Here is a 111,266-nt window from a genome sequence, read left to right as displayed (position 1 = left end):
AATCAGCATATTTATCGGTGGTGAACTTCAAATTTTTTTGTTTTGGTTAGAAGGGGTTGTAATTATAACGAATAAATATATTATAAGCCCCTATAAAATTCTAAAAAATAAATATAAATACTGCACTCAATGCAGATCACAGATCACCCTAATATAATATATAACCCATACTTATGTTAGTTAAAAATAATGTCGAAAATAAATAATTCTACTTAACTACATAATTGAAGTGTTTCACAATTTTTAATTTTTATAACATTCTTTATTTACGTATATTACATTACCAAATATTTTTCTCATAAATTTTTAATGCATTTATCAATAAATCCAAGAAAATATAAACTTAATTTCATAGTAGTCGGTAGTGGATGGAAACCTCTTCCACCACTCTCCCAATAAATACGTCACTGCTAAATATATTTCTTATGACTTAGAAATAAAATATGCTACTCATTGGCGCAACTATGTCTAAAATATTAGCGGGCTGCAGCCCCACGAATAAATACCCACTTTAATTTATTTACTTTCATGCTTTCCAAAAAACTAAGAGGATTGTCTGGGTTATTTTAATTTTCAATAGTACTAACTGTATGAGTACGATTGGATACTTTTTTGGTATATTAAAAATAAGTTTTTTTGTCCATTTTTAATCACCAAAATAAAATAAAAATGTTGGATGGTGGCCGCCGCATTACCACTGGCCGATGACGCTACCCGTATAATATTTATTGGATAAAAATATTGTTATTAAATTACAATATCTATAATTACATTAAAACCTATTTTATAATTATAAAATTTACTTTTGAATAATTTTGTTACAATAATTCTCTACGTCATATTGCATAGGATGTATCTCACTAGACTCACTATCTTTACTTAAATAATTATTAAACCTTAAATAATCAAACAAATTTGAGGGGGGGCTAAGGTTCCCCAGGTCCCCCTAGTTGAACCAATGTTACTTAATGACCTAAAATATTGAATTATGAAAAAAAGACATACTTTTTGTTTCATCATAACTATTGATAACTTTTTCTGAATTTTTATTAATAAGTATAATTTAGATTTAGATGTGTCTGTATAAAACACTTTTTTGAACTGTACTTTGATTTGTGTAGCTGTGTAGGTATATCACGATTTAAACGAAATGGCATATACTAAGTATTTATATTGGTAAAATATGTCTAAAGAACGTTTATATCATATTATACTATTATAGTCATTACTCATTATTGTCAATCTTTTGTAATGTAGGTAGTACGTAGACACGTTGTAAGCAATTATACGATTTACATTGTCAATATTCCATTTAATGACTACTAAATTAATAATGGATAATAGAAGAATTTATAATTATTTCTTAAGTCTGTAAGCTCAAGAGGTTTGTTTTCTTTTGCTGTACAAACCATTTAAAGACTTTTAAAGGTTTAATTGCACACGGAATTTTTCACCAAAATCATAATTATGAATGCAATCTACTTTGCTTAAGACGTTTTATCATAATTACCTTGTAGCATGTAAATTGTAGCCTGATACTCCGCCAATTTTTCATCAACGTAATCCTGTGATTGTTGCGCAATTATTTCTGCTGTTGAACGGCCGTCGGTCGTGTTTTCTTCGTCTGACCACTGTTGTGGTGACGGAGCTTCGAGCACCACAAATTCTCGAGGTCTGTACGACGGCATTGATGTAGACGGTTCATATACTTGCGGCGATGGACACTTTGAATTTAAAAGTTAATAATTAAAAAATTGTAATATATAGTAGGTACTAGGCGTAGTTCAAGTGTGGACCACTAAGGTAAATGGTTTTGAAATTTAAAAGTAACGATAAAATTTAATAATTAAAAATCGATTTAGATCTAGATTATGTTTATAAAAAATAAACAACGCGTAAGCTCGTACGGGTCTATTCATTTGTTATTATTATATTGGTAGTTTACCAATTGCGCTTAAAATTACTTTTTATACATCAATTATTGCGCTCTAAAAATTTTACGATACCTAAGGAAAACTTACTAGTCTTTCCAGTGAGAAAACGCACCGATTCTGCGCAACTCCCCGCGTCGTCATGCTATCAAAAACTGGTTCGCTTATTATGGCTGGGTATCATTGGGGAATGCGCAGAAAAACTGATTTTGGTCGGTTTGTGGTGCGTTCTCTCGCTGGACAGAGTATAGTTAGTTATAACTTATAATTATATAATAAATGAATACACTAGCGACTAGTCGACTGTTGCGAGTATTAATACATAATATAATACAATACAAAATAATAAAATAATATAAACAAATAATTTTTTTTCTTCACGTTTAACAAGTTACTTCGCTTGCGTGGTAAAATGTGTGTAATAAATAATAATAATACGTTTCATAAAATTCCCGATACTCTTATAAAATATATTATAACCAGTCACTTTAGCCTTTAACCAGTAATAAATTGATCAATAAATACGGTTTTAATTTTCAAGCATTTTAGTGTGTAAATTGTTTATGTTTATGTTGATGGAATTAAATCGAACAACAATATTTTCATACCTGAAAGTAGGCAAATTTGAATACAAACGCAATTGGTATACTACTATACTAGATAACAGTGCTTCAAAGTTGTAGGTAAAAATTGTACGCAATCGTGTTTCATCAAGTGATACCAAACAAAATAAAAACAATATTTGCTGATATATTAAAACAATGGGAAATTTACCGGTGATGGGTATCTAAAAGGTTGTGGTGCAGCAGCAGGCAACGGAGATGATGTGGGTCTCATCGGTTTTGGGCAAGGAATGTACGGTGGTGGGAGACGGTGGATCGGCGAGTGTCGTGTTGGAGTCGCTGGTCGAAAAGATACAGGCGGAGAAGTCACCGATGGTGCCGGTGCCCAGCCTTTAGGATGTGCTGGAGGTCTCGACATTACGCAGGATGGATACAACTAACCTAAAACAGTGATAAAACAATAATGTATCATTTATTATTAATCATCTAATAATAATCTATAATATATAATTATTAGTGTTACACGTTGTATTTAAAAGTTGTTAATAATAAATTATTATTACCCCATGACCCATGTGTCCTGTTACTAATAACTGTATTACTGTAACTGTATATTGTATACTAAAAATATCAATCAGTACTCAGTAGTAATATATATTTAATATATATATTTACTTTTGATGAAAAACTACACCAAAAAACGACAATTTCTTAGGATCTTCCCATATGTTAGGTGCATTACCTTGCTGGCACCAACCTCAGAATTTCGGGATCAAACAAGAATCTTTTTTATGAGTCACGCTTATACCTAGTGTTATGTGTTTGACTTTCAGTGTTTGTGCAGAAAATCGTATTGCAGGAAATTAAATATTTTTTTCAAGGTGGGACTGTGGAAGAACCAGGGAAATGCATCTTCATTAGTTTCTCGTTTAGTAACTATTATGATAAAAAAAACCCCCGAAAATCAATCATATAATTCTAAGAACCAAGATTCACTATCTAGTATGATAATCTACCGCAATACATTAGTATTTATAATTTATTAACAAGATTTAGTTAACTTATTTTAATATGCTTCCATTTTAGTTACCATATGTTCAATTTTATTTTAAAATACTTGATATATTAATATATTATACATATAACATGTATACGGTTGAAATGAATGTAATAAAAAACGATTAGCTTGAACTATTTTTATTCTATTTGCATTTTAACATAATATATTTTTAGTTTAATCGTTAATTTTTAGATTTTGAGCGGAGTTGCAGAGTGATAAATACGTATATTGGTTTTACAAAGTTTATTTTGTATTTTAAATTGTAGTTTAAACTTTAAGTCAACATTATTCACTTTCTGGAGCAGTAAAACGGCCTTAACTTTTACTTTTAAGGGTGGTTTGTAGACAATTGGATAAAAATTGTTCTTTAGAAGTTCGAAAATTCAAATTCATAGTACCTACTTAAACTAGTTACTACTTTTAATCAGAAAAAAACAAACTATAAAATATAATGAAAAACTCAAATTTTTACGCAAAACTATATTTTCAATAAAATAGATATTTTTTTTAGATTTTTAAAATGATAACTTACTGTAACTTTTAAGGACAAGCATTTTTTACCAAATTGGTAGGTACTTGCTAAATTATATTTATATTAATATACACAGAGAGTAACAGATAGAACTGACATTTGGTATAACTTTTGTTCTAATTAATATCTTAAATTTCTTTTTTATCTATTATTAAGAGATCCTAGCGCTACATGTATAATTTAATTATTTTATGTTTATTTTTTAGTACTGAAAATAAAAAAATTAAAATTTGATTTAATTTTTTTTGGATAAATTTAAAATCGCCAATTTTTAAATAAGAACAATTTTTATGGTAAAAAGATTTATCTAAGTCAAGCAGTTTATTTTTAGAATTTTTTAAAAATATCAATATTTTTTGATTAAATTAATTTGGAACATAATAACATTTTTATAAATATGATTATTGAGAATTTGACAAGATTCCTCATAAGTATTTTTTACTGGAAATTTAAAAAAGTTTATCATCAAGTCCCATAAAATGTTTTATGAGCGATTGATGTTCAAATTTTTATGACATGGGATATTTAAACATTAAACGTCGTATCTATAATAAATATTTATTCGCCAATGGTTTTAGTTATTTTGTTATCATTAAAAAAATATTAATTGATTGTAAAAACTTCAATATCCTACTATAACTAAAATAACCATTTTCCATACATAATAGAATTTTTTAAGTATTTAGACAATTTCAAGCTATTTATAGACAATTTCAATTTTAATAGTTAAAGCTTGAAATTTAATACAAGGTTTTTCATAAGTTATTCTTACTGAAACCCCTCAAAATCTTAATAATACATTATACCTATTACCTAATACGTTCATTTTTTTTTTTTTTTTTTTTATAGATATTTCAAGTTAAAATGACAATGAAATTGGATATTTAAACGAAAAATAAAGATTTAAGTCATTTTTTTTATAATTCAATAATTTTATTAGTAGGAGTACTATAGTCCTGTGGGAACTTAAAGCTTTTTATTATTAAATATATTATTATTACACAATGGTATTTTAAAAATATTTAAATTCAATTAAAGTTATTTTAAATAATTAACCAAGTAATCACGAATTACTAAACATATTTATAAAACTTTGTTGTTGTATACTTTAATAATAATTTAATATTATTTATTTTGTATTTTTAAAATTATATTATTTAAAAAATTGTATATTCATAACTTGCGGCGCCAAGATATTCCTGCGCCGAAACGGCCGCAGCCACGCCGAATTACCCTCGTGCCGAAATGGCCGCACCGAAATGTCCGGTTGCCACTAATAAGTAATAGTTAGTATTAACTATTAATCAACACAAAATACGAGTAGTACACCATTAAAAATACAAGCAAATTGAAAAACATTGTATTACATTAATATATAGGTATAATACATTTTATATTAAAAGTGCCAGGTACTTAACATTTTACAATAATTTTCTATCACTTATTTTTACTAGTATTTTGTATTTCTTTTACGTATTTGTTTTAATGGCTTTATTCAGAAATAGACTTAGTCTTGAGAGTCATTATTTTTAAAAGTTTATACCTAGTAGTATATATAACTATATTGATTGTAATAGCTAATTATACATCATGTAAGTATTAAGATTAGTGAGTAGTAAAAAATATTATTTGTTAAGTATGCCCATTTTTCACTTAATGTAATATAAACTATAGGTACATACCTTGAACAATTTACAATAAGTTTTTTATTTTTTTACAATTATGTATATCCATACATTAAAACTAATTTGCATAAATATCGTAAAAATACCATCTTTAATGACGACTGTTAAACCATTTTATGTTTGTGATTTTAAATTAACATAATTGAGATCATATAATGTCACATTATGAAAGTAAAATACAATATGTATATGGTATTTTAAATAGATAAATTTAATAGAATCAGTTAACAAGTTAACATATTAACAAGCAATTATATTTTAAAATTAAATCATTTAAATATGTTTATCATAATTCATAACTTTTTTTTCTTATTATTAATATTATTATTTATGCTGAAGTTGTTAAAATTATAGAATTTTTAACAAAATTTTAATAGTTCCATTCATTAAATGTATATAATAATAATGTTTGGAATCGTAAACAAGTTATTTATGAGCCAAATCTTTCACTCATAATATTTTTCAAAGGGAATTGCCGAAATCAACCTAGTTGTTTGGCAAATGATGCAATTGCAATGGACACGTGACAGTTTTTTTTATAGCTTCGTTGAATAGACGAATAGTGAGAGTAACTACCATATTATAATATATTATGTTATAAAAAATAAAATACAAATTAATACAAAATAAATAAGTAATATATATATTTTTAAATTGTAAATGAAATTTAAATCGAGGCTCTTTTAAACTTTAAGTGTACTTATCATGTTTATGTGATTTTTGTTTATCATGCTATCTAATTTTATTTTTATTTTTTATACCATAACTGTTTAAAATATAATCTAATATATTTGTATTAGAATATTACAAAAGATATACTTTAAAAGAATCAATGCTAACTTTTTTGTGATAGTAAATAGTAATAAATGATATACATATTATCATATTCAAGTATCAATGTAAATATTTTGAGTATATATAATATATAATATGTACTATGTCTTTGATACATTGTTTATTGAGTAAATACCTAATTATTTAATAGCCTAATTCTTTTTTTTTTTTCATAAATGTTGTACAATTTAACATACAAGCGAGAAATACCATTTAAAATTAAATTTAAAATTTAAAGATTAAAGTAAAATCTAAGATTACAATGTTTATAATTTTTGAAAATATTTAAAGTAATTAATAATACCTGAAATGGTTGGCTAAAATTTGTTAAGAAAAATATAAACTACACATTATGGGAATGTGGGAATAGTGGGAAGTACTGTTAATCGTGCCATGATTTCCTATGCAAATATTTAAAACACTGTTACTGACTATTCATTAAAATTTATTTATAGTTTACCGAGTGGTTAGTATAATAACTTATAACTCTAAAAGACTAGAGTAATCATGAGTAATTTGTTTAAGCTAGTATAAAATACTAAATAGATAGAAGGCAGGTTAATAATAATATTATAATGTAGAATTGTAAAGCAATATAATTATTTATAATCATTCTTTAATTGTCATATACATTCAAAAAAAAAAAAATTATATCATCAAATATACAGTTTCTATAACAAATTGTGTATATAAAATATAAATAATAATTATATTAAAATAATATTTTAATGTATTATTTTATGTAAACTTTCCATTTTGATTTTATGCATATTATTAAATCATATTATAATTAGAAAATATTGTCTAAAAACTAAAAGAAAATGGTTCATTTAATATGTGCTATTAAAATGTTTATAATAAGAATATATGGTACTTAAATACATCAGATCATGGTTAGTCGTGGAAAAAGTTTATAGGTTCATAAATTATAAAAAAAAGTTTAATTAATTATTTTATTGTATTTATTGTTACTACTATTATATTCCATTGGTTCTAACATATACTTTTAAAATTAAGAATATTTAAAATAATAAATAATCATTTGCTATAGGTATAAAAAAAGTTATCATAAAATCATAACCTATATAATTTATGTTTTTCCAAACTATTTAAAGTAATTTTTAATTATTGACATGATAAATTTGTTCAACAAATAACATTTATGATATATATATATATATATAATACATAATACAATTAATAATTAATAAGTATATACAAATAAAACTACAAAACTTAAAAACTATAAAATGTATGTTTAGATTCTATATATTATATTCTAATTTTATGTTTTATCTTTTAAAAAAATAGATATAATCTTTGGCAACTAGTTTTATATTCGTATTTTGTATGTACAAACATATTTAAACTTAAAAATGAACACGCTATAAAGTTGTACAATAATATGTTTAAGTTAAATCATTCTTATCATGCACTATTCTTTAAATAAAAATATAATAATTTAGAAAAACAATTTTTTTATAAAGGCAGGTAAAAAATATTTGTTAGATGTACAAATTCATTGATAAATTTAAAAATGAAAGAAAAAATTCTCACATCCATAATTATTATACTACCTACAACCTAAAATTGTAAAACCATATGTAGCGTATAAAAACAAATTTTAAGTTACAGAGTATATGATAATATATAATACAATTTTAAAGAACTACATTTTTAGGATATGAGCAACTTAGTTTGTTCTATGTCATCAAATTTTTAAATTAATTCTTAAAAATTAACTTTTTTTGTAGCATATGCAACTACTTAATGGGATTCCACACTACTGTTTTTTGAATTAAAATAGACGTATACGGCTACGCCTATATTCAACATACTGATTTGAATTTTACTCAGGTAATAGTTGAACCATATTTGAATTTATTATTAAGTATATTATGAACCCATTTAGTCAGAAATATAAAAATAATTTTAAAAATTGTATTTTTTTTTTTAAGACTATAAAATTAGAAAGGTGACTTGGAGGATCCAATAACTTGACCTAACAACATAATATAAAATCTGTTTTCAAAGTTATTATCAGAGTAAAACTCAAGTCAGTACATTGTCGTGCGTGTATATGTCTATATTTTTCCAAAAATTGGTAATGTGGAATCCCTTTAACCAATGGTGGATTAACTTTCTCAGTGTCCCGAGGCACGCTCAGTGTTTACCGCCCTTTTTTTTAATACTATTCAAAGATCATAATTTGAATAGGCCAACATTGAAGAGTGATAGGTGTCTTGGGAGTGAGAAATGGTAATGGTTCAATTTTTTTTTTTTGATTTTTTTAAAGAATAAAAAATAATAATAATAAATGTGTTGCCCCCTATAAGAGCCTCACGAGCCTAGTAGTTAATCCGCCACTGTATTTAACTATTCTATTACTATAAATCTAACAAATACCAATAAATAATACTTGACGAATAGTACAAAATAATTAGATATAAAATAGGGTTGTTAAAATTTAAGAAATATACATGAACTAAATAATTTATATAGTGCATATTTTAGATAAACAATATTAACTAACCCAGCGTTTCTCTTCAATAGTGGCACGCAGTAAGCTCAACGGTAACATGAAGATATAACATAATATTTAATAATTTAGTTCTTAGTTAAACCTAATAAAACACTCCATACATAACCGATAATGTATAAATTATTTTATAAACGGAATCAGAGGTTCCTAAGTCAAATGGTATATCTACCTACGCGAACATTATAAAAATGTGTAGGTGGTACTTGGATGTTAGAACCGCTAATCTAACCTATAACCTAACATACTGCTTTGATGTTAAGAAAACCTCTTTAAAATAAAATGTTGTTCACATAAATTATAAATTCATTATAGCTAACTAAATCTTGGATGATGATTAATAAATTCATGAAGTGATAAGAATTCTTAAAACATTTAAATTTATTGGACATCTACTATTAAAATTGATTTTCCCAAAATCGTTGACTGATTTATCAAAATCTAAAATATGACAATTTTTAATTCATACTTTTTGGAATTTAATTTAAGTGTATAGAATTAAAAAAGTAGGAAAGTTGGCTTCAAATATATTTTAATATTTGATGATAAATTCAAATCTGTTTTTAAAATTATGATCGTTTCATTAGATCAATTTATAATGAATATAGAATACACATCTAAATAATTATATAAAAAAATGTAATAGATAAAGACAGATAATCACCGCTTTTAATACTTTTAATATATATATATTATATGAACAGGTATTTTTTTTAATTAACATACAATATAGCTTAAAATTAGTCCTTTATATATTTTTTAAATATAACTAATATAAGGTCAATTAATGGTAGTAAAAATAATAATTAATTCATAATTTGTGCCAAGTTGAGTACGAAAAAAAGAATCACTTAAAAATATAGCGTTGATGGTGTTTATAGTGACCTCGATATGAAACGTGAGTAATGATCATAAAAATAGAGTGATGAGAAAATGACACTGTACCCACTATAAGTAATTACTAATTAGCATACTGGAAAGAAAATGGTTTTATGACTTAAATGCAATCATCATCTTGTTTATTATCTAATATAACTAAAGTTTAATAAAATATTTAAATTTTATTTATTTATAACTATAATACAAATAATAGCATTGACTGTACATAGTACTATAATACTTTGTTGTACTGTATTTCAAATATTTTAATAACTAATCGATGATAAAGTCGTATATCTAATGTAAAATCTAGTAGATTTTAACATTGTATTTATAATATTATAATATTAAAATTATCAGTAATTAATCATAAGTTTTATTTAGTATAGATTTTTCCACGAACAAATAAATTTTAAATCTGAATAAATAAGCTAATGTATAGGAAAACCATTTAAAATCTTGAAAGGATGCTTTATATAAATAGATTCCATAATTAGGTAAATGTAATAATTAATAAGTAAGACAATTTACACGGGTTGTATCATTGTATCAAATTAAAAATAAATGTATTATTATTTATTAAAAACAATTTAATTATTTTTCAAGTTAATAAATAAATTATTGTTCAATTATTCATATAAAGATTTTTAAATGCATCAGTATTGAACTGACATTATCACATTTCAGTTTATAAAACCAAGCAGGATTACCAGGACAAGTAGTATAGTACAACATATAAACATATGTTTTGTTTCTGTATAATCTATAGTTTTATAGGAAATAGGTAATAAATATATTTTTTTAAATCAAGTAAAAAAATGTTTATTTTTTAGGGCAAAAATTATACTCAGTACCTAATTATACCACCAAAAACGAGTAAAAGAAAGTAAAGCACTACTATTATAATGGCAATGTAATCGAGTCAATTATTCTTTTTATTAAGTAAAGAATTGGTATAAAATAAATTTAAATTACAAAAATAATACTTATTTTTTATCATAATAACATAATATATTAAAATGTTTTAAGTTAGATATACAAATTTTGCAATCAACTTTAAATTCCTCAAAATGTGCATAAATAAGTTTATACTATTTAGTATAGGTATGTTCAATGTACAATGTAGAAATATATTATTAATTACTGTAATACTGTTATTAGTTTATTACAAATGTTTTAAATATTAAGAACGTCTAAACACGAACCTACCAGTATTGTACATTTTCAAAAATTTCTTACGAGCATTAAAATGTTTAAGCACATAATAAAAAAAATATGTTTTTACATTTTACCAAATTTTTAAAATTTTTTGGGAGCTTTCATAATCATCGGTATACTATAGTCTGCACTAGTATACATAAATAGTAATACCTATACATAGTACATAATATGACATATCAATGTTGATGAAAATGAATTAGAATCCAATGATCAAAAATTCAAAAGTTTTTTGTAATAAAATCATGTACAACATAACATTAAATTAATAGTAGTATCGTACATATTAGATTAACAATAGAACATGAATACATTTATTGAAAAATCGTTGTTTTTAATTAACTAATATTATTGTCATACATTTACGATAAGTACCCAAAGTCTCAAATACTGTGGTAAAATAGTTATTTAACATAAGTAATGCAAATCACTAAAACAAAAATTAAAATTAAATAAAATGGCTTTTTTTTTTAAATATTGCCCTTGTAATGGCTTATTATCTTCTATTAAATATTAAAATAAACATTTTTTTAACCTATTATATTTTACTCACCAATATATAACGAGATGAGTAATAATCCAGTTATCGTTCTATCACAAAACCATACGATATCTATTCAAAACACTGTATATATTATTGTATTTTAAGATGAACTAAAACGAACACGTTTCACACCGGGGACGATTTGTTTCAGGATAGGGGATTGTGCTGAAGACCACGAGGATACTGAAAAAGATTTAACGCGCACGGCTACTGCCAGCCGCGAGTTGATTTTTTTTAAATATAGCATTTGGCACTGGTGTGGCCCTTCGGCGGGCGACCGATCTTTTTTCGTGCGTGTACACACATACATATACTAAATTATATTATATACATTATACACACAACTGTTTAAATTAAATTTTCACTAAATCCCGACGTATACTATAAAACGTAATAAACATATTGTACGCAAGTACGTTATATATAGGTATTTATAACTCCTGTATATATGACGGTAAGTGTTTTACCACATAATATCATTGCATGCATAGGATGACGCTGTTTATTACGCTGGTAATTACCAAAATCTTGACTATCCAAACATTGATATTTAAAATTCATTAAAGAGTATCCGAAATTCTACACTGATATGTAATATGCATTGTAAATTTTTTACCATCCCTCAAAATCTTGGATGCTCTCCGTATCACGTTAAAATAAAGTTGTTAAATAGTTTTATTAGTATAAAAATGTGAATACTGTATAGGTTAACCATTATTAACGGCGGTAATTTTGTTCCGCATTAATCATGTACAATATGTCGCGTGTATACAAGACATCCTCAATAAATTATATTGTCCAAATAACGAATAAACACTAAACAGTACAAACTATGTTTTTATTTCGGAACAACAGTTAAATTATATGGCTAAATATAAAAATATATAATGCATTATATATTTGTATGGCGATTAAAAATTAAAGCTTGTCTGGGTGTAATTATCTTTAATTTCAAAATTTTTAAAGTATCGTAAAATTATACAAAATAAAATATAATAATATTTATCGTATACTGGCTTATACTTACACCTAGCTACTACATAAATTGCAAAATAATCAAGTGATATTTTTAACAGTATATACCTAGTTAACTAGCGGGCTAAACTTTCAATTTATAATTAATTAATATAAGCCTCATATTTAAGGAGTTAGTATAGGTACCAGATACTAGTCACTACTTTCGCATAGAAGATTAACTTATTAGAACTTAAAAACTAACACGTATCAGTTTATCACAATGGTGAAATATTATTTTATACCTAATATAATGTCCTAATTTAATGGTATTAAAAAATGACGAACAACATATAAGAATTAAAATGTATACATTATAAAGTTTCATACGTATATTATGATTGAGATGGTCATCTATTAAGCGTAATCCGCATGGGCTTTAATTGTTTTTTTTTGGTTTTTATATTAGAAAAAGCTTGTTTGCATACGTACATAATATTATGTAGATCCAAATGTATAATATTTTTTAGCTATATTTTTGAAAATGATGGAGTACGAGTACGTTCCGCATAATAAAGGAAAGGTGACTGTTTGAATACGCTTTTAAGAACATCTTGGGGCTGCAAATTTATTATTTTCATTTGAAATTGAACATCGACACAAGGGCGTACTCATGTGGGGAATGGAGCAGTCGCCCCTCCAATGGCTTTTTTCCTTCAAATTTTTATAATTTATATTACATTAGGTACCTAGTAATTTGTGTGTTTATATATGTAATAATGTATGAAGTTCAACACCCCCTTATAAAAGGGTATAGAGATGCCACTAGCTCAACAGGAACATCGTCAACATCAATATTAAATGGATTGAATAATTAAAAATATTGTAAACATTGTGTTTAAAATCTTGAATGCAATTATTAAATTTGTATTGGAGTGTCAAAATAGATTTTTAAAAGCAGTAAAATGTATTAATTCATTTTTTTCAAGATGAGACGGTAAAAGTTTCAACTTTAGGCACTTCAAAAGCTTCAATATGAGATCACTATAGGAATAAGTTAATTTTTACCTTGTAATTTTTATGAAGTTCATTAGTACCTATACTTCAATATATTAACGAAAAACAACAGTTCAGAAATCCAAACTTTATTTTTAAGCATGGAAGTGTCTTTTCACTTTTCTTCTAAAAAATCGTGTATTCCTTGACGTAACATAAGACTAATATTTAGGGTGCCAATCAATTATTATAGGTATACAAACATTCAAATATCGTTTATTAATGACGGATCATATTTATTTTCATTTTAGTAAGTATATAACGAATAAGCATAACAAATTTTATTCCAATCGGGTAATACTTATATTGGTCGCTCAACGCTTTTAAAGTTTTAATAAGTTAAGAAATTAAGATATAATATTGCCTATCATAATAATTGTGATGCGCGGCGTATTTTCTTGCAGCATATATTTTGTATTATCTTGATGGTCACTGGTCTGTAATACCTACTTTATTTTATTATATTATAATTCGAAAATATTTATTATTATTATTATACCTACCTTTAAAATGGAACACCGCGGTCGATGTTAGTGACAATAATCGTTCAGTATGTGCGACATGCGTGATTGTTAAACATGTTCGACGATCGTTTCTACTTATTAATACTTTTACCAAATTGTTCATTATGAATTATTAATAATTTATTTCAACATTAATTTAAAGACCAAAATTATTATTTTATTTGTTTTGTTGATAAGTATTACTTGTCTTCATAATGATTAATAATTGATAACTTTTTACATAGTATATAGGAATAAAAATCATTTTCAAATTTCAAATATTGCCAATTCGAATTATGTCAATAGTGGGACAACAAAAAGTCGTAGTATATTATACTTAGTTGGGAACCTAGTAATTTAGTATAAAGTTTAATGTGTAGCAAATTGCCATTAAATCGCCAGGCGTTGGTAAAATTTCTTTATCTGCGTATAAGAGAAAAAATACAATAAAAAATAGTGCGAAATCTGCTCCTTAATAGGAATCCCTGCATTGTTATCAAAAGTCTGTCAACCATTTAGCAGTACCTACTTATAATCATACTTATTGGTACAGATTTAGTACAAGCTGAAGCAGTATTTATAATATACTTGATGATTGTAACTTAATTGATCGTGTGAAATTTATGTCTTTTGATTCTACAGCTAGTTGGTAACACGGGTATAAGAGCAGGTTGTTGCACAATATTACAATAAAAACTAAATAAAGATATTATATTGAGTTTAGCTTGCAGACACCATATCACGGAACGCATTGTTGAGAAAGTTTATAACACATTAATGGGTGCATCGGCTGGACCAAATATTTTATTACTTATTTCAAAGATTTTATAATTCTTGGATGAACATTGATAAAACTAAATTTTAAAGTGGAATGACAGGTCCATATTTGACATTATTACCACAGAAATATAATTTGATTACATTTTTATGTGAACAATTAAACCTGTTTCAACTTAGAGATGATTATAAGGAGTTAATTCAACTATTATTTATTTTTTAGGGATTTTATTACGGATAAAAATATAAATATAATGACTCCAAGAGTGTAGGGCTAGATAGACGGCTAAACTAATGTATTGTCTACAAATTTACTTGTTTCGTTCTCAGTTTAAGAGGACGTCTCACCCGCATGTGTTGTGTCTGTCTTACACACGTACGACATAGTAAATGTTCGTTCACCAGTTTCAATAGTGTGCTTTAGTTTCAATATTAGAGTGAATTGACCTATTATAAAACTTTTAGGTATAAGAACCAGATCAGAAAGTGTTATCAATTTATCATGAGTAGAACCAACTATTAATTTGACATTTTACTTTTAACACCCATATTTATTGTAGATTTAGCTCCGAGATTTCTATGTATGTGTGTAATTCAATACAAAAGATTCAATTTGTTTTAAAAAAAATAAAAATGTAATAAAAATGATGGGTTTAAAATTTGAAATTTGCGCCCCTCTATGATTAACGTCCGGGGCAGGGGCCCCGGATCGCCCCCCCTAGATACGGTACTGATAATTGGCTATTAAATTACTATATTAATAGAAAGCACTAACGGTATCTTTATTAAAATGTCTTTGACGTGGAAAATCCTAATTTCATATAGAAATTAATTTCAGGGGAGGTTAAAAAAAATTTCCATTCTTAAATTCCAATTAATTATATAATCAAAATCAATGCCCGTACCGACCATACATTTTAGGGGGGGTTGACCCCCCCCCCCCTATATACGCCACTGATTGTAGTATTCTTCAGTTTCAGACAACAAGTAACTGGGATCATAAAAAATATGATAATATTCGTTATTCACAATCGATTTAGTAGTGAAACACTAAAAACATTTACGATATCTAAGTCTGTAGTTGGTATTCATGATTTTACGAAAATATAAAATACTTTTACGTTATAGAAATTGCGTTTTGCATAGGTGTCAGGAACCGCGTATATTGTGTTGCCATTTAAAAACATACGCGGGAGTCAAAACTTGATATTATATCTACTTGTAGGGCGTAGACTACCTGTCTGCTACGAGTATTATACCGATTTAAATTTTCAATAGTCCAACCCCGTGATCCTCCTCTTCACATTATTTTATATTTTCACACCTGCTGGTAATGGTAATATTAATCAATTATAATGTTTTTCTTAATTGCCTGAAAATTTATAAAAAGAAAAAAAATATTTTCAAAACTATTAGCGTCATATTCTTGTTGGAGATACTTTTTTATCTAAATTCCGCGACAATGATGACTCTGGACTCAGAGTTGCGACACATTTAGGGTTTCAAAGATATATTAAAATGAAATAAGAACGTTTCCTACACACTAATAAAATAAAACTACCAACTGCTCGTATATGTATTTATTTATTGTACTTATGAGAATTGGGCAAGCTCTTTGGATATTATAAATATTCTTTAATTGTTGATATTGTATAATAAACAATAAAGAAATTATTTTACTATGAATTTATGATTGATAGATCTTTTTAATAAATATAAATGTTTAGTGTCATTGACTCATGTTAAACATTTCCACCCCCATTGGATTTTAGAAAAATTTAACGGCGAAAACGGTTTTTCATCGCTTTTATTTAAAGACACTTCTTGAACCTCACGTTATATATAATATATTAATATTTAGAAAATATTTGAGACAATCGCAAGCAGATAAAATTATTATTTTTGTTCCCAATACCTAGTTATTTTTTAGTATGCTGCAGTTGCATTGAAAGAAATTTGATATTTAGATTTATTTTCAGCAAATATTACGATTTTAATTAGAATACGATCGATCGGGATCTAAATAACTGCAATTTGTATAACATAATCAATGTAATAAATTTCGAATTTTTTATAAATCAATATTTATCGCGAATAAATACAAAAAATTGGTTAAAAAAAATAATAAGTGGTATTACTTCATAGTACTACATGGTGATTCTTTAATCATTAAATCATTAAACACTCATTATTTTGCCAAGGATTGACTTTTTTCATTTTTTTTTCAAAATATTTTGTTTTGTGCTTTTTTCTAACTGCATATAAATATGAAATTCTTATTATTTTCATCCTTTTATAGTAAAGCCACTATCAATTTATGATTTTTAAATAGCAACCTATATTTAAAATGTACTAAATTAATAGGGCTATTTTTTTAATGAATTTTAACGTTCAAATTATTATTTTTCGTTAATTTTTAGCGACATATAGCTTTTTAAAGTTGGTCGGTTTTCGGTTTTTATAATACTTCTTGTTTCATTTCTCAAGTATAATAAACTCATTATCGGCTATAAACGCAACGATTAACTTTGTACCTGTAGTTGCCATCACCTCGCAGCCGTTGTAACCTCTAGGACAAACACTTAAAACGTCAAACCACTCAACTTTGAGCAGAGTATAATTCACTAACGGTTAAATGAAAAATAGGTAATAATAAAAATATTAAAGTTTATGGAATAATCATTTTATTATGATAGACGTACAGTAAAATAGCATTACAAATAGGTACGAATATAATATTAATATAAGATGTAGTTAATACAGTAGTTATTATTATATATCGATAAAGCTGAGTATTAGGTACAATTTACAAAAAAAAAAAAAAATATATTTGTATGTAATAATATGAATATTTAAAATGTTTAATCTTAAATGTATGTTAATAATAATTAATAATAAACATGAGATATTATATATTAGAAAAACATTACTTATGGCATTGTGAACTATCATATTATATGCATTAAAAAAAAAAATCGTTTTTTCTAAAACCTTTAATTTATGTGATATAACATCTATTATTTCTGTACTTATTAGAAAACCAAACTATTGTTTTTTTTATGATTTTAGATATCTATTTTTTAAAGTTTACATTTATCGAGGTTTATTAAAGTTTTTTCTGTGGTTCTTATTATTTTAACATAGTTTTCTAATTTAAAATGTTTAATTATTTAATATTATAGTAGTAATAATAAATATAATAATTTGGGAACAGATATTTTTCTAGTACAATAATAATATTTATTAATATATTTTTCAAGTCATAGAATAAATTTAAGATTTCTAAGATACAACTGGAACACCTTATTGTTATTAAAATTTTAATCTTAAATATGTTGTAAACTATTGGTTAACACATTTTTTTTTTTTTAATTATATTAAATATTTTTAAGATAAACTTATATCAAATCTGCTCCCTAATAATAATAATATACTAAAATCACACAAATAATTTAAGATGATATAAAATTGATTCATTACTATTATAATAATATATAAGTTTTTAATTGTCATCTATAACATACTATTCTATAAATTTAAAGTTCTTTAAATTGTAGATATTCCATATTTTCAAACAAAAAGCAAATTTTGGCACTAGGTTTTATTTTAATTTGTCATTTTTAGTAATTTATAATAATTTTATAAAGTGTAAAGATAAGATTATAATTTTAAATTATTAGGAAAAATTAATTGTGTGTAAAAAGGATTTAATTATTGGATTTATTGTTAAAGTTATTTTGAATGAAGTAAAAAAAAAAAAAATTTGAGCAATATTTGGTAAAAAATAAAAAAAATAATAATGATACATTAGTATTCTGCATATTATTTAACTTTTAAGGTTTTCAAAAATATTCAAATAATTTATACCAATATTCTACAAATTATAGAAATAAGATTTCTTATGTGTTTCTGAACTACTTATTTAAATATCAGAAAGCTACACAAGTCACTAAATCTGACACAATATAATAATATTATGATTACATATGTTTTATGAACAAAACACTCAACGTAAACATCAAACTTAAATTATAAAAATAAAACAATGACACAAAGCTGAAGTAAAATTAATAAAATATCAGGTTACTTAAAGTAAATATAAATTGGTAATTATAAGTTTATAAAGAAATATGTTTACAAAACTATACTATTGTATGCACCATTAAAATAAAGTATTAACAAAATTAAAAATAACTATTGTTTTAATGTTACTGAAATAACATTAGTTTCTCAATAATAAATGTTTAAAAATTAAAAAGTTCAAAGAATACAGAGAAGTAGGTACAATTTTGAAATAATCTCACGTTTAGTGGTTTTGAATTTAGATAAAGTGGAAGAGCATAAAGGAAGTTTAGAGCCACTTAATTTTGAACTAGGCATTAATAACTATTTTTCTAGTATGAAAATCAATTAAAAAAAAAATATATTAAAAACATAGAAAAAGGGAAGAGAGAATTTACGTGATTCTGAATCATAGAAATAATAATTTTTATTACATTATAATTGAATATATTTAAAAAAAAACATACATCTCAACTACATAAAAAATAGTAAATTGATTATACTGTAGTTTATAACTCAATACCTAATATTTGTCTGAAACATCATAAATGGCGCATCAATACTTTTGTACTTGCGTAAAAGGAACTCAAAAAATATGTTTATCGGAGTATTATTAATAGAATTATAAAATTCTTAATAATGTTATTTATTTATTTATTTTTTTTTGGGGGGGTAAATTAATGGACATAAAGCTAAAAATGTCTACTAAAATATATAAAATAAACCTAATATTCACAGATCTTTACATATAATTAAATTTTAAAATAGGACATTATTTTAAAGATCTAAACCACTAAAGCGAAAAAAAGACACAACACTTAGGATTCTTATTGTATAAAACACTCATAATTGGGACATTGTTCTCAGAGTCTAATATTGTTTTACTTGCATTATGTGCATAAGTAAATCTGTTAAAAACGTAATATAGTTAAAAGTGCAGTACAAATATTTTTGGAAAAGGATTTTTATTTTTGGGGATAATTTTAAACATTAATGTTTTGGTTGTAGGCTGACTAGAGGTTACACTGCCACAGTATCGTAGGTTGTGAGCCCTCCGCTTTGGAGGCGTTGTTGTCCTGCTGGGGCTTCGTTTCTATATATAAAGTAAAGAAATAAATAAATATTTTATAAAACAATAAAAAATAGTCAGTTTCTAAAATATCTAAACTTTTAAGATTATTAGTCATAAAATGTTTAGTTTGTAAAAACAAATATTGTATTAATAATAAGTAAAAGTAAATTATTTATATCTAAATCATAAATGTTGAAATAACTGCTTTTATGAACTATGTTATACAAAATAAAATACCATATTATTGTCTTCTATGCACACTACTTTAAAACTCACATCACACAGTTCTATTTTTAATTATGAAATACGATAAACAACAATATGGTATTATAAATATTATTTATTTAGAGCGATATAGTTTAATAGCAAAAAAAAAAAATACTTACGGTTTCCTAAGTTATGAGTTTATGACCAATGCATTAAACACACACAAAATTAAATAACAAGTTAACGTATGATAATTAAATCTATATGGTTAACATCTAACTAATCAGCACGCTTATATTATATAATAAATAATTATTATTTTAATAGTCCTATAATGCATTTTAAAATTCAATTTTGTTGATTTTATTAGATAATTTTAGTTACCCAGATAAATTATTAAATATATAACTTATATTAATTGTTTAATGTATTAGACTAAAAGTTTCTGAATATATAGGTCTATTTCACTGACCTTTCTATGAGTTTTCGAAGTTCTTCTGTGGTCATACCATCCTTGGTATTGCCTTTCAAATGCGCTGAAAATCAAAATTAATGGGCCACTTTCATTGGTATTCAGATGTTGAGTTTAAAAAATGGCTGTCGAAGCAACGTGAAATATGTTGAAGCACCATAAGCAAAATATGCCATTGATAATGCAGACAAGTCCATGTTAGCCTATCACTATTTAGTCTTTATAAATGAGTATAATATGTACACTTTTTTTTTAGCTTGAAAGCATAAGTAGCGAAAATGATTAGGTTTTAATACAGATGAAAAATTAATTTATTAAAGCATATGTTAATTTCAATTCAATGTTGTTCCAACTTTAGTTGAAGAATGATCTTGAAGAAAAAGATACATTTTTGTTAATAATTTATTAGAATTAAATCAAATTGATAACTGTGTATATTTTACATAATAATAAACCTTACCTTTTAGGCCTTGTGCATGCAAAACAATCTAAATTTAAAATAATAATATATTTCATGCATATTATCATAAGAAATACTTATTAGTGCATAATATTTTATTAAATTTTAGTTATATTTTAAAGGTAATGGTAATATTTAGTAAACAATAAATATAAATATACTTAAATGAAAAATTTAATTGTTTAAACATAAAACTTGATGAATATTTGTTAGTGGTCTACATAGGTGTGATAGATCAGGAACCAAATTATGTATTGTATCTTAGTCCATATAACATAGATAGTTAATTAATTTTAGTTATAGGATTTTTGAGATTAAATAAAGATTTAAAAACAAGGTCAAACAAAATTTATTATAGTATTAGGCCATTTTGAAATCATTAATAAATTATGTAGATAGTTTTATTTTAGAATAATGTAAATGAATCACCATTAAGTCTATTGTAATAGTGAATTTGTTTACCTTTTATACCAAAATACCTCTTGCAGTGAGATGTGGCCGCAAACATTTGCCTAATTTTAATATTGTGTAAAAAGAAAAACAAATGCAATTAAGATTATCAATACCAACAACTAATGCAAAAAAAATTGTTGTGATTAACTTAAGTTGACTATTAACTTAATAAAGATAATAACATAATATTTTATATAAATCTATATTAACTATAAAAACATTATTGCAACTATTCTAAAAAGCGTTATTAATAATACAATTACTATGTTTTGAAATAGCTTTTGAGCTTACCACCATAGTTCTGAGTAGCTGGCTGTTGATGTTGATCACATTCTGCTTCAGAAATTTGATTGCTGTCTTTGGAATCATTAGCTTCATTACTTGTGTTGCTCACATTTGGATCATGATTACGAGGAGGAGGTGGAGGTGGTTCTGGGCTTCCTATAATTTAGTATTTGAAATTTAATTTATAATTTATTATATTTAAAAAAGTACAAACTTTCATTAATTTAAAAATTAGATAAATGTTCTAAGTCATGCATTCATCAATTTAATGTACATATAAAATAAGTTTTAAAATAGGGTGTCTTTCAATACTATGAACAGAAATAATATATTAAACAATAATATTTACTCTATACAAGTATGTATATGAAAAAATTTAAGAACAATGTAACATTAATATAATATTTAGGAGTATAATAATTAGTATATTATAGTTAGTACCAATACTACGTCCAGCCATTGAAGCACGACTTTCATACTGTTCATAAGGAGCTCCATATTGTCCATACTGACTACCATATTCATCTCCCATATTGGCAGGATCATCATACTCAGGTGAAAACATGGAATTAGCCCCACCTACCCGAGAATAACGTCCATTTCGAGGCTGAAATCAAATATTTATACATTAATTACCTTTAAGACAATTTTCATTTTCATTCTTGACTCAATACTTTTAAACTAGTACCTATGTAAAAGTAGTATGGTGAAAATACAAATTAGGTAAATTTTTTATAAATTAAACATTGTATTAATTTACCATAGTCTGGGTTCCTGGGCATTGATGCATGAGACCATTACTAGCTATAGTTCCACCGGGTCCAATTGTACCACAATGTCCATTAGGATGTGGGAATGTTTGGAATGGCATTTTTGAAGGATCCATTTCTTCACGAAAACCAAGTAAGTGGAATGTAGCATATGGACAGATGTCTTCACCATCTATTCCTGAAATTATTCAAAGTTTATAAACATGTCAAAATAAATTTTTCATTGAAATAAAAAAAAAACCCAAAGCAACTCGCGACAGCGAAAGAAGGTACATAATATATGTGTATGTTAATACGCAACACATATTATGATATTAATATTTAAATATTATAATAATAATCATCAACTATCATATTCAGAGATATAATATTGAACTATATTAGTACATTGTTAGCATTTTAAAAATAGTAATTTATTATTCAACAGCTTATAACTATTGAATGAATAGGAACATCGATATACAATATTATAAAATTTTTATTTTAAAACTAATATTTCAACTGCAACAGATACTGCTTAAACCAATATTAATTAATTATAAATATAATATAAATTAATACCAGCTTCATTTTTAAACATAGCTTTTAATAATATATTTGTAGCTTAAAGCTTCCACACTGTTCTAAATTGGTTTGTAAATGGTTAATGAAACTCTCACACTGCTGATATTAAATAATAAAGCTGCCGTGCAATAGTTGATTGTTCTTTTGTCATCTTTTTTACCTCTACACCTTGTGTACATTGTCTCGTCGGACCCTGGACATGGGGGCAAATGCCCCCTACACCTAGGATTACTACCATTTAGTTCTTCATACATATGACGTGCTCTAGGGTTCCATGTACCGTGACCGTGGTAAGGGCCGGGAAAACCTGATTGATAAATGTGACGAGAAAAAAAAAAATAGTTAAATGCAAAATAAAAACAAAATCGAGCGAACTCAAATCATAAAAAAAAAGCAAAATAATAAAAAACAAACATGGACAATCAAATATATTAGATAACTGCAAAATGTACCTCTTTTAATCCTGTCACATGTATTGTAATTGGAACCAGGAACAGGTGGAAGTTTACGATTAGGAGGTGCTATGTAACCAAGTTCATCATTGAAATCTGCGTGTCTCTTGTCAAGTGTATTGCCTCCCATAATCATTGATTGATTATACACAGTCATATCGTCTAATGACAATACATATTACATATTTTAATAAATTCATATACAATAACAAATAATGTGTAATATTTTAAAGTATACATTTGTATACATTGCTGTTGCAGTACCTATGGAAAACATGCAATTGAGTATTGCATACAAATATTAAAATTTTCCGACTAAATTTATTGATACTATATTATGTATACTTACAGTACATACACAATATTAAATATACCTACCAGGAGTATAAAGCTCGAAACATAATCTTAATGCAAAACATCTTTTTAAATATAGTTTAAAATTTAAATATTATGTTTTAGTGTATTTGTATAGTTTATAATTATTATTTTCTTGTAACTGGCTCTTATCTAAGATATAATTATGTGGTTATGATGATCAGTTAGATTTATATTCTTTTCGGCTGTTACTCGTGTTATACTTTTTGTTAAAGATGTCTAAGGCTCTTCATGTAAGCCACTCCTGGTATATAATATATTTATTAAATGTAATATACTGATATTATATAGGTAAATAGAAAATGCTTTGATAATTTGATTTAGAGTTTATGTAGTTACAGTTAATATTATATACCTCTCAATCTAGTTTGTCCATTTTCATGAACTCTACGAGACCAAGCAAAACAAACCACAATTATACCAACAATAATGACTATAATTGTTGCAGCAGTCGGCACCACTACATTTAAGTCAATCCATTTTGGTATCCATGGTAAGTATGTATAAATTGATGTGACATCTTGTGCAGGGGGAGCAATAGTACCTTAAAAAAAAAAAAACAACTAACCTTTGATATCCACTCCTCTTTTCTTTAAGTAACACAGGAAGATTATGGCCACAATAATAACTAATAATGCTGATGTGACTGGTATAACCAGATTTAAATTTGCCAATATGATACGTATAGCAGTATCAGTAGCTGAACCAAAACCGTTGGGATGAACCTCACGGGCTGGGGCAATAGTACCTGGAACAAGGAAATAGGAATGCATTTATATATAATATTTTCAAATCGGAAAAATTGTTCCAAGTACTACTTAAGCACCACCTAGTGAGCAAACGGTTTTGGAAAAAAGGGTAAATTAAAAAAAAAACACATACCTCCACTTAATGTTAATGATGCAAATTCATATTCAGCAACAGAAAATCCAGCATTATTATGAGCAGTTACTCTTAGATGATACCATGAGGCCGGATCTAAATCAAGTACAACAAAATTTCCTCCAGGTCTTACATTATTTGAAACTTGAGTCCATTCAGATTGCAATCTTAAAAATAACACAAATATATATAAATTTAATTTAATTTTTAACTATAAAAATTAATTATTCAAAAAAACTTTTTTCAATGTTACTTTTTTTTATGTTCCACTACAAAGTATAGCATAGGACAACCACCATCTAACCAAGCATTTAAATGTAGTGTTACACTTGTTGCTGATACTTCAATAAATTTACTTGCTTCTGGAATTTTAGGTTTTGAACCAGTGGTTTTTGTATTCAATAAATCTGATTCATCACCTGTGCCAATTCTAAAATATACATTTTGAGTAGTTCTATTTGGTCTAGAGTTTTTAGTTATAAATATATTCTTACAAGTTATATGCAGTAACAGCTATTTGATACCGTGAGCCACACCATAAATTTTCTAATGTAAATTTATCGGCTTTTGCAGCTACTTGAGCTGTTTGCCAATCGCCAAATTCAGGTTTATATTTTATTGTATATCCATGAATAGGTTCTTTGTCAGCAGCATGAGGCTTTAAATTTAATGTTATTGTATTGGATGTTGTTGCTCCAACTGATACTTCTGGTTTGTGAGGTGGTGCTGTAAAATAAATATAATATGAATTCTCATACTTACATTATGTACTTTATAAAATACCTAAGACAACAATGCGATGTGTGATTTTATCTTTTCCGAATGAATTTTCCACAAAGCAGGAATATTCTCCAGCATCAGTTCTAGTGACAGATCTAATTAATAGGGAACCTTCAGGTAACTGACGAATACGATCATTGCTCTCAAGGGGTGCACCTTTAACTTTCCATGAAATTTCTGGGGCAGGTACACCAACAGTTAAACATGGAAGTTTTACATCTTCGCGGTAAGTAGCAACAAATGAATCATCAAAAGATGCGATCATAGCAGGAACTTAAAATAAATACAAATATTGAAATATTATTCAACTACTGTATTAACAATAAGTAATTGGAAAATACCTCGAGTACTAGGAGCAATAACAATTGATTTGGTAGGTTGTCCTTCACCAATATTAGTCGATGCTGTGACCCAAAATTCATAAGGATCTTGCTTAATAAGACCAGATGCTTCAAAACTCATTTGATTTGGAGCAACTTTATGTGCTAATGGTTCTTTCTACAGTAAAAATAATTAAATTATCTAATTTTACAGTTATATGTCTTAATTTTATTGGTATTATTATTTAAATTTACTTTATTAGCTTTTACCACAATTGATAAAACATTTCAAATATTATTTATACATACATCTTTATTATCACCACTTGGTTTAATGTAAACAGTGTACTGATTGACATCTCCATTAGGCTCAGCAGGAGGTTTCCAACTAACTAAGACTGATTCTGTGGACATAACCAATGCTTTGAGAGCAGCTGGGGCTTCTGGGACTGTAAAGAATACACAAAGAAATAATAAGTATTGTTCTTATACATTTTATTGCATAAATCTTTACCATCTTGTTCAGTTTGGCAATATATTCTAGGAGCACGAACACCATCTCCACCTGCAGTGAACGCTAATACTTCCATACTGTAATTCGTAAACTTCTTAAGACCATGTAAAATAGTTTCACTTGATACTGTAATTTTTGTGTCTTTTGTACTTTCATCTAAATTTATGAAAAAAAAAAATGTACAAATAAATAAAACATGAACATTAGTTGAAAATAAATATAACACTTACTAAACCAAGAATCGCTAGGTCCATAAATTACTTTATAACCTTTAATAACTCCATTAGCTGTACTTAGTGGTGGTGATACCCAAGAAATTCGAATAGTTTGAGAAGTCAAAGTTGTACAAGTTGTATCATGTGGTGGTTGTTCTGGTACCCCTTCAGAAGTGTATTGTTTAATCTCATCAGACATTGGTCCAGCGCCTAATTTGTTAAAAGCTTGTACTACTATTGTATACTGAGTATATGTTCTAGATAACAGTATAATAAAAGTAATATTAGAATTAAGTGTTAAATATAAGTAGGATGTAGGTACACAAAATAAGTAAATGTTGTATATCAAACATGTGGGCATATTTATACGCATTAATATAATTGTATAAATTTGTTATTATACTAATTAAAATTGTCACCTACTATAAGAAAATATATACATGTTGGTAACCTACTTGAGATTGAATATTTCCAAATAATGTTCTTTTCCTTCTTCTTTACTGAATTCAACAGTTTCAAACACAAATTTGTTTTCAACCAATGATGATTGTTTATATCCAACATAATATCCTTGAATTTCACCATTCCAATCACTACGTTCTGGAGCTTTCCACATTACCTTTAGAGTATTTTCATCAATAGGATCAACATGAATGTTAGTTGGTTTTCCACCAGGTGCTGCATAACAATAAATTTATTAATAATCATAGCAAATAATGTAAAAAATAATTTACCTTCTTCTGATGTAATTATAGTCACTGGATCAGAAGGTTTAGAAACACCTACTCCATTTTCTGCAACTATTCTAAAGTGGTATGTAGTAGCTGGATGAAGACTTACTACACTCATTTCAGTTTTATCTCCTGTAGCTTCAACTTTTTCAATGTCTGTTTCCCAAGTGTCTGTTAATTAAATCATATAATAAATGTGAAGAATAATTTTAATTATTAGAAATGTATTAACTATACAATTACTTTTCAACAATTTATATTCAACAATATAACGAGTGATAGGTGAATTTCCATCATATGGAGCTAACCAAGACAATTGAACGGTTCGGCCAGATTTATCCAATACTTTTAATCCAAAAGGAATCTCAGGAACCTCTACAATATGAAATAAAACAAATATTTACACATGTATAACAAATTTCTAACACATAATGATAATTAATAAATAATATATAACATTAACCTTGAACAATAAGTTGAACACTTGAATCATCACTTCCAAATGAATTAGTAGCAACACACGTAAAAACAGCAGTATCAATTCGTTCAGATCTCTTAATGCTCAAGTCTGATTTTACTCCATCTGTTAATATTTCTTCACGTATAGTATATCTAAATAAAATAATAAAAAAAAGTTCTATGTAATTGATTAAAAAAAATAATTTAATTTAAACATTCAATTCTATAAGAATCATTAAATACATTTATTATTATTGTCAACACCAATTGGTAATTGTACATGTTTTAACAAATATGGTATGAAAGTTTGTAAGTAGCTACAGATAATAGGTTAGAATAGTAGAATACATAGGTTATCATATAGAAAAATAAAGTGTAAAAATTACATAAAATAGTTAACAGATCATTGTAAAGTGATTGAGTGGTTCAAGGATTAATTATTATTTGTTATTTATAGTTTTAATCATATGGTTCAGGGAATGATTGTGCCCATATAAGGTCTTGGTACATAAAATTGTAATTCTAAAAAGGTGAGAAGGAACTTTAAAAGGTATAGAAGTGTTCAGGAGCATCCAGCTAACCATTTAAAATGTAGTATAAAAAAATTTTTATCTGCTTTATAACAGTGTAGGCAAGCTAAGAGTAGTGATATTAGGAATCTGTCTTATATTGGAGTAATCATGGAGTTCATGATCAACATTTTAATTTACTGTTTTCAACATTTAGATGAAAATACAATACCTTTCTTCTTCCTTAGCATCTAGCCGTTTGTTATTCATATTCCATACAATTCCAATAGGTTTCTCTCCTTTTGCCATACATTCCAAAACAGCAGGTTGTCCCTTCTCAGAAGTTTGATTTCTTGCTTTTATCTCAAAATGTGGTGGAGCTTAAATTCAAATACAAAAATTAGTAAAATAATACATCAATTACAATTATTTTTACCATTCACCTTGTACACTGATAGTGATCACTGCAGACAGTCCAGAACCAATTCCGTTAACAGCTTCACACAAATAGTGACCTTCGTGATTTTTTTGAATGTTATGGATAGATAATGTTCCTTCATCAACTTTAATGTCATCACTGCCTGGTTTCAAATCCTTAATATCCTTATAATCTCCTGGAGAATTACCTGAAGTACACAAATATAGAATAATTATTTAGAGACTTATGACATCGAATAGACATTTTATAAGTAATAATTACCAATAGCTTTTTTCCATGTCACTTGGGGCTTAGGGAATCCATCCGCTTTACATTCAATTTTCGCGTCACCTCCTTGCGCAAAGGCTTTGTCCGTAGGTTCAAGTATCCACCTGGGAGGAACTAAATAAAAAAAAAACAGAACTATGTAGATTAAAGAACTTGAACTTAAAGTAATGGAGTAGCAAGAGTCTATTCAAAATTTATTTGATTTTTATAAACATATTTTAGATGTATAAACAAAATATACATCTACATATAGTGTATATATTTACAATTTATCAATGAATAATATTTAAACAGTTATTTGAAATGTATAATAATGATAAAAAAAAAATTGAAACTCAGAACTCTTGCTACTTGATGTTAATAGATTTTAAAACAAAGTTTTTCTGGTGATGGAAATTCAAATATTAAATTTTATTAAAATAAACTACGTACATTATACAGTAGGTATATAAAGTATTATTATAAGTATAAGTATAAGTATACTTTGAATTCATCATCACACAGTAAAACTTGATTTTTAGTGCGTAAAAGCGTGCTAGGAAATAAAATGCAGTAGCAAAACTTTAGGTATTAACAAAAAAATATTAATCAGCAAAATAAATAAATAAATAAATAAAAAATGTGTAGACAGATTACAAAATATTAACGTTAATAAAATAAAATTTACGAGCAAGAAAGAAATTTGAATTTATATTTTAATCCAGTAAAAATATTTTGAATATTTATGAATGTCAACGAATCTCAAAGGTTCAATAGAAAAACACTAAAGAAGCAATATATTATTGAAAATTAAAGAAATATAAAAACGAGAAGTTTACATAATTTTGTAGATAAAATTTGAATAAACTGTAATCTGATCTTCACACTATGGAATAACTGTTATAACAAAAAGACGTAGTTGTGGGTAATAATATAGGTACACTTAAAAAAAATGTCTACATAATCAAAAATTGTTGTCGAAAAAAAAATGATAAAAACTGTTAGTATATAAGTGGGTATATAACGTTAATATAATTGACTTATATCTAATAATGCAGTATGTATGCATTATACAACATACGTATACTTACTAACGAAACCGTATAATAATAACATACTAACATTACATTATAAGTATTAATTGCATGCATTTATTACTACGATCAATTCAAGCGACTACACTAAAAGCAACAGAAAGGACCAGTATAGGACGGATAATATGATGGCTGGATTTAATTTAGGAAAAGTATTTTTTTGAATTATTAATGCGCGATCATTATAACATAATATGGGCGCGATAACTCCTGTAACTTTCGACAGGCAGTAGATGATCATCATATTATTAATTTAAAAATATTTGCGTGTTTAGTTGATTGATACCACACGAAACCCCGTAGACATCATTATTATATTATGATTATTTATATGTCTTTCGTTTTTCATCACGCGGATGTAGATTAGGAGAAGACCGGCTCACGGCACACAGAAAACGAAACATACTCGGAAATATTGGATATCGAACGATCGCCATATATACCGCCAAAAGCCAAAAAAAAGAAGAAAACCACGAAATAAAGACGAAACGAATTACTTGCGAGAAGTACCCAATTAAAATATCGTGTTATAGGCAGGCGTATATTATTGGTTTACCCATGACTTTCAGAGAAGCCGTACGCGAAGCGGAACCAGCTTCGTTTTGTGCGACGCAGGTATAGTTGCCGGCGTCTTCCGGTGACGCCTTGGTCAACGAAAGCAACGAAGTCAGTTCGTCCAACCCCTGCACTTTGAGATGGTTCCCGTTAGCCACGTCCGTCAACAGACGGTCGTCGACGGTCCACGAGAAGTGCATCGGTGTATCTCCAGACGACGCGGAACACAAGATTTTCGTCGATCCCCCTTCATTTAATGTACTATCGGTAATCGAGAACGGTTCGACTTCCGGCTTGACTGTAACACATACACGCGCCCGCGCACGAAAAAACCATCGTCAGAAGACATCAGTTAAAAAATAAAAATGATATGGTTAACTATTGAATGATACGAGACTGCAAACACAAATATATAAATAGAAGAGACAAAAATATTATTTGAAGACGTCAAAGGCATTGTCACTTCTCGCAATGGAATGAAATCGAAAAACATTTCCGCCTACCGAGAATTGAATAAAATATATTAATGTACAAATCTTCTATCCTAATAGTTGTAAAGGCAGTTGGATAGGAGAAACTACAATAAACCAGTACCTATACATATAGAGTTATGTTAAGATAAAATCATTTTAAGAACTGTACTTTTTATTTTTATTTTATTACTGTGGCCTTAATAAAAGATATAATTTTAATTCCATTAATAAAGAATATGTTTAAAACATTAAAGGTGAATACAAAAATATAAATATGTTATTTTATAACTTCGAAAAATACTATGAAAATGTTAAGATGGTTTTGTCGATATTGAAGTGAGAAAAAATTATAATATTTAAAAAATATCTTATTGTCGGTAGGTAGTTTGTTTAATAAATATATATATATATTTTTACTCATAAATTTATTGCAAAATAAAACGGGTACCAACGAAATAAGTGAAGCCTTCACTATAGGCGGAAATACTTATTAGCCAACCCACCGTGTCATAGTAAATATTGGGCAAAGGGGTGTAGAACTTAAAAAGTACGACCGTGGCGATAGCGGTTTTTAAAACGCTAAAAAACAATGGAAAGTGATGTCATACCGAAAACAACGTCTACAATAAAGCACAACAGGCACATGTTTAAATAAAACGGAGTTCTGCCATCGAGGACAAACATTTGTACGAAGATCAAGGTGGTATGTATTATATGATAGGCAACCGGTTTAATCGCAGCCAGGGTTGGTATAGTGTTGCCGCTGTGCAGTTTTACCATGGACGTTTAACGCAGCGGTGCGGTCAGCGCGACCGGCTCGGTTGGTGGCGACGCATGTATAGTTGCCGGCGTGACGGGACGACGAGGCGGCATCGATGTAAAGCATAGACACCTTGTTTCCCATTTTGTTAACGGACACGCCGCCCCGGAGCGGCGAGGCGGACGGGCCGGCGCGGCCGCTGAACGTCCAGAACAAGTCTAACGGCGTATCGCCCTCCGAAACGAAGCACGTTACCTGCGTCGACTGTCCGTCGTACACAGGATCGCCAAAGCTGAACGGCTCTATTCGGGGGGCAACTGAAACACAAGCGGTTGACCGTCTACAGTAAAGTATAGCTGGTACACTTGCACAGGTTTCCGTGGTTTCTAATCGCCGTGACGCAATAACTAACTACTATACAGAGTTAAAATAATCATAGCTGACGAATTTAAAAAAAAAAAATGGGTTACAGTTCAAAATAAAAATCGTATTTTCCAGAAAAAAAATCGATGCCCACGCACGCGTTGCAGACAGGATGAAAAACGACGTTTTCGACTGTATATGTGTATACACCGCGAGCGCGGATCCTGCGTCGTGAATACAGAGTGATATGCGCGCGCGCGGAAAAGGCTAAAGCTGGACGCAATAACATAATATTATATTATATAATAGGGACGGGCAACCCAAAACTTACCAAAGGGTTGGTTTCAAAAATTTCCAAGCCCGAAGGCTGTGTATGTATTTAAATGACAATTTTTTATTTGTATTCTTTTGCTTATTTTTTTTTATAAAAATTCCAAAAATATATTATTTATTTATTAAACATTAAAAATAATTGTTTCAAATAAAAATAAAAATCTAGGCCTATTCCATAACTTAGTTTTTCTATGTTACGGTTTGATAAAATTAAGAAAAAAAAATGCTTAATTAATTATTTTCAATTTATAGATACAATTTATAATAACTAATTAAATAATATATATTTGTAAATATTTTTATATAGAAATCAACCAAAGAAAATATTATTCAAATAATTTTTTGTACACATTTTAGTAAACTCGATGTGGATCATAAGTTGCCCATCCTTGTTATATGATATGCATAAAGGGAGATATAACAGATCTTATACGCATTCCAATAACAAAAAGCGTTCATTCAAGCCATGGATTGTTAGATGTATTAGGTATAAGACCATATTAGTCATTTTACCGTGGACGTTCAACGCGGATGTGTGTTTAGAACTCCCTGCTCGATTCTCGACGACGCACGCGTAATTCCCGGCGAAATATGAAGACGTGGACTCAATGAATAGCATAGACAATTTACTACCCATTTTGTTCACCGATATGCCACTAGGTAACGGTCTCAATTCAGACTCATCAGATTTGCGAAACCACCAAGATATATTCAAAGGGGCGTCGCCTTCGGACACCAAGCATGTGATTTGAGCTGACTGGCCGGAATATATAGGCTCATCAAACGCAAACGGGACGATACGAGGAGGTACTAAAAACAACAATAAAAAAATAACATTCTAGCGGTAAAAAGGAGACGAAAAAACGGTTATGGTTTCTTGGTTAGTCTCGAGGAAATTACTTGATATCCTAAACTTGGTGGAAACGAGTATAATATACATATACTGATATAAAGCTCGGATTTATGAGTACCATAAAATGCTTAAACGTGCATTTAATAAAATAAACATAGGTAACTATAATTTTCTCAAAATACCACTTTTCTGAGGTAATAAAGATAGCGCTTTGCAAGAAGGGTAAATAACAATCAAATAATCGTTAAACAAAATAATTACCGATTTTATAAAACAGAAGAGTATTAGGAAAAACAGGATGGGGATCTTCAATAAATTCGATTCAAAACGGAAAAGTTTAAATATTCCATTGAAAATAATGTTCAATATACATAAATCCGAACTTTAAAATCATAATGGTATTATGGTGTTATATTTTCGTAGGGCGAAATATCGACGAAATGCAACAACGCAACACAAAAAAATACAGTAAAAGTTCGACCGCATCCTCATCGAGCCACGGGTAAGAGATAAGAGCCAAGGGTATTAAAATATATAGCTTTAATAATTAATATAATATATTATATATTCGTCACATGTATTTTAAAAAACAATTGAAACTTGCAACTAATAAGTACGCGTCACATGCTGAAAAACGTAGCGACTCGCGTAAAATGCAAACCAATCGTAAGTATTGGTACCGTGTACGTTTAAGCCGGCCGTATAGGACGTCCGGCCTGCGCGATTCGTGACATGGCACGTGTAATTTCCCCGGTGAACGGAGTCGGTATTGTCGATCGACAACAGACTGGTTTTCATACCAATGTTCACCACAGACACGCCCAGACCAAACACGTCCCGGAGCCCGTCAAATGTCCACGACAACTCCAGTGGAGAGTCTCCCTCCGAAACCGAACAGGTCAGCTGGGCGGACTGTCCTGCAAATACTGGCGTGTCCCCAAACGTAAACGGTTTTATTTTCGGGAAAACTGCAGGCAGACAGATCAAAAAACATAAAGATAAAATTTACCGGCGTCGGATAGGAACAGAGAGAAAAAGAAATGGATCACCGCAATTCCAACGGTATACTATAAACAACATAATGCATAATATGGGTATGCGTGTTCTATATACGTAACAGTGTTATAACGTAGGTACTGCATGTGCTGTATCGATTCACTTGCAACTCAATATTCTTAGACCCAATGTAATCTGAGATGAATTTGAGCAAACCTACGCCCAACTGCTAATTTTGCAGAACCTCGTAGATTCTAATAATCGTTTTATACATACACGAACCTTCAAATTTAAGTTTAGTATACAAAATTCTACATGACTTTAAATTCAACGTGGTGTCTACCGAAAAACACGTATAAACAAAACATATATTATTGTCACTTACATATTATATATTATCGTTTTGTGCAATATACGACTGCTGTTTAGAAAACAACATTTTTGATTACAGATTTTCGTGAAATATTTTACTTTTTTCTTTTAAATTATAATATAATACACTTATAAAATTATAATTTATTTTATAATAGCGAGAGCAAATAAATGTAATACTACACAAAACACAATGTTTTATTTAAAATCATACGAAATCGTTCATGTATGTATATTAATTATTAACAGTTATTAAAATCTTCCAAGATGTATGGTATCGTTCTTTTCTGGTCAACCCACTAATTGGTTTGGTTAAGGTAGTTACGGTTATGAATGTTATGATAATAAATACCGAGTGTTCTGTGATACAAGAATCGTTTTGTAGGTACTCGTATATGTATTGAATGACGATGATTTGTCACAGAAAGTGAAATAGGTCTACGGAATTAACAGTTTTAACGACGAAGACTACACTTTATAGGTCTAAGCAGAGTTTGTGTGTTATTAAAATAACAAAACTAATTTTTACTATATTTTTGAATTTACAGTCGGAAGTAGGATAACAAGTTTACCAATTTTTAATAATATATGAATTTTAAATGTCGATTAAAATTTTTTTTTTTATTTATCAATAAGCAATATCAAAATTTAAAGTTAATAGAATAGTATAATAAAATAGCGGGGGTGCCATTAAACCCGATTAAAGGTACCGATATACTCCACTATTCAGCTCACAAAGATGTATTAAGAGGGTGATATTGCAGGCTTTATTTTTGTCATTCATAAATGTCTCGTAATACGACCATTAATTAAAGCTTATTGTAGTTGTACATAATGCAATGAATATAAGTGTATCCCTATATAATAAAGATTTGTAAAACCAATCCAAATAAAATTATGAAAATGAGTTTGACTGCGATAAATATGGCGAAAAATATATTTAGAAAATGCTCTTTAGATTAATTTAACTTAAAAATTCCAAAAATCGATATTTTAATAAATGCATAATTGAAGAATGTAAATGGGTTTAATATCGATTGCTAGATACATAATTAAGGAAGTGGGTAAAATTAGCTCCTAGATCATACAATTCTGAAAATGTCTATGTCCACTTATCTATAAATTTAGATATTGCAGCAAAGAAAACTAAACTGTTTCGTATATTTTTTATTTAAATATGTTAACAATTTAAGAAAATGTTATTTTGCTTCCGATTAAATGATATTAAAAATAATGGAAAACTACTAACAAAAAAATTAGATTTTTTCATTTAAAATCATTATAACCAGCAGTAGTCAAAAAGATTGTTCCACGCATGATATTAACTATTATTTACAACCATTTCAGTCATACGGTGCGCATGCTAGGTATGTACCTATGTATAATATACATTTACGACGACCCTGCAGCCCGGGTTTTTATTAGCGGGTAGTTACCGTTCACGTACAACGACGCGGTGTGCCCCGTTTCACCGGCCATATTTCTGGCAAGACACGAATAGTTGCCGACGTTCTTCTCGGTTAACGATTCCACGGTTAATGAACTGACTCGACGTCCGATTTTCGACACAAAAACGTTCGCCAAGTCACTGGTCGATTTACCGTTGAACGTCCACGCGAACTCGATGGGAATGTCCCCGGAAGACACGGTGCACTGGATCGAAATTGTTTCACCGGCCTCGGGGATATCGTCACCAAACGTAAAAGGAGTCATCTTTGGTGGGACTTCGAAATTAAATTATTCATATGTACAAATCACAAGACATTTATTTTATATTATGTGTTAAATGTGAACAATATTAAACAATTAAGTAAGTAGATGGCTTTCAATAAAAGATAGTTTTTCGAAATTAACGTTTCGTAATCGTCAATAAATTTTGGAAATAAAATCTGAAACTACTGATACACATCATAGTTATACATTCGGTATTTGTATTATAGCCTATAGGTTTATCGACCAAAATAAATGGAGCGATAAAAAGGAATAATTTATATTAAATGGTTATGGGAAAAACTATAAACAATACGTGCTAATTATATGTTATGAATATAAGTTAGACGACAAATAAACTATCAGACGTTAAATATTAAGGGCAACACCATTACAGAGCAACACTATAAATCACAAGCAAAACTTTTGTTAAAATTAAAATGTGTACCATCGACGTTTATGAACGTTGAATAGTTATAAGATCCGATTTGATTAGAAGCTATACAGGTATATTTTCCCGTGTGTGCAGCAGACAATGTACTGATGGTAAGTACGCTAGAACTTGAACCGAGCTTGGTTGTTGTCACGCTCAATTCTGATGAGAGTTCGTCGTCGTTGAATAACCAGTTGAGCTCTAGAGGCTTATCTCCCTTCGAAACGTGACAGTTTAACTGTATACTATCGCCAGACCTTACTTTCTCGTCAACAGAAAACGGGACGATATGTGGTAGGACTGCACCATAAAATAAAAATTTATAAATGTTAAAAAAACAACTGTGAAAAATGAAACTACTGAATCAAATAATAAAGTTGGTCAAATGTAAAATTTTCACCAATAAGAGTATATTATGATTTTTATGAAAATAAAATCCAAAAACAGAGTATTCCAACGGCCGCAACGTCTTCGTTTTCGCACAATCGATAGATACAGAATATCGAAATAAAAATATATTAAATGAATTAGAAGAGTACCTTTTAAGCAAAATCTGTTATTACAAGTGTTTTAGTGTCAACAATTTTAAACGTATAAAACGATAAAACGTTAATACAACAAGGATAAGATCGCGTGTATTTGTTAAATGGGATAAATTATAGGAAAAAACTCACCACCTGTTGTAAGCGTTGTGCTGAGAACAATAAAATATTATTGTTTATAATGTATAATGGGACATGCGATGAATACAAAAATTATTCGTTATTATACCGTTGACCATCAGTTGAGATGTAAACGAGTCGAACCCAACCGAGTTTTTAGCAACACAAGTGTAATTTCCCCGATTTGAGCCACTGACTGAAGGGATCGATAAAAAATTTGTTGTGTCACCAAACATTTGTGTGGTGACACCCATGTGAGAAGACAGTTCTTCGCCATAAAAACTCCAAGTTATAGACATGGGTTTATCACCTTTGGCCACCGAACAAGACAGTTGGACAGACTCGCCGGCATTGACGGGTCCATCTCCGAAGGAAAACGGCAATATTTTGGGTAATACTAAAAATAATTACCAACAACGTCCAAATACTCATTCATGTATAAATATATAATTTAAGTTGGGTAGTGTGGTAGTAGGGGAAATACTAAAAACTAAAAAAAATTTAATATTTTACAATATGTATTTAAATCACTTAATGATAGTACCTATGCCAATATTGATATATAAACTAAAATACCCAATAGAATAATCGAAACGGTTTAAACGATTATAATAAGTACCTCTAATTATTGTTATTTAGGAGGAATATTAAGCTGCAGTGCTTTTGTTAGTGTTTCCATGATAAACTAGATGATTATTTTTTTAACGCGTTGACCATGCTGCTAATACGATCGTTTTTTCCGTTTTTTTTTGCTAAATACCGTAGACCACGAGTTGTGAAGTATATGTGTCGAGTCCGGCATTGTTCTTAGCGATGCAAGTATAGTTTCCTTGATTTGAAGGACCGGCCGAAGGAATAGACAAAAAATTAGTTGTATCTCCCAACATTTGTGTGGTCACACCCATATCGGACGATAACGCTTCACCATAAAAACTCCAAGTTATTGACATTGGACGATCGCCCTTTGATACCGAACACACGACTTGAATTGATTCACCAGAATTTACCGGCCCATCTCCAAATGAAAATGGTACAATCTTTGGTAATACTGAAATAGGTAGTTCTTAGTAATATGTAAATTGAAATGTTTGACGTGTGCTACTACCCGAATAAATTTTATTTTAAACAGTTTTAAAGGATTTTTCAATCATGATTCCACAGTATTATAATAGGAAATACATAGATAAGTAGATAAATAAATAAGAAATCGTAAATACAAATTTAAAAACCAAATGGTGATCTAAAAAGTAAAAACATAGGTATGCATATACAACTATTGTAAAACTAAGAGTTACTCCAAGTTGGATAGTAAAATCACTACCATTTACTAAGAGCTGAGAAGTAAAAGAATCATTTCCAGCTGAATTTTTTGCTAAACAAGTGTAATTCCCGCGGTTAGAAGGGACCACTGATGGTATAATCAAAACATTCATTGAATCTCCAACAGGCATAGTACTAACACCCATGTTTGATGATAGTTCTTCGCCGTAAAAATTCCAAGTAATACGTAAAGGTTTATCACCCTCCATAACAGTACATCCGACTTGTACAGGATTTCCAGCGTTGCTAGGTGAATCACCAAACGAGAATGGTAATATTTTAGGACGTACTGTAAGAATCAATACATAATATTGACAAATGGCTGATTTATATAATTTCTATAAAATTCTAAATTTTATCATTTTTGAAATAAAATATTATTTTGAGGAAATTATGTATTTATATTTTATGTGTAATACAATGAAATATTTTATTATGATGACAGAATGGTTATATTCCTAAAATAAATTTATACGTTTAATTTAAAACGCTATTAGGACAGGTGTAGGATAAAAAGTGCTGCACTAAATACACATAAAAAAAATAATTAAAATCCAAGTAATATTGGATACCGTTAACTAAAAGTTGAGCTGTAAATGAATCAAACCCAGCTGAATTTTGTGCAACACAAGTGTAGTTTCCCCTGTTTGAGGGAGCAACTGATGAAATAAACAAAGCGTTCATTGATTCTCCAACTTGCATAGTACTAACGCCCATGTCTGATGACAAGTCTTCACCATAGAAATTCCAACTAATACGTAACGGTTTATCACCTTCTGAGACTGTACATGCAACTTGAACAGTATTTCCAGCATTGCTAGGAGTATCGCCAAAAGAAAATGGTAATATTTTTGGACGCACTATATAGGAAGTAAAAATATGTGTGCATTTTTTTTTAACAATACAAATCTAATAAATTTACAGTATTATTAAGTTTTGTTGTTTTATTTAGTACATAAGTATACTATTTAAACGATAAAAGGATTAAATAGGATTCAGAGTTATAGCACTACAAACGATAGTTGCGTGTGTAATCAAGAGTATAGGTATAATATATACCATTAACCAAAAGTTGAGCCGTATATGAATCATATCCAGTAGGATTTTTTGCAACACAAGTATAATTTCCTCGATTCGAAGGAGCAACAGATGGAATAAACAAAACATTCATTGAATCTCCAACAGCCATGGTGCTAACGCCCATGTTCGACGATAATTCCTCACCATAAAAATTCCAAGTTATACGCAACGGTTGGTCACCTTTTGCAACCGTGCATCCAACTTGAACTTTATCACCGGCATTACTGGGATTATCTCCGAACGAAAATGGCAAGATTTGTGGTGGAACTGCAAACGCACGTGTTAGCTTATTCTAATTATAACTTATAGATAAGATATCTATATTAATGATGAATAATGATCAATAAAAACAATTTATATTTATTTCTATCACCAAGCAATAAGTTTATTAATAATTTTTAATATTTAGATGATAACCCTAATACACATTTTTAATGTATTAACGAATAAATAAATTAGTTAGAAACTTTTTATTAAGTTACTTCGAGGAAAGACAACTACTGGAAAAGGAATGTTGCGTCATAAATAATAAGCACACTAATTTTATTTAAAACTGCTACCATTAACTAGCAGTTGAGCTGTAAACGAATCATATCCAGCTGAATTTTTAGCTACACAGGTATAGTTTCCTCGATTTGCTGTCCCGACAGAAGGTATAGATAAGACATTCATCGAATCACTTACAGGAGTTGTAGTGATACCCATATTAGATGATAACTCTTCCCCATAAAAATTCCAACTAATACGTAAAGGTTTATCGCCTTTAACAACAGTGCAGACGACTTGCACCGAATCACCAGCATTGCTTGGTATTTCACCAAAAGAAAATGGTAAGATTTTCGGACATACTGTAAATAGTACAAGATAATGATTTCTAGATATTATATATTTATAAATTACACCAATCAACTAAGTAAATATTAAAAAAAACTAATTTAGGTACTTCTGAATGATTTCCTACCAACAGTTTTATTAGGAATATTTTTTCAACCTGTTTATATACAAATTGTTAATTGACAATTGTATTTGAATATAAGTACTTATTTTTAGTTGATTAATTTAAACTTATAGTTTGATAGTTAAAAGATAACACACATTCGACAAATAATATCACTTGTATTTTAAATAACTAAGTTAGAATATTAAAAATATTTAAGTTTAAGTAAGTTTTAAAGAACAATAAATTATAGCCATAAATAATACTACAGTGTCTGGTAGCTAGTATAGTACAATAATTTATAAATAAATTTAAAGTAATTAAGATAATGTACCTACTAACAACTAATCGTTATTTGGAAAAAAAACTTGAATATCTACTAAATAAGTATTTGACAAGACTGCTCGTCAACAATATTTTGATCATCGGCAATTGTTAAATACCGAATGATTAATAGTAATTGTAGTACACTTGTGTGACAAATACATCTTTATGTATCGATAATTTTCTTTCTATTATATTATTCAATTATACATTATTTTACCACCTCTGTCACATAAAATGACTCCACAATTATAAATTTTGTCAGGTTTACATGATACACAATAAAATATTCTGTACTGCAAAAGACTAAGAAGTTAAATATTTTTTTTTTTTTTAGTTTTGTGAAATTTTTATGTAATTTAGTATCTATTTTTTTCATATAAAGGATGAGAAGGAAAATAGTGTAATCATTATTCATTGAAAACAAACTACTAAAACTATAATATATGCCACCATTAAGGTATATAATCATACGATAAGCAACAGTTTCATGAAAACCTAATAATATTGTAGGTACCATTAACTTCTAAATATGCAGAATAATAATCCATTCCTACGGCATTTTGAGCTACACATGTATAATTTCCACCATTAGGAAGACCAGCAGAAGGAATGGATAAAATATTTGATCTATCACCCATAGAACTAGTATACACTCCAGTCTGAGATGACGTTAGTTCTGTGGTGTGAAAATACCATGATATTCTTAAAGGTTTATCGCCTTTTGTCACAAGACATGTTATTTGTACTGGTTCACCGGCAAAAACTGCTGACTCAAATTCAAATGGTCTTATTCGAGGCGGAACTGGAAATCATGAAAATCAACTTCAACTTAAAGTTTTATGTTTTTAATAGGTAATTAATTTTTATTATAAACTTACATGGCTATATTATTTACAAGCATTATTTATCTTGTTTATGATTATTTTTCATTATTTATTTTATTGATGATAGGATCATGAGGAATATACTCGAACAGAACAGAAATTATGGAGAAATAAAGAATTTATATGAATATTGCGTTAAGCATAAATAATATACATAAATTATTTAATGTTTATAGAAATACAAATAATTGCTTCACAATATTTTATATTGTACCATTTACTTCCAAATATGCAGAATAAGAATCCATTCCAACGGCATTTTGAGCTACACAAGTATAATTTCCACGATTGGCGATACCAGCCGAGGAAATTGATAAACTATTAGCTCGATCACCCAGATTACTGGTTACTATACCAGTCTGAGGAATTGTTAATTCTTTGCTTTGCAAGTACCATGATATCCTTAAAGGCTTATCACCTTTCGTCACTAGACAAGTCAACTGAATTGGTTCACCAGCATAGACAGCCGATTCAAACTCAAATGGCCTGATACGTGGAGGTACTAGAAATTTAATGTTTGTTTTATAATTTTAAATCGTACATTTCACATCCAAATAGTTGATAATAATTAAAATAGTCTCGAAAATAGTCTCTGAATTAGATAATGTTTCGCAAAAATATTCTCTTTCGAGATAATATTAATTAAAAATAAAAAGTATCATATAAATGATAATATTAACACAGAATAAATTTATTCTGTGATATTAATGTATATAGGATAAAAGAATGAAGGAAAATGTTACATACTTATCAGTTATCACAAACTAACTACTAAAATTCAAACACCTTAATTGGTTGCATCGAAATCGTTTTTGTAGTTCCAGATAAACAATTAAAAAAGCTCTTAAATTGTTACAAATATTTTGGATAAAAAGTCATATCCAAGTTTGTACCATTTACTTCCAAATATGCGGAATAAGAATCCATTCCAACAGCATTTTGAGCTACACAAGTATAATTTCCAGCGTTGGAAAGACCCGTAGAAGCAATGGATAAACTACTCGCTCTATCTCCCATTGTACTAGTTGTAATGCCAGTTTGAGATGTCAATTCTTTACTGTGTAAATACCATGATATCCGTAATGGCTTATCGCCTTTAGTGACAAAACATGTTAGTTGCACCGGTTCACCAGCAAATACTGCTGATTCAAACTCAAATGGTCTGATACGTGGAAGTACTGAAAATATTTTATACTTCAGGAAGTTTAAAATTGAGATACTTAACACTAAATTTGATATAAATATTGCAGCCTAAAATAATTTTCAGAAATCACAAAGTATTGAAGAAAAGTCTGCGAACAATATTTATACATTAGATACTTACTAAAGACGTTAGATGTGATACTATTTAAAATATTTGAGAACAGAAATAACATTGGTCGGTTAAAAATAAGAATTGTGTTGGTAAAATGGCAATAAATAATATTTATCAAATATTTAATTGTTCTTTAAATGATTGAATAGGTTATCTATTTATATATAATCTATACAATTACCTTATTAAATATTATTAATATATTCAATAATATTATGTAAACAATTCAGTATGATTTTAAAAACCATAATTAATGAATAGGGTTTCAAAATCCAATCTAAAGAAAGGTATACAGCTGGTATAGCTGCAACAGTAGGTGAAAATTAAATAAAAGTACCTACAAATTGTAATAATTCTAAAATATATAGTAACTCAAACATGTTGTTGGTTAAAAATCAGTGCTTTAATCGGTTATTGTCACTATGTGTTGAATTATCAAGGATCACTAAGTGGATTGTTAAAACATATTAATTAATTATACTTATCAAAATGTTCAAAGCTTTACCTATATTATGTCTAATATCAACGTATATTGCTAGTTAAATTATATATTTATACAATTTATTATTATAAATATTTAAAAAAAATGTTGATTGTTTGATATTTGCTATGTCATTAGTAATAACTAATAACAATTCAAAATTACATTTTTTATAAAAAGAATACTTTTATAAATATAATACTCTTTGAAAATTTAAAAAAATCTATTAAAATAATACTTAGGTGTGTTAGTAAAAATATTATTGGTTTAATTAAATAGGTATTTCATTATAAAAAAATATAAATATCTATTAAATAAAATTTGAAACAGGATTATTATGTTGAACAAATATAATAATAGGATGGAATAGATTTCGATACCTAACAAGGCTATAATAATCTGGACATGCAGAAGTGCTGAAAGCTTAATAATAATACTATTGTGCGAGTCTGAACTGATAATCTTTACCGTTGACCTTTAATTCTGCTGTGTGTTCGATAACACCAGCTCGATTTGTTGCTATGCATGTATAAGAACCTCTATGATATTCAGTAACAGACGGTATTTCTAACATGACAATTTTTTTCCCTATGCGATTAAGCAATATAGGCTCAGGCAATGATCCCACTGTTCCGCCATCAGCACTTTGAAATGTCCAAGAGATGTTAATAGGCATATCACCTCGTGCTACATGACATGTTAACTGAGCGTTATCGCCAACACTTAACTCGCCATCAACAGAAAAAGGCATTATTGAAGGGGGTACTAAAAATTGAAAGAAAAGCTATCATGAATAAATCAAAAGTACTTTTTAGTGTTAAGTATTATAGTATAATTGTAGTTAAAAATGCATGAAATTGGGAACTAGAAAAACAAAAAGCATAATGTGCTAGTGCTAATGTTGCGTTGTTACAGTTGAATATTCAAAATATGCGCCTCTGTATACCATTAACCATCAAAAATGCAGTTTGATTGACGATTCCTGCTCTATTTGTCGCTATACATGAGTAGCTTCCTCGATGATATTCTGTTACTGTAGGTATCTCTAACATAGTTATTTTTTTTCCAATTCTATTTTCAATTATTGGTTGTGGCATAGGTTGTATACGACCATCAGGGCCTTGAAACACCCATGTTATTTCTAATGGTGTGTCACCCTTTATTACATGACAAGTGAGCTGAGCAGTTTCACCAACATTCGATTCACCCTCGAATGAAAATGGTTTCATTAATGGTGGTACTAATAACAAATACATTGTTTTTAATACCGTAGGAAAATAATATAAAGAGGAATTATGTATTTATCATTTTAATCTAAAAAATTAACATTTAGCGCCACATTGCCAACAGTTAAGAGTAAGTAAGTACAGCAGACATGCTACATTATTTTTTTATTTTTCCTCCTTAATTGTTTACCATTCACAGACAAAACAGCAAATTGTGAAACTCGATCTGCACGATTATTTGCAGTACACACATATGTACCACGATGAAACTGTGTTACCACAGGTATCTCAAGTACAGCTATTTTTTTTCCTATCCTATTTATAGTAGTAAGTTCAGGAAGTGGAACTGAACGATTTTTGTCATCCAAAAAAGTCCAAAATAATTCGAGAGGCATATCACCTTTGCTCACATGACAAGTTAACTGTGCATTATCACCAGCATTGGTTTCTCCGTCAAATGAAAATGGTAATATTACAGGAGGAACTAAAAATTATATTGTATATTATGTTTGTTATACCATCAAAATTATGACAAACATTTTAACTTAATGGATTAAATTCAACACACCAATAAAATTCACTTACCTGGAGATACAACAAATAAATGAATAGTAATTAGTATAGAGACTTAAATAATTAAATTATTAATGAATAAAAAATATTATAATTATATAATCTTAACTTAATAATATAGACATATTGATATTTAATAACCTACAAAAATTCTACTAGTTCCTAATTAAAATATATTAATAAAATATACACAATAATAATTATTGAGTAATATATAATATGAATTATATATGTCAATATGAATTTTTTTTCAATCCTGTTGCATATTATTAACCAGTAAATCAATAATCCAAATCTATAGTATTTATTTGATTTTAAATATTTTGTAGTTTTAACTGAGTATTACTTCTATTTTAAATTAACTATGACTCATTAATTATTACTAATGAATCATATATTTTTAATGAAAGCTAAAAACTAACTTCCATACATTTTCATACTCTATAAATTATTTTATAGGTTTAAAATAATTATTATAATTTTCTGAAATAGTTATACTTTATAATCTATTCTTCATATTTAAATTGTTATTTTGCCATTAAGATTTGTAGTTTTGTTATAGAATTTTGTTTTCATTTTGTAATAGGTAATGTTTTTCTTTTAAGTTATACATTTATAATGAATGAAAAAAAGAAAGTCATGACTTTAATTTGGTAACAATAAAATTATAAAAATGAGTTTTTTTATTTTTAGTAATTTGTTGAGATTAATAAATGTACACAATAAGTATAAAATATCAATCTAAAATTTAATTTAAAATGCATTAAATAAAAAAATTGTTTTAACAAAAATAATAATTTTTTTTTGATAGATATGAAGAATAGTTATGTATAAAATATGCAATAAAACATTAACATACCCATCACTTGTACTTCTAGATTTCCTTTAGCAGTATGCCCTTGAGCATTTCGAGCAACACATGTATAAGTAGCTTGATCTGAAGACCTTTCAACATTTTCAATAATTAAAGTACCATTAGGAAATACTTTTTGCTTGCGGTTGATAGGAAGTTGTCGATTGTCTAATAAATAATTAAATAGTAATTAGATAATATAATTAAATTAACATAATAAGTTGAATACTGATGAATAAAATGTGTAAATGTCTACCTCTTTCCCATGTGATTGATTCTAATGGGTATCCAGCAACTGGGCATGTAACAAAGAGATTTTCTCCTGACACTATATTTTTCTTATCCATGGGTCTAATAAAAGGAAGACCGTAAACATTGAGATGTGCAGTGTGTTCAGCAGTACCAACTTTAGATACGGCTACACATCTATAGTGACCACCATCATTAGTGTGGACTGAAGAGATATTAAGATATGAAACTACTTCTCCTGTCATTGTAATAAGTTGTCCAATACGAAGTCTAAACATATTAATTAAATAAAATATAAATTATTCGAATTTTCATTATACAGACCTTTCTGTGCTGCTAAGGCGTTTGGAATCTAATTCCCAGTTAATTTCAGGAGTAGGATTTCCTGATGCAATACATTTTAAATGCAAAGAGACTCCTGGTTGCATGGTGTTATCATTGAAATATTCTTTAATATGAGGTGGCTCAACTGTTAAAACATTAAAATTAAATTATATTAATATGAAAAAAATATATATATTGAAAGATTACATACATCTTCCTCCTAATTTAAGTTCAGCACTTCCTTGAGCACTCTCCTGCTCATTCCTCACAAAACATTGATACATTCCTTTATCTTCCTTGCGTACGGAATCAATTCTTAATACTCTACCATCGTGAGAACTCAACCGTTTACCATCCTTCAACCAAGAAATGGTTTTTACTGGATTTCCTTCATAATTGCAAGTCAAAGTAGCAGGTCTTCCAAAATCCACTGTTTGAATGGTAGGTTCAACAATTGCATTTAATGGAGCTGCAATATTCAAATCATATAATATAATATGGTAATTAATGAAAATAATATATTTTCTAAAATTTAATTAGAAAAAAATGAATATAATATACAATTTAAATTTTACCTGTAACTGTCAGTACGGTTTCCACACTTTCACCACCAACAGAGTTATTTACAACACACAAATATTTGCCAGAATCGTCTACTTTAGCTTCACGTATTATCAATGTTCCAGAAACTTGTTTGATTCTATCATCCAATGTTACTGCTTGTTTTTTGTTGGATCCTTCAATAAACTTGTACCACCTGTCCACAAATACAGGTGTTATTGAATAACTATCTTTTTTTGCATAATATATTTTAGAAATGTGACTTTTTAAAAAAATTGAATAATAACTGATTAATATTTTATAAAATTATGTTTTATGCTTTAAGTTTTGAAATATCTAAAATATTAATAACATAATATTTTAAAGTCACATTTCTTTTTTATTTAAATAAAAAAAGGCAGTTTATAAAGTATTTATTTGAAAGGGATTTTATAAATATATTAATAATAATTATTATATTCTTAGATATTTAGAATTAGGATGATTAAAAACTATCCTAAAAAGTTTTTAAAATAAATATTCGTTTTTTGATACCTATGTAATATGTTTCAATTTAGCAAAAAAAATAAAAGTAACAAATACCATTTATTAATTTATTTCAGAAAATATACAACCAAGTTTAAAAATGTAATAACTTATTTAAGTTAAAATTTAGAATTGTGTGATCATTACAGATAAAAAATATAAAATAATAAACACGATATAAATATTAATTTTAAATGTATAGAAAAATTAACCAATAATAAGCATATTATCTAATTTTATTTCAAATAAATGTAAAAATATATTTTTTTATATTATTAAAATGTAATAACTAATAATCACACAAAGCATTAAATTAAACAAATATAATAACATACATTTTTTGATATAGCTACATACTGTAAAGTTTCTGTTTATACTTTCTATCTATATTTTAAATTAATTTCCGTTTGTTAAATGGAAGAATTGAATTTTAACAAACATACAATTTGGACTTAAAGAACGAGTAGACTTTTAAGTGGGATAGAGGTGTAGAATTAGATCCAACATTAACATATTTGAAGTAAATTATTTGACTATGAATTTCTGTATGTAACTTTAATAGGATAACATTTAATATATCACAAAGAAATTTGAATAAAAATTTGAGATAAAACATGTTTGAATATAACTTACTCATATTTGGGGATGGGAAAACCTTGACCAGGACATAAGAGTACAGCTTGTCCATTAGCAATAAAATGATTGCCCTCAAAACGTTCTTTAGAAACTTTACCGGCAATATTTGAACGTGGTTCTGTAATTTTGTGTTCGTTTTGTTTTTTTTTTTGAATATTTTAATTATAAAACAACAAGACAGAGAACCCCGTTTAAATATTTATGAACACATTAAAACACGCAAATTTTTGAAGAATTTTTATACAATGTGTATTCCTCTCTCAATAGTCCAAATTTTCAACCATTATAAAGGTACCATTTGAAAAATTATACATAACATACCAATACATGGGAATGGGAAAACCAATCACATTGCAAACAATAAGAACATTTTTTTTTAAAAGCAGATGCTATTAATTTTCCTCCATCATATTTTTCACCGGGAGCTTTTGGAGATTAATTTCCTGTAGGCTCTGTAAATTGATTTGAACTAAGTGATTGCTATAGAGTAGATATGCCAGAAAGAAATATATTAAAGATTATAGAAACCCAAATGTCAGATAAATGTTATTTTTATTTGTTTTTAGTTTTATAAATAACATAATTTAACTTTAAATTAATACATAAATACATTTTTTTTTTATTATTATTGTAGGGTCCTAATTAGGTACATAATATATTAATTGCAGATAACATAATGTAAAATGTGGGATTTAAATGTAATAACGCAGTGAATGGAATTTCACTTAAACTGATTGGTTATAACACACAAAAATATTATACTCAATTTACATACCGAAAATAGGGGACAGGGAATCCCTGAGCTGAACAAACCATTGATACATGAGATTCGATCATAAATGGTTTTCCAATTAAAATGGCAAGTTCTTCTTTTTTAATTTTTGGTGAAATACTTGTTTGGGGATCTAAGAACATGTATGGATATGATAATATAAAGAAACTATCTAATGGAATAAATAATAATTGTCATCAATAAAGTTCCTGTCTTAATGAAGCCCGAAATATAATTAATATATTATTATATATTGATTTTTTAAGTTATATTAAGTTAGTATATAGTTAATGGTATATTTTAGTGCCATAAATCTACCTGAAAACAGGTACTGGATAACCTTGAGTCTCACATAATAACACAATATTTTGTCCAAAAACCCCGTCAACATGGTCAAACTTTGATTTTGTTGGTACTTTAGGAATCACTGTTCCTATTGGATCTGTTTAACAAAACCATTTAATTGGTTTAATGTTTTTATTTTATTTTTAATACACTAAAACTGATGGTACTCATTTAAATAATTAAGTTTCTACCTAAAAATATTGTAATTATAAGGAAAAATAATATTGAAAAATGTATACTATATGAGTAAAATCAAAAATTATAAGTCAAAAAAATGTTAGAGATCATAAGCTTGAATAATAGTATATTTTTTAAGTACATTATTTCTTGAGATTTATTTACATATAATTATTATATCTTTTCATATTAAGACCCAAAACTATTTTACAAAGTTAGTCATAAATGTATTACAATAATCAACAAGTAATGTTAAAAGTTATTAAATTATCATTAAATATTTTTTATGTTAACAGTACTATAACATAGGTATTAAACTAAGTTTCACTCAGAATAAGTTTATTATTTTTTTTTTTAAAACTTAATTTATTAATGCATTCAAATTCATAATAATTTTTATAATTATTGTATATCAAAGTGATACCTGACGAGATGAGTGCCAAAAACTCGATCTCTAGACTCATATTGTGGAAAGATTTTTTTAATTCTTCTTATTACTAATCTATTAATTTATTTATTTTTATAAACTATTATAATTTAATTAATTATTATTTTTATTTTTTTCATGAGCAGTAAAAAATTAAAACAAAAGAAAAATGTAAAAATCAATGAATATAATTATGTATGTATATATTATTACTAAGAAAATTGATAATTTTGTCATTATATTCTAGATTTTAGTATTAAAAATTTTAAAATATCTGTGCCATACTCCTAATCAATAAAATAATTAAATGGTATACCTACATTATATTGGAAACATGAAACTGTAAAATAATAAATATTCAATGAGTGTATGTATATAATTTTTTAGAAAAAGATGTAAACAATAAAATACAATTATACTGAATCTCAATTAATCAATTAATCGTGGACTGTCTATCAATGTATTAATTAAAAATTTCAATTTTATTCAATATATATATTTCTTTTCCTTTTTTTTTTATATTACATATTTTCAATTAAATTTTAATGCGGGTAGTGTTATTACATAAACAAATAATTTATTCAGAATAATGAAAACAGATTTGAGTAATATTTACCGAAAATTAGGAACTGGGAAACCTTGAGCTTGACATTGTAGACCAATATTAACATTTAGTGATCGAATGTATGCTGTAATTTTTGTATCAGTTGAAAAACTAGGAGATTTCATCCCAATTGGTTCTAAATTATGTTTGTAACAGATAAAACAATAAAAATTTGTTATAATTTTGAACTTTTCAAGAAAATACTTTAAATACAACAATTACATAAACTTCATTCATACTATTATATAATATTGGTCTAAGCCTAGTTAGAATTTTAATTATTATAATATTTTTTTAAAAGAATGCTTTAATCTTTAATAGTTTATATTGGAAAAATTTCGGTCAAGAACTAAGGTTATATAACTAATAAATATTTAATCTATAAATTTTAGTTCAAAAAAAGTAATAACCTTATTTTATATACAACTTTGAATAGGTATATATAAATGTTAGTTTTTAGTAATATATAAACATTTATATTTTCTTGATGAATTAATTTTTATATTATGATTTATAATTAAAATCATTTACTATACCGTATAGTTGCAATTGGGTATGATTGAACTTCACATAAAAGACCTATGTCAGAATATTGTACTCGTTCAAAAGAATGAATTTTATCGTCACTTGCAAATGTGGGTTTTTTAACACCAACAGGTTCTGGAATTGGTTTGATACTCATTTAATGACAATTTTAAACCTAACTAGACAAACCTGTATGTAGGTATAGGGTACGCTTGTAATTGACACCACAACGACACGTCTTCTTTCGCGTATCGAAATGCAAAACGACTTTTTTCATCCAAAGCTAATGATGGAGGTTTGGCACCCAAAGGTTCTGGATTATACAGTATAAAAATTGATTTAAGTTAATCTATTATATTTTAATCTGTTTTAATTTAGCTAATTTATTGATATTATTATATATTTTTGCATTTCATTACATAATATCTGATATAAAACTTAAAATATACCTTTTTATATTTGGTACTTTATAAATGATAACTATTTATAAAAAATATTATATTTATATACTACCGACCTGAAAGACGGTATGGGAAAAGCCTGAGTTTGGCAAAAAAGTGTTATATATTGTCCTAAATGACGTACGATTGTTCTACTTTTATCATCTGGTGCAGTTGGAGCTTTAACACCAACAGTGTCTAAAGAGGAAATATTTTATCAAATTAAAATACATTTTCTAATAGTAATATTATTCCACAATGTTAAATGAGAAAAATTGAAAAATGTTCATATTAACTAAGTATGATAACCCTAAATGTATTTATAATTTTTCCTTACTGAGATAAAGGAACTGGAGAACCTTGTGCTAGACATAGTAGACCAATTTCTTTTTTAATTTGTCTTTCTATCCAACTACGTTTTATATCCGAAGATAGTGAAGGAGCTTTAACACCAACCGGGTCTATAGAAAATTAGGTAAACTTTAAACAAAATCACTATCAAGATTAGGCATATTATTTCCAACCTGAATGCTGGGATAGGATATCCTTGTGCGTCACATAAAAGATTCAAATCAGCAAAAGACTTCATTTTAAATTTATATGTTTCTGATTTGGCAGAAAACGCAGGAGACTTTAAGCCCACAGGCTCTAAAAGGTACAACATCAAAATAAGTTTTTGAAATTATTGTATAATGGTCTCACCTGAATTCTGGGACAGGATATCCCTGAGATTGACACAGTAAAACAATGGCATTCTTACAGCTTTTTTTTAAACGAGTACCTTCAAAATCTGAAGACAGTGTAGGAGATTTTAATCCTATTGGCTCTGAATACAAATTGAAAAAAAAATACTTGAACGTTATTTGTATAAATCAGGTTAAAATCTGAATGTTGGAAACAAGGTTATTTTTATTTAAATCAATTAAGTAATTCATAATAAAACAATCAAAGTTAAAAACAATTTGACACTTAACTGTATACTTGTAAAAAAATGTTAACAATAAATGTTATTCATTAAATTCAAATTAAGGAAATGATTAAATTCTTAGTTTATTAAAAAAAAGAAAAAAATTTAACTAGCTATGTAAAATGTATAATTGATAAATTGTATTAATAACTCAATCTTATTCCTACTTAGTAAATCTCTTAAAAGTTTAAAATTAATTTGTCTTAATAAAAAATAAAATATTAAAAAAAATATATTCTTTTTAGTATAATATACTTCACAGTAGGTAGTTAGTAATTTTTATTTTATAACCCAATACATATTATGATACTAATACACCTACATGTTTAATTCTGGGACACTAAATTTTTCATAAAAATAAAATTGTTTAAATTATTTTGTGTTTTATTATTTAGACTGCTATAATCATTTAATTTTAAGTAGAGGTTAAATTTAAAATTGTAAAATTCACATCTTTTTTTTTAGCTCTCACCTAAAATCGGGTACAGGATATCCTTGTGATTGACACAATAAAACAATTGGACCGTTTACACGTTTTTTTAACCCTGTACTAGAAAAATCTGATGATAATGTAGGTGCTTTATAACCAACAGGTTCTGAAAATGCAGTAAGTATATTTTAACTTTATATCTTGAAAACAATTAATTACTATTTTTTTCAACCCAAATGCCAGTGAAAGATTTACCCATGCGACTTTATAGTTAATTCATTTTAAAAAAAATTCCACATTTTCATTTACATAGGTAGTATATGGAAATATATCGATAACATTCTCTCACCTATGATCGGGAACTGGATATCCTTGTGATTCACACAATAACACAAAATCAGATTTAGATCTACGGTTAAATATAGTACCCTTTGAATCAGATGAAAAAGCAGGTGATTTTATACCAATAGGATCTAAAAATAATTGAATAGATAAAATGTATAATCTATCAAAGAAATACTTGTAAAAATAATTTATTTTTAGCCAAAATGTTAGAATAAGGTAAGTTTGGTAAGTTCACTCTGTTTAAAAACAAATATTATATGACTATATCATAATTATTAAAAAACAGATCTTTATTTTAAATTTTGAGAATCTATCATGTGAGTTATATTAACATTGTGGAATAATCTCACCTGAAACTTGGGGCAGGGTACCCTTGTGCTGAACATAATACTGATAAATCATTATTAGACCGTTTTCTATACCTTGCACTTTCTGCATCAGATGAAAATACTGGTGATTTAAGACCTACTGGTTCTATAAATTATACCAAAAGATTTTATTATAAATACCTAACTATACCTGAATGAAGGGATAGGATAGCCTTGAGCTTCACAGAGTAAACTAATACTATGTGAACTTTTTTTCTTGAATCTGGATATCTCGTCCTCTGACGGAAATGTAGGTGCCTTAAGACTATATGGTTCTGGAAGAGGTACATTTTATTTCTAGATTTTTTTTTTTTTTATTATTATTATTGTTTATTATTTAATAATTTATAGTTTAAATAATAATTGTATTACACTATATTATGATGTGTTTATTCAATAAATTGTACTAAGTCAACATTTTTTTAATTTGGTTACCTGTATTCTGGGATTGGGTACCCCTGTGCCGAGCAAAGCAAAGAAAGATGTTCCAATAAATGTTTAACAAACCAACTGGATTTTGAAGAAGACGGAAATGTAGGAGACTTGAATCCTACAGGTTCTATTTTATCCCAAAATATATAAAGAATAAGTCGATAAAATATTTTACCTGAATGTTGGTACACCATATCCCTGAGCCAAACATAATAAACTAATAGTTTGATCCATTTTTTTTATGTAGGTAACAGATTTAGCTTCCGATGGAAAACTTGGAGCTTTTAAGCCAATAGGTTCTATAATCGAAACCAAGAAATGTCATTATAACAATAATTTTTGAAATTAAACAAATTAGTTTATACGGGGATATTTTGCTAATTGCACTAAAGCTCAAAACTAATGCATTTTATAATTCAAACATTATTAATTATTTCATATTGCAAGATTTATACCTATAAGTGGGAACTGGATAACCTTGCGCTGGACACAACATGTCTACATTTTGAAATAATCTTGATTTGAAAGATTCTGCTATCAGTGGAAATTTAGGTGCTGTCGAACTTACTGGTTCTAATGTTTTTTATATGAAAAATTTAATTTAGTTTTTATAACGCCTTACCCACCTTGAAATTGGTACAGGGTACCCTTGTGAAGGACAAAGCAGAACAAATGAACTATAACGTTGAATTTTAAATCCTTGAATGTTTGTTGTTGACGAGAATTTTGGAGCAATACTAGTAATGGGATCTAAATTAAAATAAAACGTAAAGCTACAAAATATAGAGCACGGTAATGAAAATATTTTTTACAATTATTATAAAAATACATTGAAACTTTGCTTGATAATACTCATAGTTGAAAATTTAAATATGTTTAACTGGTTTTCCTAACTTTTATACCAAAGTCTTTTAATAAGTTTATTCTATTCAAATGCTAGTCCTTACCTGTATGTTGGTACTGGATGACTTTGAGCAGAACAAGTTAACACAAGACTTTGTCCTGATCTGAATTGATAACTCTTACCAGTTTCCAAAGAAGCAAATTTTGGAGATGAACTACCGACGGGGTCTAAGAAGTGATAAAGTATTTTCTAATGTCACAATAACAGAAAAATGAAATAACTTTATTTGAATCAATATTTTATTTGATTTAATACTTTACACAGTTGACTTGTGCTTTAATGTGTCGCAGGGGTACCCTATCCCAACATTCAGGCTTCATTTTCAAACACACATTTTTTAGTAAACAAGTTTCTTAAAATTTACATAGAATAAAATAGAACAAAATACATCAAATTTCTTCTTACACAGAAAAAACATTATTATGTTAAATAAATAAATTGTAATATAATTATTATTTAATTACCTACTTAAAGATAACCAGTAAAACTAAAAAATATGTGTTTGAGTACATTATTAATTTAAAAATATTAAATTAAAAAAGTAATTTTTTGATTAGATCAATGATGCATTTAATATTAAAAATGATAAAATATTTTTGATTTTAATAAAAATATCAGATTTATTAATATCATTAAAATAAATGCAACAATGATCTTATTATAAATTATTTATTGTACCAAATAGCTAAATTAAAATTCTTAAAAAACCAATAAATACTTTATAAAAGCTGTAATATTATAAATTAGTTTATTATTTAATTAATTAAAAATTAAAAATTCTATTTGTTATTATTACCTTTAACTCGCAAAATCAAGAAAGAATAATAATTTAGCTATTGGCATTTACACTAAGAAAAATATATTGGTAAGCTATATTAAATAGATCAGTGTTTCTCAACCAGCATGTTGCTAGATAAGTTTAAATATGTCAAAGTATATTAAATGACATAATATGACAGACATTTTTGATACAATATACAAAAATTAATAGTTATTTGATGTAATTTTCAAAATGATTAAAAATGAGCCATCTATTATCAACATTTATAACTTTATATATTATATTTTTTTATTGTTATTCTTAATTTTTATTACTAATTAAAATACAAAAGTTGAGAAACACTGGAATAGATAATAAACAAATATAGAAACACTATAAAAGTTGTGCATAAAACTGTTTTCTAAAGATTGCCAGTAGAAGTCTTTCAATTTGTTCGACAACTTTATGTATAGTACTTATTATAAATCAAGAATAGAAATATTTAACATGAAATTTAAAAAAATAATAAGTTAACATACGTGATTAATTTTAAAAACACTTGAATTTAAGTTTAAATATACTATAAATAATTTATTTTTGCATAGAAAATAAAAATTATAAAATTGTAATCTAAAAAGCTTTTTGATTTAAAATATTTAACTATATACAATGTTTATTACCAATATACTTTTCAGTGAATAAGTAAAAAATAAAATAAAATAATATTTTACTAACCTGTAATAACTAATCTTCCTTTAGTAGCACTAAGTCTTGTTTCTCCAGTTAATCTATGTTTAGTTCGGCATTGGTAAGACTTAGTTCCATCTTCTGGCGTTACATCACGAATATGTAATTCTCCAGAAGGTAAAACCAAATATTTACCATCTTGAAAATTAAAAATTAATTAAAATTAGAATTGAATTGCAGACATTTATTTTGCAAAAGCTTAGTAAAAAATATAAATGAGATTTCAAAAAATTTAAAATATGTATAACATTTTAAGGTAAACAATTTTGAATTGTTATAAACATTTTATTTTTTTAAAGTTAATAATTATTTATGGTAATGAAATCTCACATAATCGATGCCAAATGAAAATATATTTTATTAAGAAAGTGCAACAGTAAAATTTTTCATTATTTAAAAAACGGTAAATAGGTAAATTTAAAAACTTATTTTAAACAAAATTTGAGATTATAATAAAAAAAAAAACTATAAATTGTTTTATTTAAAATCTAACTATGTGATTGTTAAGGAAGCACCATTTAGAGCAGGAAAACTCCATTAGGATACAATCATGTAGTTAGGTCGTTAGGTGAGATGGAAACTTTTTCTAAACAATAGCAGCATTAAATATTTTTCCAATTAAAATAATTTTAAAAAAAAGTAAAATAATATGTTTTAAAAAATGTATGATGTCTTTAAAAAAATATATGAAGCTGATATGGCATAGATAAAGTTCTCATATACCTTAAAGAATTTTCATCTCATGATTGTAAAAACCTGTATGGTTATTTACTTTATGAATTGGTATTTTTAGTGAAATATTCTACATGTGGCACTATCTTAATAGACACACTAATAAAATATGAAGTTCACAAATTTATTATAAATGCATTTTAAGTTAAATATAATTTTGCATCGATTATTCTCATTTAAAAGCAAAAGCAATGAACAACTGAACAATAATTGAATCTTTGTATTATTAATAATCTGTTAATTAACAAGAAAAAAATAAAAATAAATATTATTAAATAATTAAATCATATTGAAATGTAAAATTAGTATATTTATAAGCCCATTAAATATAAAGTTTCAAATTGTTCAGTGTTAACTAACTACGTAACGCATTCATTCATCACATTCATCCAGGATACAGAGGAACATAAAGAAAAATGATAAAAATTGGAAACAAAAAAGGAAAACCGTAACGTACCCTTGTCTTGTTTATTTTAGAAAAAAAATCCGAATCTTTAAAAAAATATTTGAACCTTAAAATAAAACTTTAGAGAATTAAGAATATTTTTCTATTTCAATACCATAAACATGATTTGCATTAATTGAATACTCATCACCATCATCTGAAGTCCAACTAGATACAAACACATAATCGGCAACAAAACTAGGGATGTGACATTTCAATATAGCAGTATTTCCACGAAGAATAGATTCATCCATTACATTAACAGTGTAAAGTTGATTGACCACTAAAAAGAGACAATTCAGAACAAACAGTGAGACAATTTTCGATAAATATAATGAAATTTATTTGACTTAAATGTGTGGTAAAGAAAGTAAATAACAATAATTTGAGAATATAATATTTTTATGAAATTTTCATTGATGAAAATGTAAATTACAAAATACAAATATAGGATGAGAAAATAAGGAAAATTATGTAAATATACATATTTGATTTCATATTATAAGGTCTACAATAGTCAATAATAGAGATTAATACCAAAGTTTTTATCGGGTGATACAAAATATTTGTTTCCAACAGTATCTTCCCAAGAAACTACAGAAACATAATCAGCAACAAATGATGGAACAATACATTTAAAAATTGCAGTATTGCCCTTGATGACAAACATATCATACAAAATGGCTTCATAATACTGATTTACAGCTGAAATCAACCAATTGAATACAATTTCTACATTTAAGTAAACACATAATTGAAATATAGTTATTAGATGTTTCAATGTTTGCATATTAAGATATAATATGTAGTTGATTAAATTTAGACTTAAAGTGATTCAAATTATATGAAACAGACTCAAATTTTCAAATTTTCAAAATATAATTATTAAAAAAAATTTTTTAACATCAAGACATATTATATAAAATATATTAAATTTTTTGGTTAAAATACATATATATTATTAAAAAATTTGAATATAATATATCAAAACCAATAAGTGGATTTTTTGTGGCAATTAGAGAATAGACAGGAAATATCAAACTATATAACACTCAAGCAATATGAAATACTTATACAATTAAACAATCAATTTTCATCATTCATCATAATATCGAAAATAACTACCATGATTTTTATTTGAAGTGAAATAAATTTCACCGTTAGTAGCTTCCCACGAATCAACATAAACATAATCAGACACAAATGAAGGTACAGAACATTTGAAAATAGCTGTATTTTCTCTAATTACAAACATATCATAAACTTGAGCTTCATAATACTGACTCACAACTGAAAAGTATATATTAAAAGTATATATACAAAGTATTTATACATGTTGAACTTATGGTTTTGAGAAAACTGATTCATTGGTTCAGGATAATAAATGGAAAATAATTGTTTTTTTTCTTCAAAAAAATCATATATTCCAAAATATAACAACTAGGTATTAACAACACAAACCCTTATAAAGTTGATTAACATTGAACGATTCTCCGGACTCAGACACCCATTCTATAATTTCGAGAAAATCTCCAACAAAACTAGGTACTATGCATTTTAATATTGCTGTATTTCCTTTGAGTACAAACTCATCATTAACCCGAAGCTGATATGATTGTTCCACAACTAAATGAATATTTAATTAATCGTACTAAACATTTTTTTTGTATTAATCACAGTTATATTTTATAATATAATATATTCTGTATTGACATCGAGATATTAAATTGGATAGGAACAATAATACTAAATTCAAAATCATTCGTATTTCTATCATACATTAAACATCGAGTAATAAAATGTATTGTACCCTGTTTATCTATACTTGTTCCGATATTGTTTCCACTATCATCCACCCATCCTAACACATGAACAAAATCCGCAACAAAACTTGGAACGAGGCATTTCAAAACAACAGAATTTCCTAACAGCACATATTCATCAATGACTCTAGTTTGATAAAGCTGATTTACCACTGGGTATATAAAAAAAAAAAAAAAAAACTTATAAATAGGCTTTTTGATAGAAAAATAATAATAATATAGGTAGATTTGTAGTTTCTTCAGCACACGATTTAAAAAATCTCTAGATAGGATAAAAATAAATACATAGCAGACGTAAATACAAAACAATATATTTAACCAGACTATTTAGTATTATACCATAATAATTATCGTGGTAATACGATTTTCCAGTGGAGTCTATCCAGTGAGTGACCGAAACAAAATCAGCAACGAAACTTGGTATTTCGCATTTCATAATGATGCTATTACCTTTGATGACGTACTCATTATCAGCCTCAACTTCATACGACTGATGAACAACTGACAAAAATATATTATACGTCCATGATTAACACACGTGCATTAATAATCATAAGACAAATTGATTTTAAAATGAGTAGTGAAGAAAAAGTTCTTTGGCTACGTAGTACGTATATATAATTTTTCATAGTTAATATTGCATATTATGTATGGATTTTAGTCAGGATATTTAGACAAACGTTTGAAATAATAATTCTCATTGTGTTATGGAATCTTACAATCATTGTCATTCGTATTAAATATTGTATGAACAGTAAAAGTAGTGTCATTGTCGGCTATCCAAGCGTCCACTGAAACAAAATCGGCAACAAAACTGGGGATTTTGCATTTAACTATCGCGGTATTACCACGTATTACATATTCATTTTCGGCTTCAGTGACATAATTTTGAATTACCACTGTAAAATAATTAATACGTTTGCAAGATAATCGAAAAATAATTATGCCTACATAAAAACTACCCATTCAACGATGATAATATATTTTGGATCATATATAAGGATTACTATAATACAGACATTTAAAAAACATTATCATTTTCTAAGATTTTTCATTGATAATTTGTTTACTTTCAGTTGAATCTCTAGTATACGTTTGACCTTCACTCGTCACCCAAGATTCGACAGTAATAAAATCGGCTACAAACGACGGCACGCTACATTTTAATATAGCCGAATTTCCTCGTATTACATATTCTGTAGGCATCAACTCGGACTCATAGTTCTGATTCACAACTATTTTTAAAAACAATGAAGGATATACATATACAAAATTAAATAAAAGAGTACCTAAATAGAAAGCCGTTGGATTTCAACATGTAAGGAGTTTTTAGTATACATCAGAACGCATTACACTTATTAAATACTACGTCCAAAAATTTCTGTGTACCATATCTGTCACTTAAATAACGGTATTCTTGACCATCAGAAGATATCCAAGATTCAATTGAAACAAAATCTGTTACAAAACTAGGCACTTTGCATTTAATCACTGCAGTGTTACCAAGTATTACATATTCATCTTCGGCTCCAGTAATATAATTTTGCAATACAACTATAAAAATATAACACTTAATCCTATCAATATACGATTAAAATAAATGTAAAGTAAGTAGAAATAATCTTAGAAATAACCAATATTATTTTGTCAACTATTTTTTTTTAATTGTGATCAAAATATAACTTTTCTTCATTTTAAAACGTATAAAAACCTTTTCTAAGTCCTAACCTTATCTAATCAACAACGAACGACTATTTCAAAATAACATTATTTAAATGTATAAAATATTTCTTGTTGGTTCTTTTAAAATATATAAATATAATATATATATAAGTAAATAATATAATATTATTAGGTTTTAAAAATTTTACTTATCGAATAAAAATTTAAAGGCATGTTTTAAATGTTTATATTAAGTTTGAGGAATCGACGGATTTAGTGTATATAGTCAATTGGCCATCAAAAATCATAACCTACCATAATTGTCATTTAAATTATGATATTCTTGGCCATCAGAGGATATCCAAGAATTTACTACAACAAAATCTGCCACAAACGAAGGAATAGTGCATTTCAGTATAGCTGTATTACCACGTATTACATACTCCGTTATCACCTCCGAAGCATAGATCTGGTTAACAACTTAAGAGAAAATGAATCGATTTAACGTAAAGAAATTAGTTAAAAAAAAAAATAAATAAATAATTATTGTATGAAAATATGTTAAATAATTTAATATTATACTTTGTTCTAAAATATTCATAAAAATAATAAAACTTCAAATTGCTTAATAACTTAAAAGTAAATGATACTTTCACTAGAAATAATAAACATTTTTATATTTATCACAAAGGTACGTTCATAGCCTATATAGGGATATGATTTTAAAATTATCTCGTGTGATTTATAAAATGCTTCTGATTTTTTCTAATGAAAATACCTTGGGTATAATCTTGATGAAATGTATACTCGTTTTCTGTATTATCATTCCATGATAAAACTGTTACAAAATCGGCTACAAATGATGGTATACTGCACTTTATAATAGCTGAATTACCTCTGATAACATGTTCATTATTTACTTCTACCAAATAATTTTGCGTGACCACTGATCGTAAAAAAAAAAATAATAATATCCATATGTAGATTTTAATCGAAGCATTAACTTGGATAGTAAAATATTAAGAGATTAAAAAGTTGCGTGTAAATTACCCACGAGGGAATTTATATTAAGTGTTTGTTTGGTATATTTTGAAAAACAAAGAACGATAACCTGGAGTACGATAGGGAGTGGAAGATTTAGTAGTCGTATAATAATTTAAATTGAATGACACATATTCTCTTTGTATACACATATGGTCTAATTTGCAAATACCATCATGGATAGATTGGGTTGACATAGAGGGGAACACATTTCCGGCGTCGTCTTGCCATGATATAACAGACACAAAATCGGCAATGAAAGGCGGTATACCACATTTTAATACTACAGAATTGTCTCTAATGACATACTCCAAGCTGACATCACTTCTGTATGGTTCTTGTATCACTAAAATAATTCTTATTTATTTTATAAACTAGCAAGTAAATAATAAAATCATTCAATAAGTAATTATTAAAATCTTCATTATTAATTATAGTATATTTTATAACCGGAATACTACAGTTTTTTTTTTAAACAAATTTACTATGGGATATTGAAAAGGATTAAAAATTTTGACTCAAACATTTGCGTGTAATTAAAACCTTTAGTACCATAATCGGATGCTCCGCTTTCATTGATGTAGTAATTATTACCAGCGTCATCAATCCAAGAAATTACATTAACAAAATCTGCTACAAAAGGCGGAATACTGCATTTGAATAATAACGAATTTCCCCTGATCACATATTCTGGACTTACATCACTTCTATACGGTTCTCCGATAACTAAGATAATTTATTTTATAAACAAACCATTAATAAATGGATAGAAAAAGAAATTTGTTACAGGCACTTATAATACTAGGATGTAGGTATCAATAATCGTACAATTCACTATAAAACAATTAAATTAAAATACCATCATTATTTAATAAGTTTACGGGGTTTTCTTCGATTAATGATGGTTCGTATACATTGCCACGATTATCCTGCCAAGATACAATAGTCACGAAATCTGCGATAAATGGTGGTATGCTACATTTTAATACAACCGAGTTACCCCGTATTACGTATTCATTGTTCACTTCACTTCTGTATGGTTCTTCTATAACTAAATCGACAATATAAAATGAAGGAGTTACGCATAAATATGAGAATCTGATTTTAATAGGATTTAATTTAAAATTCATTAGGAATCTCCATATCATACTATATAATAATATATGGCCATGACCATAAAATACCATAATCTATTCCAGGGTAAAAATTGTCACCCTTATCAGTGCTCCATGATAATACAATAACAAAATCGGCGACAAATGATGGAATACCACATTTCATTACAACTGAATTGCCTTTTATCACTGGCTCTTTATTTACGTCAACTTCGTAATATTGACTTACAGCTATAGCAGAATAAATAATTAAGAAATTGTACACAGACATAATTTATTATTGGGTGTAATTGTACGAAAGATTAGATAGGAAACATTATCACTTTCAATTATAAAAGCAATTTTAATTAGATTTAAATCTATTAAATGCACACCACCAAATGTAATACCATTATCATCGCCTGGATAATATACATCTCCATTATCAGTATGCCATGATATAACGGTTAAGAAGTCTGTGACGTACGATGGAGTTTCACATTTCATAATCACAGAATTTCCACGAATCGCGTAAGCTTTATTTACATCAGTGTCATAAAACTGTGTAACAACTAGAAGAAGCAGGTTATCAGAGTAGGTAATAGATATTTTTTAAACGTATAGGGATGAAAAATTATAAACGTGTTTTGAAAGGGTGAAGAATATGCATATAAGTAGCCATTCATGTTTATTAATCCGGATACTTGACACATATATGAAGTACTTATGTCGCTGTATATTATTATTATGGAATCTAGAGCAACGTGTAGGTACACCACACAGTATAAATCATTAAATGTACACTTAAATCGACTACAACTTTGTATAATGTGTTCAATATTTGGACAAAAATCTAGGAAGAACACATTCGAACTTTTAACACATTAATCTCCCTACCGTAATCAGATCCTAGAATATATTCCGAATCTTCGGTAATCCACGATACAACATGTACAAAGTCAGATACATACGAAGGAACTTGACATTTCATTATAGCTGAATTGCCTTTAATAGCAAATTCTTTAATTACATCGATTTCGTAATTTTGTGCGACAACTAACAATACGAAACATCCATATTATAAACAATTATTATATTATTATAATAACAACCAATATATAAAATATTTTTAAAAAATCAATGGTTAAGTACTTATATCATCAGCTGTAAATAAAAAGTCAAATTAGTAATATTAAACAGAGCTTAATATATTATTATTATATATTTTATCATCAAATATACAATTTAAATTAAAACATGTAACGTACAAATAATATTTTGTTTTACTATAATTATAATTTTTTTTTAATAAAAAATACATTTTAAGTATTATGAGTAATAACTAATAAGTGTACTTTTAAATTATATTATTTATGTTTCTGCCTCTATGGCTCTATATATGAACTAGGTATATCGACTGGTTAAAGAAAAAAGCAACGTGATAAAATATTACTTGAGGCATCGTATCATTTTGTTGGTGGGTCAATTGGTAAAAAATTATGAACATAGTTTTACTTTACATGCATATAATTTATTGTATTTAAAGTTCTTATGAAATTACTCTATTAACTTAATTTATATGGCCTATATTTAATATTATTTGTTTTACGTACTTAAAATTACATACTTATATTGAATTCTGTGCTACCCCGGAATTTCGGAGTAACTACAACTTTAAATTTTCCTCGACATTTTATGATTTCGAATGTACAGATACTGGTTTTGATATAAGTTAATTAGCCAATAACTATAATTTAACTTTTATTTAGTCCCGAATGACATAACAAGAGTTATTCATTATTATATAATATACCTATATGGTTGTTTAAAACCAAAAACTTCAATTTTAATTTTTTGTTTCTAAAAAAGTCACTCTGCAGTTTCTTATTTTGTCTCCAACTAGTCGATATACGGTGTAATTAATAATCATATCATCTAATTACATTTTTAGAGTTAAAACTTTGAGAAAAAAACACGTTGTCTCATTCATATATACATATATGTATATAGGTTAATATTAATTTATATATTAAAATTATACTTGGTATATTTACTTTAAGAACACTGAATGTGTCGAAAATAACTCTGTGAATAGTTTTGGAAATGTTCCCAATTCCAGAAAACAAAAAAATAATTCATACTTATTAAGCTCTCAAAATATTAACCATAAATGTTTACTAACCTCATAAATTAATGTACAATACATTCACTGTAACGAAGACTTAAGTGTTTTAAAATACATAATAAAATACTTAATAATAGATAGAGAATAAATACTATGTTATAAATTTATAGTATAAGTATAATATGATATATACATGATGAATATGTTTCAATTTACTATACTTAGGAATATTTAATTCGTATTTTTAATATTCTCTCTGTGAAATATTTATCTTACATTTTCTCCTTCATTAAATATGTATTTAATAATCTCATACCATTAACTAAAAGAAAATTATATTTAAACAAACATATGGGTATTAAATGTGTTTGAATAATTGGATTAATTTAAAATGTTAATTTTAAAATTATTACAATTTCTTGAATTAATTAACTTACAAAAATTATTTTGTATAACATATATCCAAAATATTTTTAGGTACCTATATAATTATTAAATACTTTATTGCTGTGATACACTTATTTTATTAAACCACTTTATTTTAAATTAATTAATGACAGATAATACAAATTATTTGTTTAATAAATAAAATTTAGTTTACATACCAGCTCGAACATTTACATCCCTAGAATGTATTACACCGACACGATTTTTAGCCATACAAATATAAACTTGGGCATGTACCTCTTGCTTATAATCTTCTGCTCGAAAAGGTGGAAATACCAAATTGCCATCTCCTTTGACCTATAAAAATATTAGAAGTGTTTAAAACCAAAAACTTATAATTTTAAAAATTGTATAAAATAATTAGGCTCTCTTGAGCTGGGTAATAAATAATAATGGTAAACCACTCGATTTATCAGACAACATTGTCAAAATTAGGCAATATAACTAGTAAGTATAACAAAGATAGTTATGATAATGGCATAGTGTACATTCGTCATTTGTTTGAATTTTCACTACTTTTTTAAAAAATAAGCAACTAGTTTTGATTTAATTTTTTAGATTTTTGTGAAATTTTATGTCTTAAATCCTATTTATCACTACATTTATAACAACAGAGGCTTTTTTAAACATCCCCTATCCACACATATACATCCGACCTTCATATAAATACTCCGACACAGCCACCAATTATAATTTTTTTATACACATATATACAAACAAAAAAAATCATTTAATCTAAAACCCAGTAAAATATAATTATTACAATTTAAATTCAATAGCTGTATAAATACTATAAATATTAAAAATTAAAGTATATTACTAAGTTAAAAATGTTTGCTTGAGTATTATATAATTACCATTATCACTACGATTAGCATTGAAAACCATACTGAACAGTTAGATAATATTCGCTTCGTTAAGAATTTAAAATTTGTTGTTTAAAAATAAATTTTAAATTTTAAAAAAACGTATATTTTTAATTCAGAGAACATCATTACATGAAAGTTTACTATTTAGTTGATAATGTCAGTAGCATACTGATTTAACATGTTCAACATGGAAGAGTTAAATAATTTAGGCTAGCATCTGGGCCCAAATGCTTATTAAATTTTTATGATTTTCATATCACCACTTAATTTGAGTACCAATTAAAAAAGTATTTATACAGAAACTTGAAAATATAATTTACTTTTTAATATGAATATATTATAGCTACTATAAATCATTCTGGAATGAATACATAGGAATTATTCTGTTATTATCTTATAGCATTTTAATACTAAGGTATTTGATTGCATATAGACAAGACCATACAAGTATAAAAATAATCTCCACTACCATATATATCATTCTATTAAACACAATTTAGGTATCACTGATTGTATTATACGTTTTATAAATTATTATAGAATAAAAATTCTTACTTGTCGTAAACCAGGTACGTCTCCAACAGCAGTACCATCAGCACGTATCCAAATAATTTCAGGTCTAGGACTACCCCTAGCAGTACATTCAACAATAGCTCCAGTAGTATTTGAAAAATCCACTCGGTTTTCTGGTTCTTTGATAAACATGGGTCCCATGGTAGTATCATCTTCACACAAGACTATAAAAAACATAAAATATATAAAACAAATTAGTTTTGTGAAATAGTTCGTTTACGATGGTAGAAACAATAATTTTTTTAAATATATAATTTTAAACAAGTAATTTAGTTTTAGATTTCTTTTAATTCAATTAGTAGCTTTAAATATGGGTAATATAATTAAGACTGGATATTTTAATATGGTACGTTATTCATATATTCATTAGTCATTAGTAATATGACTCATTACTATAGTTAATAAATGAGCTCAAAGTTATTAAACTTTTTGTAATAAGCTTAGATTGATATATTTTAAACAATATCAATAATATAGAAAATTGAGCTTCGGTCAGAATCGTTTTGCACGAATGTGAAAATTTATCTTTGTATTAAAATAAAAATATTTCTTAGTAAATCCGTAACTGGTATAATCAATGCTGATATCCTGCGGAATCGAGTTGAATGAAGCGAAGTTGAGTTTCAACACTTAATCACTGTACCCTATTCCTGGTTTAAAAACATTAAATTCAATATTTTTGTAGCTATTTAACTATTTATAAGTGCTCTAAATTACGATATTAAATTTTAATTTTTAATTTTTTTTTTTTTGAGAATGATAATGTACGATGAGATATCATGAAACTTAAGAGGTTAGAAATTTAATGCTTTACAAGAAAGAGCTCATATATAATACTATAATTGTCAGTACAATGGGATATTATGATATAATTGGTATACTATAGATTACTTTTAATATGCCTTTGTTGTATTTTTAAATTTATTTCATAAGGAGGAAGTTAAATCGTAAATAATAATTTTATAATCTCGTTTTATCAAATTTTAAGTTATAACACTATTGAAATGTTTTTAAATACATTAATATATAATGACATACATTTGGTTTAACTCAACAACAAATTATTTATGATTTTATTTTTCTATGTTGCTCTTAAAACTATTCAAGGAATTATTAGGAGACACACTATAATATAATATTATTATATAACAAAATGTGTAGAAGTAAATATACTTTACAACATAAATTTGGTACCTACTGGGTGTTACAATGCAAATAATTAAATAATTTTGGTTTATGTTTACAAAACTTCGCTTAAAATTTATCAATTTATAAATAAGCAATTATGTTTAATTTATAAAATTACCTTAAAAATTAGAAGAAAAAAAATTGAAAATTTTGTCACAAAAATAATTGTATTTTATATTTTTATTTTATAAAATTATAATTATTATTTCTTAAAAATATATATATTTAACGAACTAATGAGTAATAACTAAACATATTAATGTATAATAATAAGACGACAGCAAATACTTAAAAACAAAAATTAAAAATTACAGCATTAAACTATAATAATATATCTAACCATCATCATTATTATTAAATTAAATTATTATGAACACATGTTCTTTGTATGAGGTAACAAACACATACCAATAACACGTGTTTTAAATACAAATAAACTACACTTATTCAGATCAAAAAATCGACATTTAATTTTTAAACTAGTTACAATTATTTAAGACTTCGTATTTTAAATATCTAAGTTGTAGACAAATGTGAAAGGAATTTTCTATAAATAAACAGTAGTGGTCTATGGTAGGTATAATACTATTATATATATTATGTGTGGGTGTGTGTGTTAGGATAGATCTTAAAGAAATAAGGATATTTAAATAAATATTAAGTAAATTTGGTTCCAATACCTAACCGAATAAGTTTACAATAAATTGAATATGTAGCTAATAAAATAGATTTACGCTAACCCTAATTTAAGTAAAACCATACTTAATATATATGATTTTACACACCAATTTAATTAACATATTAAAATAATTTTATTATTAAATTAGATGTAAATTATATACATATTCATTTACATTACATGAATAGATTGTTAAATTAATATTATCAAACAAATGTAGATAAAATAATAATATATATCTCAATATAATTTTCATAATTATTTCATATGTTTATATACTTTTTCAATATGAAATGGTAAAATACGTTTTATACATATTGGTTATTGCACTATTATTTCAAATAAAGTCGATAAAATAACTTAATTAAATATATAGTTTCATCTAATATCTCAAAGTTAAGTGGGTATTATTTAGTAATTTTCAAGGTTGTACTAACGTACATAAAACACGACTAATATAGAATGGACTTAGTATAAATGAACGTAAACTAAATAAGTATGTGTGGATATGATCTTAAATAATGTATCCTATATAGTCTAAAAAACTATATTGTGTGGTAATAAAAAAATAAAAAATATTCAAGGCGCAAGCATTTTTAAAATATATTTCATAAAAACATAAACCAATTATTTATTTGTACCTAAAATATTATTAATTATAATTATTTGTTCAACAGTTTCGTCAAACATTGAAATTTGATAAGGTACTACTGATAATTGGATGCAAATATTTTGGATGTTATGTTTATTATTATTATTTATAATTGTGGTCTGTGGATAATTAGCCAAGGGTTATAAAATATTGATTTATAAAATTAAACTCTTAAATTTAAAATATAGGTAAATAGATAAATAATTGATATCTTAAATTATATATTAATATTATTTTTTTATGTATCTATTATTAACTATTAAATAGTTATACACAGTAAATATAAATGATAAAAATAAATATCATTAATTATTTGAAATGATTTGATTTAATACTGTTGTTAAATTTTAGTAAATATTAATTAATTTGCAGCACATTATCATACAAATATAAAATATATAATATAATTTAATATAATTTAAGTACTCTATGTTCAATACACTTGTTACCCAAACGAGCGACAAATTAAAATGCACAATGAAGACGAATTAAATGACAACGCGCTCAGCATTGACCTCAACACTGCACTGTTCCCACGATGACAATTTTCATACACAAGCGACACACACTAGCATTACTTTCATAGTTTTTCAAGGAAAATTTCGCATTTTTTGATATTTTGAAACACGTAAATATTTTGTTTTAAAGTAAAACCATATGGACCGGATCAGGTGGAAAAAATCTAACAGGTACAAATATTATTTTCTACAGTAAGATTTTATAGGTACATTATATCAGCCACATGAGTATGTTATGTTCATGCACCGAAAAAAGAACACCTGGCTAACGCTTGATTCTCGTCACGTATACTGTGGTAGAACGCGTGTGGGTCACCTAAACATTCGAGTACTGGCAGCTGCAAAGCACTATAACATCTGTCATGGTTTAAATCTCAATGTGTTTATAACCACCGATGGAAAGAAAACTATCGAAAAGAATAATATTTTTTCTCTATCGTCGTCATAAAAAAATATACCTATATAGTACCTATTTTAAATAATTTTGCTTTAAAAAAATATAATAAGTATAGAAACAAAACAAATAAAATTAATTAAAATATATAATGCAATATACCAATCAACATAAATTACCTAAGTACCTACTACATAAGGGTACATGTTATAGGTACTACCAAATACTGAATAGGTACATATGGAAAAATTTTTAATACGGTCTAGTATATAATATATAAATTATAGTATATCTTTATGTATACAACCTATATGATAAAATAAGTCATAATATTTTTAATATTATTCACAGAATTATTCATTTTAAGTTTATATGGTATTTTAAAAATATTTATTATTATAATATTTAATATTATTAATATAATTAATGCAAAATGTTCGGAAAACATTTTTATCAACCTACTGTAATTATACTAATATTAAAATAAATGATTTTAATAGCTTTATCAAAAAACATATCACGAAATATGAAATATAGGTACTGGTGATAAAGGCTAACGAATCATTGCTCAGAAACAATGATATGTCTAATGTCATAGAATTCAAATTTTACCTACCTATAACAGTAATAACTCACTCGTTTTCAACTTCAAGACTATATTTCTAAACACAAACTGTGGCTCAAATTTCTTGAATTGTGAAATAAATTTCAAACAATGCACCGTAGAAAATAAAAAGATACATATATATTTAGCCCACTGAGACGGTATTACAATTTACAACTATTACAAGTGTATGAAGGAAGAACAAACTAAGGTTGTTCGTGGCCTGCTGCAGTATTACGCGGTACGCAGATATGCAGCTTAATATAATAAAATTATCTTATCGTGCACTGAAAAGGTCAATTTTACAACTACGAAATATAATTTGAAGTCGATATTTTTTTAATTATTAATTTTAAAATATACTACCCTAAATAATAAATTTTAATAGGTATTTTATATTACTATTTTATATTTGACTTATTATAATAGTATTACATTTTAAAATTTAAAAATGTAAAATATATATTTTAAGTATTTCATTTTATTCTATATTTAAACATCATAAATGACGTGAACTATACATTAGTATGTTACTATCATACGAGAAATTACAAATGACTGACTCACAGACTCATTTCTCCTCCCCCAGAATATCCATTGTTCCATCAAATTTGAAAGTCAAATTGTAACATGGACGGTTGTCGTAGCTAATTATTGTTATTATTTAAATGTACGTGGACGACGATATTTTGTTGGTAAAACCATTCTAAGAACAATAAACCAAGTGATTACACGAAACGCGGTCGAGCATAACATAATTTATAATCTAAATGTTAAACACAGCTATAAACGAAAGGGTTTAAACCTTTATGTTATATTTAACATTTTAGAAGTAGATTTTTCATAACAAAATATCTGCTTTTAAATTAAAATAATGCTAACTTATAACTTAACTTATTTTACTGAAAATATAATATAGGTAACTTATTGTTTGTTTATGTATAATAATAAAGTAATAATGTGGGCGGTAAATTGGTAACACACTACATTGTGCAGTGAAAGTACACTATATATCGGCTACACCACAAAAACATGATCGATTTGTTATTTGGGCGGATGCTGTTTCACGGGCAAAGTTCTTTCAGTTAAGTGTTTTTCCTCCAAAATGCGCTTGCGTAAGGAGCACAGTTTATTTACATACAGTTCTCGGTATAATACCTATACCATATTATATAGATGTATGCAATGAATAACCAGTCATCGTAACATTCCAAAACTATCTATATTTTACTTAACTTATTAAATGAAATAATTATATTCTGTTGATAAAACTTGATATTTTTTTAGATCTTTTTTTGTTTTAATCATAAGAAATAGAAGTAGGTATGAGGTTTAACATGCTATTAACTATTACAAAATTATAAATTAAAAATATTAAGTGATTATTAATTATTATATTTTTGAAAAATATTATATTAATAAGACATAAATTACCATTGTGCAAAATTAAACTGGACATAGTATAGGTGTACTATATATCTATACACTTAATACATACATTAATATACTACATTAGACTTCATAAAATTATCATGACTGAAAAAAAAATTGAATCTTCTATAAACGAGTATAATATGCAAGATTCTACAATTAATTTAAATGGAAATATAATCGTTTAAATTATTAATAAATAGGTACTTAATAAAAATACAACAAACTATATTTAATATCAATAATATGTGTCAAGTAAAAACTAAATAGATAATGGATAATAATGTATTAAATTGCATGGTGTTTTATAATATTAAACATTTGAAAGCAATACATAATAATGATAAATTACTGCATATTTTAAAAAACAATTCTACGTAGCGCAAAGCTCGGTTACAGTGGGACAAAATATTTATTAGAAATATTTAGATGGTTGACAATATTTCCCTTAATTTATTCCCTTAGGATTTAGGGACTACCCTAAATATAAGAGTGACTATTAGAGAAACTATACTTACAAAATAAATTATAAACTTTTTATACACTCATATTTGTCATTTTAATAAATACCAATAATTAAGGTGCATTATACATATGCTTATAAAAAGATACCTATGTAAAAAGTAAAAAGAAATTTTACCTACCTCAAAGATTAAAATATATAAAACAATAGATAAAACAAAATGCAGTATGAATGAAACATATTATGAGTTTCTAGGAAAATTGTATAAAATTAATAAAATACTTCTATATTCAGAAAATACATCGTGTTTTCTTGTTTTCCATAAATCGTATTAAATAAAGAAAAAACAAAAATTGTATTCGTCGTGCAGTATAGAAACATTTAATAATGTTTTTGATGAGTTTTCAATTAAATTAGTAAGCATAACTAATTAAAAGTAAATAAACCCTTATAATTTTGTCTTATGAGTACAAAAATATCCAATACATTCATGGTTTCTCTTAGACTGTGGCAATTCATGCCGATTTCCGTCGCGTTTCGTCTGCCACATTTTCCGTATTCTTCAAAATTAACTAGCTTAGGTTATTAATTGAGTGCTTTAATTGAGGAGATAGGGTGAAGTTCTTTTTATTTTTAAAAATATTTATGCGTAGGTAGCTTTTCGAATATGAGTAATATATGGCATTTAAATATTCAGGTACTTTTGTATAGTAGCAGATCTAGGATTCTTTTTGAGACTCTACATTTTTTATACTAATTTTATAAACACAATATTTAGGATTTGATATTAGGCCTTACAAATACAATGAAACTGTCATAGGAGGGAGACTCGAACCCCCCTTGAATCCACCGCTGCTTTTGCGCACTCCTTATAATTTTTTTCCGAATCAAGCACATAATCTAACGCGTTTCTAACCGTGCTAATACTTTCAAAATCACCGATTTTCTATTGATTTTTAATGGTACAAGGCTAATAGACAACGGAACATATTTAATAAATAAAACAAACACGATAGAATACAACGTAAGAAGGTAATTTACGTACAAGCTATATTATAGTGACCAATACGTTATGAATAAAACACCATGGTAAAAACTAGCTTTATGAAATATATCCTTAAAATATTTTCATCCATTAATATAATAAATTAACTAAATAGATTAAATAAAGATAAATAAATAGATAAATAAATAAATAAATAGGTTAGAATTTAATAAATAAAATCAATAATTATTCATTAGGTATAAAGCATTTGTTAAACATTTATTTACGCATCAGTTATTGCAGTTAAAAAGTAAGAAATTTCCATGTTGGCAGATCAAAATTGTAAACTAATATTGGTATTTTACACGTTGAATAATATGATTATAACATTTATAACTGTATATTATATGCTGGAAAATATATCCCGGATATGTAACAACGTCCGCCTGCAAAGGAAATACGAGATACCATTCCGAGTCGACTACGTTTCATTTGTTATTTAAAAATATTCAAATACCTCGCCAGGAATAACGGAAATCAAAAATAGGTTCTCACGATTTAATAAATTATTATTAAAATTATTATTTAATAAAAATATTGGAAACGTCGATATATAGTTCGGGCACGTGCACAATCAGAGATTTACTCGGCGTAAAGGACACTGCTGTTGAGTGCTCGCAGTATTGTTTAGACGGCAACAGGATTTCAGTGGTTGCTATAGAAACGCGGAGGCCCAATGAACCCGCATGTGCTGCCAGACAGGGTTGTAGGACGAGTAGAAGGCGCAGTTACGTTAAAAGCGTAGATCGATGAGAAGGATACATACGTAACACTAATATTTAAAAATTATTTTTGACATCATACGCACTTTTATTCTTTTTGTTTTAACTACAAGCCATTAATTCAAAATTATTGTGAATATTGCCTCTATACAATTTCATTTTTAGAAATTTGGTCATACACACTCGTATTTATTTTTTTAAAACACAGCACATTATTATAATACAAAAGTTATTTATTTCGTTAGACATCAATTAATTGTAATTTATAATATTATCTCACTATCATGTTAATATGAATTTTAACTATAATTTAGTAATACTATTATATTAACAATTATATGACACTGTCCAGTAATTATAGTTCAATAAATTTAATCATTCATGATTCATCCAATTTATTGATTAAATTAAACTTGTTCAATACCGGACGTAATGACTGGAGTAATGTATTAAAAACTCAACAATTTGAAATATCGGGTTAGTATAATTTTATTAATCCGAATATTTACATTCGGAAAAAAATTAAGCAATAAAAAAACAAAATGATTTATGATGTCTGATCGAATTAAATATATAAACAGAAATGCGTTTCTCATTTAAGAGACCAATAAGATTAATTTTATTTCAATAATTATTCGAAATAAATACAATTAATAATGTTATCTAAACGAGTATCTACATTACATATTGAAATATTTAATCCACTATTTAGAAAATGAATTTTTTTTTGAAATTATAACATAAGTTATGACTGCCTAAATTATTTTCAAAAATAAAGCACAAAACATTTTTATAGTTTTTAATTTTTTATATTTTGGTTAATGAAGAAGGACATGTTTTTATTACGAGTATTTTTAGATTGACACTTGTATAATAATAGGTATAACTATATATTATTTATTAAAAATCGGTCTTTTTCAAAAATACATATATTTATACTATTTATTTTACACTAGGTAATTGGTATATACTCGTAATACATTTTTATATTTTTATATTTATAATGTAAACTGATTACCTACCTATCAGAAAAATCATTTTTATTTTAAAATCAAATTCCATTAAAATCCTGTAGAAAAATATTAATTAATTATTAATTATAAATATAATGACATAGGTAGTTATTTACTTTTAGTTAGATCCAGAATTACATTTGATAATATATAATACATTTAATATTTTTAAAAATATAAATATACATACTTATTTAAATAGTTTACAAAAAGTATTTAAGTCCATTTTAAATATAGATATAGTTGACAGTCGTGTGTCGTGTATTATATCTATAGCCTGGTTTCATAATTTAAACATACAGCTTACTTTTAAAAAAAAAATTTAAAAAGCCTAGGTATACAATACGTATAACTGAGATATTACTTGATGGTAATCCTTATTAGATAAAGGTTATAAAAAAATCGGCTTGATAATTTAATTCATTAATAATAAGTTGTAGTAGACTACCAATATAACGCCAATAAGATAAATATCCTTTGAATGTTTATAGTCAATAGGTATTTAATATTTGAAGTCTAAAAACCCAAAAAATATTAAATTATTATAAAAAAATGCTATCATCTACTAGAAAAAACTATTTGTACCTATAGAGTGGTAAATGTTATTTGATATTAGTTTTTTTTTTTAATAGCTACACAACTATAGAGAAGTCAAATTCTATCTAATCTAACTCGAGTTATTGAGATCATAGCAAGATAACAAACAATAATAAATACGCGAATAAATGACAGGGATGTCATAAAAATAAATATGTTTCTTGAAAATCATGGACGATTAACATACATTAATAACCAGAGTAATTAAATTCTTATTATATTTATATAATAATACGAGATGCATATACATTGTTATAAAACCACTGAATGAAATATGAATTATACCATATTTATCTGATTCATAATACAATACACTATAATATACCGATATAATATTTATATAAAGGTCTTATTACAATTAATTATAGTCTTAAAAAATGAATAAATAACAAATAGATAATTAAACATTTTTTTTTTAATCGGTAGATAAATATTCGGATCACTCTTTAAATAATTGTTTTTCATTTAGATAATTATATATTATTTAGTTACTAGATCATTCAAAATTTATTTCAATATTTCAGCATAGTTTAAAAAAATATACACAGATTTTCAAAAGAAAAATATTTCAATTTTTTTTTATATCTCGTTTTTAATAAAGCAGAATTAAAATTCTAGTCGAAATTAATTATTTATAGTCAATTGTGGTTTAAATGCATTAAAGGTAAAATTAGATTTATATAAATATGTACAATAGCCATTATGAATGGTAGTACGAATACAGCGAGTTAATGTGTAAAAAACTAAGAAATAGTGCTTACCAGTTTAATATTAAGATTCTTCAGATACCTATATATTTATTTTGAAATCCGACGAAGGGAGTAACTATATAGTAAGAATCCACAAATGTCTACTGCGACTGTGATGTGCATTAGAACAGAACGCCCCCATTTCGACAATGTTCATGACTCATTCAGTCATTCGTTCACCCCCGTTCATATTACGTACAAAAGAGACTTCCTGTTAGTACGGGCGTAAAAAAATTAAATCAAAATATTTTATTTTACTCATTTACCAACGCCGGATGGCACTAAAAGTTTTTGTAACAAGAGTAGGTAGTCGATTACAGTACGTAAGTATACGTCAAAAGATAGATAGGTACATTCCAAAATTTGTAAATACTTATTTTCAGGTTTAATCGATGATACCAGAAAAATGTTTAAGATTATCACTGTGCCGGTACCACTAATATCTATATGTACTTACATTTACGAAATATTACGAATTTACGATACCTATAAGGTTCAATATGACATAACATTAGTACTTATATATTAAATGCCGAATATATAAGTGCTTAGGTAGACTAAGTTACTATATACAAATATACAATAGAATATTGATTGTTGACTCGCGTTTGCATTCTAGTCAATAGACAATATACACAAATACTGTCGAGTGTTGACACTAATAACAAAGTAAAACTCACCCTTTGTGGCAAACGTAAAGATAAGGGCCAGCAGAAGCTTTCCGCAAAACCCCATCTTAAGGTCTCTGCGCGCCACTCGAGTCGAGCCGGCAACTTCGACACAAAACGAAAATCCGATAGAGTTTACAGAATCGAAAAACGCACAACAATATGTAATTATATTATGAAGAAAAACAATAACATACACCACACAAGGGAAGCGCGCAGGACACAAAACAGCAGGAACGCGAGACACCGCGAACACCAAAACACGGACTGCCGGTAAGAAGGCTCAAGGCACTACCACTATGTTCGAGCGGCGGGCGCGGTGACGATCGGGTTCGCAGTGTGGCCACCAGCGCGATGAATGTTTACACATTTTTATTTTGTATGATATAATATTATTAATTAAATGAATAGATAAAATGAATAAAATATGCCTTGTTTGAAGTTTGAACTTTAGTTAGCATTACATATTAATTACTACGCGTCTATCGTTCTATGCGTATTGCGTATGTATAATATTGTTGAGTATATTTTACGATTTTTACGTTAATAACGACGTATATATTCTTATAGATCAGTTACATCCCAAGGTACAAGGTAGTCGGTAGGTACCTAGTTATCCTAGTTGGATAATATTATTATGGGTATAAATTATATAGTAATATGATCTAAACGACTATGCGTGTCGCATTAATCCGTATATATAAAATTATGTTATAGGTATAGGTAGTAATTTATTTTGAAAAAATCCAAGCAATAATGGCAATTTCATACGTTTTAATCATATTGAATATTGAAAATATTTACTAAATAACAATGTTGGATGTAAATTTCAAAGATCAACTATTCAACTCATGTCTGTCATGATTTAAAGTTAATGTATAATATGTATGTGGTATTATGGTAGGTATGGATAACGTAATCTATAAATACAAATTCATGAGTTTTTCAACAGCACTTGTAGGAGTCAGTTATACTTATAATATTATGATACAAATTTAAAATTTATTTTACAAGTTTACAACTAATAATAATTAAGCGATAGTAAAATTATTCTTGATTACTGATTGAATTAGATATTAGTAGATAGTTACCTAAATACCCATTTAACAATGGAATATGATTAATTTCTCTAGCTAGTTTTATCATACTTATAAATTGCATTTATTTAAACATAAATATTATTTTATCTATTTTTATAGTGCTGACGATCACAATTAATTTTTACTTTAAATTATTTATAGAAATGTATTTAGTTTCCAATTGATACTTTTACAATTGTATAAACTTTAATCATCCGTTAATTCACTGTCCGTAGAGGTTTTTTCCCAACGGCCAACGAGACTTAAAAACTAAACATACATACCAATTATGTATTGCTCATACGATTTCAGCTATACTATTTGTATCGTAGGTATCCATTCATACATAATTTAACAGGGGTGATACCTTGAATATTAATTGGTAGCGCATGTTTAATGTTACCATTAAGGTACCTATCTATATAGTTACCTATAACTACTATACGTATTATGCTTTTACTACATGCCGTGTCTACAATACGTCTTGTTTTTGCTGCCAAGTCTAAGTTTACCAAACTATTGTAATTTTAGTACCTACACAGAATATAATTCTGTATAGTAATATTTAAAGATGACTACATATAAAATATAATATATGTATATATCGAATATTCATTATTAGTATAATAACGTTAGACAACTGTTGTAGTTCAACATTTCGATTTTTGATTATTATGTCTGCTGAAAACTTATCTGCTATTTGCTATAACTTTTTAACAATATATCCACGGCTAGGGTGATTCTTTAATGTTTAATCAAACAACATTCATTATATTTCAAAATATAATTAAATTTTTTTTAAATATTTTTCTTATATCATTTATAGTTGAAATAAAACAATATTTATTATATTTTTGATTGTTATAATTTTTAAGTATTTTACTTTTTTGAGTGACATTATACATTTTTAAATACATATTTTGAAGCAGAATATTTTTTTGTGAATTCCTATACATACAAATAGAAATTAGAACAAAATTGCATGTTATTACGCTCACCTAAACTTTAAATATCTACTTATAATTCAAGAACCACTTATCCTAATTTCGATTTTAGATTCTGTGCAAAGCTATATGAATGTATTAATTTTACAATGATGTGTGTGTGTGTGTTTATATATCTATACACGATAAGTATTAAGTAGTCAAAATAGATTGATTTTATTTTCAACTTTGAAGATGGTTTTGGATAATAAATTGAATCTAGTTTGTACTTTAGAAAGATCAAAATTAAAAATTCAGTTTACTTTTTTTATAATCGGAAAAACAAACAAAAAATTAAAGAAGATCGAGAATTTTTTTGTTTTTACTCAGTTTTTGATTAAATTAATTTCTTTTTTTGTTATAGCTCGAATACGAATAACCACAGAAATTTGACATTTTCATTGTGAATATATATTATCATTTTCTATGTATGGAATAATTTAAAAAATATTTTAACATTTATGAGCTATATTAATTGACACTTGATTTTTTTTTTTTATAAATGTTAATAAAAAATGCTGTGAATATGCTGCACATGTGTAAAATGCTTGAATATTTAATATAAGGTTTCTAATAAGTGGTTAATTTCCTAATTAAAAACTGTCAACAATTCATAGTCGCAATATTTCTTATAAACAATTAAATTTAGAACTTTGACACAATTCAAAAAAATCTCAAAAATTATTATAAATTCTTTTGTAGTTATATAAAATCATGAACAATTTCTATTTAGTATTTATACCAAAGAAGGTTCTTAATATTTTTTGTATCCTTTATTAAAATATCATTTATACTGAAAAGTCAAATACATTTTTTTCACCATTCGAAATCTTTGAATTTAAAATTGTTATGACAACTGGAGATATTTACCCAAATAATAACTATCTCTTCCAAACGAATAATTTTGAAATTTTCACCAAATATTTATAATAAACATTATACATAATATAATTTTCAAAGTATTTTATATTAACCTACAGTATAGAACATCATGCGTCGATTACCCACACTAATTGGGACCTACTCGCACTAATTGGAACCTAATTAGGGGGTGCGGACAATCGAATAATGATTAAAAATTAAATTAAAAAACTTATGTACTATTTAGTATTTATGTATAACGTATGAATAACGTATTAATATATGAATAGGTGATATATTGTTAAAAGTACGTAGTATATTTAGTATAATTAATTTAAATTGAAAATTGAAAAATATATTATACTATAATACATAATACAAAAGTAAAATGCATCCACTTTTGTATTTATTAAAATAATAATCAAATATCAATTTTTTTTTTACACTTTCATTGACCTTTTTTTTTTTACTGCTAAATAAATTAGCCTTTATTCTTTTTAATAATAAAAGTTCGGTTGAATTACACTCTGGTTGTTGTTCATACCATTGGATTGCTGACTACAATGCTGTAAAGGCTTTACTAGGAGTAGTATCCTGGATTAGTATAACTTTCCACGTCTTTACATTAATTTTCAATTTCAGAAGACAGTGCTGATTAATTATGTTTACGAATCAACTAAGTATACATTCTATATATTAAAGTGAGTCGTAGTCGGTAATAAAATAATTTCACATCTCATAATATGTTTATATACTAGGTGATTTTTTGAGTATGCTCACCCAATTTTTATGCTTAAATTATGCATAAATTAAAATTCTGATTTTTGGAATTTTTAAATGTAATTAAAGGCGATATTTTTGAGTACCTATAGATTTTTCACAATATTTAAAGAATATCCTGTGGTGATACCAACTTTGGTTTTTCAAATGAGATAATATAATATATATAATAATAAATATATATATATATATTAAAGAAAAATGTGAATCAGGTAATTTTTCTGAAAATGTTGACGTATTGTAATCGAAATTTGAACGAAAACTCTACTTGAGTGGCCTGCTCTATATGCCATGCGTATATTAAAAAAAATTGAAATAACGCCACTGCATCAATTACCTATAAATATTAGCATTGAATATTGATTATATAATATATAAATATATAAATATATATTCAATGATAATATGTACTATGTACAATATATAATCAATAATATTAGAACATAAGTAATTATAAATTAATAAGGTTTAGCCTTATCTAGTGGTGGATTTAGCGTCAGGCAAAGTAGGCATTTGCCTAGGGTGGCAAATTTTTAGGGACGGACATTTTAGGCCAATATTTTATTGAGAATACTAGGTTTTTTTTATTTTCTAATGCAGGGTGATTACTCAGAAGGATGGCAAATAAAACTGTTTAATATTTAAGTATAATATATTATTCTTGTTAATATAACTAACATTTCTTCTTTATTTTATAATTCATAACAATAAGCGTCCAAGTAAATTATCGAACGACTGCCAGAAAGTATCTATTATCTAAATACTAACCATAGATAACATATTTCGTTATTTTGTTTTTTTTACTAATTCGTAAAAAATATTAATAATCGGTCGTGGGTCGTTCAATCGCACGGCGTACACACTACACGCACAATACATGCATATATGATATATTTTATACGCATACGAGTGATGATCGGTTCGTATTGGAAGGATAATATAATTATAAGCCAGTCACTGTGAATATTTTTATATAATATATTCGTACGTACTAAAAGCAAGACGCAAACAAATTTAATAGTTTATTTTTTTACATTATTTGTATGTTGTATAATAAAATGTATGAATTTTTAAGTTTGATTATTTGCTATTGTTTTTTATAATAATTTGATTTAAATTTGATTGAACACGTTAGTTTGTTGAAGGAACTTAATTACTTTTTTTTATTATTTAATATTTATAAATGGTAGGTATATCCAATAAAATAAACTACTCTAAATAGTTAATATTTGTCAATAACAGTAAAGTATTAAACAAATTAAATGTGATAGGAACTGATATTTTATTTCTAGTAAATAATTTAAACATTTTTATTTATTGGTTTAGTAATAACTATGGAATGGTGTCACTGAATATAAATAACTGTAATAATTTAATTTATTTTTCATTGAAGAAAAATCAAAAACCAATATAAAAGATAAATCAGCAAAATAAATAAGGAATCTTTTTGTCATGTTTTATACTCTTGTCTACATTTTAATTCATATATCATATATAAAAATATTATGAATAAGGCTTTATTAAAACTAGAAATTTTGGAGTGTATAATATTTTGAAAACGTCAAATTATTTCTTACAAGATACAATATTTACAATGTTACATAGAAGGGTAGGCAAGTGGGTACTATTACGCTGCTGTACATTAAGTGTCCAAGGATTACTGCAGTTATATACGTGTGCATAGTATGAACAATTTGAATTAATAATAATATATAATTGTATACAAAAAATGTTTCCGAACAGAAATTTGTCAGTCTTTATTACTAAGTATATTTCATGATTTGTTTTTTGATAAATTTGATAAAACTATTAAAATGATTTATTTTAATTTTAGTACTTATTACATACAGTAGGCTGATGAATTTTTTTCTGAAAATTTAGCATTAATGGTATAATAAGAACTTAAATATTATAATACCTAATACATATTTTTAATATACATACAAATTTATTTTTAGTTTAATTTAATTTTGTTTTATCATTTGTTATGTTCATTTTATCGTGTATTTGTGTTATAGACTATTATTATTATTATCCTTATTCCTTAGTATTTAAAGTAGAGTTCAAAGGGATAGGAAATATTATATTAAATAACGTGATGTGTGACGACCAGACATTCAGGTGGCGCGCTCTACCCTTGCCACGCTTGTTTCGTGCTTGCCAAAATTGCATCGTGGAATAGCTTTACCAAATGGATTTAAAATTACAATTAATTTACAATTTTTTGGTAGTACTTTAAAGTCGATCGGATGACATTGAGGACTACCTAATGTTAAAAAATGGTTTTACTCAAAATTGGATTATTTTTAATCATCAAAACTTGATTTTTAGTTATTTGAAAGTACTTTATAATCAATTGGACAAAATAGTGTAGCCAACTTTATGTAAATTCTACGTTATTAGTAATTACTCATTCCTTTAAAATGCTATAATATTACTACCTATGTATTCCTGTTTAATCTTTTAAAGTAATATTAGAATATAACAAATAAAAAGACCTAGGTCATAAACCGTTTAGGTTAAATGGTTAAAAGTTAAAAATGTAAAATATACCTTTACCTTATGGTAAAATAAAAAAGTATAATATGAGAACAAAAATACACGAAACTTACATTTATCCATAAAGAAAATAATTGAAACTGGAAGAGCCAAATGTTAAAATGTTATTTAAATGTTAAGATGAGCAATAAGATTATAAGAACTATATAAGCATTAATAATATATATATATATAGGTACCTATATTATATTATAAAAGTTGAAGATCAAGCAATGTACCATTGGAAAGGTGAACAACAAGAATTACCTACAATAAATAACACTAACAAGGTAGATAAGTCATTGACTCGTTACATAATACCACACCAATATACGGACCAATAATCATAAACTTACCAGGATAATTTAGAATCAAAGTAAAACATTTGAAATCTAAAATAATGTAGAATAATAAATTATAATTATACATCAGACCAATTAAAAATTGAAAATAATATAAATATATAAAGATATAAAAATCATCATTACGATGTAAGAGTAATGATCGAGTTTAAATTGATATTAAAAAAAAAAAAAGAAACTATGTTTCAAATCATAATCAGAAAACACTAATATCGGTAAGCTAAATTTAAATTTATATTAAAAAATGTCAATTTTTAGCGAGTGACATTGTACACATCTTCCATTGTGTACCTATTATAATGTGTAAGAACACCAGTCAAATATCTTGCAAAATTGAATTCATATAGTTAATCACATGAATAAGCGTTGTCCTCGTGATCATGAACATAAGGTAGCAGTGGCGCAACCAGGGGGGGATTAAAGGGTTGTTATGCATAACTAAATGGATATGTGTGTATATGCGTGAGTGTGCACACGGTAAGCAACGCGTTAAAAAAAATACCATTACGTCTACTGCTGCGTCGTTTTCAACGGGAACGTTAAAAAAAAAATAAACAAAATCGTGCAAATCGGTCCAGCTGCCCTAAGAAATTGTTGCATGTTTTAATAATATAAACATCTAAAATATATTTTGTGCCCACATGAGTAGGTTATTTGTTTTTTATTTTTTAAGCTGTTTGTTAACAAATAGTCTTACTAAAAAAGTATCACCCTTGTCAGACATAGGTAGAACGCTACCCTTTTTAAGCGTTCCGTTTTGACAGAACCACCAATCAGAACGATTACCGGGTTCTCCCCCCCACTACCAGTCTGCCCGTTAACCGCCAACCAATGAGGTCGTCGTATACGGTTTCAATTTTTGTATATATACCGGTCGGCGGCGTGCCTAACCTCATCAGTCGTCTGATATTTACGTTTAGTTATCCTACTCACAGCAACTACCAAGAACCCAACAGCGCAATGGCACGTACCAAGCAAACAGCCCGTAAATCGACCGGCGGAAAGGCGCCTCGGAAACAGTTGGCCACCAAAGCCGCACGTAAGAGCGCACCCGCCACCGGAGGTGTGAAGAAGCCCCATCGTTACCGTCCTGGAACCGTGGCTCTCCGAGAGATCCGTCGTTACCAAAAGAGCACGGAATTGTTGATCCGCAAATTGCCGTTCCAACGTCTGGTGCGTGAAATCGCCCAGGACTTCAAGACCGATTTGCGTTTCCAGAGTTCCGCTGTCATGGCACTGCAAGAAGCTAGTGAGGCGTATTTGGTCGGTTTATTCGAAGACACCAATTTATGTGCGATCCACGCCAAACGTGTCACGATCATGCCAAAAGACATCCAATTGGCTCGGCGTATCCGCGGAGAACGTGCATAATTTTCTATTTAAATTATCACCCTAAAACGGCCCTTTTCAGGGCCATCACATCTCTATTTTTCAACAGTTATGAATGTGTGAATAAAACTTTACAATATTTAATTTAAAAATGTTAGCAAAAGAAAACCTAACAATTATCTTCTATACAGTTTATAATCTATCCTACCGGCAGGGCTGGGCAAGATACTTCAAAAAAAGTATCTAAATACAAGCTACAAGATACATTTATGACTAGTATCTAAATACAAGATACAAGATACTATAATATTTTTAAAAATACTAGATACAAGATACATGTATCTGAGATACTTAATATATTTATTTATTTTTATTAATTTATTAATTTACCTTGGATACAATTGTATCATATATAATTTATATTATATTATAGGTTTTAAATGTATAATAATACGGTATGCATTGATCATTAACAATATAATTTTCTTCTGCTGAAGAGGTTAGGCTTGTATTATATAATATAAATAATTTTTTTATTTTTGGATAATTATCTAAACAACTAAGTGATTTATTTTTATCATTTAAAAAACTTATAAATTCAAGCTAAAATAAAATTTGCCATCTAAGCATTTTGGAATATTAACAATTACAATTGCATTATTTTGGTTATCCATGTTTTTAATAACAGATATTTAGTTATTAAATTAATATTTACAAATATTAAAACAATGCACACAATATAATTTTTTTGTCACTTTGTCAATCTACTCAAACACCGCACAGATGCATAATACGCACGAGACAGACAGAGAATATGAACGGACAGTCGGCGACCGGTGATCAACGAAGTCTTATCGCTGATATAATATTATCGCCAGACACCAAAGTTACTTTAATCTAATATATTACTATCTAACATATTATTACTAATTGGGCAATTGGGAAAATTGTTATATAAATGAAATATGAAACATATTTTTTGAATGTAGGTATCTAGTATCTTAATTCTTAATCATAAAAAGATACTAGATACAAGTCAATAAAGTATTTAAATACCCGATACAAGATACATTCAAATTATGTATCTCGATACAAGTTACAAGATACAATTGTATCTAAGATACGTATCTTAATGCTAGTATCTAAGATACTGCCCAGCCCTGCCTACCGGCTACCACCCGAACCAACCTACAATATTTTTAGCATGTAATATTTTTTTTATATAATTCAAATATATATTTATTTAGACGACTATTTGTTACATATATGTATATTGAGTATAGGTACTGATGACGTTATTTACATTATTTGTGCCAATTATTATTTTTTTCATTTTATTTTTGTAGCAATGGTATTATGGTAAGAATTAAAAATCCAGATATAATTATGTTATTCCATTTTGTAGGATGTTTTTACATTATCATAGTAGAGCCAGTTTATTTAAATGTAAATAATATTGTGGTCGTGTATTGGTTGTATAATAAAACAATACCTAATACCTAACTAACAGTTGCACAACTAGAAAAAAATTTCGAAGGGAGTTATATTATTACACTATATATACATAAGATAAGTATATAGGTTATTAATAATATTATACTATACCTCGGAGAAAATTTCGGGGGGGTACAACCCTTTAATCCCCCTCTGGTTGTGCCACTGCTACCTTATGTTCATGATCACGAGGACAACGCTTATTCATGTGATTAACTATATGAATTCAATTTTGCAAGATATTTGACTGGTGTTCTTACACATTATAATAGGTATGTGTACAATGTCACTCGCTAAAAATTGATATTTTTTGATATAAATTTAAATTTCTCTTACCGATATTAGTGTTTTCTGATTATGATTTTAAACATAGTTTCCTTTTTTTTTTTTAATATCAATTTAAATTCGATCACTACTCTTACAACGTAATAATGATTTTTATATCTTTATATATTTATATTATTTTCAATTTTGATTTGGTCTGATGTATAATTATAATTTATTGTTCTAAATTATTTTAAATTTCAAATGTTTTATTTTGATTCTAAATTGAATTATGTCTAATTTTCATTTTTTCTTTTAAATGTTGTTTTGCATTTAGTATCTACATTTCTATTGTAACACTTTTTATTATAATTTAAAAACTTTTTTATTCAATGCCACAATAATTTTGAAAGCCTGAGTAATTGCATAGGTACCGGCAGGATTTGAAAAATAAAAGTTGTCATTTACTTATATAGGTATTGTTGTATTAACAATTCATTAAATATTAAAAAAAATCTGAGGTTAAACTATAACGGAATATATTTATTTTGAGATTATTGAATATTATTTCTAGGTTTCTTGGTTTCTAGGTTTAGTTGTTTAAATGTTCAATATTATTTTATAATTCTAATAACACTTGAGACAATTAAACATTTGTTTTTTGGTATGTCTTTATACACACAGCAATTTGATTAATGATTGTTATACTTTAATACACACAATTAAAAAATAAAAGACACATAATATAATATATCTTTTAAATACATCTTTAAGCCATTCAAAACAGTTAGGTACTAAACATCGACTTAGATATTATCCAAATCCGTGGTACTAATAGGTATGATGTAGGCTTGTAGCCTGTAGATATAATTTATCTTTTATCTTATACTTAGGTCATGTTTCTCATTTTTAAATATTTTAATTATGAATTTTATAAATAGTTTATATTTATATTTAATTAGTTTAATTAGAACATTTTTTACTTTCTTGATTTTTAATTGACCAAAATCAAGTAAGTATTTTTTATAAATTGGTTAAAATAATTTAATATTATACAGTATAATTAGGTATTAGTTATTATTAATTTAACAGTATTTTTAAATGAAAAGTTGATATACATTTGCTCATACATCAGTGACAATTCAAAATTTAAATATTATAAACCTCTTTATTTAATTTATCAATTGTTTTTGGGCATACTGCATACATATTGCATATTTTTGTCTAATGACTAGTATTAGGAAAAAAAGTCTACCAATGCATTTATAAAATACAAAATTATGATAAATTTATTAAAAATTAAAAAATATATATCTTATACAGTTATACTAGTATTATTTAAAAATATAACAATGTATTTATTCAGTTATGAAAGATCTCTTATTTTAATATTTTAATCTATTTGTTTTAAAAAATTAGGAATATCTACAGATTTGTCTGTTTCATTTTATTTATAGGTAGGTACTGCAACTGGAAACTTTTTTCCGTTTACCCTAGAGACTATTCAGCTACCTAACTATTTATCTAAAATTCTAAACCCAAAACAACATTTTTATTGCATTTCTATTTGTTTAAATAATTGCTAATAGGGCTTATTGGTTTACTTTCTTAACTTGCCAATGCATTTTACCTAAGATCTAGGCTTTTTTTAAAGGTTATTGATGCTCAAAATAATGATGTTGGTTTGTTTATTAATGCTAATGGCGGTAGTTTGACTGATGAGCAAAGCACCTAGTAAGTTATAAAATTCCTAGCTACGGACATTGGACAAGCCTTTTTCTTATTCTGTGCTTTCAGTGTTGCAACTTGCAAGATACGGGCATCTATCAAGATTATTATTAGAAAAAGTAGTGTAGGTAGTCTGGTAGTGTATATTATTTATCAGTACACGCACTCGTTATAATAATAATTATAACCGGCCATTTTGCGTTTTATTAAATAAATCAAAAATGCCACGAGCAGGCCGTAGACGACGGATGATATAACATTATTGTAGGTATTAGTGTATTACCTATTTACCTATGATGTACTAACGAGTAACGACAATAGTCCGTCTCCATCTTTACAGACTGCAGTGTGCCCGAAACTTCGGTTCATCGGTTACTGGTTAGAAAGAATCAGAAGCAATTTATTTTCGTTTTTGTGTAAAAAAAAATAAAACGACACAATTATTATTATATTATTTATGGCTATTGCAGTATTAATGGTATTGAACAAAAGTGTAAATAAATCGTGATTCACGTCGAATTTGTTTTGGTTTTGGCCTGTTATCATTATCCATTTATCCACCAGCTTGGCGACTTGATGATAGCAGGACGTTAACATTCCGCCGAGTCACCGCCTCCCCACTCCTCAACACACCGACACCGATCCCCACCAGTGTTATTAGTGTACACTGTGCACAGCCATACGGGTCCGGCCAACTGACGGCCACCATCATTCATCGTAGACAGTGGCTTGGTCGGCGTAATAACAGAACACAAATAAAATTATAACGCAATATTGTTGTTCTGTTTCCCATTCCCATCGCTTGGTTTTTACTAGTTTTCGTTTTGAGTTGCAGATCGCAAGCTTCGTGTGTGCGCTAGTGCGTACGTACGTGTGTTCTGGTCGTGTCAGTTGTGTATTTGTATTATAACTATTTCATTCTACTATTCTCGTCTATGGCCGTGTGCGACTGACTACGTTTAAGCGTGTGCAGAATATGCGCTGTACGTCGCGGGACGTCTGGCGGTTGTAGCTCGACGACGATTTTGGGCGAATATAGACGCTACTGTGAGTATTCCGACGTACCCATAGCACATCAATTTAGTGTCGCGTTTTAATGAGCACGAACAAAATAAAATATTATTAAAACACGAACCGACCGACCGCCTGTTTAACACGCGTGTACGTCGTAGTAATAATTTGTCTTTGTTCGGTCGCCATTCCCCCGGTGTCGTGACAGTAGTAGATGCCCAGGTCGCCGACGACCATATTTTGGTCGCGAGTCCCCATCATACTACTTGCATATCAATCGCTGTCATATTAGCAGTGTACAAGTCGGCTATATCGATACACTGTAATTGTTAACTACCTATATAGAGGTACATTATAGTTTGATTCTTTGTGTAGTCCCTATAAGTCTGTGGATATTAACCGATTCATCTGTACCTTATACATAAAACTTGGTATTATAGTTATGTTTCAATGTCACTAATTTTTCCTCCATTTGAATTGTGTTTTGTTTGTTACCTTTACAAAGATTTTAGATTTGCTATGTTTCTAATACCCGATAAGCCATGATTGTTTTGACACATAATATTCACAAATACATACTTACAAATTTAACAGTTTAAATATTGTATAATATTATCTATTGTACCTTCAGAATGTGTAGGAGTAGAAATCAAATTGTTGATTTAAATTTATTATTTTTTAATATAATATTATACTTATAACTATATTTAAGAGTTAGGTAGTTAGTAAACAGAATTTTTTACAGAAATATAAAAAAAATAGGGAATGGATAATTTTCTTTTATTCCAATACCAAAATTCAAGAGAACAGATTCTTTAAATTAGTACTATAACAAATTTATTATCCATAGTATCAACATCAGTTAAACATTTTACATAGGTAATACACTACACTGTTATGTTATCTATTATGAAATAAAAATACTTAGGTATTAGGTATTGATATTTAAATAAACCACTTTGGTTCTCAGTAAAGTTGTTGTTATTATCGAGTCTCGTGTGTTGATATAAAATTCAAATCTGGAAAAATTTGAGCTAAAAATATTTGCTGATTATATTTAACAAAAATAGTAAAAAAATAATGGTATAATGCTTATAGAAATCAAATTTTTAAACTTTAACTACCATTCATTAGAACTTTATTAGATACTTTTCAGTTATCTTTTTTTACTAATACCAAATTTAATTATAAAATTAGGACTTTCAAAGGACTAATTCAAAAAGAATGTTCTTTTCAGTGTTGCGTAAAGTTTACTTAGTTTATGCTTTTAATCTTAACATATTGTATACAGATATAAATAAAACTAAATATTTTTTCTTTAAAATCCCAAACATTTTAGTATTTTATGTTTGTTGTTAATAGTTTATTACCCTGGTATTTTTTTTAAGTATACCTATTTTAATAAATGAAATAAGCGTCTATTGCATAAAGTTAAATTTTTGCATTAGATACAGTATATTATAAAGTCATGAATATCATAATATTATAGTGTGGTATTTTTTTATTTAAATCTTTGATTTTGTGATTTAATACCTATTTTGTTTTTTGTAAATACAGTTGGTACATTTACAGTAAAATTGTTATCATCTTAGTGTTTGGTATTGATTTTTTTTTTTATTAAGGTCAAGGTATGATATTATCATGAAAACATAAGTGATTGATTACTAAAGTTATTATTATTTTAACATTGATCACAAGTTTCATTTTTGAGACCTATATTATTTTTAATCTCGTACATAATACATTTAATTTATTAAATAATTTGTAAAGAGTTAAAAATAGTCCTAGAACATTAATATGTCACAATAGGTATCTATCACATAATTTATTTTATAAATCAATTTATTCCATTATGGTCTATCACCTATATAAATACATTTTTGTCAAATATTGTAATGTTATTATCTTACATTATTACATATTTATACTGTAGAATGTTAGTTTTACTAAAAAGGTTAACTATATATTTCATCAATTAAAAAAGATACATCTCAACAATTTATTATAAAACTTCTATATTTATTATTGACTGTAAATTGTATGTTTTAAAAATCCTACTAAACAATTTATATGTTGGTATTTAACATATTTCTTATTTAATATTAATTTTTAATAGAAAGGATTTATATCTACATTTTGATATGTTAAATTTTACTTCAAATAAATAATTCAATTAAGTAATTGCTTATTTTTTATTTATTAAATTTTTATCTAAATAATAACAGTATTCTATGTTCAAAAGTCAAGTTTATATTATTGTTCGCTATCAAATTATAATTATATTTAATGATATTGATATGTAAGCAATCATTATATTATATTATTTTTAAAATTATAAGCCAAAAAACAATTTCTTTTTGTATATTATATTTATTTAATTATAATTTTGCAACTTTAATTTTAATTCTAAAGGAACAAAAAAAAAAAACTGATAGTGTTTTTTTAGTAAAATAAATTACTCAAAAGAAATATTTAGTTATTTTTGATTACTTGCCATGACCTTGATATAAAAGTATATACTTAGATCTTTGCCAAATATTTGTACCTATATTACATTATACTTTGTTTTTGATTTTATATGAATTGTGTTGCTTATTTTTGTTTATTTATCCATACCTTTTTAATCATTTTAGAGTTCATTGTACCATCGTTCAATAAAGATGGCTGATGTTGATCCAGAAACTCTTCTGGAGTGGCTTAACATGGGCCAGGGTGATGAACGAGATATGCAACTCATAGCATTAGAACAGTTATGCATGTTATTATTGATGTCTGATAACGTTGACAGATGTTTTGAAGTGTAAGATATTAGTTTGTAATTATTTAAAAAAAATACAAAATTATTAATTAGCAAAACTATTTTTTTAGATGTCCACCCCGCTCATTTTTACCAGCACTTTGTCGGATATTTCTTGATGAAAGTGCTCCTGATAGTGTACTTGAAGTGACTGCTAGAGCAATTACTTATTACCTGGATGTATCTGCTGAATGTACTAGACGTATTGTGGCAATTGATGGTGCATTAAAAGCAATTTGCAATCGATTAGTAATTACAGATATATTTTCAAGAACTAATAAAGATTTAGCTGAACAATGTTGCAAAGTATGTTCATTTATTATCTGAAAAATTTCATATAAGTAATCCATTTTTATTATTTTTAATAATCTAGGTATTGGAACTAATATGCACTCGTGAAGCAGGTGCTGTTTTTGAGGCTGGTGGCCTAAGTTCTGTATTATTGTTCATTAGTGATGTTGGATCTTGTGTACACAAAGATACTCTTCATTCTGCTATGACTGTAGTTTCTAGATTATGTACTAAAATGGAACCAAATGAAGCATCATTACCAACTTGTGTTGAGTCTTTATCTACAATGCTTAAACATGACGACTCTCATGTTTCCGATGGTGCTTTGAGATGCTTTGCTTCATTATCTGATAGATTTACACGCCGCGGAATTGATCCAGCTCCTCTAGCACAACATGGACTTTTAAATGAATTGATACTTCGATTATCTTCAGCAGCTGGACCTACAGTAACAAATATAGGAACACCTGGTGAATAATTTTTGAAATAATTCAAAGCTATTTAATAATACTAATTTCTTAATTATTATTTGTTATGATAAGTATAAAGTAAAAGTTTAACAATAAATTATTTATATTTTCCATTTACAGGCCTAAACGCAAATACTTCAACTACTGAGGTTAAATCTTCTCAATCCATATCAACAGTTATAAGCTTGTTAACTACTCTTTGTCGTGGATCTAAATCTGTATCTCATGTATGTTTTATATACTAAAAAGTAAAATCTATACATTTTAAATATATTTTATGTTATACAATTTACTTAAAATAATTATTACTAGTTTCAATAATATAGTTAATGTCAAAAAAAAAAAAAATAAAACTGCAAATTGTATAAATAATAAATTGTACTTTTCGTTTAGGACTTATTTAGATCTAACTTAGCTGATGCGATTGAAAAAGCTCTAAAAGGCGATGAAAGGTAATTATTTATGTTTTTATTTTAATTCTTAGTAATAATATTTTGCAATAGGTAATTTGTATGTTATAAATTATTTATATTAATTTATATTTTAGATGTTGTTTGGATACTATGCGTTTAGTCGATTTATTACTAGTGTTACTTCTTGAAGGACGTGATGCAGTATCATGGAGTACAGTAGCATGTACAAGCAATAATCCTTTATTACCAAAACTTCGACGTTTAGATTCTAGTGCTGAAAAATCTCAACGTCATTTAATTGATTGTATCAGAAGTAAAGATACGGAAGCATTAATGGAAGCTGTAAACTCTGGTGGTATGTAAAATAAAGTCTAAAGATTATTTTATCTCATAAATTATATAATTTTGGTGATTTGTTTAGCAATTGATGTAAACTTTGTGGATGAAGTTGGTCAGACTTTACTAAACTGGGCTTCTGCATTTGGTACCCAAGAAATGGTAGAATATTTGTGTTCTAAAGGAGCTGATGTCAATAAAGGTCTTAGGTCATCATCATTGCATTATGCCGCTTGTTTTGGAAGACCATCTATAGCTAAAATTCTTCTAAAAAATGGTGCTAATCCAGAACTTCGAGATGAAGAGGGTAAAACTCCATTAGATAAAGCACGAGAAAGAATGGATGAAGGACATCGTGAAGTTGCTGCTATATTGGAATCTCCTGGTTAGATTTTTTTATTATTAGTTGAGTATTATTTAATTTGAATAAACACTAAAAGGTAATTACTATTTTTGTAGAGTGGTTGATGTCTTCCAAAAATGAAATTGTTCAGTCAAATGAATCCAAAGAACCAAAAGGAGATCCTGAGATGGCCGCAATTTATCTTAAACGTTTAATGCCTGTTTTTTGTCATACTTTTCAATCAACCATGCTACCATCGATCAGGTAATGTTTTAAATTAATGACAAAAAAAATTATCTGTTTTTAATATATTAAATTTGAAAACCAATTTTTAGAAGAACTTCTCTTTCTTTAATTAAAAAAATGGTTCATTACATTAAACCAGATTGGCTTGAGGATATATGTAGACCTGATTCTCCAAATAATCTTGCTCCTTTGTTGGTTGAAGTACTTGCTACTGTTCTTGATAATGAGGTAAGATTTAAACTGATTTTATATATACAATATTTGTTATTTATACTTATTTTATAATATATATTTATTTATTGATATGTTTTTACATTCTTTCTAATTAGTTTTTAAAAATTCTGAACTACTTTATTCTATTTAGGAAATTAAAATGCTTTTATTTTGCCAAATTAACTTTATTCCAGGATAAGACTTGGCTGTTTTACTGTGATATGAGTGGTGAGGGCCAGAAATATTTGCCTCGAAAACTCTACAAGATGTTAATTGTTAAAAAAAATTATAAATCTTTGATGGTAAAATAACCTAATTGTTTTGCACGCCTCATAGAAAATTTTAGGACTATGCATAAATAATACTTTTAATTGAATGATTTATTTTTCATAATAATAATATAAATATTAATAAATCTTTAAAATCAATTATTTTCTATACAAAGTCTTAAATTTGTATTTATGAATTATATATTATAAGGAAATCCTTATGATTTGAGAAAAAAATATGTAAGTGTCCCTCTCCAACCTATTGGTACCACAGTAAAAAAAAGGTTTTTAAACTCATCAATTGTAATTAAAAATAAAATATTTATTTAAGTAATCAAGTCGTGTCAATAGAATTAGTGATAATTTCTATTTTTTAAATTTCTAAAGAAGAAAAATTTAAATTTAAAAACAATTTATAACACTACTATTGTATTTAAATTAATATGTACCTATTAGAATTGTGTGAATCAATACTATTATAAATGCAATTTATACTTTTATCTTAAAACAATAATTAATAAAATAAATTGTTAATTTAATTAATTGGTATGATTTTTAATTTTTAAAGGAGCATTTATGTACCTAATATTTTATAGTATTAATATATAATCTATTAAGGGAATTCGATTCCAACTGCTATTAAGGAATTCATTATAGATTACTTTCTAAGTGCTTAGTAAAACTAGTACATTAACAGATCATTTCCATACATATACGTACGTAAATTGCTTAATGAATGTTATTATTTTATCAAAATACATTGATATTTTGCCAATATCATAACGTTAGTATCCGATAAAATTTCAGAAAATATTTGAAGTTTTTTTTATGTTAAAAATAACTTACGTTATTATGTGAAAAATGTTGGTTAAATAGTTTAAGAAAATTTCAATTTCAAATTAACTGTATGACAGATTGGAATTATTATATGTTTTTAGAAGTTTTATCTGATTACTAAGAAAGTCTATACAATTGGTAAGTTTGGTAAAAAAAGCATACCCAGAATCGAATCTCCTTAATGGACATAGTTGCAAATGTCTTTAACCATGTATTAATCCATGCATTTTTATCTTAAATAAATTGTTTTTATTTTTAAGTATAATGTGTTTAATATATTTTAATATAACTATTTTGATGAAATGTATTTAAAAACTTGATATTCTTAAATTTAGGAAGATGATGATGGACATGTCATTGCTTTACAAACCATTTATGACCTTTTGAATAAATGTCAAGATACGTTTCTTGATCATTTTGCACGTCTGGGAGTTTTTTGTAAAGTACAACAGCTTATTGGACCTGATAGTAATTCAGAAGTAGATAATGCCCAGCAAATTGATTCAAAAAATGTATGTATTAAAAAATTATTTAATTACTTTGATTGAATAATTAAAATAGATTGATGAAATTAGTGTCTTATGTATACAATTTCTGTGTAATGATATATACGTTATGATTCATATGTTTATTGATTATTTAGTTTCAAACTGAAGATGCTAAAGAAATATTGCCAGGTCATGCATATCATTGGAAAGATTGGTTTTTCTGTCGTGGTCGAGATTGTCTTTATGCTTGGAATGACTATGTTGTCTTGGAGTTATCGAATGGTAGTAATGGATGGTTTAGATTTATGATCAATGATAAATTGTCTACAATGTATTCCAGTGGAAGCCCCGAAGGACAACCAGATACAAGTAAATTTAAAATTATTTTCTTTTACACTCTCCAATACATGTATATTTTAAATTTATCTTGAATTTGATATAGATAAAACTAGAGTTTCTGATCAACCATCAACAGATGGTAAATATACAATTTAAATAATAGCTATTATTATTAATTTAATTTAATGAACTTTTTATTCGTAATATTATAATTTTTTTATTGGTTCAAGTTCCTAGTTTTAATTTAATAAAATATTTTTTTTATTTAAACTTCAGTTCTTAAGCTATTACTTTCATCCAACATAATATTGGCATACTATCTTTTCTACAATTCAATTTTTTTCTATGATACTGTTTAATATCATATTGTGTATAATTGACCAATAAAATTTCAAATTATTTCATAAAAGGATTTTAAGTTATATATTTTATAACAATTTGGACATTTTATTAAAAATATGTATTGTGCGATGATAGTTTGTACTAATTGTGAGACTTGAAATCACAACCTATATTGAGAGTATACCTCTCAGCTGTATTTTACATCTGCTTTGTGTTCTTTATTAATACATTGTGATGTCATTTGTATAACTTAATTAATTTTGCATTTTAGTAATTACTTAATATCAAGAACGTTCTGATTTTAAATTGTAATAATAGATATTAACTTGTATATAGCATACTGTTTTGATTAAATGAAATATATTATATAAAGCTATATGTTATATTTATGACTACAGTGATAATAAATTTTTATTTTTTTTAGAAAACAAAACTGAATTTATTGAAAAATATTTAAAAGCCAAAGTGTTTGTTAAGCTCAATACAGTGAGCCAACCAATTTTAAGTACTCCGGGTTTAAATAGAATAGCAGTTGGTAACTGGATCCTTATTTCAAAGAAAGATTGTGAACTTAGCATACAAAACTCTGATGGTTTACAGGTAAATATATTTTTGATTTACATATTTAAAGTATTATTATAGCACAATATTTGATTAATTTTTATAGCAAATTACTACATTAATATATGGAACCAATGGATTTTCTTTTCAATCTAATCGCGGTAATCAACACATGTTTACTGCTTTGATACCACTTAAAAGTGATTTTACCTCAGGCTGGGAAACAGTTAAAAAAGCAAATATAGTAACAGCAACAACTGAAAGTATTGGACAAAAGGTTAATATTACTTACAGCTTTTTATTTTTATTTATTTAAACAATTTTTAAATTCATTCTTTAGATTCGTAAACAAGCACAAGAAATATTTGATACATTTTTCAAAGCGGCTCAGGCTCAACCAAGGGGTGTTGTTGCAAGATTAAGCAAAATTGTTAAAGCCATTGAATTAGCCATTCAAAATCAAGTATGTATATTTAAAATAAATTATAATTTATATTAAATAGTTGCAATTGCTTAAATAATAATGTTGTGTGCTCATAGTACTTACCTCTAAATAAATATGTTTTTGAGAAAACTGAATAAAACCATTCTTTTTTCTGTCCTAATAACATTAATAATATGTTTCTTAATTTTTCAGTCGTCTGTGCTAAAAGATAGCTCCAATAAAGATTTTTGGGCATCAGCTCTTTGCAAGGCAGTATTAAACTTGAAAAAATTGTTAATGGAAGATGAAGGTAGTGTTTCGGCATATGAAATATATAGCAGTGGTTTAGTTGAAGTTTTATTGAAACTTTTAACAATCAGTAGTCTTGAACAAGATGACGATGTTATAGAATTACAGAAACTCAGGATTGACATTTTTGTTAAATGTTTCAAAGTAAATATTTATTTATTTATTTACTATGATAATTAACTTGAACTAATTCATTTTTAATTGTTGATTAGGAAAAGAAAAATGAAAAAGGAATGGAGACTTGTGCTTCTGTTTTAGTGCAAAAGCTGATATCTGTTTTAGAATCTATTGAAAGATTACCTGTGTATTTATATGAATCACCTGGTGCTTTTCATGGATTACAAGTAAAATAATAATAGTTAATCTATAAAAAAATGTATATTGATGTTAAAACATTTTTTTTTTTTTTTAGATATTATCAAGACGTATAAGATTCCGTTTGGAAAAAGCTGTAAAAGAAACCACTCTTGTTGATCGTACAGGTAGAGGCTTAAGAATGGAGCCTCTAACAACTGTGCATCAACTTGAAAAACATCTACTAAAAATGGTTGCAAAACAGTGGTATGATCATGAACGTGTCACTTATAATTATGTTAAGAAACTCAAAGATAAAAATAATATACCAATGAAGTTCAAGCATTATTATGATTTTGATAAAAATGGTGTCTTATATTGGATTGGTACAAATGGAAAAACATCAGTAGATTGGGTTAACCCAGGTCAATATGGATTAATGCTAGTTCAATCTTCAGATGGTCGTAATTTACCATATGGTCAAGTAGAAGATATTCTAAGCAGGGATTCTGTTGCAATTAACTGTCATACTAATGATGATAGCAAGGCATGGTTTTCGATTGACTTAGGATTATTTATAATTCCAACTGATTATACACTTAGGCATGCCAGAGGTTATGGCCGTTCTGCACTACGAAATTGGTTATTCCAAGTAATAAATAATTATATATTTTGATTAATATTTTTCTTTATCATATATCTATGTTTTGAACAGATGTCTAAAGATGGCACTAATTGGACTACATTATACACACACATTGATGATACAGCATTAAATGAACCAGGAAATACTGCTACTTGGTCCATAGAAATAAATGATAAGGAAGAAACTCAGGGTTGGCGACATATTAGAATACAACAGAATGGTAAAAATGCATCAGGGCAAACACATTATCTCTCATTATCTGGTTTTGAGATTTATGGAAATGTTACTGGTGTATGCGAAGACTTGGGTGAGTTAATAATTCATAATATTTTTTAACCATAAATAAAAAAAAAATTATGTACTGTAGGCAAAGCAGCTAAAGAAGCAGAAGCTAGTCTAAAACGTCAAAGACGTATGTTTAAGGCTCAAATGTATAAGCAAATGGTGACTGGTGCTAGAGTTATGCGTGGCATTGATTGGAAATGGAGGGATCAAGATGGAAATCCACCTTGTGTAGGAACAGTTACTGGAGACTTGCACAATGGTAAATAGTGTTATTAGTTAATTTATTATAATAATGTGAATTTTAAGTCTTAAATTTAAGACTTTAATATTGGGGTCAGGTTGGATAGACGTTGTGTGGGATCATGGAGTTACAAACTCATACCGAATGGGTGCTGAAGGAAAGTATGATCTACGGCTAGTCAGTGAACCCCAACCTACATCTGCCTGTATGTGATAAATAAGATAATTGTGTATAATCTCAAAAACTTTACCAGTTGTGTGTTTTAATTTGTAGCATGCAGAACCCTTTGTATAAATGTATAGTTAAAATGTATCCTTTAGAATTTAGATTACCCGTAAGCATTTATACACAATTTAAAATATAATTATAGCTTGCACCATAGTATAATCAGTGCTTGAATTAGCAAAAAAAATAAAGACAAATATCTAATGAATATTTATAATCTACAATAAGTGTGCTAAAATAATTTATTATGCTTCAATATTATAAAAATAGAATGAGTGATGTGATACGCCTTTCCAAATCAAGCACTGTGAAGACTAAATTTTTCAACATGATGTTCTCATATTATATGTATATTTTTTTAATAGAAAACCTTTGTTTTAATTGCATGTTAATTATTTGCAACCATTAAAAAATTGAAATATCAATGATTATTAATTGTGTATATATTTATTTATTTTTTTTGTAATAGCTTCAAAAATATTCAAAAACATTCCAAATGCAGCCTTATCTAGCATCATGACAAGAATGTCTAGTTCTACTCCTATTTTACCTGAAGCATCTAATGATAATAATGCTATTGTTTCTGTAACCAATACAGATCAAATATCTTCTGCAGAGAATTTAGCAGTAAAGGTAGTTGTTTGAACCCATAATTATTTATAAATCAATTCTTTATTTTATAAAATGAATTATATGTTAAATTTATAAAATATTAAATTATATTAAATATATTATAGCAAGCTGCACAACAATTCACTGATAGTATAATGTCAGTCATGAGAATGGAACCCTCTGCAGTTACTCCGCCAACTACAAATTCATTAGACAATTCACTTCGAATAGTAGTCCACCCAACTCCTTCTGTTGATCTCGCCACAATTGTTGAATCTACATCAAATGGTTAACAAAATGATATGGAAATTACTACGTCATGTTAGTATGTTATTTTAATCTTTTATATTATTATTTTTTTCTTAGATGAAACTCAACAAAACATTGAAAATAATAAGAAAAACAGTAACTGCTATGAAGAAGAATTTTTACCAGCTTTAGGAAGAGTGAAACCAACTTACAGACGTAGTTCTGTTACCAGTTTAGTTCACACATTACAATCCATTCAAATTGATACACCCCCTAACAATAAAGTAAGTTATTTATTTAGTTTTTATGTTCTGTATGTTTAAGTATTAAAATAAATTATAACTGTTAAATTTTTATCAATATTTTAGGTAAACTCAAAAGAAAAACCAATAATAATTATGCATCATAATACATCAGACTCTTCCAACACCCAAACACAAGATCTATCTACTGATACTATAATAAACAATGCAAATAATTCAGCTTTTAATACAGAAATATGTAGTCCAAACAATTCGGGTATCTATTTTTTTTGAGAATGTTTTAAACTACTAATGTTAAAATGAACCATTTTAAAATTTTAACCTGGTAATTATTTGTTAGATTTAGAAAAAGAAAATAAAAAGGAAGAAAACCGAAATAATTCTTCAAATCACATGAGTGTTAGTGTTCCAAATTTAGCATCTAATGCACCACCTAGATCACAAGCAGATATTCCATTGCAAAAACATTTAGCAGAAACTTATGCTCCATACCAAAAATATAGAAATTTTGATCGAAACAATAGTCATAATAATCAAACTCAAGCTGCTAATAATCATATGCCTCAACGGGTACCGACTTCAGTATCCAGTCTTGTTCGTTTGGCTCTATCTACTAATTTTCCAAGTAAGTCATTATAACTAGTTTTTTTATTGAAAGAATAATACACTGAACCTAATCTATATCTATATCCAGTATGAAAGATAAATATTATTAACTAGTTATAGTCTTTATTATTTGAGAAACTAAAAAAAAAGTCATCTGTTCTAACTACCAACAAAACCTAATATCCAATCAATACACAAGGCATTTGAAATGTAACTTGCCTCTTAAATTTTTAAGTGTATAGTGAAAATAAATATTTTAAATGATTGTGTTTATTTTAAAAATAAGTATCAGACCAATATTATTTCATTTAAAGTGCACAATAAAAAAGTATATATTTATTACACTATTAATAAATTATAATAGTGTTATATTATTATTATTCATAATTTATTTATTTAATTTCAATATTACGATTGTAATTTATAACACATTTAATCAAGATTATTTTTTCCAATATTAAATTACTATGATAAGGATAATAAATGTTTAAATCAATGTTTTAGGTGGTTTGCTTCAAACAGCACAAAGTTATCCTAGCTTATCAGCTAACAATACTTCTAATAATTCATGTTCTATAACAACTATTGCAAATCGGACATTTTGTGTTGGTGAAGCTCTAACTATGAGTTTAGCGTCTACATCAAGTGATAGTGAACAAGTCAGTTTAGAAGTTAGTGTCTGTATTTTGTATTATGTTTTATTTAATTTACTAACAAATCATCTTTTATAGGATTTCTTAGACAGTGTCCGTGCTCCAGCCTTATTTGCAGAACTTGAAGACGATGAAGAAATTGTTGAAGATGATGATATTCCAGATGATGATGAAAACGAAGATGAACAAGAATATGAAGAGGTAATGGTCTCCAGAAATCTACTAAGTATGGTAAGGAGTAAATAAGCTGATTAATATCATGTTATTGATTTCTTATTATAACATCAGACAAATATTTAGTAATATTAATTTAATATTATAAAACCCCCCCTTTTTTTTTAGGAAGATGAAGCATTTGCAGCCCAGCAACATGCTGCTATTGAAAGTATTGTGGGTGCTGATAGATGTGGTAATCCATATAAGAGACGTTCATGGGATGATGATTATGTGCTTAGAAGAGAATTCACAGCATTGATACCAGCCTTTGATCCTCGACCAGGGCGTACTAATGTCAACCAAACATCTGATTTAGAAGTAATTGCTCCACCTGATGACGAAAATGACGAAATTCCTGATGTTTTTACTGAAAATTCAAGTAGTATTAATAATCAAACATCATTACCAAGAATTAAGTTGACTCTAAAAGGACCTAATTTGCCAGGAGTAAGATGTAAAATTTAATTTTCAAATTGTCAAATATTTATTTACAATTAAATTTACAGATTAAAGATGTAGAAGTTGAGCTTAAAGATTCTAATTGGACAATTTTTCATGCTGTTCAGAAGTTGGCTCAATTAGCAGACCTTGGTAGTCGTCAAGAAAAATCTCGGCGAATTTGGGAACCTACTTATACGTGAGCAAAAGATGATTATTATACATATATTAAAAAGTTTGATTATTTCGCAAACACGAGTGTTAGGTTTTATTCAATTCACTCTTATCTGTTAGTCCTTCCGTTTTGGGCAATTTTACAGTGGGGTACAACACGTTTGTGTGCTACCAGACCCTCGGCAGACAGCTTAACAATTTTTATTTTACCGAATATGCTTACTAGTTTAAAAACTTTGTTAACATAATAGATAGAATTTTTTAATAAATTATTCTACTTAATTTACTACTATTGAGTCATCTACAATATAACAAGTTTATTGACATTATTTTGTCTAGTTTGTTATAAACTCATTGATTGTATTATAATATTGCGATTAACTTATCATGTAAATACGTCTATGCAAAATTATCATTTTGATGTATTTTCACAGAATATTAGCATTATATAATATAATACATTTTAATGAAATACTTTTTTATAGAATCATGTACGAAGAATTGACCAACAAAGATCAAGTACTTAGTGAAGATCCTGATAATCAATGGGATTCTGATTTACCTATATTTTCTACGAGAACACAATTGAGTAATACAGGTTGCACTGTTGATCATGTACTTCAACTTTTAAGGCAGCTTCATAATCTTTCCATTAATCCAATGATCTCTTTACTTAAACCATACACTGATGACTTCTTTGAAGGTAACTGAGTTTATATAATAGTTAAAGTATTTAATTTTAATATGTTATATGTAGGGCAGGGTAAAGTGAGTCAGGCAATCTCAATTGTATAATAAATAATAATAGAGAAGGAAAAAATATAAATATTTAAATACAAGTTTTTAATTTTAATATTTCTTTACATTCTAACAACTATTAAGAGGACGCTACACCCTTATGTGTTGTCTCCGCCTTACAAATGTATAACATAGCAAAAACAGTTTTGCGCAGAAAAGAACCAAGAAAGCTGCAGTCTTAAAAAATGAAATTTTCACCACATGTAAAGAAGAACTTTGGCTGCGAAATATTGTTTTTATTTTTTTTATTTTATATCAGAACTACAAAAAAAGTTATTCAAGTTAAAAAATAATAGATTTTGAAACAGTAAGAACTTTTTTCGTATAGATGATTTATATATAAAAATAAACAATATTTCACAGATATGTTCTGAACTATATTGTATATCAATTTGAAATCTTAACTATCGCTACAGCCTGAGTATATCTATACCATACAAAATGTTTTTGCCTTGTTTTACATGTGTACAACAGAGACAACACATGTAGGTGTAGTGTCCTTTTAATATAATTTTAGACTTTCTATAATTATTTGTATTTGTATTTTTATTTATTTAATTTTTCAATTATTGATATTTTAATTAAATATATTTTGCTAATGACCTATACAAATATAAATGTAAGATGGAAAGGACTAAAAAAATGTAATAAAATAAGGCAAAACAAATATTGCCTTCAAAATTAAACATTAGTTTGTCAATACATTATTAGTAACTAAACATAACTAAATGACAACATCTCACCGAAAAATAACTGTTTATGTTTTAATTCAAGCAATTATTATAGATTGAACTCATTAGCATTCCTCTTTTTATTATTATGGGTTTAAATGTGATTAGTTTAAGAATATTTTCTCCGAGACATTTGATAAATATCTGCCTAATTATATGCAATTGATTATAATATTAATTTAAAATGTTTACTAATTTTCAGCACATATTAAAGATGATGGAGAGTTAGCAAACAGTGAAATATTTAATAGCAAAAAAATGACTAATAAACTTGTTCAACAAATTCAAGATCCTTTGGTATTAAGTTCAGGTGCACTTCCATCTTGGTGTGAACATTTAAATCTTTCTTATTCATTTTTGTTTCCATTCGAAACTAGACATTTGTATTTTAATTGCACTGCATTTGGGCCATCCAGGTATATAAATATATTTTATTAGTATTTATTTCTATTTAATGTTATGATAAAAAAATCATTTTAGATCTATCGTATGGTTACAATCTCAGCGAGAGAATGTTGAACGACATCGCACTGGTTCGAGTCTTCCTCTTAGACGAGAAGAAGAGTACAGAGTCGGTCGTTTAAAACATGATCGAGTCCGTATACCACGAGGTGAAAATATACTTGCATGGGGTAGACAACTTATGCGGGCTCACATTGATCGACAAACAGTATTAGAAGTTGAGTTCATGGGTGAAGAAGGTACCGGATTAGGTCCCACATTAGAATTTTATTCATTAATTGCTGCCGAGTTTCAGCGAAAAGATCTCTGTAAGTATAGTATATAATGTATATTGATAATTTTTTTTTTTTTAATTTAAAATATTTTGTATTACACTATAATAGGCATGTGGATGTGTAATGATGAAATGCCCGAAGAGACCCGTAAATGCATTTGGCTTGAAGAAGGAGCAAAACCACCTGGTTATTATGTTAGACGAACGGGTGGACTGTACCCAGCACCATTACCTCAAGATTCTCCATGTTGCGATAGAGCTGTAAAACATTTTTGGTTCCTTGGCATGTTCCTAGCAAAAGTTCTTCAAGATAATCGTTTAATCGACCTTCCATTATCATTGCCATTCCTAAAACTTTTAACTAAAGCAAAAAATAATGAGTAAGTTGACTAATTAATGACATATTATTTTGAAAATATATTAATAAATACAATTATTTATTAGATCCGGTAGAGTGCTGAATGAATCAGACTTGTTCGACATTGATGAAGATCAAGCAATGTTTATAAAAGATTTAAACATGTTAATTTTGGCAAAAGAAAAAATTTTATTAGATCAATCATTGAGCGATGAAGAAAAAAAGGAACAAATTAAAAACTTACAATTTCAGTGTGGCCAAACAGGCAAAGTGCACTTAGAAAACCTGAGCTTAAGCATGATTTACCTACCATCATCTTACTGTTTCCCATTTACCTACATTAATCTAGTTGAAGATGGTCTTAGCCAGGATGTTAACATGGACAATGTAGAGCAATATGTTAGTTTATTGACCGATTTTATATTGGAGACGGGAATCAAGAGACAAATGGATGCACTAAAGGCAGGTTTTTGTCGTGTATTCTCAAACGAAAAGTTAAATGCATTTACTCCACTTGAGGTTAGACGAATGTTATGTGGCCAACAAGAACCAGAATGGACTCGTGAAGATCTATTGAACTACACTGAACCCAAATTGGGGTATAATAAAGAAAGGTAATAAAAATAAAACTATTAATTTATTTGAAATTTTTTATGTATTAGTTTGAATTAATCATAACTTTTTGTAATACACAGCGACTTTTAACTTATTATAATTTATATTTTATTTAAATACTTCTTCGTGTAAGTTATAAAAAATTATAAAATAATGCTAAAATATTATTTCAGTCCTGGATTTTTACGTTTGGTGAACGTTTTGGAACAAATGAACTCGGAAGAACGTAAATCATTCTTACAATTTACTACTGGTTGTTCGTCATTACCACCAGGAGGTTTAGCCAATCTATATCCAAGGCTAACTGTGGTCCGTAAAGTTGATGCTGGTGCAGGTAGTTTTCCATCAGTAAACACTTGCGTCCATTACTTGAAATTACCAGAGTATCCTGATGAACTTACATTGAGGGAACGCTTGTTGGCTGCAACACTTGAAAAAGGTTTCCATCTCAACTAATAACACTGTTGTTGATAACGATGTAATTATCTTTAACTAAACAATTATATGTTTCTCGCATAATAGTATCTTTAAAATTATAATTCTTGTTGTGCACCATTTATATATATAATTTATATATATATATTTATAATTTTTAATTTCTGTGGCTACAAACCAATAGTGTTTAAATGTCTTAAAGTTCCCTCTCGTATATACCAGTGTGATAATATTTTTTTTATTGTTTCCATATAATGATTTATCTAATATATTATATTGATATTGTGATGTTAAATATTAATATATTTTTTTTTTTTTTTTAGTCTTAAGTATAAGTGTTTTGTCATAATTATAGATCTAAGGTTTTAAAAAATAAAATATCAAACTGACAACTTTTTGTTTGTCTTGTGAACATTAGCAGAATTATTAAACATTTATCAAAATATAAATCATATTATGTAATTTAATTTGTAGAATTCAATATGTATTGTTTGATTTTATTTTTCCCATCTGAAAGCATAATTCACAAACTCAAATGGTCTCTTTTTTACTAATTTAGGTATAATAGTTTTATACACTTGTGGTGATATAAGATAATATTACAGAAATACAGAATAAAATTATAGAAAATGCTACACTTTATTATAAATATTAAATGCTGATTTATTAAACAGTTGAAAATGTTATGGTCAATTGCTGTAGTCCATAGTCCACTCCATACACCATATACTGCTTAAATATGATTAAAAACATGCTATTGTTCAGTATCGTAAAATATCATCAATAATCATCTGGCTATAACCATGCTTCTAATAACATTTTAAAGCAATAGTTTATAATATTTGAATATTCAGTGACCTGTTTAGAACTTAGTTCTATGTTATAGTAATATACCTAGTGCACTGATGAACTGGCCTAGGTGGAGGGTGGAGAGTGTGAGAAATTCACCGGGGCCAATGTCTTGAGAGGCTCCTTCGTCATCATCTACTTATAATAAAAAATATATTATATTTGATTGTTAAATTAACAATAATACACAATTCTATATTCCTATTTCCTATCTATGTATAAATATAATTTCATAATTAAATTATTAAGTATAAATACTGACACCAACCTAGCTTATCTGCTTATCATTTGAAAAATATTTTTTTCTGATTGCGCCAATGAATTTGTGTGCTACAATAAAATTATATTTGATATAAAAAAATATAATTAATAAATATAGAGGTCTTTAAAAATGTACGTAAAATTGGCCAAAATCGAACGTAGTGAACGGTAAATTTTTTGAACATACAAAAGAGATTTTTTCATAAAATCAAAATAAACAAATTTGTAAATTATATTAATTTATTTTTATCTTTTTCTGATAAATAGTGAACATATTGCAAATTAATATAATAGAAAATGAAGTATGACTAATGACTATCATGAAAAAATATAAATATTATTAGTAAACTACTTATGTTGGTATAAATCCATTACGTACGTTATACGCAGTGGCGTAGACATAATTTCTGAAAGGGGGGATCAAAAAAAAAGAAGATAAACGGGAGGGGAAAATTGAAAAATCCCCTGCCCTTCCAAAATTTTTTACTTTGGTAGGTAGCAAAATATAGGAACAATGAATATCATTTGAATTGATTCAAAATTCACATTAAACACAATATGTATATGGAAAATTATCCACTCCAATACTCCATAAAGTCAAAATTTCTGTTTATATAAAATCCTACATCATTATGTATAAATAAAATAAATAATAAATCTAGTTATCTCTTTTGTTTTACTAGTTAGTCAGAAATTCTGCTGTGCCTTATTAAATATTTTTATAAACTGGCATAAGTTTTAGGGCATTTAGCCGTTCCTGTAACAAAAACATTTTCAACAATCCCGTAAGTGTCTTTTTTAGATTTCAGATAAATTAATGGTAGGGACCAAGGCCCCTGGGTAAGTATCTGGGGGAGGGTTTTGGGGGTTCAACCCCCCCCCCCCCGAAATTATTTTTCAGTTACGGCCTTGGTAGGGACGTACTATATGTACCTACTATGTATACGCGGACACGCGGTGAACTAAACCCGTAGCGATAATGATCTCAATAATCATTTCTCATAACAACGATAATATATCTGATAACATTTTAAATACAGACTCGCAGTGGAAGCACAGGTAGCCCTTGTAGTCGAGCCTACATATTATAAATAAAGTATTGTCTTTAAATAATAAGATAAGTAATAATAAAGTATAATCATAGTCGTCACTCGTCATTGACCATTTCGACTAAATATACATTAATTTACTAAAAATAAAATAAAATAAAATTATAATGGTATTCAGTATTGCGTATTGACAAAATTGTCTAAATTCAATAGCTCGATAGATCATAATATCACCATATATTACATAGTAGTGCATACTGCATAATGTAAGCAAATACAAAAAAAGGGCAATGGGGGGGGGATCTGACCACCATGTCACCACTTATTGTATACGCCACTGGTTATACGGCCACCCAAAGACTTTGGCGGCATGGTGGTTATATTGGTTATAGAGCTGTAAAAGCGCGGTTA

The 111,266-nt window shown here is 27.1% G+C and overlaps 4 protein-coding genes across 58 annotated transcripts; 2 read left to right on the top strand and 2 right to left on the bottom strand.

Annotated features, from left to right (window-relative positions):
* Positions 1 to 1,487: 1,487 nt before the first annotated feature.
* On the bottom strand, positions 1,488 to 2,912 carry LOC132923274 (uncharacterized). Its single transcript, XM_060987149.1, has 2 exons — positions 2,706 to 2,912; positions 1,488 to 1,724 (listed from the first exon to the last, which is right to left on the bottom strand). Exons 1-2 carry the CDS (start codon positions 2,910 to 2,912, stop codon positions 1,488 to 1,490), a joined length of 444 nt encoding a protein of 147 aa, XP_060843132.1.
* Positions 2,913 to 17,742: 14,830 nt separating this feature from the next.
* LOC132920136 (cell adhesion molecule Dscam2) lies at positions 17,743 to 79,296 on the bottom strand. Of its 50 annotated transcripts, none has more exons than XM_060982294.1 (35): positions 79,027 to 79,296; positions 68,274 to 68,455; positions 67,008 to 67,146; positions 64,688 to 64,849; positions 57,469 to 57,618; positions 50,328 to 50,451; positions 48,091 to 48,272; positions 47,727 to 47,984; positions 47,516 to 47,660; positions 47,199 to 47,461; positions 46,949 to 47,110; positions 38,707 to 38,994; positions 29,358 to 29,477; positions 29,101 to 29,283; positions 28,890 to 29,037; positions 28,153 to 28,301; positions 27,933 to 28,064; positions 27,693 to 27,860; positions 27,414 to 27,636; positions 26,974 to 27,215; positions 26,744 to 26,899; positions 26,539 to 26,678; positions 26,251 to 26,407; positions 25,913 to 26,182; positions 25,624 to 25,855; positions 25,383 to 25,559; positions 25,130 to 25,296; positions 24,816 to 24,995; positions 23,873 to 24,034; positions 23,581 to 23,727; positions 22,847 to 23,034; positions 22,528 to 22,693; positions 22,093 to 22,242; positions 20,889 to 20,952; positions 17,743 to 20,230 (listed from the first exon to the last, which is right to left on the bottom strand). In XM_060982294.1, the coding sequence occupies exons 1-35, from the start codon at positions 79,079 to 79,081 to the stop codon at positions 20,158 to 20,160; spliced, it is 5,904 nt and encodes a 1,967-aa protein (XP_060838277.1). In that variant the 5' UTR covers positions 79,082 to 79,296; the 3' UTR covers positions 17,743 to 20,157. The 50 variants fall into 50 exon arrangements, with proteins under 50 accessions (XP_060838277.1, XP_060838271.1, XP_060838276.1 ...); XM_060982288.1 differs by lacking the exons at positions 24,816 to 24,995; positions 38,707 to 38,994 and adding exons at positions 24,603 to 24,791; positions 34,454 to 34,741; XM_060982293.1 differs by lacking the exons at positions 24,816 to 24,995; positions 38,707 to 38,994; positions 50,328 to 50,451; positions 64,688 to 64,849 and adding exons at positions 24,603 to 24,791; positions 40,326 to 40,613; positions 55,525 to 55,642; positions 64,368 to 64,529.
* A 7,231-nt stretch (positions 79,297 to 86,527) lies between these two features.
* Positions 86,528 to 87,194, top strand: LOC132922728 (histone H3). Its single transcript, XM_060986391.1, has one exon. The coding sequence runs from the start codon at positions 86,578 to 86,580 to the stop codon at positions 86,986 to 86,988; it is 411 nt and encodes a 136-aa protein (XP_060842374.1). The 5' UTR covers positions 86,528 to 86,577; the 3' UTR covers positions 86,989 to 87,194.
* Positions 87,195 to 91,101: 3,907 nt separating this feature from the next.
* On the top strand, positions 91,102 to 109,163 carry LOC132922597 (E3 ubiquitin-protein ligase HECTD1). 6 transcript variants are annotated; one of them, XM_060986184.1, is made up of 37 exons: positions 91,102 to 91,479; positions 94,077 to 94,243; positions 94,312 to 94,546; positions 94,614 to 95,001; positions 95,122 to 95,228; positions 95,395 to 95,453; positions 95,549 to 95,769; positions 95,836 to 96,135; positions 96,210 to 96,357; positions 96,429 to 96,567; positions 97,994 to 98,170; positions 98,302 to 98,515; positions 98,589 to 98,624; positions 99,252 to 99,427; positions 99,495 to 99,665; positions 99,729 to 99,851; positions 100,026 to 100,265; positions 100,334 to 100,465; positions 100,534 to 101,067; positions 101,131 to 101,368; positions 101,429 to 101,605; positions 101,685 to 101,792; positions 102,282 to 102,445; positions 102,550 to 102,712; positions 102,791 to 102,957; positions 103,042 to 103,192; positions 103,277 to 103,561; positions 104,047 to 104,201; positions 104,274 to 104,396; positions 104,538 to 104,858; positions 104,918 to 105,048; positions 105,509 to 105,726; positions 106,755 to 106,968; positions 107,033 to 107,322; positions 107,398 to 107,668; positions 107,733 to 108,260; positions 108,435 to 109,163. In XM_060986184.1, the coding sequence occupies exons 2-37, from the start codon at positions 94,104 to 94,106 to the stop codon at positions 108,715 to 108,717; spliced, it is 7,527 nt and encodes a 2,508-aa protein (XP_060842167.1). In that variant the 5' UTR covers positions 91,102 to 91,479; positions 94,077 to 94,103; the 3' UTR covers positions 108,718 to 109,163. The 6 variants fall into 6 exon arrangements, with proteins under 6 accessions (XP_060842167.1, XP_060842164.1, XP_060842165.1 ...); XM_060986181.1 differs by having other exon boundaries at positions 104,274 to 104,426; XM_060986182.1 differs by having other exon boundaries at positions 104,047 to 104,213.
* Positions 109,164 to 111,266: the final 2,103 nt, after the last annotated feature.

The sequence above is a fragment of the Rhopalosiphum padi genome, chromosome 2 (assembly GCF_020882245.1).
Source record: "Rhopalosiphum padi isolate XX-2018 chromosome 2, ASM2088224v1, whole genome shotgun sequence".
NCBI classification, from domain to species: Eukaryota; Metazoa; Arthropoda; class Insecta; order Hemiptera; family Aphididae; genus Rhopalosiphum; species Rhopalosiphum padi.
This window is presented reverse-complemented; position numbering and strand designations above follow the sequence as displayed.

Excerpts from the sequence above, each read along its gene's own strand:
- LOC132923274 (XM_060987149.1), bottom strand. The coding sequence starts at position 2,912 with ATGTCGAGACCTCCAGCACATCCTAAAGGCTGGGCACCGGCACCATCG. Across the intron at positions 1,725-2,705 it reads CTTTTAGATACCCATCACCG|TGTCCATCGCCGCAAGTATA; the intron begins GTAAATTTCCCA and ends TTAAATTCAAAG.
- LOC132920136 (XM_060982245.1), bottom strand. The coding sequence starts at position 79,081 with ATGGGGTTTTGCGGAAAGCTTCTGCTGGCCCTTATCTTTACGTTTGCC. Across the intron at positions 27,216-27,413 it reads TTGGAAATATTCAATCTCAA|AACATATACTCAGTATACAA; the intron begins GTAGGTTACCAA and ends ACTGTTATCTAG. Across the intron at positions 20,953-22,092 it reads AGCTACTCAGAACTATGGTG|CGCATTTGAAAGGCAATACC; the intron begins GTAAGCTCAAAA and ends TTTGATTTTCAG.
- LOC132922728 (XM_060986391.1), top strand. The coding sequence starts at position 86,578 with ATGGCACGTACCAAGCAAACAGCCCGTAAATCGACCGGCGGAAAGGCG.
- LOC132922597 (XM_060986179.1), top strand. The coding sequence starts at position 94,104 with ATGGCTGATGTTGATCCAGAAACTCTTCTGGAGTGGCTTAACATGGGC. Across the intron at positions 94,244-94,311 it reads GTTGACAGATGTTTTGAAGT|ATGTCCACCCCGCTCATTTT; the intron begins GTAAGATATTAG and ends CTATTTTTTTAG. Across the intron at positions 95,770-95,835 it reads GGAAGCTGTAAACTCTGGTG|CAATTGATGTAAACTTTGTG; the intron begins GTATGTAAAATA and ends TGATTTGTTTAG.